A 142,424-nucleotide genomic window follows, 5' to 3' on the forward strand; every position below is an offset into this window, starting at 1 on the left:
AGTCTTTTGGAGTGGATGCTCTTCCCTGAGGAAGCTGGGATAAGCCCTTTTTGCACGTGTTGGAAGAGGGAGAAAGCGGATGTGATGGTGGAGGTTGAAGGCGCCTTGACAGCCCACCCATACCCTTTCTTCTAAAAGAAGACTTACTGGCTTTACTGACATTACCAAGCATTCCTAACAGCAAGAAACTTGAGTTTCTGAAGCTGAAATGAAGGAAGGAGCTGAAGGAAAGAAAGAAGCCATAGCTTCCACTCTGGGAATCAAGCAGCAAACTCCGACAGCCAAAGGAGGCAAAGTGCTAATTTATCTAATGGAGTACAAGGCAGGACTCCTGTATTAAGTTTTGTAACAGCTACGTAGGCCAGGAGCATCCCAGTGCTACTCCAGTCATTTGCGTAATGGGGTTTGAGGGAAGGAAGAGGACACGGTAAGCAAATTTGGAAGAAACTCAGTGTGAACAACCAACTCTTGGGTCTGACCATACGCAACCTGCTGGGTTAAAAAAACAAAATCACTCAGCCAAATGTGTTTTCTATCAGAAGGAAAATAAAGAGAAGGCTTAACCAGTTCTACCGAAACCAAGGAAGGTCAGGAGAAGGAACGTAACCGTGGCCCAGGAGATAAAAGACAAGTAAAATCGGACACAAAATCTAACTTCAGCTCTGAGGAATGCGGTGCTAAAGCTCTGCAAGAGCTGCGAGCCAGGTAGGAAGATGCGTCAGTAGAGATGGTCAGAGATTTCCAAAATAGAAAAAGTAAGCTTAAAAAAAAAAAGAAAAGTAGAACCGACGAGATCATTACTAACAGGGATGACTGATTCCAGCCCTACTCAGGGCAAGGACGGTCTGGCCCAGCTCTGAAACACTGACCTGACAGCTTTTGGAAGACGGTAGGCTTGCACAAAAGCAAAGGAGGGAAAAGAGAAAGCGAAGTGAAGCTTTCAGTGCTTCTCTCTTTCATCAGGAGGTACTGCAGTGAACGAGACGAACGGGCAGCATCAGATTTCTCAGTATTAGCTTTAGTTTTTGTTGGAAGCGGCAAAAAATCTGGTAGTATCTTGTTAAAAAGAACCTTACAGAAGGATGTTCCCTTGTGGGATTTTTGTCTGTGCGTGTTCATTCTGTGTGCAATTTTTATCTGTACTATTTCTTCAGGTTCGGAAAGTTAAGACGTTAATACTACCAGGGAATTTTGAAGCTTATCAGAAAAGCTCTGGAGCGTTCCTTCAGTTCTTGTATATTAAGGGTTTATGAACACTTCTTCAATTGCACAAGACAGAAACCACTGGAGGACTCTGCAGGCAGAAGCCAGCACCCTGCAAGGAAAGAGGGCTGCTGGTAAATCTACCAGGTGGTATTTATTTACTCAAGCAATCATTTTGTTTCAGATAGAAGAGGGAACAGATTTTGTTAAAGGTACGACAGAAAGACGCAGCAAATTTGCTGCTTGGGACTGCAGGTATTGAGAAGAGGACTCCACTATTTAGTTGCAGCCCAGAAGTTGCCCGGAGGAGGGACTGCTCATTGCAATGAACACACAGTCAACCACACCGTTTGCCGCCTGTAATTACAGTGCACTATTCCCGCACTGTGCTTTGGAAGGGGACGTGAAGGTACAGGCGGCTGCTGCTGCCTTCAAAGTTAACGACCCACCAACAAAATTTCCTACCAGATAAGTCAGCGGCAGCGAAGGACGCCGTATCTACCTGCAATATTTTCGGAGAGCTTTTGATGGCCTCCATGCAGTGAGTGTTTTCCTTCTGCATGATCAGTCTAACTGGTTTGTAAATAATACTGATATCAACAGCTCATGGGTGGAGGCACTACTCTATAGACGTAAGAGGATCAACGTTAGTGCCTATGATAGCTTTTGACTTAAGAGCATGTGAGTTTGCCTGTGTACACCTTGGCATACGCACGCTTGTTTTCAGCGCGTTAAAATCATCCCCCATCGCACACCTCACGGCTTTCCGAGCTGTTGGAAAACACGGCTCAGTGGTTTGCAGTCTCCTGTCCGCAATCCCTGCAGAGCAGTGGCCTACTGCTAAGGAGCTACAGAGAACGATTCTAAAAGAGCAGCCCGCTAGCTGGGCTTCCACTTTCATAGGGCCTTTTTTTTTTTTTTTTTAAGGATTCATATATCAAAAGAGGTAGAAAACCACCGATTAAGTTCAACCACAAGCCCCGGCTGAAGCAAGATTTAATTCACCAGGCTCCTGTGCAGGAGATAAGAGGAGGCAATTATAAACATCCCTCCTGTCTTAAAATCTTGGAATTTCAGATATTAGACAGGCATAGACAGAAACCTAAGCTCACACCAGCCTATATGTGAACTGTCCTATTCAGGAACAGGGGACATATTTAACAGCACACCTGGGATGGACTTGAGAGAAGCCAAATAACTGGGAGGCATTAAAGGCAGGCACTGAGGACTTCTTTTGCTATTAAGTTGTGACTAACTTAGATTCCAGCAAACAGAGGACAAACTGCTTTGCTCTGAAATGAATTTAACACCCACTTAGGTGCCAGACTGAGATAGAGCTTCTACCGAAATATGTAAAAGGCTGGAATTGCCACGTGAAACTGCCACGAGCATTTTCCAAACGTATTAAATATTTCATTTAGGTATAAAGTAATATTCATATCTGTGGAGTTTGTCACATCGAGTTCTCCAAATGTGGTTTGTTGTTTTTTTTTTCTCTGAGGTTATGCAACTTTTAGAAAACTATTATTATTTTTGTTATTCCCATCTAATCTGGAGAACAACAATTTATGCCTGCAGCGAAATGCCTCAAACACAGAACAAAACCGAGTTCATCAATGTGTAATCTTAGATGGAATCTTACCTTGTCTTCTGCTTTACCCTTTACTTCTATGTAAAATTTTTTTTGAGAGCTCATGCACACCAGAACCCTACTCTTCTTATAGCTACGTAGAAAATAAAACCGACCTTACTGGAATTCCCTGCCACCAGGGACGATAATACGGGCGACATACGATGACTTGTGAAGTCCCATGGCAGCACTCCCCGTGCTTGCAGGCACTACTCAAATAAAGCCCAGATGTGCACGCTGAATATTTTCATGATACTGCTTGAATACAGTAAAACAGGCACAAGCGCACAGAGACATTGATTTTGGGCACCTCCATTTCTGGGTGCTTCAAAGAAGATACGTAGGGGCTAATTTGGAAATTACTAAACTTTGAGAAGGTGCCAACGGCCAGTGACTAACAAGAGAAACTAAGCACCGAAATGTGACGAATCTAAAATTGAAGCGCTTTAATTGTTTCAGCCACCTTTTTTGGACAACACCACGGCTCGGATGGGGACATGGAAAAGTGGTTTTTCTTCTCCCAGGGAAATCACTTCGTGTTATATAGACAGACTCAGTCCAGATGGGGACTCATTTCCCTGCAGCGGCTGCGTGGATCCAGATTACTCCGCGCTGTCTATACAGTAGACTCCCTTTGAAAGCAAGGGTGTCGCTGGAAGCCTGGCTGAACACCTAAAGCATGCAAGACCAATATTTAACAGAGATGCTCGATACATGCCTCGGGGAGCTATTCGCGTCATCTACATTAGTCATCCAAGGGAGATTAAGCAGGGCCAGCTAGGAGCCCAGTTTCCTTGTGCAGACAACATGTGAAAAGCTAAGTATCTCCAGAGGATGACAAAGGGACGTTAGGTCAAAAAAAATGTAAGTTTAGACCCTCCTCCAAACATACCGGTAGCTCTAAGCTCCCCTAAAAGTCACCGCGGAAAGAGGAGCAATGCGAACAGGCAGTTCAGGCTGACAAGACGCGAATCGAACTGCCGGGGCGCCTTTTTCCCCACTGAACATAAAGGAAACCAGAGGTCCCGCAGTGCCGGTGGTGTCTCTGCTCACAGGTGAGAGCAGCCCACAGGAGTTTTCCGTAGCGCCCCAGCAGCTTGTCCGGCACCAGCCGTTACCTTTCCTGAACGTTTCTGCCGTCACCCTCCACCTCTCACTCAGCTTTGACAGTATTCCGCGGGGCAGTGGGATTTTCACAAACATGTCAGCACAGTTCCCAAACAGAGCGGAACCGGTCTTCTTCCGAGTGCGACGCTGAACTTAAAGACTCACAAATCGCTCTCTTTTTTTTTACGATAAGCGGCGGATTCACGCATAAAATAGACATGCTGAACTTTTTAAAGTACGGCCAATTCTGAACTTTTTTAAGTATGGCCAATTGCAATCTGATTTTCAATGCCTGACTTTTTTTTTTTTTTAAACTAAAAAAAACCCCAAACACTGACAATTAAAACTCAACACAAATAGTAGTAGTAGTAGTATTACACTGAAGTTACGTTTCCATACCTTCCAAGCAGCCTGTTTTCTGCAGCTACCCATAAGCCGACACTAGGTGGCCTCTTTCTTCTTTCGGAGAAGGTCTGATATGTCATTATACCACCTAAGGATTTAACTGAAAGTAAAAAAATAAATAAATTGTTAAGCAAATCTACAGAACTTTGTTCAGTAGGGTTCCAAGATGAATATTGCAAAACAGCTCATTGTTTCCTAACTGGAACGCATTCACTGTAACTCAGAACACAGAACTGAGTATCCGTAACTTGGCTCACAGCCTGAGCCTCCAACAATGTTTTATCCACACAGCAACCTCCGAGGAGGTACACGTAGTATTTTACTCCTTAAAAAAAAAAAAAAAAAAACAAAACACACCACAATGTCCCTTCGGCCAACTCATAGATGCACGAGTGTACAGAAGGGAAGAGGATGCGAAGACTGAATAGTTAATCTTCTCTGCGGAGGCTTTCCCAGGTGAGGTTCCAAAAATCAATCAGAGCCTCACCTCCCCCTTTGACCGCAGCTCCCGCACTCTGGTAGTGTGTCCTCTTGCTGCCAAGTGGGCTGCAAAAGCAGAAAACCGTGATGAATCATGTGAGCATTCGAGAGACTTTCATGGGTGGCAAGAAAATCTAATGGGATTGAGGTTTCTAATGCAGAGCCCAGCACGTAATAGTTTAATTGGAGTATTTAGCTTTCTTGAAGAGGCTAACGAGGAAATGAGGCATTGCCCGCAGCAAAAGAGCGCTCTGGCAAAATGGCTCCAGGACAGAGGTTCTTAATTTGCCTTTCAGTATTTCCCAACCACAGAAAGCACAATCGCTTTATTGCAAAATCGCTGGGCTTTTCTGCAGGACAAGCTTTGTGCTGAACAAATGCCTGCAAGCACGTTCAGCCTTTAGAGCAGTATGTGCGCTCATGTGAGATCATATGAGGAAATAAAGCATGTTTTGCCATGGTGTGGCCGAACAGCAACTTCCTCCCTCGGTAGAAACGGGATGAATTTGTTTACAGAGCGGGTAGAGGCTTCACGCCGGGCAGAGAAGGACGACTGGCGGCTGCGGAGCCACGAAATGAAGAGCCAGCGCAAGGGCGATCCACAACAGGCAGCTTTTCCGGGGAGTCGTACGGACACCCCAGCAAAGAGGAAAGTGGTTCGGGACTTCTTTTGGTCCCTGCGTGAAGGAGAATGCATAGTTCTCCCTTCTCCCTGCTGTACCTCTGGCTCAACCCTACTGCTTCTTTGGAGCATTTTTCTTCTTGAACCGGTGACAGGGAGGGTTTAAGGCTCCAGTGAAGCTGAGGACAGATTTCCTCTATGCGCTCTCATTAAATATTGGGTTTATAAAGAGCTCGGAGACACAAAGGGAGCAAGGGCAAAGGAAACGCTCTGCAGAACAGCTGCTGACCGCCAACGTTACGCTCCTTTATTATGAGCTGTTCGGAGAGGACGGTGAACGTCACTGAATTTACTGTTATATTTTCAGCTGGTCTAACACCCGTCCCTGCAGTAATGTCACGACAAAGATTATAGGAGAGGCACAGGTGGCAATGCCAACGCAGCAAAGGTTTATGACCGGATCCACAGTAGGAGGGAGCTCCGCGAACAACCTCTCGGTTCTCCGTGTGTCCCCAACTGCATCCAGCTTGGTTCACCAGGCCGCGTGTCACCGGTGTCCCAACCCACCAGAACGAGTCCTCGGCGCTGTCGTCTGCTCCGCGACCCAAGGAAAACCCGTGAACATTCCTCAGTAATTATTCAGAGGCTTTCAACAGCCTCTCGTGCTGAATCCACCCTGTTCGTTCCACATGAACCTCTGACATTTTTTCAAATGGCAGGTTTGGTTTTTTTTCCCCCCCCGATGGTATGCCTTAAACGAGTCTTGCTTAACCCAAGCGCTGTCTTAGCAATCGACAACAACACAATTTCCCGCCCAGCTTGGGTATGGATAAAATCCACCCCTACCTTCAGCGTGTAGCCTGATCCGGGTACTTTTGCAGCTGAATTAGCTACAGTGTTAAGAGCTTTCTATCTGTTTTCATTACCTGTTTGCATTCCCAGTTCATCCTAGGAAAAAGTTACCTGCAAAGTAGCAGCAGAAGCGTAGCTGGTAGCTAGAAAAGCAGCGAGTCGTCTTGTAGTTCAGACCCACGCTGGACTCGGAGCCGAAGGAAAAAACCATTCCTGACTCTTCTGGGAAATTTCTTTTGTGGGGGTCCCAGTGGATGGAAAGAAAGATCTCTTTGCGTTCCTGCAGGGGATGAAGATCAAAATAAAATCTGATGAAAGGCTGCCAGACCCCGGGCTGAGAGCCAGTGCTGTCCGCGGGGCTCTCCCCAGTTAATATAGCACATTTCGTATCACACTCTAAAGTCCTTTTTCCTTGACTTGTCCTTGAAAACAACTCCCTTGGGTTGTACCATTTCCCCAATAAAAGCCCACATGTTCCGAACTGCAGCAGTCTATTACCACAGATTTGAAAGAAAACCAAATCTTTTTACTGTTACACGTGTTGATTACATTAGAAAGTCTATCCGGGCCTGAAAATACATTCTTAAGTAGACCTTTGTCAAACATATTTACTGCGTACTGAGCTGCACGTGGAGGAATCCCCTTCCAAAGGTGCACAAGCACTTCGAAGCAGAAATTCTGCGCGTCGTACTCACCTAAAAGGAGACAGTTAATACAGCGAAACACGGACAGTCAGCACTTTATGATTAAAAGGGATTCGTGATGCTCTACCACCCTGGAGCTCACAACAGCAGAGCTCAGTACGCAGAGCCAAATCCCGCTGTCCTTGCTCTGGAAGAAGCCTCGCTGGGGTCAGGGAAGGTGTTTGCAGGGTCAGACGTTGGCCGCATGAGGGTCGCCGCATCCATTTCATTAAGCGTAAAACTCCTTAAAGCACTTACCAGAGCGAGTCGAACGATACAGAGTAATGCTGCTCAGCACCCGCAAAGAAAACCTACCATGTTCCCCTGCGAGGGAAGACCCTAACCAGTTGCGTGCCCCATAAACATCGTCTCATCAAAGATTTTGGGGAAGCAACAGGTTTAAGACTGCAGATGAAGCGCTTCGTTTTCCCCAGAGACAGCGGCGGTTGCTCCACTTCCACTCTGCCGCGACACAGCCGCGTGCCTAGCACATGCCGTCTTCACCATTTGCACTTCCCTGCCGTTGCGCAAGAGCTGCGCGTTTGGATGCTGTCCTAACGCTTAATGCGGATGTCTTGCTGCGCTTTTCGGAGGAGGCTGCACCCCAGGGCCGCAGGGGTGGCCGCGGCTCAGCCCAGCCGCAGGGCTCACGGGCGGCAAAGCACCAAGGGGCAGGTTTAGGGCACAGGAGCGTTATTTCAGAGTTCAGCCAGAGCAGCAAACACCTTTGCGTGCACGCGCTCTCTCCGCGGCGAATGAACTGCATTACGCGTGGGCAGATACAGCTTCAGAGCACAACCGCAGAGGTGTCCCTGGGGAATGCAGAAGACACTGGTAAACCAAAGCTTAAGCAGCAATAATAATGTGCCGTTTCTGCTTCCTTATGGATGTGTGAATGGGATATCTTTCCATTTCACGGCATTAAGTCTCGGCAAGGTCTCCTACACGTCACTCCACACTAATTGTGTCTTATATACCCAATAAATTTCTGTCTAAATGCATTTAATGATTATACCGTTTTTCTTCCTGCTAGAAAGGCTTCTTACATTTGTCACAGGGTGAGTTTGATTTCTAGAGGCAGCCTCGTCCTCTCTTCCATTTTAGCTGTCTGTCACGTTGACGCGGCGGCTGTGTTGGATAAGTCGCATCTGCACTGTTGCAGTTCATTGGGTTGGGTACCGTCGATTTTCTTATTGGCTGTAAAAACAATAAAATATTTTAACTTACAATTCTTAAAGCTAAAAATTGCACTGGATCCTGGCTTCCCGTAACCGCTTGTCTTACAGGCACGGAGTGGAGCTTCGCGAACTTAAACTGAAGAGCTGCTGGTTGTCGGTGGGGAAAGAGGGGTAAGTTCAGATGTATCTCACGGCAGGGAAATTAATGTCGTGACCCTCATCCACTTCCATATTACTCTGCTCTGTCCCTCTGAAATGTTTTGGGGATTAACAGAGTTCTATCCGGACCTCCCAGTGTCAAATTCCGAATCTGTCTCAGCTGAAGAGGAAGCAGAAAATAAACATGCAAAAGAGGCAATGAGAGAGGCTGGCTTGCTCCCTGTCCCGGGGCTCTCCACCCCAAGACCAAAGTCCAGAAACTTTTTAGCCTGTGCAATCGTCTGCTGGCTTCTTGCCCCACATCACTCCCACTGGCAGACAGGCAGCAAAGCCAAAAAAAGCTGGTTTGGGAAGCTGAAGGCGTTACACCACCATCTCACCATCAACGGGCTTCGACAGACGTAAGGGCTGACATTTGAAGCGGGCAGGATTACAGCCCTGGGTGTGGAGAGAGAGGGAGGGATGGATGGAAGGATGGATGGATGGATGTCCTATGGGTTACCAAGGACAGGAGTGCTGTGGGGAGGTGCCTCTGGGCTTCCCGTGCAGAAGAGACGGAAGCCCCCCTGGTTCCCATCCTTACTGTCCACAGCAGCGGGTTGTGCCCCCATTGAAACAGGGGCCCAGCACCCCACAGCCCTGCTTCCCAGTGGCAGTGAAGCTGAGAGCACCACTACACTGCAAACTGGTGATCACAGATGTGGAAATGCCAGTGCGGGAGAAGGTCTGCGAAACACCTCGTTAGGCGAGGTGAAGGCACACAGGCTTGCTGGTGGCAGCTGGGTATCCCCCAGGGTTAGGTATTACCTCCCTTTAAAACACACACACACACACACACACACACACACACACACACACACACACACACACACATAAACCTGCTGGTTTATATAAACAAATCCCAATTGTTACTCCAGGGTTTGTTTGTTTGTTTGTTTTTTCCTTTTGATTATAATGAAACATAGCGAACAGAGGGGAACGTCAACTCTCAGCCAGGTACCTCACTGGATGCTCTGCCAAACAGCGAGGAGATCGGCTCACCACTGTACCCACACCAGAATCACAGAATGGTTTGGGTTGGAAGGGACCTTAAAGACCAGCCAGTCCCACCCCCCTGCCCCGGGCAGGGCCACCTCCCCCCAGCCCAGGTTGCTCCAAGCCCCGTCCAACCTGGCCTTGAACACCTCCAGGGATGGGGCAGCCACAGCTTCTCGGGGCAACCTGCGCCAGGGGCTCACCGCCCGCACAACCAAGAATTTCTTCCCAATATCTCATCTAAATCTCCCGTCTTTCAGTGTAAAACCGTTCCCCCTCGTCCTGTGGCTCCCCTCCCTGATCCAGAGTCCCTCCCCAGCTCTCCTGGAGCCCCTTTAGGCACTGGAAGGGGCTCTAAGTTCTCCCTGCAGCCTTCTCTTCTCCAGGGTGAACCCCCCCACCTCTCCCAGCCTGTTCTCCCAGCAGAGGGGCTCCAGCCCTCCCAGCATCTCCGGGGCCTCCTCTGGACTCACTCCAACAGGTCCATGTCTTTCATATGTTGGGGGCTCCAGAAGTGGAGGCAGTACTCCAGGTGGGGTCTCACCAAAGTAGAGGGGCAGAATCCCCTCCTTGATATCCCAGAAGATGTGATGTTGAAGACAGCAGCCCTGGGCTGCTCCTGTAGCCAAAGCCATAGGAGACTCACCATCCCTTCCCGGCAGAGCCCATGGGCCAGAGCAACCAGCCCCTCTCTGTCGCACCCAGCTGGATCCCGCAGCAGGCAGACGTGAGGAAGGCACATCCCAGTGCTGAAGGGAACAACCTTTCCCAACAACAGCAGTCATTTTCCTCCAAGGGAAGGAGATTTGAGACGAGAGCAGCAAGTCTGCCAGCATGGAGGAAAGGCTGCCAGACCACCTCAATCCCCACGCTCCAGGTTTCCTGTGTTCCCTCCGGGACAGCTCAAAGTATCCGAAAGTCCTCATTTTCATGGGGAAACATGAGCAGTTCGCTGGCTCCATGGCACCTCCTTGGCCTTCAGCTGGGACACGGGGACGTGTTGTGGAGGGCAGCCAAGTCGTGGCAGTCCGCTGCATGGGTGGCAAGATGATATTCCTGCCCAAAATCTGGCCTGAGGAACAGGAGAAGTGTGCTGAGTGGGTGCCAGCACAGGCTCGGGCTGCGTTGACGTCTCAGGGAGAACGTGCTGTACCAAACATTTCTTATTGTATGTCTTACATAAACAAAGCATTTCGCTCACCACCCAGCACTCGCTTATGCTAACAAATGGCAGTGACTTTCTCTGCTTCATATATTGAAGTTGCGTATTCAAGTCAGCTCAGGGACACACACAGGATGCTCAGTTTGGACCGAGGCTCCTTCTGCAATTCATTTAAGTGGAGAGTAATCAACCACAGCTAGAAAAGCAAGCCGCAAACTGGATTTGCTGTGCAAATGTGACCGAGACCTCCGACCCTTGTAAGGATTCCATCCCTCTTTGGGGAAAGACCCACTGACAGCCCCAGAAGTGCTCCAGGACATTCCCCTCTCCAAAGAAACCCTGCCACCGCTCTCAGCTTTGACTCCAAACCCATCAGCGCTTCCATCCGAGGGATCACAACGCGCCCCTTCCCGCTGACGCCGACGGCACCACGGCAGGGCAGAACCGGGGCAGCCCCAGCCGAAATCCTGCGGGTGCTCATAAATCCACCTCACCCTTCTCGAGCAAGACACTGAGCAACCCCGCACGCTCCCGCCGTCCCTGCCGAAATGGGGTGACTCGCTCCCGGGCACGGTCCCGGGGCAGGCAAGGCTGGCCGGAGCGGGGCTCCCGGCCACGGGCAGGCTGTCCCGTGTTCTCTGGGAGCACTGAAGGGAACACGGGGCTTGAGAAGGACCAGGGTGGGAGGGGGAGAGAGGCTGTGGCACTGCGCAACTATTCAAATCGTTTGCAATTGCCAGCACAACATTTTCTCAAAAGCAAAAAAAAAAAAAAAGCTTCTAAATTCACAAGGAAAAAAAAAAAAAACCCAACATACTCAAATTTTTGTCCGCGTTCTTTTGCAGAAAATCTTTAAAAAAAAACAATACAAAAAAAAAAACCAACAACACAACACACCAAAACTGTGGAAAAAAACCCCCCACATTTCCATTAAAAATCCCTGAAAAATCCCATGAGAAACTTGAGCGTGATGGAAGAAATTCATAGAGCTCAACGTTATTCAATTTGCTCTAAAAATAAAGCAAACCCCTTGATACAGCGCCTCCCCCACTTCCATCTCAGGTTCCTCCCCAGCCAGCGTTTTTTGGATGTTTGCTTAACCACGCCGCTCAAATTCATGACCCATCGGAGGTACGAGGCAGATCTGGCAAAACAGAAAAGTCGCACCGCCGAGCTCGTGGGGGTCACTCCGTTTGTCACTCTTGCGCAATATGCCCTTTGGGGTCGACTTCTTTTCAAACTGCATTTTGAAAGGAGAGATTTTCCTCCCCTCTCAGTTTTGCCTGCCGTTTAATACTCATTTTTTGTTTCCCTCTTTGTAGGAGAGTACCACTGAGCGCGGCTGCCGCGGCCCCCGGCAGGCGGTCATTAGTCCCCGCAGCGGTGGGCGATGCTGCGTCGCTGCTCTCTCCTCGGGAGAGCTTTGCCCTCCTTTTTATCCTCCAGCCCCTCGCGGGTGTAAATGCGACTGGAGCTGCATTTGACATTCCCGTAGCGTTTCCCTGTCTGCATAGGTCTGCGCAGCAGGCGAAAGGCTCCATACTTGTTAAAAACCGTAGTTTTGAGCGGGTCCACGCTGATGTGTGGAAAACGCACGGTCCGTGCGCGCACTCAGGACGGGTACAGCCGAGACCCGGGTAATGGTGTAATTTAACTTTTGAGACTAATAATATGCCAATTAATGGCACTGTTGTGTTCGTTACCGACCTGTATTGCAGCAAAAGGCCTCCGCAACCTCTTATTATTCCTCTGAGCCTGCGACGCCGAACGCGGGGTTATTTTCTTAGTACGGGGGTTTGTTTTGCTGTAGCACGACTGCCTTGTTGTGCTCATCGCTAAGCAATTAACAGTTTGTCCTTCCAGAAATATCCGACGCCCCAGACGCTATTAGCTCCCTCGGAACATTTTCAACAAAAACATTCCTGGGGAGATGCATTTAGCTGCTCTTCCACTTTCTGGGGCAAGCATCTCACCGGCTACCTACCCCATGACACAACACCAGACCAGGACAGGGAGAAGGGGTTATTTGTGGTCAAGCCCCCCTTTTTGCCAAGTTCTACGCAAACTTTTCACCTCGCGTCACTCTGAGACCGGCACATTTCTTGCATAATCCCATTTTCACAGGCACCAGTGAAGAAACTTACCCCCACCCCAACAGCGAAGGACGGTTCCCACACCGGGTTCCCACGGCTTCCAGGCACCCGCCAGCGCTGGGACTTCAGGGCAGCCAAACCCCCGGTCACCCAACCGGCAGGTGTCATTTCTGACCCACAGACCCAAAACCGCTAATGCAAACCTCAAGAGTAATTTGTCAGAGAAGAATTCCCTGAAGCTCTTTCGGTCGCCCCGCGTCACCCAGCCTGGGGACATCCTGCTGGTGCTAACACATCCCTCATTTAGACTGAACCCGTCAAACGCAATCCTTTCTGAAGGGTCCGAAAGGACCAGTACCTCTCCAGCTAAAAGAAAATTTCAAACGGTCATCAAAACCAACCTCAAAATAGAATCAGTATTTGCCAAATGCTTCTTTCCCTCCCCCTTCTCTTTCTTTTATTTACAAATGAATAAACGCCCTTAATGAGATGCGGGTTAAGAGGAGTCACACCATGGTTTTGCTTCTGGGTGTCAAGACAGACTCGCTTAGGCTTTCTGTACACGGTACCCCAAAATTACAGTAGCCATTGACATTTTAAACGCAAAAAGTCTTGGCAATCAGCAAGTCGTTTCCCCGAAGGCTGCCGGAGGGTGTGTGGGACACAGCGTGCCCGCGTCGCAGCGGGACGTAGCGTGTTCGGTTCCCGGGGCCTTACCGTCAAAAATGACCGCGCTGAATGGAAGCAAAGGACCATCTGTCCTGCGAACCTGTTACCTGCTGTGAGAACGGTATAAACACATGTATGCGGTTGTGCTTTCCCCCCAAAAATACTCTCCTGCCTCCAGCCGCTTGCCGAACCGTGTCTCCGCGTGTTCTCAGGATGCCAGGCCTAAGCAAGCAGGAGGCGTATTTAATGCCCTTTCCGCGCATCTCCAGCCATATATTTAAAAAATAAAATAAAATAAAGGTCAAAAATATTTTCTTACAGATAGATCCAGAAGTATCTGCACTGATTTATTTGCACGTTCTCTAGCGAGAATCTCTTTTAGAGAAATCAGCTGAGGGTGTCATACTCAGCACCTGCACGATTGTAGCTATCGTGCGATGGTCCTTTGGTATGTTTTGTCTTTTTGTGTTACGCTAAACACTCGCCTGAGCTCAGCCACGCACAGGATGATATTTAAAATGCCGTCAATATATTTATTTGCCAGAACGTCCCCTCTACGTAAAACTCGAGCGCTCATTGCAGAAAAGAAGAATAAAACCCCATGTATGGGAACAGCCTTCAAACAGCTGGTGACTGAACAGGCACAAACCGAAGGGAAGAGAAGAGAGGAGTGTCACCACCGCAGGGACAGCCAGCTGCCCTGACATCGCCCCACATCATGCCCCAGGGCCTACAGCAAGGACTCAGGCCCCCCTTCCCGGCCCACGGGGGTCTCAGCATCTCTGAAGCAGCTCCCTTTCCTCAGAGAAGAGCTCTCTCGGTGGCTGTTGAACTGATAAACTCGTCGCTTAAACAAGCGGTGGAGCTTCTCCTGGAACTGGTTCCCAATAAAGCAGTAGAGCAAAGGGTTGGTGCAGCTGTTGGCGAATGCCATGCAGATGGCGAATGGCAGCGCTGTGTCGATGGCCCCCGTCACGTCACAGTTGTTAATGACGTCCATGCGAGCCAAGGCATCCAAAAACGTTAAAATGTGGAATGGGAGCCAGGAAACAAAGAAGGCCACAACAACGGCAGCCACCAGCTTTAGGACTTTGTCCCTCTTCTGCTTGTTTTTCCCAAACTCCCGTGCTTTGAGCAAGTGCCTCCTGATCCAGACGTAGCACGTGGTGATCACCGGCAAGGGGATGAAGAAGCCGAGGGCATTTTTCAGAAAAGCTGTTGCCACAGACCACTTTGCATAATTCTCATGAGGAAAGGCCATGATGCAAGCGTTGACCCCCAAGCTTGCCACGTCGTGAGTGTCGCGGAAGTAAAACGTCGGGAGGGAGGACAAACAGGCAAGGCCCCACACAACCAACGCTATACAATAAGCTTGTTGCGGAGTTCTTCTCTGGGAGCGAATAGGATGGACAATAGCGTGGTACCGGTCCACGCTCATGCACGTAATGAAAAATATGCTTGCAAACATGTTCAAGCACAGGACGGAACTGGAGATCTTGCACATGAGAGACCCGAAGAGCCAGTTGTACCCCTGCGCGTAGTAGGTAGCCCAGAAGGGAAGGGTGGCGAGGCACAGCAGATCCGCCACGGCCAGGTTGAAAATGTAGATGTTAGCGACTGTTTTGGGGCCACTGTAACGACAGAGCACCGTAACCACCACGCCGTTGCCAACCAACCCCAGAACAAAAACCACAGCAAAGAGCGCTGGAATTAGTGAAAACTGGTAATCTGAAGAGGTAAGTGGGCAGGGAGGGGGCGAGCGCAACGCGGCCGATGAGTTTGTCGCTGCTGTAAAGGGGACTTGGAGAGTTTCTCTGGTGGTGATGACCAGGGAGTAGTTGCTCTGCATGTTGGTGCTGGTGAAAAGAGAGGTTCTGCAGGAAATTCATGCGCTAGCAGCACTTTTCTATCGCATCGCTCACCTGCGGATGAGAAACCGTGTGTTAGACGCGCACCCTGCGGCCGCCTTCGCTCTAGAACCACACAGTCACCATAAAATAAAAACCATTTAAAATTACGTCCGTTAAGCTGAGCGCTGAAATACCAGGCAACCCCACCGGCCTCCGTTCCTCCGTCCCACTGACAGGACACAATTAGCTCTAGGGAGGTCACGGCGCTTTTTAATTAGCCTGGCAGAGAAGCGAGCAGCTGGGTCTTATCTGTGGTTACAGATGGTGCTTTCTGCGGCCAGCAGAGCAGAAAGATTATTGACTCAGGAGCCGGAGGTACTTCGGTGACTTCAGTGACCAAAGGCAGCGCTGAAGCCCCTCGTGATCCTTTTTGCAGCTTTTTTTTTTTTTTTTTTTTTTACGCTATTTCTGGCACTCTGTGTGGTTAAAATACTGTATAGAGGCAGCACTCACCAGTGGGGATCACACCTGAGGGTCTCCCGGGACTACACAGGCATGAAAGCAGCTTTTTAACAAGGCTATTAGGAAAGCAAGCTTTGAATTTTATGTTGTTGTTTTTTTTTTTTTTTTTTAATTCACAGGGCTGGATTCAGAGACACTGAAGGGTCTTTGCAAAATGTCATTTATTGTCAGAGTCCTTCTCAAAGCAAATCTGCCTCTCCTGCCCTCGTGCCGGCTTTTAATCAGAAAAGAAATATTTCCAACGTAGACGCAAGCAACAGACGATCAAGTACTCGGTCCTTGCAGGCGTTGGATTTGACAGGAGTATTTGCCGTTCATTTAGAAAAATCGGGACTGGGTTCCAGTAGGGAAAAACGTAGCTACAAACCAGCTAAAATAGGAGAGTTAATTGGCAGGTCTGTCTTTGTGCCAGTTCAACAGCTCGTGTCCGTGCTCCGAGCAGGGCATTTTCCAGACTTTAAGGTTTTATAGTCAATAAAGAAGACATCATACCCAAATATTTTATTTTCCATAATAGAAAGAAAATTCCTTTTAAATTAAGTCTTATAGAACTAGTCAGGTGTTTAGGAATTCTCAGGGGGCCCTAAGAACAACAGAAATTTTGACCAAGACAAGGCAGCAGAGTTGGGTAACGATATATCTCATTTAACAGAAGACAACCGATCATTTCAAACACATTTTGCTATATTACCAGTTTAGTGTACTGTAGCTTATCATTTGCTCAATGCAAAATATACAATACGCTACTTTGAATATACCGGCAGGTATTTAATTTTAATTAGATTGTCCCATCAATGAAAATTCAATAGGAGAATATCAACGCACATTCCCGCAGAGTGCCAATATTTATAGTCCCAAATACTGGATCGCAAGCCCACGTTCTGCAATCAAACAGGTCTTAAACCAGAGGAAAGGTTTTTGTTTGGTGAGGACAAAGATTCAGGAGAGGGGCTGGAGCCCCGTTTTGCCCTTAACTCTTCTGTCCTGAGCCCCTCACTTCAACCTACAGAAACGGGAATCTCAGGAGTAGCCACAAAGCGTTACGTATCTGATTTATTCCTAACGGACCACACCACAATTAATTTTAGCTATATTACTGGGAACCAGGTTTCATTGACAAACACGCTCCCCTCTCCGCCCTGGTGCCTTAAAATCTGCTTCTAAACCAGTCTATTACTACTATTACTTAAGACACAACGAGGCATTTCATCACCAATCGAATCTAATCAACGGAAATTAGGTTCTAACAGCAGATAGAAAACATACCTCTCTCACAGCTCTCATTCGTCTGGATGGAGCTCTTGAACTACACGCTCCTTTTTTCCCCCGTTTTCCTGCTCGCGAGTATCACCACCAGCAATCTGCTCGCTCATATCTGCCGTTTTCCCACTGGGAGACTTTAACCTACATAACGGGAGAACTGAAATACGACCGCCCGCCAGCTTCTTTTCCTTTTGGAAGCAGAACAGTTTGAGAACATCCCCCCCACCCCCACCCCTTTTCCGAGGCCACGTGAGCACATGCAGTAAATCAGGCGAGAGGAATGAGACAACCCAAAAAAAAAAAAAAAAAAAAAAAAAAGTAAGCGAGAAAGAAAGAAAAAGGAAATTCATACGGATATCTCTGTGGGTTTCCACTGCAGTTCTTGGGCCAGGAGGATGCACCCACATGCAAACCACCTTCTGCCCCCCACGTGTTCGTGTCACATGTGCGAGCCTCCAGGCGCAAATTCAGGGAGATTCCCGTGCGCCCTGTGGAGCCCCAGCAGCACTCGCAGACGCATCTGAGCGCGGAATAGGCTGTTGGTCCTGCCAGAGCTCACCGCAACGTGAACACACGGAGAGAGAAAGTGGAGGAACGACCGCAGCATTCACACCAGCTTTGCCTGTGTAAAGGGGGCTGATCCCGTCTCCCAGTTAGGAGGATGGGAAAGCCACTGCCCGAGATCTTTGCAAAGACACACACCGAGGAGGAGAGCAGGAGGAACCCCCGTGGCCGAGAGCAGGCTGGGCTCTGAGGCTGCGCCGGGGCAGCACACCACCAAAGGCAGCAGATGGGCAAGGCTCCGTGCTCCCGCCCATTCGCCCAAAACGGAGTCTGTGCATCCGCTTCTCTCTGGCGTCCTGCGCTCCACCTGGCCCCAGCCTCCTCTCCCTGGAAGTGGCGCCGAGAGGGCCGCTGGGGCAAAGGAAGCATCCGTAAGCCCCCTGCTTCGTCCTGATACCCTGGGTGGGATCTCCTCTGTGGGAGCAGCCCATCTACTGGGGACGTGTGCGCGGCGCTCCCCGGGCAAGGCTGCACGTGCCAGATGGAAAGCAACCACAGAAGTCCCTACCGGTGACATGTCCCTTTGTCCCAGCCAGGTGCTGCTGGCCGGCGGTCCATCACCAGCCGGGGCTGGACCCAAGCTCATCCCGTTCTTTGGACACTGCCGCAGCCTTGCGGCGCTGGGTATCCAGCTGTGGCAGCTTGGGGAACCCCGGTGCCTGCCCTTGCTCCGGGACTGCGCAGCACACCGGGGGCAACGGGCATCACGGGCTCCATAACCAGCTCGGCTTACGCTAAGGTGACCCAGAAGAGAGATGAAACAGGAAGAACAGCCTTTTACCGGCATCTCCAGATGAACCGAGGGCTGAGCAGGCTGTGGAGAACACACTCACCTTTCTGTCTTGGACCCAGGAAGAGCTGCAGAGAGTGCTGGAAAACGTTGTCAACAAACTCACATACATGCCCTGGAGGAGAACACTACTTCTCAAGGCAGGGAGAAGAGCCCCTGCCAGCTTTTGGCTCTATCTGCCTCATATTAAGAGTCCAGCTCTTGTGCAAAAGGAGACGGGGTTATTTAAAGAAGTGGAATCCCGCACGACATTTCTATTTATCCCACTGGAGCTGATTTACTGCTTCACGGACACAACGATAGAGCAGTCAGCGGTCAGGACTGTCGGGCTGCAAGCACACAGGCAAACACTGGCAGGGAAAGGAAGCTGGAATAGCTCAATGAAATGACATGCTGAGAGCGGACGGCACAGAACAGACCCAAACATCACAGGTATCTTGAGGGAGGGTAATACCAAATCACTGCACAGGATGGGAAACCTCATGGAAACCTCATCTGTCCCAACGACTCAAGCACGGCGTGTCACAGCCAGAGTTGGGCAACGCACATGTCAGCACATCCTTGTTATCTCGAGATATATACGAACCTCCCCAATGCACACACTGACCCATTCCATAAATGTTTAGGCAACCCTTCCTCTTCCTTTCCCCATTCATTCCTCCCCACCCTCATTTGAGGTTGTCTTGGAGAGGCAGAGAAGGAGGGGAGACACCCTGGAACCGCCAAAATTTGCATTCCTCAACAAAAAATAGAGAAAATTTGTAAAGGAAACAGTAACATCCATAATAGCTTGGGGGCTGAAAGAGTCAAGACTTTTAACCAAAAAGCTCTAAGACGAAGATCTGCACTCAGTTCCCACGCTACAACCACTGCCAGGAGAGTTGGGTTTGTTCAAGAGGCATTAAATAGATGCACCTCCTAGAGACATGCTGCAGGAACTCTGCCCTTTCTTCAAACCAAACACCTACCAGGAAGGTCACCAGGACCAGGTGGGACGTGTAAGTGCAGAGGTCAGGCGTTCCTACTGCAAAGGAGAAGAAATGCCCCTTTTGCCCCCAGTCTCCCCCGTACGTGCCCTGCCTTGGGTCTGGCAGACTGCTGACTCTCAGGGGAGTGACCTGAGATGTCACCGCTCATTCTGACCCATCATCATTCAATTTTTTTTAACTAACAGTATACAACAGGACACCCTCAGCCAGGAATTCTTGCTGCTTTGCACACAAGTGACCGATGAGGGATCTCGTTCCGTCCTTCATCAAACATCCAGTGTGCTTTGTAAGCAGGGCAAAAAGTCCAACGCAGGAGAGTGTTTATTTTGCAAAGATAACAAACACAAATTGTTCACATTTACATACAAGGTTTTCCTTTCCAGATGCGCTTTTGACTGCGTCTATGCTGTTCCACCTCCAAAACTGTCTGAAGCTTTGTGCTGGGTTCCTACCTCTCAGTAGACAAGAGCTGGTCCTGATGCTCCTGGTGCAATGGGGGGGGGGTCACACCTTGGGCTGCCCTTTGCCAAATCCTGCTCCCGCTCTTCCCCCTCCACCAGCGCTCAATGTACTCCATCCCTTATCCGATCCCAAGTTCTCCCTCCAAAGCTCCATTTAGCCAACGTACAAACCCCTTCCCTCTTCCCCCACTATTTCTTTCTGCCTCCCACTCCGAGCACCGCCAATACGCGAACGGCTGTGAGATAGAAGGTACAGCCGATACGGACGCCCGGGTTGTCCCCGCACACGCCAACCTTGTGCCGTGCAGCTGAGCTGATGTCCCCTGAGCTTGCAGGACACGTTTGTCCAGCTCCCATGGCCGGGCTGGGACATCATCCAGCGTACGGACCAGCTGCAGCAGAGTCCGGCACACAGCTCGGCGCAGAGGCTGCGGGCTTTTTACCGTTCACCTGCCTGCAGAGTTACAAAAGCTGGGCGTTTTCAGCAGAAGAAGACCCGTTCGATGTTAAACGGTGAGAAGTTAGTGCTTCCCAGAGTTTGAGGAAGGATTTGATGTGCATCTTCTATACCAAGAAAAAATAATAATGTCACAATTCAAGAGAGGCAAAAAATTTTGCTGCATGTTCAAACACAGCACTCGGGTTTACCTTTCTATCCTCAAGCCCGTGCACATAAAATGGTCACTAGAAGTGTTAAAAAAAAAAAAAACAAAAACAAAAACGGAAAAACCAAACCACCCCTGAAATAACAGATCAAACCTAAAAAAACCCAAACCCAAAAATACCACCCACACAAAACCACACAAACACAAACTTCAAGTAGCAACTTCTGATCAATTGTGCAAATTAAAAAACCAAACCAAAACAAAAACCAAACCAAAACAAAAACCAAACCAAAACAAAAACCAAACCAAAACAAAAACCAAACCAAAACAAAAACCAAACCAAAACAAAAACCAAACCAAAACAAAAACCAAACCAAATGGATGCATAACCCAACACAGCCCGGTAGGGCTCCGACCCCTTCGGTGCTCGTTCACAGCAGGACGCCCTGACTCCCTGGTCCTGGGGCTGGCAGCGGGAGCCGGACCCAGCACCCACACACCACCGGGGCAGCGGTGACTTCCCATCGTGCCAGATGGCGTGCTTGCATCGTGCCGAATGATAGACCTTCTGCACACCCTCACCAAAACCATCCTTCCACTCCCTAAAGGGGCTCCAGGAGAGCTGGGGAGGGACTTTGTACAAGGGCATGGAGTGATAGGACGAGGGGGAATGGCGTCAAACTGAAAGAGGGGAGATTTAGGATAGATATGACGGAGAAATTTTTCCCTGTGCGGGCGGTGAGCCCCTGGCGCAGGGTGCCCCGAGAAGCTGTGGCTGCCCCATCCCTGGAGGTGTTCAAGGCCAGGTTGGACGGGGCTGGGAGCAACCTGGGCTGGGGGGAGGTGGCCCTGCCCAGGGCAGGGGGTGGCACTGGATGGTCTTCAAGGTCTCTTCCAACCCAAACTATTCTGTGATTCTATGATCCCGCCTGCAACTGGGCTGCCCCGGCACTCCATAAACTTTTATATGCATTCCTCCTTCCCACATTTGTTTGTTTAAGGGCTTCTTTAGGGATTAACTGCTCAGTCTTGCAAGTAAGATTGGAGTATCTACCTCGTCCTTCCCCAGCCCACGAGTGCTCTCGGAGAGAAAGCTGCTTTCTCGCATCCTTTTGGAAGAGCAGTTGGGAGCAGGGACCAGTAGGAAATCGATGGCTGAGGTAGCGAGTCCCACTCGCACCCAGCACCCGTGGCTCTTGCACGCTGTCTTGCACCAGGAGGGAGAACTGCCAGCGTTTTTACAGGGAAGACCTCGGTCGGTGTTTTGCTTTGCCTCCTGGAGCCACGATTTCACGTGGAAGTGGGGGCAGGCCTGGGGAAAGCCCCGCTATCCCACTGCGCAGCAGCAGGGCGGTGAGCACAAGGAGCCCCCCAAGCCGGGACTCATCAGAGTACGGTATCAGAGCGCTCTGGTCCCATTCATCTGCTGGAAGAAACCAGTTCTTGAAGCCGTTCGGTGTCTGGAGCGGGGCAGAGGCAGTTCGGAGGGAAGAGGGACGCCCTTTCCCCCTCCAGCACGCAGAAAACTTTTCCAAAGCGTTTCTTTTATGAGAAGTTTGTGTCCAGCCGGCAGCACTGCCAAGACGGAGATTATCTTCCATGACATTGTTTGTTCAAATAATTGGCTGCAAGCATTTTACAAGCTACTAAAAAGTAGTAAAGAAAACAAGCACATAAGTGACTTTCAAAACACGCTGCGCCCGCTGCTATTAAAGGCGGCGAGGTCAGATGCGCCCTGGCGCTGCTGCCAGCGCACAGCCCGCCCGACCTCGCTGAAGGCAAGGTTTGGCCAGATTTGGCTCTGGATTCGGGCAGAGCTCCGTTCCCGAGCGCCGCACAGCTTCCAGCCACGGCCCCAGGTAAAGACGGACCACCAGGCTTTGCCCACAACGGGCACAGGGCCTAAACCCCATCATGGGCACTGCTGCGGCCGAAGCGCAGCGTTTCAGCGGCTGAGATCCGCTCAGGCAGATCGCCACAGCAACCCCCGTCCAGCTTTCAGAAGGAACAATCTTTCCTCACGGGTAATTTCCTCCTGCTCGCTTCTCCCGGCCTAGTCGCTGCGATGAGCGGCGGAAGTCAAGACGCTGAAGCCCACAGCTTGTGGGAGAGAGCTCCCTCCTGCCTGACTTCTGCTTTACTGGTATTAATACATGTCTATAACCGGCATTTAAAGGGTGCGGGAGCGTACTTTACATTCCTTCTTAGGGTCTCCAAGTGATTTCTTTTTAGGAAGAGCGAGGACTCCGTGGCCAGTTTCATAGAGCTACACAGTACCCAGGGGGGTCTCTTTCCAGACATCCTTTAAAAATAAAAAAATCTTCCCTCCTTTGCTGTTTTGAACTATACTCCCTGCAAGCATCTTTTCCCACTTTTTAAGTGTTTTTGTCAGGAATTTCTCTTATGTACCAAAAACGTACATGAAAGAGAGTTCAGCAGTTAGACAAAGCTTTGGGGGAGTCAGAATATTCCCGACAGTTGGGTATTCCAACGTATTTAATCCTTCTTTTAATGCACAGAGCTATTAAGCGATTCTGCTCACCCCACCTCTGCCCACCAGAAAGTTTAAAGAAAGCAAACCTTGGCTCCTTTAACTCATTAGACCAGCAAGACCTTGCCAAAGTGGGTCTTTGGACTGCTCGTCTCAGACCTCGATCCTGTAAAGAGAATGCAGCTCCTTAAAAATCTACAGTGTTAGGCAAGGCTCTTGACATCAGCTATAAACAATTTCTGAAGTGGGTGTGCTGGGCTATAAATCCCAAATGTCAGATAAATCAGCGCGTGAAGAAAAGACAAAACACGATCGCGGTCATGCAATGGGTGGAATACATTTTAACAGAAGACCTGCAGTGGCTCAGCCTTTCCATCAAAGCCGGAAGGATGAGCCATCTCACCCAAAACACACGATGCGCTCCAGAAAACCCTCCCTGCAGATGGAGTGAGACAACCAAAATCCCCACATGCGGAGCACAGAGAGCTGAGCCTGGAAAAGACAGCCCAAGAGCCGAATGCTCATAATTGGATGCACCACAGTATTTGTTAAAAAAAAAAAAAAAGTAGCCGGAGAGAAAAATCATGCGGTTGTTCTTCTCAAGGACTATAGAATGGGTAGAGTTGGAAGAGACCTTAAAGACCATCTAGTTCCGACCCCCCTGCCATGGGCAGGGACACCATGTCTACCCCGTCTCTGCGGCATCCGATGAGGTAGCCACGCTGGCTGCCGCGATGACGCTCGAGAAGCTGGAGGTGGACAGGCAATGCTGAGCGCTTCTGGCACGGCACCGCCACACACACAGCGCACACCTGCTGTCACTATCTTGGATCAACGCTCAGCCCCCAGCAAGGGTTCAGCTCTCTACCACGTTGGGCGACGCCACACCACTGCATTGCTCTGCTGCAAGGGCGGCTGCAATCAGGCGCCACCAGCAAGGGTGGCCCAAGGCAGCCAAAATCCTGGCAAGGCAGCTGCCAACCCCCCCCGTGCGTCATGGAATTGTGACAGGGAGCAGCTGGAACTACCAAACTCATGACAAGGTGTAAAAATCTGGTCATTTTGATACTTATGGGCTTCCTTGGGCACACAGGCTCTGAAGCAAGGAGACATTCTGCAGCTGTGTGGTCCTGTTTCACCACTATGTTTTAGCCCAGTTAGGCAACATCTGGCAAGGATGAGCTTTAAGAGCTGCGAGCTTTCCGTCTCTGAAAATCTCCAGTAGGAACTCAAGGAGAATTAGAGCGAGCACTGGGCTTAAATAAGGGCCAGAACACGGCAACGCTGCTGGGATCACAACCAGAAATAAAGCCTGCATAGAACAAAAAGGACACCAGTGCAAGCAATCCATCTTCTTCAGTCTGAGCTACAAAACCCCAGCTAGAGGCGGGCAGACACAGAGGAGCTCACTCACCCTGCACAGAGACCAGCAGGATCCTGTCTCCTTCACGGGGACGCGCAAAGTTCTGGAGCAATGGATATTCATAGCTGTGCTGCGGCAGGAGGCAAGAGAAGCCGTGGAGATCCCAGCAGCGGGACATCCCTCCAAAGCGAAATCCTTGAAGGAGTAGTCCCAGCTGTGCCAGGAGTACAGAAAACAGGGAATCACCCATCAAAACCTTCAGAGTGGCCCCGAACGTGAGTACCCGGATGGAGCGAGCAGCACATGTTTCCACGTTTCTCTGGGGCTCCCAGGACAAGGTCCTTGGCAAAGTGCTGTCACCGCTGCTCTCAGGGTGAAAACCAGCTTTTGACCCCAAGTAACATCGCAGCGAAGGCTGTCTGACTAAATAAATGATGTTGTTTACAGCTGGAAGATGGTCTCCGTTACACAACGTGGCCATCCCAGCCAAGCTTCCAGGGAGAAGCTGTTCTTTGGGGGGTTGTTGCTTGCAAAAAGGAAGACGAAAACAGAACTAGCTGAAGCCAACACGGCAATTACTGGGAAACGTAATCCACTTCTGCCAAGAATACAATAGAACGGCAAATTTCTCTAATTCACACTTACTGGTGGGTATATCATATATTTGGGGCTTTAGCCACTGGAGAGAGCTGGCGGAGCAGAGGAGAGAAAGGAAACCCAAATCCGTAAAACACGAAAAAGAAAAAAAGCTGAGACAGACCATGAAATTAAGAGCAGTGAAATGCACCCGCAGGGAGGGGGTAGGGGAAAGCGCTTCGAAAGCATCAAACCCAGGAGAACTCCAGCAAAGAGAAGCGAGGTGGAAAACGAAAATGAAAAGAGTGAGAAAACCCGAGAGCAGCAGCTGTGTCGCTGGTTGCCCTACAAAGCCATCAGCTGCAAGGCCCGCGACTCGTCCTCTTGGCATCGTTAGCAAAATAATCAGCCCGCAGATTGCTGATCCCTGGCTGCGGGGTGCCTTCTCTTCTCCCAGGGAACAGGCGACAGGACAAGAGGAAACGGCCTCAAGCGGCGCCAGGGGAGGTTTAGGATGGAGATTAGGAAAAATTTCTTCCACGAAAGGGTTGTCCAGCACTGGCACAGGCTGCCCGGGGAGGTGGTGGAGTCCACATCCCTGGAGGGATTTAAAAGGTGGGTAGACGTGGTGCTGAGGGACATGGGTTAGTGGTAACTTATTAGGTTAACAGTTGGACTTGATGATCTTAAAGGTCTCTTCCAACCAAAATGATTCCGTGATTCTATGATCCACCAGCCCCCTGATTGCACTTTTCCTTTGCACTCTGGATATAGGATGAAAACCAGAGAGGGGTTGAAGGACATGGGTTTTTAGGGACCCAAGCCCATCTCCTGCTGCTCAGTGACACCTTCAGACCTGCTGGGGCCAGGCAGCGCCCTGGGAAGGGCAGCGTGCCCTTGGGGCGCTCTGCGTTTCGCCCACGGGAATCATCTTTTCCCACTCAGAGAGGGGCTCAGGGGTTATCCTAAGAAGAGGCTCCACCAGGACACAGCACTCCCCCGCACGTTCTCGGCTGCAGGGAGCGTCAGGCTTCCACAGCTCCCGACGGTCTCCCGTCTTACTGCAGAGGAGCCACAGCCATTGATGGGGCTGTGCTCAGGGCTCAGCTCCACTTCCTTCGGCATCCGGATCACGGTCCGGGCACAGGGCATCTGCCAGCATGTGCAGCCACACCAGGGTGAGAGTCCCCATTTTGCATCCAGATGGCACAGCCACCCTCGGCTGCCTTTGCTGAAGCCCTAAACTGGAGAAAAGTACAAAAATCCCCCTCCAGAATGGAGGTTTTTTGAGAAAAAAAAACTCTTTGGGGAGGGACTCTTTATCAGAGTGGGGTAATGGTTTTAAACTGGAAGAGGGGAGATTTAGATGAGATATTAGGAAGAAATTCTCTACTGTGAGGGCGGTGAGCCCCTGGCGCAGGTTGCCCCGAGAAGCTGTGGCTGCCCCATCCCTGGAGGTGTTCAAGGCCAGGTTGGACGGGGCTTGGGGCAACCTGGGCTGGGGGGAGGTGGCCCTGCCCAGGGCAGGGGGGTGGGACTGGATGGTCTTCAAGGTCCCTTCCAACCCAAACCATTCTATGGTTCTATGAAAGTGCCAAGCAGATCCTGAGAACGGTGATAACCCAGGAGCAGGAACCTCTCCCAGACAGATCCCGAGGGAAGTCTGTTACCTGCTGCTCTTTGCAGAGCGCAGGAGGTGGGAAAAACCTCTGCTGGAACGTGATGCTCGGCTGAGAAATCGCCCTGCCTCTCAGTAATGCTCTTTACAGCAGGGCGGCACTTAATCGGCTTTTATCTATCTGCCTAAAGACTTGATTCCCCACCGGTCTGCGGCAGGAAAAACCGGCTATTTTCACCGTGCACTAAAAGCACAGCCCAACCGACCCTGCAATGCTCGCGGTTCGCCCATCCAAAAGGTACAGGCTCTTTTTCTTGCCTCCTTCTCTACTATCCATCAGGTATTAGATGCGGTGGCTGACTTGTGGCTGGTCATGTTCTTTCTTGTTATATTTATATTTACTTGTGCCGCAAAGGCTGGACTGAGCCTCAACACCTCCGACTCATGCCCAAGCGTGTGCAAATGTGCACCTGAAGAGATTATCCACTGTAACAGAGCCGGACTGAGAGCCCTCCCCGGAGAAATAGCGGCATCCACCGTCTCGCTAAACCTCTCCAATAATTATTTGCGGATTCTCACCGCCAACACCTTCAGAAACCTGACTTTCCTCCACAGCCTCTGGCTGGATGGAAACAATCTGACTTTCCTGTCCCCGGGGACCTTCCACGCTCTCAGCAAGCTGCGAGAGCTGCACCTCAGCAGGAACTCACGCCTCACCTACCTGCACGCAAACACTTTCCGAGGACTGTTAAACCTCATCAGCCTGGATTTGTCCCACTGCAATATCTTCGAAATCCACCCACTTCTATTTTCGCCCCTGCCTTCTTTAGAAAGGCTCGATTTAGCCTCCAATAACATGCGCTACGTTCCACAAGCCTTTAGGAACCTCTCCAGCCTCACCAGGCTGTCCCTGGAGGGCAACCACATAGAAGCCATTGGCAGAGATTCCCTGAAGGACCTGGAGACCCTGTACGATCTGAATCTCAGGAAGAATCGGATATGGATCATTCAAAATGGCGCTTTTACAAAGCTTCTCAGATTGGGCACGTTAAATTTAGGACACAACTTCATCGCCGATTTGCCTAATCAGCTTTTCGACGGGTTGATCCAGCTCAAGACCATGCACCTTGAAGCCAACAGAATCACTGCTGTCGACTGCACCTTCAGACACCTCCTGAACTTGAGAAACTTGTACCTGAACAACAACCAGATCTCCTCCATCTCAGACTCTGCTTTCTCGTACTTAAACAAGCTGCACTTCCTTCACCTGAGCAAGAACAACCTCAGCTCCCTCCCCATCCGCTTGTTGGCTGAACTACCAAAACTGAAGTACGTGTTTTTATCCCACAATCCCTGGAAATGCGACTGCAAGATGCTTTGGTTCTGGCGGTGGACCGCAACGCGCAGGGGAGCGATCGAAGGGCTGCACTGTGCCTTCCTGGGCCCTCACAACAAGACGGCGCTCGATGTCCCCCGTCCAGGGGACCTGACGGACTGCATGGCACCACCAGAGCTAGCGGGCGAAGACAAGTGCAGGGTGGCCGGTACCAGCGTGGCTCCCGGCCCCCCCGCTCTCCCCAGCAAGGTCACCCTGCTGGCACTCATCTGCCACGCGTGGTATTTTGCGAGGGGATGGGACACCTCCGCGGCCACGTTTTGACAATGTTTAAATTATAAAGGGGAGGCCACTTATTTATTTTCTCGCTATTTCTTCGTCCACAAGGGTCTTCATTGCAGGTGGGATGTATATGGAAACAGAGGGATTTCGTTATGCAGGAATAAACGCTTTCGTTCACGGGCAATGCTCAAATCTGAATTGCTAATATCCAAATTTAACGTGCGGAGGAGAAGCTGGCAGAAGCTGGGGCTTGTGCTGGGTGACGCGGGGCTGGGATGCGTGGCCCCACCGCAGCCCCCGTCCTCCCCCTTTCCCGACTGCCCACGGGCCACGTGCGATCTCTCGGGGACGGGCTGCCTTCCCGCGCTCAGCCCGCGCTGGGGATATTGTGAGTACTGCTGAAGCAGGAATAAACTGCACGTGTTCCAGCCCAGCGGGAGTCCCCGGAAAAGGCTCAGTCCATCAGCATCTCTGTGAACGTGCGGTGGCTGCCCAGAGCGGGCACACGAGGTGCTCTGCTGTTAGAACGTAAGACAGTGTTGGAGGAGTAGGTGAAAACGTCCCCGAGTAAAACATTTTATCGCTCATCTGCTCCTCGCAGTGCTGAGCCGCAGCTCTGCATTTACCCCTGCAAAGAGCTCATTTGTCTCAGGGATGGTCTGTACGAGCTGTGTCTCCCTGACTTTTGTCGATGAGCTCCGGCACAGCATCACACCACCGCCATACCCCTCAGCCACCTCCCTCCAGCTGCTGGGAGACACTGATGGGTCACTGTGGTGCCTCCATCACAGTGGTACTCACCTTCCTTTCCTCCCCCACACAGATTAGCCTTCTCCATCCTCCCAAAAGGACTTTTCCATTTCCGTGGGTATATTAAAAACAGCCCAAATCCTGCTGTGGACTCTCTGATGCTCCACTAGAAAGCTCTCGTGCCATCCATGTGCTGCATCACAGCCGCGAGCAGCTGCATGGCCAGCGATGAACTTCATTTACAGCATAAGAGCCCAAGGTTAAACTATACCCCTTTCTCTTCAGTGCTTAAACACTGACCACAGTCTCATCTCCTTCCTCACTTTCCCCTACTCCTCACTCACCATCCCCTGCCCACTTGCTCCAAACACCCCACTCGGTTCTGTTAAATTGGCAAAAAAGGGCCCCGTGGTGTCACAACAATGAAGAGAAGTCATGCAAGCTTCAGCAGCACAGGTTCAAAGGCACGGCCCCCCTCAAACTGGGACAGAATCAAAGAATGGTTGGAAGGGACCTTTAAAGGCCATCTCGTTCTAACATCCCCTGCCCTGGGCAGGGCCACCTCCCACCAGCCCAGGTTGCTCCAAGCCCCGTCCAACCTGGCCTTGAACACCTCCAGGGATGGGGCAGCCACAGCTTCTCGGGGCAACCTGTGCCAGGGGCTCACCACCTTCAGTGTAAAAAATGTCTTCCTTAGATCTAGTCTAAATGTCCCCTCTTTTAGTTTAAAGCCATTACCCCTCATCCTATCGCAACAGGCCCTACTAAAATGTTAGTCCCCACCTTTCCTGTAGGCCCCCTTTCAGTGCTGGAAGTATGCAGTAGAGTTGCCCCAGAGCCTTCTCTTCTCCAGGCTGACCCCCCCTACCTCTCCCAGTCTGTCCTCCCAGCAGAGGGGCTCCAGCCCTCACAGCACCTCCGGGGCCTCCTCTGGCCCCACTCCAACAGCTCCGTGTCCTTCTGCCGTTGGGACCCCCCGAGCTGGAGGCAGCACTGCGGGGGGGTCTCCCCAGAGCAGAGCGCAGCAGAGGGGCACAATCCCCCCCTCGCCCTGCTGGCCACGCTGCGGGGGATGCAGCCCGGGGTGCCGGGGGCTTTGTGGGCTGCCAGCACACATTGCCAGCTTATGTCCAGCTTTTCACTCCCCAGCACCCCCAAGTCCTTCTCCTCAGCGCTGCTCTCTGTCCCTCCATCCCCAGCCTGTATCGATACTGGGGATTGTCCCGACCCCAGTGCAGGACACTGCACTTGTCCTCGTTGAACCTCATGAGGTTCACATGGGCCCACTTGTCCAGCCTGTCCAGGTCCCTCTGGATGGCATCTCATCCCCCAGGCATGTCACCGCACCACTCAGCTTGGTGTCATCTCCAACCTTGCTGAGGGTCCCCTCCATCCCACTGTCTATGTCACTGATGAAGATATTGAACAGTACTGGTCCCAATATGGACCCCTGAGGGACACCACTTATCACCAATCTCAATCTGGGCATTGAGCCGTTGACCACTACCCTCTGGATGCGACCGTCCAAACGATTCCTCATCCACCACACAGGCCATCCATCAAATCCGTATCTCTCCAATTTAAGAGAGCAGGATGTTGGGGGGGAACGTGTCAAAGGCCTTACAGAATTCCGGATAGATGACATCCGTAGCTCTTCCCTTATCCACTGATGTAGTCACATCCAGAAATATTAAGTATTTTTGGATGCTTTTTCCTTCGTAAGATTATTGACTCACAACATGTTCCTGGCCCAACAGCACACCCACCTGGGCTAAACTCCTGCCTGGCATGGAGCCCCCCCGCAGGGGGACACCCCTCTGCTCTGCAGGAAGCACTTCCCCGTGCTGGGTGGCAAGAACAGCCCCACAACCTCCGGAACAAGCAGCACCATTTGCCGGTGGTCCACCAAGGTGTCTGGTGCTGACGGTAACGGCGATGGAGGATCCCATCCTTGATGCACCAGGCACAGTCAGCACCGGGTATCGGCACTTGGCGGATCTGGATTTCCCGCAGAGACTAAATAGCGCCGCAGGTAGCATGAGGAAGCGTGCGCGCGGAGACTTGTCCTGCAGAATCAGCAAGGTCTCCCCTTGGCCCGGGCTGCGGGTGCGCAGGAGGCAGGGTCTGCACAGGCAGCGTCGGCGCCTCGCACTGTCTCTTTGCTTTCCACCTTTGGGAGACTTCAGGAATTTAGGATTTCCTAAAGCCATGGTGAGCAGAGCCCCCCGCCGACCACGGGTCTCCCTTGCTCTGACCTCAGCCGGGTCTAAGGAACATCGTTCTTCACAGATCTTTGGCTTTTGCTCCGAGATGCTCTCAGTGATTATTTCTCACCTGACTTCTAAAGGCAAGAACATCTAGATAACACTGCAGAGAGATGACCAAATTTTCAGCCATTATCACGGTACGAACACTTGCCACAAGACATGCCCAACGTTTCCTGAGCGCTCACGGCAGGAGGAACAGAACGTGTGGCAGACACACCACATTCGTCCCCGTCCTTAAAGGAATTATCCCAAGCTGACAGGAGGTAGGAGAGAAATAAACCTTTGCTTAATGCTGAAAACACACGAACCAGCACATTTTGTCAAAGGAAACCCACCGTGGAGTGCAAAGCAAGACCAACCTTTGCTGTTGCACCAACTGGGGCTGCCCAACAAAACCAGACACGCCGCATCTTCCCACTTACCCGATTCGTGATTAGATTTGTGCAAAGTATTCAATGGTCGATACGTTTTCACATACATTTCGTTTGTGCTGTTTCGTCAGTTCGTTTGTGCGTTCAGCACCGTCCTCACTTTCTTCAGTGTCACATATTTCACGGGGTAGTGGAAAAAAATCTCCAGTTTGTTTCTTGCCTTCGCATTCCTCTCCGTGAGCGATCTGCAACAGAAAAAGGCAGAAGTAAAAAACCAAGAAAGCCAAATCCAGTTTTTTAGCGGTCCCTACAAAATTAGACGTTTTCCATTGAAAAATACAAATCGGAGAAAGTTTGTATGACAAAGAGCCTCGTCTCCTCTGGATGCTTGCAGAAAATACTCCTTCTGCTTTCACGCCACCGCCTCGTTAAACACTGCACAGGAGCACAACTGAATTGCTGCTTCTGCACTACGATGAGGCAGCGATAGAAATACCCCGGGCTGAGACCCCACCTGGAGTACTGCCTCCAGCTCTGGAGCCCCCAACATAGGAAAGACATAGACCTGTTGGAGCGGGGCCAGAGGAGGCCCCAGAGATGCTGGGAGGGCTGGAGCCCCTCTGCTGGGAGGACAGGCTGGGAGAGGTGGGGGGGTTCAGCCTGGAGAAGAGAAGGCTCCGGGGAGACCTCAGAGCCCCTTCCAGTGCCTAAAGGGGCTCCAGGAGAGCTGGGGAGGGACTCTGGATCAGGGAAGGGAGCGATGGGATGAGGGGTGGTTTGCTTTGCTTTGCTTTGACCCAAACCCTTCACCGCGAGATCTCTGCTTTGCTTTGACCCAACCCTTTTCTCTGAGTTAGCCCATTTCTTAAGTGCATCCCGCACACGAGATGCTGTGCTGTTCCAGAATTGTCCAAGTATCCATTTTTCCCCCTGTAACCTGGTAGCAGGAGGTCAAAGAGGCAAGAAAGCACAGATGCGTGTGGTCACTTACAAAGTTTAAGGATTTTGACCTTGATTACACCGTACCTCCAGCCAGCGCTATAAATCACGAGCCCACTGTTTCAGTGGGATGGATGTGACTCTACTTATGGTATATCGCTCCATCTTCAGTGAAAAAATATGCAGTTTCCTGTGGGAAGCTTCGCTTACATATTTTCTTATGACAAAATTGTACCAGGGGATAGTTCCCAGGCGGCGGTACGTGAGGCTTGGTGCAATAAGCCACCGCGCGGGTTTGCTGGTCCCGCCGGTGCTCTGAGCAGTGCGTGCTGCTGGCGCAGCCCCTGCCCCGACCCCCGCAGCACACTGCGCGTCTGCTCTCAGCTGCACCAGCCCCTTCCACTCCCGGCCAAACCCCCCTTTTCGCCTGCCCTGTTTCCATCTCCTACTTGTAGAAAACTTAAGTCCCTATCACTCAGCTAGCCCTAATTATAGAATTGTAGAATCGTTTTGGTTGGAAGGGACCTTGAAGATCACCAACTCCAACCATCAACCCAACACTGCCCAACCCACCACTAACCCACGTCCCTCAGCACCACGTCTGCCCCTCTGTTAAACACCTCCAGGGATGGCGACTCCACCACTGCCCTGGGCAGCCTGTGCCAGTGCTGGACAGCCCTTTCAGGGAAGAAATTTCTCCTAATCTCCATCCTAAACCTCCCCTGGCACAACTTGAGGCCATTTCCTCATGTCCCATTGCCTGTTCCTTGGGAGAAGAGACCAACCCCCCTCGCTACTCCCTCCTGTCAGGGCGCTGCAGAGAGCGAGAAGGTCTCCCCTCAGCCCCCTCTTCTCCAGGCTGAGCACCTCCAGGTCCCTCAGCCGCTCCTCATGAGACGTGTGCTCCAGACCCCTCACAGCTCCGTTGCCCTTCTCTGGACATGCTCCAACACCTCAATGTCCTTCTTTTTGTGAGGGGCCCAAAACTGAACACAGCACTGGAGGTGGGGCCTCACCAGTGCCGAGTACAGGGGGACGGTCACTGCCCCAGTCCCGCTGGCCACACTGTTCCACATAAAGACTCTTCCAAGCGCCAAAACCCAACAGTTTCTCCCTGAAGCCACATCTCCACACTCTCCCGTACCACAGTGGCCCTTCCCAAAGCATGAGGGCCCCCCAGGGTTTTGGGCTCCCCATCCCCAGAGCTGGCCCGGGAGCGCTCCAGGCTGCCGTACCGGCCGCCGGCCCCTGAATGGCAGCTCAGCCCCGGCTGCCGCCCGTCCCTCCGGCGGGGACCCCCCCTGCCACCCCCCGGCCCCCGCATCTGCCCGCGGGGGGAAAAAGGGGCTGTGGTGGGGTGGGACGTTCTGCTGCCGGAGCCCTATGTCCATCACCTGTACCCCCCCAGTGCCCACGGACACCCACCCCACCGCTTCGCAGGTCAGACCTCATCCAGCTAATACAATTACACTGATGTAATTACACTTAACCTGATCTGGTGGAAGGTGTCCCTGCCCAGGGCAGGGGGGTGGAATTAGGTGATCTTTAAGGTCCCTTCCAACCCAAACTGATACAAAGCTGAAAGACATCTGGTTCCCTCCCTAGAGCAATACAGCCACATTTCGGGATGTTTTACGAGCAGATAGGTCAAACAGGTGCTATGCTCAGGTAGATAAAAGTCTTGAGACACAGTACCCTTGAACAGAGTAGACAAGAAGCATACACTAGAATGAGCTAATTTTGTGTAATTAAGTGGCGTCTAATTAAGCCAAAGGGCAAAGTGAGCGCACGCGAAGACCAAATTCAATCAGCAGACACGGTGCAGAAGACTATCGACAACCACCAGAGCTCTGGAAGACCACCAATAGACTTAAATGTGCACGTGTCAAGGACATTTACATATATGAATGAGTTATGGGAAATAGTATGCGTTAATAATTTCTTGGAAATCTAATGGATACGTATATTTTGATTGCATATAATCTTTGCAGTTGAGCAAGTGGGCACGCACACTAGGTGAAGCGATCCCCTGTGCGCCCGGCGCTGCAATAAAGGATGCCTGCTTTCCAAAACTCCTAACTGAGTCTTAGAGAGTTATCTTTTTGCCAACTTACGGTATCAAAACCACTCTATTAATTGGGAAAAACCCAAAAAAGGGGAAACAAAGCGATGCTTACCATGGGCTCCAGCTGATCCCCGCAACATCTGCTTTGACAGAAACCCCATTCCAGCAGGATCCGCCGCTGCAGCAGTCTCTCGTGGAGGACAAGGTCACAGCAAAAGGCGCTTGCGGGTTTTGGAGTTTGTTTCTTTTTCCTCCTTGCTTTAAAAAGAGAAGTGAGGACACAAGCACATACACGGTTCAGGAGCACTGACGGCACAGCTCCTTCGCACCAGCACCTTCACACCAGACAACGGTTTGGAGCACGGGATGGGGAATGATATATTTGATAGTCAGGTTCCCACATTCCTCCAAGCATTTGGCTTGTGGGAACTTTGAAGTGGCTTAAGCCCACAGCCGCGCCACTTATTTTGCCCAGGATGACGCCCAAAGAGAAGTCCAGGCACCAACCCGGAATCCGGGTTAATCCACGAGCTCATCCCCGCTCCATCAGCGGAGCGGCCACAACACCTCTCTTGCACAAAACACACCTACCCGTTTTCACCACTGGAAAAAAAAATAAAAATAATCATTCCAGACAGGTCAGGAGGGCAACAACCCGGCCCAGGTTTATGTAGCTGAGGTCACAGAAGTTTGTTTACGTGACACCAGTCTCACACAAAGCCACTGGTGGTCCTGGGGACTCCAGGTCACTGTGGTGGCAAAGCTCAGGGGACACCCAGGGTTGCATGAGTGTGGGAACTGGTGCACTGGGGTCACCACGGCCCTCCAGCACCCACCGCCCTGTGCAGGAATTGGTGCGTTGGGGTCACCACGGCCCTCCAGCACCCACTGCCCTGTGCCAGACTTGCTGGTCACAGCAAGCGGCAACCCCCCCTGCCAAACCCCAAAAGCCGGTGGCTGCTGGCGACCCCCCCCTCTCCCACCCCGAGACCCAAACGACGCCAGCCTTGTGTCAGGTGCCACCACACCCCCAGACCTGTGGTTTCGGGAAACGAGCCTGGACAGCACATTCCTGACACAGGGAACAACTTTTTTTCCTCGTTCTGGGTTCTGCCCTAACAGGGCTCTTCCCAGACACTCACAGACATCATCTTTGGGCAAACAGAGAGCCCTCACGAACAGGGTTTTACGGAAGGTGCCGTAAAGGCAAAGCCTCGCTAAAACACCGGGGGAGAATAACTGCGCTGCCACTGCCTGCCTCCAAAAACCAAGAGCTCCTCAAGCACAGCCCCATTCTAGGGTTTCTTACAGATCAACAGACCTGGAGAAAAAAAAAAAGAGAAAAAAAAAAAAAAAAAGCAAAGCTAAAAGCAACTGAGGCCGGGCTGTCACGCCAGGTCAGCGTAAATAAGGAGAGAAGTGTGTATTTAAATGGTTTTTATTTCAACTAATGCTTTGCCACCATATTACATCACTTTGAATAGCTTGGAATAGCAATATGATCTCAAAATATAGCAAACAGCTTGCCAAAGCAAGATAATATTAAATCCTATGGATACAGCATCTTTCTTCTTTGGCGACAATGCTTCCTTTTATCTGTAAAAATAGTTTTATGTTCCAGAACATTTGCTGTTCAGTTTATTGAGCCCTGCTGTTCATAACATTTGCCTCTTCCCTGCACAAAACCTCCCCACAATGTAGTACGGTTTTATATCCAACAGCATTTTAAATAAAAAAGTTATAGTTTTCATGCAGATTTTTGTAAAAATTATTTTCTAGGGGCACAGAACTGAACCAAGATGCATACAAAAATGCATTCACTTCCATTCTCAGGTGTAACCACGCCATCAGCAACACGGCATCATACGTTACTGCAAGAGGTCCAAGGATGGTGGCATTCTCATATATAGTATAACTTTAAAAAAAAACCCCAAAACCTAAAACAAAATAACCAAAAAAACCCTTTTTGTAAGCAGCAAGAGAAAAAAACTGCCATGCTGTATTTGTAAAGTAATCAAAATAGTTAGATGTATAAAAAAAGCACCATGTACAGAGAATACCAGTGGAAGATCCATCTTCCTAATTACACGTTTCTCATTTAGCATTGCGAGCTGGCCTGCAGGTCCCAACTTGTACTGTAGCTTTATTTGCAAAGTTAAGGAAGGGGTCAAACCTAGAATATGCTTGGACCGTATGATAGAAATTAAACTGGATTGCAGAGAGAAATTAGATTTGTTTCCATTACAACTCATACCAGCCACCTTATAGCCCTCAGGGGTAAAAATCACCCACGCCCCAAGTATCTGAGAAATAATGGGGTGAAAACACAGCTCCAGAGCGGTATTGCAAGCTGCAGGTCTGTTATGAATGCATTTCTGTGAGCTCTTGGTAAGTTAAACTTTCCTTTGGGAAAAGAGCACGTCTGTTGGTTAAAACTCCTCTCCCTGAGAATTTTGATAAGAGTTTGTCTTGCAAAGCAAAACAAAGTCCTTTGAACTTCAACGGTTCCTAGGCCAACAGCATTTCAACGTGGTCACAGCTGATCTGCTACTCATGCACCCAGGGTGGCAGGTTGGGTTTTTGTTGCGTTTTGTTGGTTGTTTTTTTTATTTCCTTTACACGGATCAACCCTTTTATACTCGCTTCATTCCTCTGCCCATCAAGCAGGCGAACACGGTCATGACCATCTTCGGTTTCACCTCCACAAGGTCTTCTGGAAGAGCATAAACTCTGGCACCAATTCTTCTTGCCATGGACACAGCGTACCTGTTCACCACAGAAAGAGGAGTGGGTCAGCCCCGAGGCTGCTACCAATAAACAACAAGTCAGCTCCTGCCCTATCCAACAATTTCACCTATTATCCTCCTTATTAAGATTCAAGACGTGCAACAGTCCAATCGCACCACATCTGTTTGTTTTATAAATGGGGTTTTTTTTTGATCTTTTGATTTATTCTCTTTCTACAGTAGATAAAAGTGTCTTTGATGGGCAAACTGACCTTTGTATGTCAAGTTCCCTTTACCAATAGTTTTAAAAAAAATGTAATTAATATTTGTGAGGACTAATAGATAGGATGTATAACCAAGGATTAACCAGCTAATGTTTAAATTTCCCCTTCTGTTTGCTCTTTAGGCATAATCAAGCGAGACTATTATCGGCAAGAAACTTTGCTGTCATTCTGCCACTGCAGAGCAGTCACAGAACACACATTTCAAAGGCATGTTCTAATAGACATACCTTAAACTTGACAACCGACGATGATTCAGCGAGGCACGAGACATACAAGGGTTCCGTTTCAAAACCCTGAGCACTTCCACATGCCCGAACAAACAGGTGAGAAACAGAATACCATTGCTAAGAGCTGTTTGGGCTGTTCTGCGGATCTCTCAACAAGCGAGAGAGCGCAGCCAACTACTCCCTCCAGCGTTGCGCGCGAGGACAGCAATTAAATTCCAAGAAACGCTGCCTGTCTAAAAGGTATGGTGTTAAGAGATTGAAAACCGCAGCAAGAAACCGTGGGAAAACCACTCGCAGCTTAAGGCCAGCGCAGAGAAGGAGCACTCTTTCAAAGCAAACCAGCTTTTGAGACGGCAAACTTACTTAGCGTTATTTTGTTTGTCATCTTCTGATAAATGACCGGTCTTTACCAGGTCATAGTTGATACAACCAGGCTGTATAGCATCAATTAAATCCACGACCGCCAAGCTTGTGCTGATAGTCTTGTCCTAGAGAACACAGAGACAGAGGAGTAAAGATGAACGTCTAATCCGTGCAGCATACCCCCCACCTCAATTCAGCTGCTCTGCAACGTGCAACAAAACAAGCTCTACACACGCCATTTCCAAAGTAGCTGTGGTAGCAATTATTCCCACAGGGAAAACCAAACTGATGCTTCTCCTTTGGTAATAGTACAAGAGCACCACTCCAATATCCCCCAAGTTCTCTGCAAATCGAAAGCAGCCAAGCGCTGTGCAGACAGCAGGTGTGCCTCGCTGCCCAGATCCCAAAGGACACCGCTCACCTACCGATGCTCACCAGCTCCAGCCCCTGTGCTCACCAGCATCTCGCCCCCACCTCCGCCCCGGAGCCCGACCACTCCCCCCTCCTCTGCTACCCCACCAGCTCCCTCACCCCACCGCTATTCCCCACCAAGGGCAGTCCTAAAAAGTCTCCTCTCTGGTGACTCGAAGCCACTTTGTTCCCAGCACAGGCTGAACCCTGTCCTGTTTGAACCCCCTTCTAAGATGTTCCTGCTGTTCCTCCAGCCAAGGAAATACTTTTTGGGCACCCCTCTCCTTTTGGATGCAAGAGGGGAACCTGCACCTTGAAGTTCTGTATGGAGGTGGACTTGCCAGCTTCTTTCAGGGTCTGGTTTACCCAGCTGACTATAATGTCATCGTTAGCTTTCTGACCGTCACCCAGGTCCTCCAGGACATTCAGTGTGTACCTGAGAACCAGCAGAGAGAAGAAGATTAGGCAGAGAGCCTGGGCAAAGCCCAGGTGAGCGTGCAGCCAGGACACAATGTGAGCCCATGGCAGCTTGGAAAGTCTTCACATAGTCTCAGCTCTGCTTTTTTTGTTGTTTTGGTTTTTTTTTCTTTTTTTAAAAAAATACTCCTTCAGCAAAAGGGAATAATCATCTATCTTATCTGAAGTATGATTTTTGTTAAAGCATTTAGTCTTTCTAAGCCTTTCAGGTCGTTTAACATGATCACAAAATTGCCTGGGCTTGGGACACTTGTTAAACTGTTTCACCACTGATCATTTGCTCTGTAGGATTAACACATTACCCAAAAGGTGCGGATACACTCACGAGTTCGCATTCTGACCTCTATTACCAAATAAGGGGCTACCATGTAGCTATTTTTCAGATATATATTATACATGTGCATAATCTTAAAATTCTTCAGAAATAGATAAGAAGAAGGATGACAAACTTTATCTGTTCTTGAGTTTTCCCTTCCTCCCGTTCCAATGCAGAAGAGGGGTTACAGAGCAGCCCTGGAATGTTTCTCTCTCAAATCCCAATTAAAAATGAGAACATAAAAGTTGTATAAATGTTCCTGCTAAGCACTCCTGCACGTGGACCAGACCTGAGCAGGTGAGAGAGAGGTGATCCTGCTCAGCGGGATGCTCACAGATGCACCAGTGGGCTCTCCGGGGCTCTCTGCTTCAGCCTCCCACATGCAGCAGGATCAGCTCTGCCATAGTTTTGTCCAGCTGCGCCTCAGAAACCTCCCAAGGAAAGAGTTTTTACAATCTTTCTGGGTGACCTGTTCCAGTGCTGCAGTGCTCTCGCGGTAAAAAAACTTCCCAAACTCTGTACTCTACTCACAAGTTTCACGTTTGAGCCGGGTCCTACCTTCTCATCAACTGCCAGACTAAGGCCAGTGTCAGCGTTGGGTTTCCGTCATTCAGATCCTGTCCTCCGATACCAACCAGGGAGAACTTAGCTGGGTGCTTTCCCAAGTCTACAGCGTAGTTACAGTTTTCTAGCTACACAGGAAAAGAGGTTAAACAGAAAAATCACTCGCAAATACATTCACTTGACTAGAAGCCTCAAATTTTTAGTGTCCGCAGCTTCTTTTAAAGTCTTTTGAAACGCTTACCTTTTTCATATTTGCTCCAAGCTTAGGGTACGGAGGCTTGTTAACCTTATTCCAGTCAACAGGAACTTTGATCTTTTCATATAATTGTAGTATTACCAGTGCATCTTGGAGATCGCTAAAGTGGAAAGCATCGATTAAGCTTAATGCCTCAAGATTCAAACGCACTCTGACTTTGTCACATCGTTAATAATTACTCCTCTTTACAGGTTACCGCAATTTCAACAACCCAAAAAAGAAAAAAACATTTTTTTTTTTTCATTTTGTAGTTTTCAAGGCTCCATTCTTAATGTTAGCTGCTGAGCTAAAGCAGGTTTTAGCATGGTAATCAGCAACAGAACCAGGGAAGAATTATGCTACATAAAATCCAAAGTTGGCCACCTTGCTCCACTGATTATAGGGACCCAGAGTACCTTGCCTCCTAACTATGATGTCTTGGTTAAGCCCTAAAATTAGGTGACAGGGAATTTATTTCCAGTTGCTTGAACAGATCTATATGCATTGGGGTCTCAGGGTACCAATTTACATAAGATAGGGGAAAATAAACAACTGCCTTCAGCCCTTAAAGCCAATTGCTGGTGTGTCGAGTGCTGGCTCAGAAATCCCTACGCTACGGGGAGGGTACAGTGAGCATCTCCCACTCCCTACCACCGCCCTTTCTCCAGCTCTTTGCTCGGCACTGTGGGCACCAGGACACTGGTGCGGGCACATCTCTGGCCCAAACTAGCTGGGTCTCTCCCAAGAGCCCGGCGCTTACCCGTAGAGGTGATTTACATGGGGGTTCACCCCAAGGGAGTTCATCCAGTTGCGGAAGGTCCGTTCCTCACGTGTCTCTCCTAGATGAGAGAAAACAGGTTCATACAACTTCTGCAAGCTCAAAGGTTTTCCACCTCGCAAGGCAAGGAGCTTTGAGCAGCATAGCTCATCGATTAGGTTCTCGAGCAGAAAAAGGGTATTTTTTCTAATATAATTTTTTCAAAGGGAGACGGTTGCCCTGATATCTAGTTTTGGATATCAGTTTGATTTCTCCAGGCTTCAGAAGAACATGCCTATTGCACTTGCAAGAAGAAGTAGCAGGAAGGTGTTTCACATGGGTGTTAGCTAACTGCTGTCTGGGAGCCAGGCAGCCAAAGCCCTAATCCTCGTTCTGCCAACAATTAGTGCTCCCATGAACATCTCGCTGCATCACTGAGGTGCTCCTGCCCATCACAGGGAATGGCAAAATCAGCTTCCCAGCCCTGGCATGGGGGCTGTAGGGGCAAGTCCAGAGGAGGCCTCGGAGATGCTGGGAGGGCTGGAGCCCCTCTGCTGGGAGGACAGGCTGGGAGAGGGGGGGGGGGTCAGCCTGGAGAAGAGAAGGCTCCGGGGAGAGCTCAGAGCCCCTTCCAGTCCCTAAAGGGGCTCCAAGAGAGCTGGGGAGGGACTCTGGATCAGGGAGGGCAGCCATACAACGAGGGGGAACGGTTTTACACTGAAAGAGGGGAGATTTCGATGAGATATCAGGAAGAAATTCTTTCCCGTGCGGGTGGTGAGCGCTTGATGCAGGTTGCCCCGAGAAGCTGTGGCTGCCCCATCCCTGGAGGTGTTCAAGGCCAGGTTGGACGGGGCTGGGAGCAACCTGGGCTGGGGGGAGGTGTCCCTGCCCAGGGCAGGGGGGTTGGGACTGGATGATCTTCAAGGTCCCTTCTAACTCAAACCATTTTGCGATTCTATGATGACTGACGGGCTCCTGGCTGTGCTCTACAGGTTCAGGCTCCACATCAGGGTCAGAGCAGCTGAACCAACTGTCAAGTACCCTTCTCATCTGCCCCAAACAAGTAAACCACCACTGCAGTACTGAAGCCTCAAATCACAGGTGTTACTCCAATGGAGATACCTCCACTGGGCACAGCCTCTTGTGACACAAGTGTTTACTTCAGATATTTCCCTCCTGCTAATTTTGTGACTGATACGGCCATCACCTTCCAGTAGGGTCCAGTCGATGTCCTGGTTTTCAGGCTTGGTAAGTGCTGGGTACTTGTTGAACAGGTTGGCAACGAAGGCCAGGTTCAGTTTGGGATTGCCACTGACCACATCAGCCGGCGTGACGAACTGCCGGCAGCCCAGCCGATCCGCCTGCTGAAGCATGTACTCTGCTCTCCGCAAGTCGTCCTTTTCCTGCCGGGGATGACACGGACAAGAGCTGTCATGGAAAAGATTGGGCTACAAAGCAGATGGGAAGCTCCTGACTGCTCCCTGGGGCAACGTCACAACTCCGTCCGCCTTCATTAGGCATCAGTCGCTAATCAAAGGGATGAATGCACGCTAATCCCTGCCGCTTTGGATGCAATCGTCCCGGTTTGTCTCGGCATTTTTCCTAGCATGGCGCTTTCCAAGTTTATGTGCTTTCCAACTTTTATGCTTTTTGAACTTGGTGGTTCAAAAGCAGAAGTCAGCATGCTCCCAAATGGAGCAAAGCCACAAACGATTTCTCAATCACATATGTTAATTGGCAGGTAGTGATCAGGCCTGCGACAATCACTCACTTCGCACGTACCAGAGGTGCGCCCACGCCCACTGACACTTTACACCCTCTAGAAATTAAGATACCAGGTTACCTAGATGTCATGGGGCAATTACAGGGTACAGGTAGTTCGCGACTGTACAGCACGACAGCCGGAATACTTACGTTGAAACCCGACATGTTAATATCAATCTGAGGCTCTCCTTCTTTCTGCCCTTTAGGTGCAATTTGATTGAGGAGGTGGAAATAAGCTCTGGAATCCTGAAATGGATGAAAAAGAAAATTCAGGTCTCCCGCACAGCAGTGAATATACTGTAAAAATGCATTTCAGGCTCATCTTTACCAAGTCACTGTGCATAATTGGCTTATGTACCTTTACTGAATTACCGAAATCTGTAAGCTTAAAAGAGAGCATGATGGCAGAAATCCAGGCAGCAGAAAAGAAAACAGAAAGGGAAAAGGTTAGAAATATTTAAGCTGAAAACTATGAGGTTTAACTGTTTGAAAGCTGCCCTTGCTATAAGCTCTGGTGTCACAGCCCCCTCTCCAACGGCTGGAGGAGGCAGTGACCCCACGCTGCTCACTCTCACGGCCCCCTCCCCCCAGCCAGATACCCCAAGGTGGCCCTAACCCCTAAAACAAGGCAGCCAATTCCTACTGCTACAGCACCGATGAAAACAGCTCAGCGAAGACAAAGTCCGGGCAAAAAGCTGATTATAAGAACGCTGAATGTTTTCTCCTGTGCTTGCCCATCAGCTAGCACAGCGTAAAGGAGAGAGGCCAGGGATGGTCACAGACTAGGAGAAGCAAATAGCTGCACTAATTATTTATCAACTACAAATCTTTTTAGTCCTCAGCACTAAGAAGGACCTCAGCATATCCTGGCAGCCTGTGGGTTGCAGCAGACAAGCCAACAGCTATCAGCAAAGCTGTAAGCAATTTGGAAGTTGGCAACAAGACTGACTGTGTGTGCACACACACTCAGGGGAGCTCCGTGCTCCCCATGCACCTCAGTTATTTTTTTTTTCCACCTCAACAGCGCTTTAACCTGGAATCCACTTCAGTCCTCCTTCTCCTCCTCAAAACTGTTGGCTCCAGAAACCTGCCGAGACCAGTGTCCAAAAACCCCACACTGACCGGCAGTCGCCACCCTCCATTTCTCACTAGTGCTGAGAGGAAAGAGCCACCCCCTCACATCTGAAAAATAGCTGTAAGACTCCCCGCTCTCATTTCTACTCAGCCCAGTGTGGAGAATAAGAGATCTTGTTTCCCTTCCTCTCTCCAGCCCATGACGTTTTGGATGAAATGCCATCACCAACTGAAAGTGTGAGGAAGTCACTCTCTCCAGGGATGCAGTTAAGGATTTCACCCTATCTGAGCGAGCTGCACGCCCTTGAAAAATTATTTCCATCAAAAAAGTTCTATTAAGAAGAGTTGAAAACACATGACTAATACCGTTTTCCTGCTCGATTAAAACATGCAACAGCTTTGCAGCAGGACTGCACCAGCACTGGAGGAAACACTCTGACAGCTCAACACTGGGTTCAACGTCACGGCAAGAGAGAGCAGCACTGCAGTGCCTTAAATGGACCACCCCTAAAAGCTCTGTTAAGCCCACTCAGTCTATTAAGGTTAAGAAAGGTCACGTCTGCGGAGGAAGAGCCTCATTTATACATGCAAACACATCCCTGGCCGGCTCCCAGCCTTTTCCCAGGCACGTGCAGCCCAGGAGAGCTCTCGGTACCTTGATATCCGAGCTGAAGTTATTGATTTTGTGCCAGCCTGCGTTTTCCAAGTGGTAGTTGGCCCATCTTAGGAGCAGCTCTTCTGGGGATAGCTTCATAAGGTCCTCCAGATTTTCACCATCACGAAGTAAGGCAGCCAGTGCTAGAAGAAAAACGCTCGTGAGGGGAAGGAAGGAGTTTTCAAGCGGCAAACCTGCATACCAGAATTAGAGCTGCAGCAACATTTCAGGGGGAGAGGGGAGGGACAATACCAACTGCTGATTAAGTCAAAATACTCTGAGCATTAGTGGAGTTTTCCCAAGTTGGTTGTTACACAGAGAAGAGTATGAATGATCTAGAAAACTGTGTGTGAAGGATATTTTCCATTTTCTTGCATAACAAAATTCTCTGGAATTTACGTGCAGTCTTTTAAGCTGATGAAAGTAAGCTAAATGCAAATGTATTTCTATCTCAATGAAAAAGTGCTTCCAAGCAGTTTCATATGCACTGTTAAAAAAAGCCAGAAAAGCCACGATAAGCACCCTTTCAGCTGGCTGGTGCTTTCCCTACCATGAATTTTCAACCTAAGCCAAACATTGTTACCCCTTCACGACTGGGAAGTTTAAACAAAAGACACCGAAGCCCCTCCATCCGTCTGGGTGCTCCGATAGCCCATGCAGCAATAACAGAGCTCTTGGAATGGGGTGAAAAGTTTAAATTTTGGAGGCTGTCATGCAGGGCCAAGCAAGCATAGGGGGAGAGCTGCAGCGCTGCTCTCCCACTGCCGAGAACAAAGCGGAGGATTTTAGGAGAACCAAGTCATTGCGAAGATATTCCCAAAGAGCTGAAGCCCTCTTTTTTTTTTTTTTTTTGTTTTGTTTGTTTGTTTTTAAGGAAGATGTGCAGTCACCTACAATCCTAAGAGGATGCAAGCAGCTTTTACCACCTCCCAACACCGTGATGCATCCACCTATGGCCGAAGCCCCCCCGGGAGAGCCTGCCCAGCCCCGGGCATCACAGAGCAATGCACACACTCGCACCGCAAGATGCATCTTGACTTACAGACTGGGGTTCAGCCAGTTCTCCAAGGCTGACACACCTCCCCAGGGGGGCACAACCCCCCCGCCGGAGCCTGCTTCACAGCTATAAATATAAAGAGGCTGGAGAAGCACTCAGCTCGGTGCGTGCCCCGAGGAGCCCGAAGGCGAGTACCCCACTTTCAGCAGAGAGAAGGGGAGAGAAGCGGCAGCGACGGGGCTGGAGGTGACAGTGCAAGCAATGGGGTGCTCACGCTTCAGAAGTAATCGCTTATAGTTTCATTTACCTTCATTTCTGCTGAGCTCGATGTCGGCAAACAAGCCGATCTTGATGATCTGCCAGAGAAGCCCAAGGACCAGGTGGGGTTTCCCTTCCCTCAAGTCCTCTGCGCCAATATTGACAACATGACACCCGATGGCGGATGCGGAATTCAACGCCAGGTTCAGGTTCTCCTGCAAACAGCACAGCCGAGTGAGAGACAGCCAGGGGAGAGGCTGCTTCGCCTTTCATCCAGCGCCAGCAGAGCGGAGATTCTCCCCTTGTCCTTGCTCCGATGGCAGCAGCTCGGAGGAAATGCTCCCGACCGCTGAAGTTTTTACGGAGCTGCGGTGGCAGCAGGTTGAATCAATAAGAACTGAACGAGGCACCAGGGTTTAATTTCAGCCTCTGGTATTTAGTTTCAGCCTCTGAGTTAGTCTAGCGGTGTCAACAAGAATAAGGCTAGAGAAGTGTTAACTTATACGGGCACGCACACGCAGGCAGCCTTGCAAGAAACACCTTGACGTACTATGAAATGATTCAAAGGTAGCCCATGCCGATAACCGTCTTGCTTTCAGAAGACGGCACGGCATATAATCACCGCAGCAATACCGGCGCACACAGCATTTCAGCCATTTTACCCGTTTTGTCATTAAGTTCGCATTTTTGACTTTTGAGCTGTACCCACAGCGCTGTCAATTATGCGCAGTACAAAACTGCCTTTAATAATTAAACGCCAAGTTATAAAACTCGCTCCTTGCCAGAGTTTCACCATAACACCTCCAGCCACCGTGCTGTTTTCGTTAATTCTATCTGAATATGAATTTCAGCAAAAATACAGAAACGTATTATACCTGAATTATGAATGGTGTGAGTTTCTTCTTGTTAATTGCTCTTTCATCAATGGTGTCCGGAACAGAAAGATTGATCATTTTGCTGGTAAGAGGAAAAACAATAATATTTGAACAACGTTTAGTATATAGTTACGTTAGTATATCTCAACAACACTCAAAGCACTGTTACAATACTCACCACAGTAGATTTCCTTTTGCCCATTTGATTTTGTGCATTTCTTTTTTTTTTTTTTAAATCAAGGTTGTGTAAATCAGAAGTTAATATTTACATTACCAAGAACGTATTTGTAACTAATAGCTAAGCCTGAAACCTTAAACATGCTACTGGCCACTACTGATCTCAGCCGCTGGACCAAAAAGAGCACATGAATTATTCACAGCGCAGTCACTGAACTAGCGAAGACCCATCGCTCTGTTGACACCCACTGCAGATTCTAGTACAACGCGCTTCCTCCGATTGCAAAGGTGTCCTACTGCTGGCAAGAAAAAACTGCCCCCCAAAAGCGCAAACATTTGGAGAGCTCAGTGGGAAGCAGGTGAGCGCGATGAATTTTTAGTCAACAGAAAACACGGCGAGTTTTTACGTTATATTATGAAGGACTTCCTACTCAGTTCAGTCTTCGCCTGAAGACCTGAACTACTTGAAACTGGGGGGAAAAAGAAAAAAAAAGAAAGATCACAAGCTAAAGAAAAAAAAAAAAAAAGAAATGAAAGGCAATGGGCAGCCCACTCAATATTTTTTATGTATTGATACTGAAACTCCAGGCTGATCCAGTTCTCCCCTATATTAATTCACTTACATTTAAAAAACAAACCAAAACCACAAAACCAAAAGAAACCCCACACATAGAAGGCGGTTGGTGTTTAGCAGCCCTGGATGCCTTCCGTTCGCAGCATGCAGCAAAGTAAGTTACTTTACTAACTTAGTGCAGCTGTTCTCAAAAGCAACAAGAGGATTCCCCGAGAATTAATTTGGGGGTTAATTCATAAGGTCACTAACATTCCCACAGAGGTTCCCGTCTGCCTAAAAATCCCAGAAAAAGGGCTATTTAGCACATCTGCCCTCCCCCAAGCTACCTAGCATCACTCTCAGTTTGCACCAGGACAACTTCTGCTCCCACAAAGGCACCTTCTCCCCTTCAGCCAACTCGGTCTCAAGCCCAAACAAAAATACCTGCTTGTGAAGTCGGCATCAAAGCTGAAGCACCATGCAATGACAACAAAAGCCTGGGCGACTGAGCCCCTTTTTACACATGCAAAACATTATGCACACACACTGGTCACAAAAACAGTGTAGAATAGGATGAAAATTCCCCTAACTACAATTTGGGGAAGTTATTTCAGCGATTTTTTTTTTTTTTTTAAACTTTTTTTTTTTAAATTCAGGAGCCACCACGACTTACCATAGCACAATCCCGTCTCCCACAGCTTTGAACAGGTCATCTGTATTTGGGTTCATTGGAATAACGTGCCTGCAGTCGGGATCATTTTCCAGGGCTTTGTTTATCCAGTTTACAAAGGCATATTTTTCTTCCTCTAAGATAAACAATTGTAAATTAAATACAGGCTTTTTCACAAATATTTTCCCAAAAGAACCAGTGTACAATAGCCCAGGGAAATAAAAGCCGCCCCACTATCATTACCACGCTATTTTATTAGTCACACTAAGTTTAAAGACATATGACTTTCACTTCCAATTACTAGAATATTCCTGTTATTTACTCCTTACTCAACAACTTTATTATATTCGAGTGCCACACAAGGACTTCATCAGCAAGCACAGTTAACAAATAAGCACACATTTAATTTACGCACCGCTAATCAGGCATCACCCTCTAATTCTGTCCTGCTCTCACCTCGACCCCCAGATCATTCAGCTATGGGAGAACAAAAGCACAGCACAGGGCAGGGCAGGAAAAATCCACTATTTTGGGGATACGGCCTCCCCTTACGTGTGAGAGGGTTGGAAGGGCAGAGCGATACCTGAGTAGGAGTGCTGCGTCCCCTCGCTGGAGAGCTCCGAGGTCCCCCCGATGGCACAGATTCCTTCCTTCCTGTTAATGGCTTTTCTGAACGTTTTAGCGATATCGCTGCTTTTCACCTCTTGGAAAATCTACAATTTAAAGTGCTCTGTTAGGCAAGAAAAAAAAATTGTCTTCCTCAAATGAAAGGGCCACAGAAGAAACGATTTCCTCTGGGCTTTAAAGCAGACTTTGTAGTAAGATCAGCAAATGTGAAGGGCCCAGCCAGGGTGTAGTGGTATTAAATTTAACACAGATAGTGGGCAGAGAGTTGTCCCACTCCCTCAAACACATGTTGCAAGTGCCTACTGAAACAGAAGCATTAGGGATGAAATACCTCGTGTACATTTACCTTTCTGAGTAGATTTCAAGAAGCCACAAGAAAAAAAATAAAGGTGAAACCTTTGCAGTCCGGGAGCAGGTACACATGCAGTGGTTTCCGTGGGACCAAAGTTGAGAAAGCTGTTGTGCCATTTTAACCTTTTTGCGTTAAGCCAGACGCCCGTGTGACTGTGACTTTTCGTTCACACAAAAGGCATTGTCCACAACCCAAGAAACAATTCTCTTGAAGCGTGCGACAGTCAAACCCACAATAACGTGTAACAGCGACCGCTCCAGGTAAGGACACCCCCGTCCCCAAGAGCAGGCTTGAGCAAACTGACAAAACACCCTCACGTTTGAGGGCTGAAGGGATGCTGTAGCTCAGAAAGATGCCACGTGCCATCTGCGCAGGTTGTGCGTTCCTATTAGTGGCTCAGAGGTCCTACAGAACTGAGCAACTATTAGAAAAAAAAACCAAAACACAACACATCCAATGGCTTGAAAGCCTACTGTAACTCCCTCAAAACTTAACCAAATCATATTCAACCACGCTGAAAACACAAATGAAATGTATACAGGTTCTCCAATCGCTACCCAGAAAAAGGCAATGAAACAGCACTGTAAAGCAAAGTGCTTCTGTTAAAAAGAGAGGAGGGGACTTGCCCACCTGGCTGCAGAGGTGTCGCTGCGGGGCCAGCCTTACCTCCCCCGTCCCTTCAACACGAGTCAAGGTGATGATGCAGGGCAGTTAAAGCATCTCCTGACGGCACACAGAGGTTTCGCTCACCCCAGCTATCAGGTAGAGCTGAGCAAAGACTCAAGAGCCCAAAAGTTTTGGGTTTTCTGGTTGGTTGGTTTTAAACAGAAGGATCTTTGATACAGATTTATTTATTTTAAAATTTGCTGGATTAATTACTGGTATGGCGTAGCTTCTTTGAAACTACATGCTTTAATGCTGAGGTACCACTAAGTCAGTTAGCCCCAACCTCAAGTCAGTTCACATCATCCTTTGTACTCCAGCAAAAGTGCTCAGAGGTGGAAATATGGCAACAGTTCTGTTTGTAAAACCCCTTCAACTACCGTAGCTTAGCTATCTGTACGACATTTTGTGTTTACTCGATCATTGGTACCGTTCAAATGTGCCAGAAGAGATCTACTTCTTCCTTCCTAGTGCAAAGTTAGAGTTACGGACCAGCTCAAACCACCAGCTGAAACATGCACCCAAGCATGCAAGTGTTCACGAACTGCAAACAAACTCCAACTTACTAGTTGGCTCCGAACTCAAAAAGTTCAGAGGGTCTGAAAACAATTAAGGAACAGAAGGTAAAAATAAATTAAGAAATATCAAGAAAAATAGTAGGCATAGAAACAGCTCCCTCAATGTAGCGCGCATACTTTTATTACTCTTTTGGCATGCAGTCATCAGAGCATGAAAAGGATGAAGGGATGGATATTGAACCAGTATCTCGGGATAAGTATCGTGCCTTTGTAAAAATAAAAAAAATTAAAAAATTCTGACCTATTTCTACAGAAAAAGGCTGAAGGTTAGACCCACCCTCAAGCTTCTATCTCCTTACTCCTGTTCTTCCCTTTTAAGGCAACAAACGGATTTGAATTTTCCTAGATCAGCATCTAATCTCCAAGTGTGTCTTGAAACGCCCTCTCAAATCTTTAGCAAATACTCGTAGCTCTATTAAATTGAGAAAGGAAATTATACTGCCTCATTGGGAAAAACATTCACCTATGTGCCTGGAAAAACTGAGTCACTTCCAGTCGATACTGTAAGCTTGGAGAACTGGAAGTCTTTTTTCCAGTTGTCACCTCATGTGGAAATGGTCTTTCGGTCTCCAACAAAGTTCTCATATAGGAAAAGCATGTGGATTCTTTTGGGGTTTTTGTTTAAAAACCAACATATTTCCCCTCTGTCCAAACCTAAAGTCTGGCAGTGGCAGCACAAAAGACCTGTAATATGCAGAGATCTGTACAAAGAACGGACTTTTACATGGCAAGTCCTCAAAAGTGATCAGTTTGTAGAAAGCAAACCAGGATTAGGGAAAGCGGCTGAGAAGCCAGGTTCAACCTCTTCTACCCCCTTTTCCTTAGCTTTGTCTAAAAGGGGTCCCCCAGCCTGCTGGAAATTCAGAAGTATCACTTACATAGACGAACTCTTCAAAACTAATCTTCCCATCTTTATTCTTGTCGCTGTCGATCATGAGCTTCTGGATGATCTCTCTCACTTTGTACCCGGGGAGAGGCAGGTTGGCTTCCTTGAAGAGCTCGTGCAACTCATAGTCGCAGATGAACCCGTTGCTATTGAGGTCTGAGGAAGAGAAGGGGCAGGAGAAGGTTTTAGAAAAGTGTCAGTAACCCCAACAGGACCAGACCCAGACAGGGGGGCAGAAACACAGCCCCCACGCTCAGAAGTGCTTTACAGAGAGCAACCTGAGCACCGGGGACATCTACAAGACACGGAGGTAAGGAGGAATCTCCTAGCATGGCCTGTCACAGCATACCTGTTTTGGGGCCACATTGCGCAGATGTGACTGTGTGCTCCCCCCCTTCCCAGGCGCCAACTTGACCTTTATCTCCTGTAACCCTGCCCAAGCGATAACCACCCGTGGTGGTGACAACGGGGGCATCTAATCGTGATGGTGGCATCCGGGGCTCAAAGGTGGTTTTGGGGAGACAGATAACAACACAATAGCCAAGGGCTGACCTGAGCAATGCTGGTACTGTGGTAAATATGCAAATGTGACTATAGGTCAATCATTTTACCTCCATAAATAGTGAACAGCCCAAGAGCCCTTTGAGCTCTCCTGCACAGCGGCGGGATCTCCCCTTGAGAAGCGATGCCCTCAAGGTTACTTCTTGAGATTCAGACACTCCTTGCCACAACAGACCCTCAGTAAGTGACTAATAGCACGCTAAACTTTGAAATCTTAGCTAAGTGATACAAAAGTTTGACTGCGCTTATATAATCCTTTAGACATAAACCGTAGACCAAGTCCGGAACTAGGAGTGGATCCAGCTGCACCCAAACTCCTCTCTGAGAAGGAGTTTGGAAAGCAAGGGCATCCTTTCTGAACCTCCACTCTACGGGAGGGTCTCCCTGGCAGCTCTGTCTGACCCTGTCCTCTATGCAGTAAATAACCAAGTGTACGTTGCCACCGAATCTTGTTAAAACACTGATGCATTTACTATCAAGCTTTGTTAAATCCCTGCTTTATATCAACAGATGTATCAAGCTTCTCTCTGTGAGTAAAGTGCATCACTCCATCTGCAACAGTGGAGCATTCATCTTTGCTGAAAGCAAGATCCATGCAGGACATGGCCACACAGCAGGGTGCTCACACCAAAAATACCAAGCCCAAGTAGTACACTATGGAACATACACCACCATTGGGAACCAAAGGTATGCGGTAAATACAGAAGGCGCATCCTCAGAGAGAGTCCCAGCACAAGCCATGAGATCCCTCTGGCTTTGGGCAACAGCAGCTTCAAAGCAGAGCCGACTGGGATGGCTCTCGGCACACATGACCGAGCCCGGTGTAAAAGTTTCTAAACAGAGCATCTGCATTTTCATAAATGATCTCCAGAGCATTTCTTTTTACATCTAACTGCAGCTGGCTTTGCCTGTTAAAAATAGACGGTAATGAAACACAGCACTTCTTACTTTCTGAACTGAAAACCCTAAGTCAGCTCTGCATTTACAATTTTTTTTAATCACACTGATAATGATGTTACCCATTTATCGCTGACAGAAGATTGCAGCCAGATATTTTAATGCTGCCCAAGAATGCTCTGCAAGGACATTTGCTCTGGCAGTCAACCACTAAGCCACAGCAGCCCTCCACGCTTAGTGAGATGCTATTGCCTACTAGATTTGGAAAGAAAGGAAACAAGAACCTAGTATGAATCCGGAGCTTTTCACATCAACAGATGCCAACCCCTTTGAGGACATCGTCACATCTATTGACTGCACAGGGCAAATCCAGCAGCCATAATCTGTCTTCAGGTGAGTGAGGTTTTGCTGCCGCCATGGACAGGCAGAGCTTGGGCATCTCCTTCCCCAGACTAACCAGGGATGAGCAGACAGCGTGGCTCACTGCGCGGCTGGTACCCAGGCTTCAGCAGAGTCGGGTCCACGAGCACTTGAAGTAGTGGATGGCCCGGATTCACATCCCAAGACATAAGCGTGACCCTCCAGCACGTTTGGAGAGACAGGGATTCTGGGCATGTTGTGCTCTTGCTGACTCAGTAATGATGTTAAGATCCCTTTGCCGTAGGCAAGTGGTACAGACAGCCCGGGGAAGTCAATTCAGTGCCTGAGCTGCCACCTCCTGCCCAGGGCTGGGGCCATGGGGAGATACAACCCCGGATTGCTGCTGCTGGTGGGAATCACCTGGATGGGCTGAGGAGGTGGAGATTTGGCAGTCTCCTACGATTGCCGTTCAACCACAGGCTCTGCAAAGGCCTGTACTGAACACATCCGCCGAGCCCGTAAAGGCTAAACAAGAGCAGTCTCGGCATTCAAGCGGCTGTGTTACCTTCTCCTCCACCTCCAGAGCTCCTGATGCTGCGACGGTGCATAGCCGAGCGCGGCTCTACCGCCGGCTGCCAAAACCACACCGAGCTGCAAGGCACACGGCCCTGCTTTGCCCATATCCCCCCCACCGGAGGATTTTTCTGCTATTTATGAGGCAGCAGCCTCTCCCTAAGGCCGCCGAGTTAAATTCCACTCAAGGAACAGCTTCTGCTGCCCAAACAGCCCAGCAGCCCCGCAGGCTGCTGCCGGTTCCCCAGGCTGTGCCGTGGGAGCGCTGCACCAGCTCCACTATTTGCTTTTGTTCCAAGAGGGAATCCCACACCACAGCCACTGGAGTCAGTATTTATGCTTAAAGGGAGATACTGTCAAGAATAAAAGAAAACAATCAGGATAGCTCTAAAGTCTGTGGTTTTTTAGCAAATTTTGAAAGTCAATTTCCTTTTAATGAGGTGTCAGTTGTGGTTTTTAGGTTTTATTTCACAGCAAGCAGCATGTCCTCACCACAACCCCCACCTGCCTCGTTTTCCAGATCCATATGGGATGTAAAAATTCTTTTTATAAGTTAGCAAGAAAGTGAAATTCAAATGTTTAGAGGCAAACATCCAAAGTAACACGGAGCAAACCTGTACTCCCTCCTACACCCCAGTCCCTAAGTCTCAAACTAAAGGGAAGCATCGATTCCAGTAGATTAATAAATACAATAAACTATTTTATGAAATGTCAGGGTTTACAATAATGCTGATGAAATAAAGTGGTTTGGGTCACTGGTAGCAACAGGCTGCTGTCTGGCCTTCAATTTTAGAACTTTATTCCAAAAAAATATAAACTTACAAAGGCAAGCGTTATTAAACAGTCCAGCCTGAGATGTCATCAGCAAACTATTTCCCCTCTAGATAAATCACAGCTTATTCTGTTACAGTTTTCTTATTACTAAATCTAACTCCACAATGTGCGCCCTTTCCCTGCCTCACAGCCAGTGAAGAAAACCAGACAAGAAGGGATTTGCTGATCTCCAGGGCCTATGGACCCGAAAGAAAACCTCTGCTGTCACCCTCGGCGTGCCTACAGCCAACACCCGTCGCTTTAGCCTGTGCCTGGCTGAACCCACCACAACCCTTTGCCACGCTGCCAAATTAAGCAGGTAAATCCAGAGACACCTGCTCATCACTTCTTTCAATCAATCCTCCACCTAAAAAACTAAGTTTTACATCTACCCAAATGTTAGTAGGCAAAGGGCAGAGAAGAGTAAGACTTCAAAGTACATACTGTATCCTTGATGGGACCACGGGTGGGATTTTGATTCAGATTTGGTAAAGGTTTTCCTCTCGACATGTCTAGCTTAAGTTTTCAGAAGTGTTTCTGAACCAGGCTTGCATGTGCCATGCCTGAGCCTGTTCAGAGTGAAAGGGAAAAACATAATATATGGTATTTCACGAGGCAGAAACCTGTTGGGTGACACAGCAGGGAACCAAGCTCCAAAGTCCCCAGCTCTAACAGGCTGGAGAGATGCATGGGTAAAAGGATGCTTAAACCTGGCTAGAGCTCAGTTTTACATACGAAGCCCTGCATGTCTTTTAAAGTTACGATCTAGTTCAAGGAATTAATCCCCAGCCTTGCATTTACATTGGCTTGCTTGCAGAACAGAAACCGTAACTTAAAAACGCTGACTGAAATGCAACGGAGGAGTTAGCCCAGGGCATCGCCTGATTCATCCACACTTGCTCAGCAGACCTCAGTCTCAATCTGAAAGCATCAAACCTGGCTGCAGGGCAGGTATCAGGAATTTGCCACAGTCTGGGGCAACTTCTGCCCATTTTGAGGGTTTCTTTCACCCATGCAAAGCAGCATCTTCCCAGTCCTCCGAGCGTGCCTAGTTCAAAGCAGATTTACCTCTGCTGACTGAAAGAAAAAATAAAAAGTTAGCAGCTCTGCAGCACAAAGAGCCGTCTGAAATGCACACTCACAGTGAGCACATGCGGCCAGGGAGCGCGGCACCAGGAAAGATGCTGCCTGTCAGGAGGAGGTGCTCACCAGAGGCTCCCAGCACCTGCACTGGGCTCAGACAGACAGCGCAACAAGAGCAAAGGACACACTGTAGAGTAACGCACCATATCTCACTCCAAAGCCACTCTGAGGGTGGTGAGGCACTGGAACAAATTGCCCTGGGAAGTTGTGGCTGCCCCATCCCTGGAGGTGTTCAAGGCACTTGGAGCAACCTGGGCTGGTGGGAGGTGAGCCTGCCCAGGGCAGGGGGGTCGGGACGAGATGGTCTTTAAGGTCCCTTCCAACCTAAACCATTCTATGAAAACCCCTGGGTCTCAGGATGTAAGTTCTTCTAACTCTTAACAACATCCCAAACACCCACCTGTAAGAGTTACTCTTCCATAGCGTCCTGGGAAAAAAAATTAATCACAGATTTACTTTATCGCTTAAAAGGGCATCTATGTTCCAGGCACTCTGGGAATGGGATTTATGAGCAAGACCAGTCTGTTGGTTCAACTGCAAGACCCCACATCAAGTTACTGGTTTTGCAGTAAAGACGCTCTCATTTCAAGTTTTAGCTTCTTGGCCCAGGAAGGACAGATTTCAGCATTAAAGCCCGGTGGATGTGCTAGCCCGTGGTTTTGGCTTGGCAGCAGAGTCGAGTAATTTTAACTAGTGATGGACTAAGTGGTGGAACATGGACCTATTCTGCTCTTAACATGTCAAAAAGCCTTTAGCCCTGTAAACATGACAAATAGCACTGAGGCCCCTATCCCACAGGGCAGCTGCTTCTCTTCCCGCTGTCTCTGTTCCCCTCTGGCATCACAGTCAAATGTACAAAGTAGCAGCATTAAAAAAAAAAAAATAAAACCAACAAAAAAAGCAGTCACCTTCGCAGCACCAGCAAGTTCCATAATCATTTCCAGCATTACTGTAGACCCACCATATGGTGCCTTGCTGGATGTCCTGCAACAGGGCCAGACTTCAGACAGAAGGTGGTCTGAAGTCCCTCTCTAACAAAATCCAAAATGGTATTCAGCAGCCAAAGAGACTGTCAAAATAGAAGCTATCCCAAATGAAATCCTTCGGCGTACGGCCCAGAATTACTAATGGAAGAAAGCGAAATTGTTTTAACAGACAAACTACAGCCTGGATTCATTATAATCTGCCTGATGGAAAGGAAACTACAGCACGTCTGAAGTTTCCTATTTCTACTGAAAGATGCATGCCCGCCAGCACGCTCAGCCCCGGAAAGGTCACTGCAGCGATGTACGGCACCATCTTCTGCCCATACGCAGGTGGCGCAGCAAAGCCACGATAAACAAAACCCAAAAGCTGCTTCAAGCTCTGGCTCAGCTTCCTCCAGACAAGTACTTAAAATAGCTTAAATAACAGGATGCAAGAGGGGAAAGTAACCCACACGTTTCCTTTTAAGGATATATGCTCGGCAGGACACACTCGAGCAGGATCACAGACCCCTATTTGCCTTAAGCTAACATTTCGGAGCATTGTTTTCCCACCTTGCAGCAGCGAACAAAGTGTTCAGCTGGGTTACGATTTTTCAGTACTTCGTGTTTCCAGAAAAGATGCTTATCTCCACTATCAGAAGCAAGGAGAGGAAGACAAGTAAACAGAGCAAGTTTGCAGATTTTGTTCTGCCTTGCCTCCCCTATGAAATGGCACTGTTTGGCCAAGGACGTACACATTCCACAGAATAAATTCAGAGATCAGCTGAGATTGGGAACAAGCTGCTCATCTCCCACTAACCTGCGGGTCAGTGAAAGCCTAGACCGTTCTCATGCCCCACTTCATTACTTTTGTCAGATGTTAAAATGCTTTTTTCCCCCCGCTGCTGTTTACCAATACAAATACCTGATTGTAAGATGCTGGGAGCTGCTTGTCTGAGCTGCAGCAGACTGTGGTGCTAACCTTAAACCATGGTTTCTCCCCCGTGGACTGCTTCTAGTCCTAGTCCTAGTCTAGGACTGCAGGCAGTCTGTGGGCCTCTCGCCTTTTGCTGGCTGGCAGAGACCAGCACCCCAGCTGGGTGGGATAGAGGGGATGCCTTCCATACCACTTGAAGGTAAGTGGTGACAGAGTACGTAGTAACACACCTCACTGCCTTCCAGCATCACCAGATATCTCTATCCGGTTCAGCTGCATACAGAAAAGCTGGTCAATCACACACCTTTAAAGTCCCATCAACCTACGCATCCAGAGCAGCACCTTGCCCCGTGCTAGAGTTAAAGCAGGTCTCCAGGAAGCCCATGCAGGCGCACATTGGACCAGGACACGTCTTGGTGAGCATAAACCACCCCGTGAGACACTTCCTCTTCCCCACCTCTACTTTACAACATCCTAGAAGCCACCAGCTGAGCTTTGCTACAACCACGCTTCCCAGCTGCTTTCCAAGCCTTCCAGGTAGCTGGGAGATGACAGAAAGGCTTCGTTTTAAATATCAAACCTGGTCCAACTTTTCTTTGCGTTCACTAGAGGCGGCATTAGGAGTTTCCAAGTGAAAGTCAGCCACCCAGTTAGCGACCAGTTCTATATCCCAGGGCAAATATGGCTCCTTTAGGCAAGAATAAAAGGAATAAGAGCATTAATGACACTCCTGACAGGTATAGCCCACAGCAGTGCTTGCAGGCTGTGCCATGCCTAAAGCACACAAAACAGAAGGCAGCTGAAAGGGATGAGCAGATCCCATCTCACTTGTGGGTATGTCCAGGCTAATTATTACATTTCTCAATAATACCTAAGTTTTGACACTGCTTTTATAATATGAAACCAAACAGGACGCACCTCCTGAGCAGGATGAGCTGGTTTCCTAAAACAAACCAGCATTTGACTTGGCTTTCTCCGTGTTTCCAGTGGAAAGCCAGCCAGCCAACCCAATCTCGATAATTTTCCCCCACACTAATGACAAAAAGCCACCGCATTCCTGCCAGGTTAATCGTTTTAAGTTTATCCAAGGGCAGAACGGACTGCCTGCATCCCAGCCTTATTAAGGTTTGCACTCAGAGGCACGTCTGGCAGAGAGAAGCACGATGGTCACTTGTCTCCCTCTGCGGCAGCTCGCTTTCTCCTGCTGGAAAAGTCTCGGGAAGAGCGAGACAGGAGAGGGAACTGCTTGAAATGCATCTTGCTTCAAGTGCCAACAGGGAATACTGCTCCACGAGAATCAGTTGTCTTTGAAATTCATATTTCTCTCTGCCGACTGCAAATTTAGAGCAAGCGAGAGTTTTAAGAGCCGCCCTGCTCTAAAAGGGCAGCTTACCCAACACAGATGTGAGGCAACTACCAATTTGTATTTATAACCAGTGCTCAAGCCATGCCGATGTCCAGTTAGGAAAAGGAAGCACTGGCTCTGGTCACTTGTGCAACTCATCCCCGGCCAGTGCCAGTCCGGGCTGTGGCTCCCAGCTGCATCCGCTGCCCTGCCCACACTGCTGCGGTCCAGCTCCCGTCCCACCCCTCCCTGGCATTTCGCTGATCCTCCAGTAAGCCCTATCAGGAAACTAAACTAGCAGAAAACAAATTTTCTCCATGATGTCACTTTTCTGCCCGTTTCAGCTTCCCAAAGCAGCCTGCCAGAGGTTTCCGCAAGGGGGAAAGCTGGAAGGCAGGCGGAGTAGCTTGGGCTCCTCAAGCCCTTGAGCATGGCAGGCTGTTAGGGAGGTGAGAACCGGAGAAAAAATAGAGCCACCAGAGGGCAATGCACATGCACCGCAGCCGCAAACCATTATATTATCACCACAAGTTGCTCCATAATGGCCAGGTAAACAGATACTAATTAGGTTTTGCCCCCAAGCTCACCCAACGCAGTGCCTCAAATGCACCCACACAAACCAGAAATGTAGCACCTACGTTTACCATCTGCACAGCTCAGCCAATCTGCCAAACCCACCGTCATCAGAAGCGAGAACCCTGCAAGCCCTGAAGTGTTGCCTGGGCCAAAGTAATGCAATACCTGTTTGGATATTTCTTCTGCCACCAGGAACCACAAAGCCCACCCTGGAGCAACAGGGCAAGGCTGTCTGCCAGGGCTCACCAGCAGCCAGACTGCCCACATCCCTTCCTTTGTGCTCCTTGGCTAGAAGTGACAAGCCAGAAGCAACAAGGCTGCCAAGGGACTCCTTGACGCGGAGAAGATCACGAGAGCAGCAGACTGCCCGCGTCCTGCTGGCACCACTGCTCGCAGGGGTGGGAGAAATCCGTTTCAAACGTACAGCAGGCAGGAGCAAGGTGCCCTCCTCACTGTGACTTACCAACTTTGGCAAAGGCCTCCTTGAGTTCCTCCAGCTCATCTTTGGAGATTTGCATGGTGTTGGCCATCTCATGAATTTAGGGAGTACCTAAAGAGAGAAAAAGGACACCGTGTGAAACCAGGCTGCATTCAAAAGCATGCAGTATAGCATGTATGCAGAACAGCAGTATAGCAACAATCAGTACCAGGGTCATTACAGCTCTTGAAGCCATGTTTATCTTTCCACTCAGAAAACAGACGTGTGAAACTCCAAAGATGGGAAACGCACTCCTTAACAAGTCAAAAATCCCACTAGCCTTGTTAATATTTAGCTCTGTATATTTATTTTATAGGCTATGCTGTTCTACACACATTAAGGTACCAGCTACCAGTGTATTCTGCAGGTCAGAAAAGCTCACATCTCCAGGGATTTTCCACAGCTTCAAACAAAATCAGAATCTAGAGTTAAAATATTAATGCAAGAGATACTGAATGCTCTGCCTGCCTGTCTGTCCCCCAAGAGCACACAGCTACCGAACCCAAATCTGAACAGTACCTGAAAGAGGCTTTTTTGCACAAAGTAATATACCCGATATCGTTTGCAAAAAGGAAATAGTCTGCTTTTCTACAGGAAAACCATTTGAATAAACACCTGCCTATTTGCCTAGAGTCAGTCTCTCAATAAACCATGGAAGCAACAGGCTGTTGGCACAGCCACTGCCCCCCTCCGCCCTCCCGAGCACAGCACAGTGGGAACACCACAGGCAAGCGTGGAACAGCGGGCATCTGCCACGCTAAACCCCGAGCACGCAGAAACTCTGCTTGGATCAGATCTGCTTGGTGTTTGAGAAACAGAGAGGATGAAGCATACAGTTCCCACACCCATCTGCTAGAATCCTCCTTTCCAAGCACTGATGAGGTGCCACCCGGCCAGCCTGGACAGGAGGTGTCACCATATGGATGGGAAAAGGCCAGTGACCTGCCCGCATCCCTTTCCCACGACAGTCATGACAGCAGTATCAGATGCCCTGTTGGCACTTTGGCCAATATGACCAAGAGAGACCAGCGATTGATGGAACAATGCAAACTGGGCGATCCCCACGCACCACCAGAAAGGCAGGCACTGATCAGCGCGTTCTAGCACACACTCTAGCTCAGCATCTTTAAAAACGGGGATCTGGGCAGGCTCAGTGCAACTTCAAATGAGATTTGCATCCCAAGATTTTCCAGCTCCCACTTTGTCAGCTACAAACGCTGTAGGTTGAGAAATAAGGGGTTCCTCCTCCGCCTACGGGAACAGACACAGCTGCCTCCTCCTCTGTAAGCACAGGCATGAGGGGTGCGTTTGGGTTCAGAGGCTGTCTGAAGGCAGGATCCTGAACGGGCTGGCTCTCTGCTCAAGCCCCAAGAGGCTCAGTCTCACAAATTCCTACGCTCCGATTAGCAAGCCGCTTTCGTCTGAGGCTCCCGGCTGCCTTCACAAGCACTTGTTACCTTAAGAACCCAGGTTTGCCTGTAGCTGTAAATATTCATTTTCTGTGACACTTCACTCAGCCTGGAAAGAAGGAAGGGGTTGGAGATGCGAGTGATGGATGGGCAGGGGTGGCAGCATGGGAGAGCCGCTCAGGCAGGTGCTAGCAGCAGAGAAATTCAACGAGAAGTTGCATCACGACAGAGACACGGAGAAAAGCACATCGGACCCCACCTCCCAGCATCTGCAGAGCTGCCAGCAGACACCACAAGACGTTTAACAGTCAGTAAAAGCCACCACCAGCATGAGAGCTAACTTCATCATCAACTTCATCATTGGGCTTGTACTGCAAGAATAGGGCAGGGGGAGGAATAGCCGCAAAGCTGCATCAGACTGACGGGGGGGGGGGGAGGGAGCAAAGCACCTTAGGAAGTTTTTTATACTGTTTCACAGATAACACATTAGGCTAGCTGACCAAGGAAACACTGCCATGAAGGTCCTTGGAAGAGCATAGAATGGTTTGGGTTGGAAGGGACCTTAAAGACCATCCAGTCCCACCCCCCTGCCCTGGGCAGGGCCACCTCCCCCCAGCCCAGGTTGCTCCAAGCCCCGTCCAACCTGGCCTTGAACACCTCCAGGGATGGGGCAGCCACAGCTTCTTCCCCCTCGTCCTATCACTCCATGCCCTTGGAAAAAGTCCCTCTCCTGCTTTCTTGTAGGCGCCCTTCAGATACTGGAAGGGGCTCTAAGGTCTCTCTGGAGCCTTCTCTTCTCCAGGCTGAACACCCCCAAATCTCTCAGCCTGTCCTCCCAGCAGAGGGGCTCCAGCCTTCGCATCATCTTTGTGGCCTCCTTTGGACCCGCTCCAACAGGTCCATGTCCTGCTGTTGGTGGCCACAGAGCTGGACGCAATATTCCAGGTGGGTCTCAGGAGAGCAGAGGGGCAGAATCCCCTGCCTCGCCCTGCTGGCCACGCTGCTGGGGATGCAGCCCAGACGCAGGACCGCCGTGTACAGCACTGCCTGTCTTTGCAGGATTCCCAGTCCAGGACCTGCCCCGCTCCCTGCAGCACTTCCCCGGCCGTCCCGCACCCCCTGCCTCAGTGCCACCAACCCCCAGCTGGTTTCCAGGGGATAAAGGAGTTGCTCAGCAAGAAAGTCAGCTCTGAGCAAGCTTGGTGCATGCTACGAAAGATGGATTTCACAACTAGCAGAAACACCTGGGGAACACTATGGGGAACAGCCCATTTTGGCGGCGCAGGCAGGCAGGCGGCACGAGCTGCCAGACGGGAGAGGCCAAGCTAGAGACTAACGATTCAGCCAACCCTCCTTCACAAGGTCTGCCTTCTTCCCAATCCTTGTCTGCACCAATTCATTTTCAAACTAGGATTTCCCTTAAAAAGGGATCTCCAAGAGCATCATTATCTAACCGCTTCATTGGAATTTAATTTGCTGCTATCTCCAACCTCTTTAACAGCAGAACAAGCAGCAAACGCCACCGTAAGCCGAGAGCATTTAAAAAAGCTGCTTTGTTTGACTTTTTTCAGGGAAATACCATGCGCTGGATATGCCCTGCAGTTGTTTGTGTGGGTCCTCACCTAAACCAAAAATTTCCCTTCCAGCCCCCTATGCCTTTCAGCTCCATCAGTAAGTCTATAAAACAGGTTTACTTCTCGGTTTTTGTATCACTTCTTCCTCCTCTGTTTCTCTGCTTGAGAGGAAAGAGGGAAAATTTGAACCAACAGATTAAAACACCTGACCTTGTTATAGTTGTCTGGGAAGGGGAAAGTATGTTATGATATAACACAACAGTATAGGAAAAGGTTAGTGGGCCACCCAGTTACAAGTTGGCAGGGACTGTTTAGTTCCCAAAGTAATTTTACAGAGGTTTTTTGCAGTGGAGAGGTACTACACCAACATTGGCACACTGAGCTGGGGGGCAGGGGAGATTTTCAGTTTTTTCTTGTGTGGGTTTTTTTTTTTTTATTGTTTGTTTTTAATAGCTGAGTCTAGGGCATTCAGAATTGTGCTTTTCACTCAGTTGCATTTTTAAACAAGAGGCTTTGTCTTCAGGGACATAATAAGCCCTTTTACGGCCCTGGCATAGGGATCACGCATCAGCTGGCTCACTCGCCGCCTGCAGGGCCACAGCCCCATGCTGCCCATGGCACACTCGCGTCCACCGCAGGCAAAGCCTCTGCCAGGGCACGCCACCACGGACGGAGACAAACCCACCTTTAAAGGCCCACTTTAGACGGAGGGAGAGATAACAAGGCTGGTATTCCAGCCCCACCTGGAGTACTGCATCCAGCTTGGGAGTCCTCAGCACAAGAAGGACATGGACCTGTTGGAGTGGGGCCAGAGGAGGCCCTGGAGATGCTGGGAGGGCTGGAGCCCCTCTGCTGGGAGGACAGGCTGGGAGAGTTGGGGGGTTCAGCCTGGAGAAGAGAAGGCTCTGGGGAGACCTCAGAGCCCCTTCCAGTTCCTAAAGGGGCTCCAGGAGAGCTGGGGAGGGACTCTTGATCAGGGAGGGCAGCCATACAACGAGGGGGAACAGTTTTACACTGAAATGGGGGATTTAAATGAGATATTAGGAAGAAATTCTCTACTGTGAGGGGGGTGAGCCCCTGGCGCAGGGTGCCCTGAGAAGCTGTGGCTGCCCCATCCCTGGAGGTGTTCAAGGCCAGGTTGGACGGGGCTTGGAGCAACCTGGGCTGGGGGGAGGTGGCCCTGCCCAGGGCAGGGGGGTGGGACTGAATGGTCTTTAAGGTCCCTTCCAACCCAAACCATTCTATGGTTCTATGAAAAGAGGAGACAGCAGCGAGCTAGTGATCCCACACTCGTTTTTACACCCTGGTGACACATGGCGCATTGCTCAATGCACACATAAACAGAGTGTATAAGGACGCAACTCCTGCTCCAGATCCCTCTGGTTCCTGCCTTCATCCCTCACCCCACAGAACAAAAGCGCAAGCAGCTCCATAACCAACGGATGCAGAGGACAGCACGGCAGGCAGACAGCGCAGCCCCTTTCTGTCCTCTGGAGACTTCGCTTTGTGCTGCTGCTGTAAGGGCATCCCCGTTTTTCAGATAACAACTGCCTTCCAGAGAGGGGCTGTATAAAGTTTCTGTGCAAACAAGTTTTATAGCTTCAAAACACGCTGCCGTCACTGAGCAGGGGTTAGTTTATTTGCTCTCCAGACAGAACCGCAATACGGGCAGGTCAAATACAGCTGCCCCCGCCCTGTGAGCCAGCTGGGGACAGGCCATGCAGCGGGGACCGTCACCATCACCGCAGGGATAACCCCACTGCCGCCCTCAGCACTTCCAGCACAACTGCCAGACGCTAACCAGTACATTTGGGTGGATTAACTGCTCAGACAGCTACTTAAAAACACTTAAGCCCTGGGAAAACGTCCCCGAGAGGGGAGGCCCAGGGAGCTGCGTCCTGCACAGGGGCCTGGTGGGACATGGCAGGGCAGGGGGAGGAAAGGAGCATCCAGGCATTCGCGCATCGCCTTGAAAGCTGGAGGATTAATTCAACTTTTGAAAGCACATGGCAACCAAATATTTCCTGACAGCCACTTGAACACTTCCAACAGAAACAGAGCTGGAATCTGCTGCTGCTCCAAATGGCAGCTCCGCGCTGGCTGGAAAGCTGAGCCACACCGTCCCTCCCCGACCCACCCTGCTTTAATATCCCTACAACCGACTGATTAACAGCGCCAATTTGTTTACTCAAACGGGCAAAGGCAGAGACACTTTAAAGTGTCAACAAAAAGGTATTAACATGTCCTTTTTCCATACGATAAAAAAAAAAAAAAAAAAAGCACAGGCTAGGCCTAGTCTGGAGCAGTGACTCACCCTGTGTGGATTCCCCTTTCCAGAGGAACCTGTGGTTTTGCTGCTTTTTCATGACAAAGGCTCCAGACATGAGGAGGCACGTCAGTCAGCATTAGCTAATTAAAAATACTTCAAAACCCACGTGTCCGACCACTAACACAGCACGTATCAGTCTTGCTTTAAGAATAACGAGCTGGGCAACCAGGCTCTCAGTGGCCCCGCAGCCCAGGGCAAGTGCCAGAGCCCCGAGGCTTGCAGCACAGGGCAGTGACCAGTGACACCGCGATAATTTGCAGGGAATCCTGATGATTCAGCTGAGGCAGGATCCATCCCCCAGGCTTCCTGTGGCTCACCCCATCCTCCTCTTCCTCCCTGTTTTGCATGGGTCCCGCCACGAGCCGCATCAGAGAACGGGGTGGCCATCCACACTCCCCTCCTTCCCTTGCCCCATTCGCCCCCTCCCCAGCTCCTTTTGCAAGATGTGTGAATCTTGGTCGCCACAAAGTCCTCTCTAGCCCTCTGCTGCAAGGGCCTGAGCCCCACCTCCGCACAGATGCCCCTCCGTGGGGCCAGCAGCATCACGCCCATCCCAGCATGGCTGTGCATGCTCTGGAGCTGCTGGGCCAGCCCAGGGCAGCCACCCTGCTCCGGGCACAGCAGCGAGGCCACCGACTCAGGGGTGAGGGCTGAATGCCTATGTTTTCTGTGTGTCCCTTCCCAGGTGACTGGGATGCTGCAGGGATCTCCTGAAGCTGCAGGAGCCCTCCTCCATGGCCATATGGAAAGGCCTGCAGGCAGGAGAGGACACACATACCCCCCACCCCATCGTCAGGCACACCTGGCACCTCTGCTGGCTCTTTTTTGGTCCCGTCCAAGCAAAGCCTTCAGGGTTTTACAGACAAAATCTCCAAACTTGACAGCAACAGGAGGCCGTGAAAGCTCGCGGTGTGCAGGCTAGGTCTGAGGAGTCCTCCAAGATAAACACACACCGCCGCTTTAGGGGGAGACGGGGTAGTTTAGAGATTGATGGCCTGTAAATGAAAACCTATCATGCACTCCATCCTCTCCTGCTCATAATCAGTTTGTATTTCAAAAATGTTTTGTTCATCAAATTCCTCCAAGGCAGCACCCACTCGTTACGTGTGGTTATTAGCAAACACCAGCCTGCTTGGAAACACATAAACTTATTTGGCAATTACCTCCCAGACAGTCAACAGTCAGAGGCACAGGCTGAAACCAGACCTTCACCACACTTTCGTCTTTCTCCATGGCAATCGGCATGACCCTGATACGAGCAGTGATCAGGAGATGCTGCCCCATCCGCAGAGACTGCACTGCCTTGCCAACAGCGTGACACTGCTACAAACCACTGTCCCCCAGAATTTACTTTGGTGCTGCTCTTTGCACGAAGGCGGTACTCATGCAGGCAGAACACAAAGGTGTTCCCACCGGCTCAGTTAGCTGTCTCCCCTGCCTCGGGAGCAAAGGGGCACCCGAAGCTTTGGGCAGGTATTTCTTTGCAGTGCCAGGCTGGCCGAGTAACTGCATCTCTCATCTGTTGCTCTTCCCCTCAACCAAGCTTTCCTAGCCCCATGCACATCGGGCTCAACACCGATGAAACTACAGCTCGCTCTCAAGGTCTGCAATGATTTAACTATTGACCAGCACTGGGCTGTAATACCTGCAAAGCAATCACCCAAACCCAGCTTTATTCATCCAGCTTTCCTCATCCATGCACAGCACCAAACAACTCACCTCAACAGGCCAAGGACCAACTGCACACAAAGTCAGATTTGATACCAAATTTCTTTAAGCTTGCCTCACTGTTCGACTTGACTGCCTCCCACCTCCCAATTCTCCAGCTTCCTCAAGCTGCTGCCTTTACACACAACACATCCAGTACCCACAGAGTACGTACACACTTTGACTCCCCCATGGTGGCTGCGCACCCCACCAGCGGTAATACAGCCTCTCGCTGCATCGCAGGGAAAGGACACAGCACCGCAGATAGCGATTCCCACTGCACAGGCACCGTACGGCTCATTTCTTCCCAATCCCATATACAGATTGCCTCCTGCCGCTGTTTGGGAAGCATCTCTAAATCAGCAAAAGTCCCATTAGCAGGGTTTGCTTTATATTCTTTCAAAACCCTGAAACTGCCATGCTGGGAAAGACAGGCTCACTGCTACGCCTATTTTCACCCGGGAGCGGACCGTGAAACTTTGCTCCTGTTGTTACACAACTCGCCGCTACTGCGGGGGAAAAAAAAAATCTGTCAAATCCATCAGGAGCAGAGACTTACACTGGAGTTAGTCACTGCGCTTGGCATGCCAGTGGCTCTCTCCAGATTTGGAGGCATGCCTCCATGGGGTATCCACCTCTGGACATGCACTTTCCTCCAGCAGATCCAATGTCTCCTCGCTAGACCTGGGTAGAATGATGCCAGAGATTTTTCTGAGCAGCGTTTGGGTAGATGCCCAGCAGGGATCTGGGCTGCACAGAGGCAGGGTCACTCTAACAGTACGGGAACAACCGCGGCAAAACAGTTTTCCTATACCTTCTGCTTAGACTTTAACCACTGCCCCAACACCCATGGACAGCCCAGACAACCTGATCCTTCACTTCTTGCATGCTGGTCAAAGTGTTTTCCTCTCCCTTCGAGACAGAACCAGATTCACTAGCTTAGATCATCTTAAATCCTTATTAAAAACAACTGCTGACCCATCAGCCAATTCACATGCCTCTGACTCCTCTGCACAGCCAAGGAGGCTTTCTGGGGTACAGCCAGGGCCGGATAACGGTCGGCACGTTCAGCACCCTGGCCTAGAACCAAGCTGTAGCCAGTACCCACAGAAAACCCCAAATCAGCATCAAGCCCACTAATGGCATCAAACAGGAATCAACCCCTTGCTAAAAGCCCAGGAAAGCCATGTCCTTCAGCGCAGCATCCAGAATACTGAAAGCTGGGGAGATGACACAGAAATTTGTAGGGATTTGAGTACACAAATCCCTCTGTCTCTTAGATGCAGAAAACAGAAAGATAGCGAGCAGCTGAGGATGCTCGGCCACGTGATATCCAATCGCCCAAAGGCTGGAGGGGAGCAGAAGTCAGAGTGACACACATGCCTCCACTCCAGCTGCACATGGAAGGGGAAAAAAAAGAAAAGCTTCCCCAGTGCTCAGTGCAGTCCCCCACAACACATCCCCATCCAGCCCTGAAGGACTGTGAGCCAGAGCCACCTCTGATGCTTGTTAAGGGCAATCCCAGAGTAGAGGAGATGGATGCTTGCATACTCTCATGACCCAGCGTTCACTACGAGGAGGTTGAACTGACAGAAAAGTAAAACTGGTTTGGGACTCAAATGGAAGGGAGCAACACAGAAAGCTTCCCACAGCGCCTTTTGGCACACCTCTGGTTTTAGCAGAGCAACTGTTCCAGGATCAGAGCACATTTGAGATCATAACCCACTAGATCGGTTTAACTAACTGCTGAATTTCAGTAGTTCGTTCACATCAGTGGAAACAGAACAGCAATATTCCCCATTAACTAATTAGTACAACATGAAACAGGTGATCCTTTCAAGACCTCTCAGGAAAGGAAGGGCTGAACACTCATCCTGCCTGGAACTTGCAAAAGCAAATAACATTCAGAGATCATTTCAACCTAAGCGCGAGAAGGTAAAACAGAGGGGAGGTGAGGGTCAGATGTCAGCTAATGGACTGAAACTCAGAAGGCTTAATTTCAATTCCTGGCTCAGGCACAGAAAAATCATGCTAGCCTCTCAGAAAACTCTTACGCTGATAGTAATTCTTATTCTTGCGCAGTCCCCCAAATAAAGAGCAACATTAAACACTTCCTTCTGCTTATTCTGTATCTTAACCATAAGTGACTTCAAGAAAGGACCCGCCTCTTACCGCCCATCGCAAAACTGGGCGTAAAGCATCCCTCATTTTATGACAGGATGCTGAGAGCGATGGTGGGAAAGCCAAGGGGCTCCCTGCCTGCATCGGTGAGGAGGGATGAGGATCACAAGGCTGAATCAGTTCATTTCCTTCCCCAGGAGTGACGGGGACCTGCTTGCTCAGACCTGCAGGTTACCCTCAACATGCTTTAACCATGCGTCTCTCCATTTCCCAATATTCAGCCCAAAAGGAGCCCAGGCCCTTACGGGGGTGAGCCGCAGAGCTCAGCCCGTGCCCTGGCCCCCAGCAGCAGGATAAAGCCCTTCACAGACTGAAGGGAGCCCAGACCCACCTCCAGCCCCAGCACCTCCGGCAGCATCTCTGCTCGGTGGGTAAAGCGACCGATATCCTACACACCGTGATAAAGCAAGAAGTGTTATTCAGTCTGTCAAACTTCCCTCCCACCCGGGCGGGGCAAATCAGCCCTAAATTAAGATCACATCGCAGTCACTGCTTATTCAACACCAGCAAACAAGCTCCCACAAGCCAAACACCCAGCGTGATGGTGCCGCTGAGCCCCCGCGAGCTGGACAATAGGGAGTTTCAGCAATTAATTTTGGGAGGGTGGGTTTCATGCAACCTTTAAGAAAGTACCGCGGCAGTCCAGCGATTTTGCAGACCGGTTTATCAGTTTGGAGATAAACAGAGCTGTCCTGAAGTGGCAAGGTCAGGGCTGACATCCCGCCAACCCAGCCCCTGCTGCCCGGGTGATAGACACTGAGAGAAGTGTGTCTATGAATGTTTTCTTAAATAAGAAACAAGCCATACTCTAAGCATTGAATTATGTTTCAAAAGTCTCTTAAAAACCAGGAATTTCAGTAACTGATCTCTCAGTAGAAAGATCTACTGATAAAAGAAGAAAAACCTTTTTCCATCCTTCCCTCGCTGCCCGTAATCTTGTTTAGAATGCACTTGGGAAAAAGGGAAAGAAGTCAAAATAATTTCATTTGGAGCAAGAAAGCAACACTGGTCTGCAATAAATCAGTGTCGCTGCATAGCTGTCCTGGTGGCTTTTGGAAGTAGAGAAAACCCTGTAAATTCAACACTTACTTTCTCCAGAGAAGATGGTACAGATCCTATCTACCCTTAACAAAAGCAGAAACATTAATCTCAAAGATTAATGCGAAATGGCTAGAAGAGCAGGAAGCAGCTGTCTTTGCCTGCCAGGAGGCTGCCACGAGAGTGAAATCCCGTTCCCTATGACAGCAGTGTCTTCCTCATACCTCTCTATAATTTAACTTACTGTGGGGAGGAACGACAAGGAGCAGTCGCCAGTCCAGGATCAGGCAAGCTCTACTCTGTCGCTCTTGGATTTTGGACAAGTATTAATAATCTCTGCAAAGTGCACCCTAATTAGCAGGTTTCGAGGCCAGGCAGGATCTCCAAGATGCATTCAGCACTCCTGGAGCCAAGCACTAACTTCTTGTTGGGTGCCTTCAAGCTCCTTTGCCACCGCCTCCTCCTCCTCCCTCAGTTTAGATGTCACAGTTAGAGAGATGCATGCACTGTAAACAGCAGGCAACCTCATTGCTACTCCAAATTTCAGGAGGGTGTGAGTCCTCCAGTTGTTGAAATCAGTCTTCACGCCCAGATGTTTTGCAGAATAAATGCAGGGTAAGAATAAAATATAACTTAAGCAAAACCTCAGAGCAACACATTCAGTATAAACAAAACCAGGACACGAAGAAGTTACACTAGATGCGTTTTACAGATTTTCAGACATGTTAAAGTCTAACCTTTTCACCACAAGAAAAAAAAAATAAATCAGCATTTCAGTCCAATACTTAAAAGTATTTGGTATACAAGTGTTTTAGCCAGTAGCGACTGCTAAAGCATTTGGAGAGGGTCTACGGTGGTTTCCAGCACCAAGCACAGCCAGCCTTCCCCAGAAAACACAGCAAGCAAGATTAACTCCTCCATTCGGAAACAAACTCCTGCCAAGCTGTGATGCCACACGCCATTCCCACTGGAACAGCAAAGCTCTCCAGGCAAAAGACCCCCAAAGTCAGGTAGCCACCGCAGCCAGCAGCCTACAGCCACTTCCCAAAAGCACTCAGAGCTCCTCACGCTTTCTGCAAGGCAGGCGCTTAAATATTTAACACTTCTACCATGCAAGTTTAAGCAGTTGGGCTCTTTAAAAGCCTGCTGCAGATGGAGAAGGGGAAAGAAGCGTCCCAGACTGAGCTTTCTGGGAAGGCACACCCTCAGTCCTCGCTTGAAAAATTAAATCCCCGGTGATGCAAAGTCAGTCGCAGCACTCGCTGCCGCTCTGTCTGCATGCGCTGCTCAGTCAGGTGCACAGATAAATTCCAAATTTAAGATGCATTAAACCCTGAAACTAATCTTTTAGTTCTGCCCAGAGCTATTTTCCTTTATCTGCTACAGTGTCAGGGATCCCTAAACATTTTGCAGAGAAAATAAAAGCAAGACAAGTCGTTGCAGGGTGACCTGGCATTCACTCAGCCAGCCAGAACCCCAGCAGCACCCAGCAGAGCAAGCGGCAGCAGGAGCCACGCTTACCTCTCCTTCCTCTTCTCCGCCCTTACCTCTCCTCCTCTCTGCCCTTACCTGTTCTCCTCCTCCCCTCTGCCTTTACCTATTCTCCTCCTCCCTTACCTCGTCTCCTCCTCCTCTCCTTCTCTCCTCCTCTCCTCCCTTGCCTCCTCTCCTTCTCTCCTCCCTTGCCTCCTCTCCCTCTCTCCTCCTCCTCCTCTCCTCCCTTGCCTCCTCTCCTTCTCTCCTCCTCCTCCTCTCCTCCCTTGCCTCCTCTCCTTCTCTCCTCCTCCTCCTCTCCTCCCTTGCCTCCTCTCCTTCTCTCCTCCTCCTCCTCTCCTCCCTTGCCTCCTCTCCTCCTCTCCTCCTCCTCCTCTCCTCCCTTGCCTCCTCTCCTCCTCCTCCTCTCCTCCCTTGCCTCCTCTCCCTCTCTCCTCCTCTCCTCCCTTGCCTCCTCTCCCTCTCTCCTCCTCTCCTCCTTTGCCTCCTCTCCCTCTCTCCTCCTCTCCTCCCTTGCCTCCTCTCCCTCTCTCCTCCTCTCCTCCCTTGCCTCCTCTCCCTCTCTCCTCCTCTCCTCCCTTGCCTCCTCTCCCTCTCTCCTCCTCTCCCCCCCTCCCTCTCTCCTCCTTTCCCCCCCTCCCTCTCTCCTCCTCTCCCCCCCTCCCTCTCTCCTCCTCTCCTCCCTTACCTCCTCTTCTCCCTCTCTCCTCCCTTACTTCCCCTCTGCCCTTCCCCCCCCCCCCCCCCGCCCTTACCTCTCCTTCTCTCCTCTCCCGGGGCAGACTCCCGATCCCCGCCGGCAGTCCGCACTCCCCCCCCGTCCCCCGTCCCCCGTCCCCGCCCCGCCGGGGGGAGGGCGCTCCGGAGCGCCACGGAGGGGACGGTCCGGTGGCGGAGAGACGGCTCGGGAGGGCTAAGGGACGGGCACACAGCAACGGGGCGGGGATGGGGGGGACACCCCCCCCCCCCCCCAAGAACTACCTTCTGGGCTTCGATTGCTTGGCACTTGGGAACGGGAAGCAGTAAGAGATAAACCTTTTAGGTAGGAAAACTTTTTTTTTTTTTAGTATTGAAAAAAAAAAACCAAACACAACCAAGACAAAAATAAGAAAAACAAAAAAAAACAACAACAACAAAAACCAAGCAAAAAATAAAATAAAATAAAAAAAACAAACCCCACAAACAAAAAAAAAAAAAAACACCTACAAACAAACCCCCCCCCCCCCCCCCCCCAATTTTAACTTTAATGTTTTACATTAAATGCCTTTTGCACTGCCAGCTGTCGGCTTGTCCAGCCAAACAGCGACACGGAGCTTGTATTTTGTTTTAGGTGCTTATTTTATGGATGTCTTCAAAAGCACCAGAAGCTCACAGACAGAGCGACGAGGGTCTAGACGTATTCAGCCTCAGTCCGCGCTGAGAGAAGATACTGTGTGCTATTTCACCCCACCAAAAAAAAAAAAAAAAAAAAAAAAAAAAAGCGGTCTGAATGGGTGGTAAATACAAGAGTTCAGAGCTGGCCCATACTGTAATATATCGCATTACCTCAACAATTAATCCCTGCCTGCTCTAGAGGAAACACAGACAGACATCTGCTACCAGCCGGGAAGACACAAGCAACAGAAACATCGTGTACTATGTTGCTGCTGATGCAATGCACAGGAGCAGAATCAATCACCAGAAAGGTTAAGTGGGATTTCCAAAATATAATCGCATCGGTCAGAAATTTCGATTCCTGTCAAGTCCATAACGTTTGAGCCCTCCCGTAGCTAAAAGCAAAGGATGTCGCTTACTAATAAACACAATACTTGAATTACCAAAGAATTTGAAGAACCCGTGACTGTTCTAAAAATTAAAAATACTTGACCAATAGGGTCATGGGGTGGTTTTTTTTTTTTTGCTTCTTTTTAAAAATGACATCAGCCAGGAAAGTGAGTCATGGCCTGGTCCCATTTCTTGAGTATCACCTGAAAATTTAGCTTCCAGCTGTAAAGTTTCAAAAGAGGTATAAAAAAACCCCAAACCAACCCAACCCCAAACCCACAACCTGCCAGCTTGCTCAGGATGGTAAATATAATGAAAACCAAAGTAGAGGTTTTTATACCCAGAATTGCAGCTGCAACTTAAAAGGGAAGAAGCTGGCTTGAAAAAGGCTTTTGTGCTCCCCCGAAACCAGGCTGCCTGCGCGGCGGAGGGGGTTTAGGGGACAGCGACCCTGACCTGGCTCTGACGTGCAGCAGCAACCGACTGCGGCATCGCAGCAACCGCTGTGGCATCACATCAACCGGCTGCAGCATCGCTTCAGCCCCCGGTGCACAGAGCCCCCACTGGCTGCTCTGAGTCAAACCAGTGCCCAGCCCCACCAGGGGCATACGTGTGACAAAGTCCAAGAAACTTATTTCAGGAATTTTGGTCCCTCCACTATTCTCTGTGTATGCGAGCGCTTTGCACGGTCTAAATTCATCCTGTAAGGGTTAAGAAGTGCTGAGGTTTTGGGGCTTGACTGGTCCTGGGGAGAGCGTGCCAAAGCCCAGCTCCATGCGCTGCGACTTCCTCTGTCAACGTCGGAGCCGCTGCAGGAGCAATGTCTGCTTTTGGGAGGGAAAAGAAAAACCTCCCCTCCTTGCCTCGGGCATCCGCGTTGCTGGGATAGAAAAGCAGGACCTGCGGGTGTGCAGGCGGCAGAGTCACGCTGCAGAAGCGGACGCCTAAAAGCCACCAGCCTTCAAAAGCCACCAGGTCTTCAAACCTCCACTTACTCACTTTTCTTCTTCCAGGTAAGCGTAACACATCCTACAGGGCTAACAGATATTCCCATTCCCTCTGCTGGGAAGGGCAAGGGTATTGCCACCCACTGTCCTCACCCGGCACAGATCCTCAGGGGCTTCACGTGTGAACTTGGAGACACACAGCACACGTGAAATACCAGTCTTTCTCATTTGCAAAGGATCAGCGATAGCTTTAAGAGCACCCTGCTCTCCCACTGCTCCAAATCCAGTCCTGTCGGTCCCACCTGCAATTACACTCAAACCAAAAATAGCCCTACGGCAGTGCCAGCACCACTCATCTCCACGTCATGCCCCGAGACTCGCCACGCCGGGGTGTGGTGACGGCGGGCAGCGGACGCACAGCTCCCCGGGCACTCCCAGCCCACTTCCTCACCGCTCCCCACACTTCCAAAATAGGAAGTTTTATGCTCAAGCCAGTACACCAGCATATTTTCCCCTTCCTCCCTCCTTAAGAAAGACTTTTAGGGAAGCAGAAGATGCCCGAGGTGCTCAGAAATTACTCTGCTCAGGTGACATGTCCGCTCCCCTCGGTCAGTACCGAGGTTTTTGCACAAGGAGGACCAGTGACACTGACAGGTTCCCTCCAGCATATCGTTGCACAAGGAGGCATCTCCTCCCCAGCTCCAGCTGCCAAGTTTCACTGGGAGGCCACTAATGCGTATTTGCCCTCCAGAGGTTACTCACCGATGGCTGTGGGAGAGGCAGTCGCTGCCTTCCAGGTGACGAGGGAGCAGAAAGGGTAAATCCAGGAGTCACCTTGTCCCTCTCCTCTCACCGCTACCCCTCAAGAATAGACCTTCTGGCAAAGCTTTGGGGGAGGAAGGGAGCACATCCAGTCCTTGGCTTCCACATCCAGCTTCAGCTGCAGCAGGCTGTGCAGCCCCACTGTTCTCCCCAGTGAGTCCCACCACCCAGGAGAAGACAACCACCTGCTCCTGGACACCGGGATTTCCTGCCCACTCCAGAAGTAGTCTTTTCCACCCCTAGTGGAAAATGCCAAGAGGTGTCATGCTAATATTGTAGGGATAGGATGAGGGGTAACAGTTTTAAACTGAAAGAGGGGAGATTTAGATGAGATATTTGGAAGAAATTGTTGGCTGTGCGGGCGGTGAGCCCCTGGCGCAGGGTGCCCCGAGAAGCTGTGGCTGCCCCATCCCTGGAGGTGTTCAAGGCCAGGTTGGACGGGGCTTGGAACAACCTGGGCTGGGGGGAGGTGGCCCTGCCCAGGGCAGGGGGGTTGGAACTGGATGATCTTTAAGGTCCAACTCTAACCATTTGATGATTCTATGACTATTGGGAAGCTGCACAAGACAACTAATGAAACCCATGGTGATGCACATGTCCCTGAGCATGTTACACCAGCCCTAGTGATTTTTGGGAAGGGTTTTGCCTGCAGGCACCTCTAGCTCCTGCCTAAAAAAAGCTGTTTACTGGGATATAGCCAGCTCTACTGTCATCCAGCCAAGGGGGTGTAGGGCACACTGGCCCCCTCTGGCATGCCCACGCTAGAGGAACCCCCATGGGCAGAGGGCTGGGCCACACAAGCCCCAGGAGATCCCAGAATCCCAGAGCCAGCAGAACATCAGCAGAACTTGGTGGGTCTCCAGGAGGGGCAAAGGTGGCTCAAGCTCCTGCCCCTGCCTGGCCCTGCATGCTCTGGTGCAGCAATTTCAGGAGCATCTTCCCTCCTTAAAAAAAAAAAAAATAAAAAAAAAATAAAAAAAAAATAAAAAAAAAATAAAAGGAGAGAGAGGTGACAGGGCCAAAAGAGTACCTAGCTGGAAGAAAACCAGGTAACCTAAATAGTCTACTCCATCAGAAAGAAAACACCACAGTTTATGAGCCAAGGCTTTAGAGAGCAAAGCTGAGTGGCCAGCCACCATCCCATTTCGGACTGGGATCAGTGACCATTTACCACGTGCCAGATGCTCCCCTCCTCCACTTCTGTCCACATTCTCTTTTAAAGATAAGGATTTTAATGAAATTATGCACAGATGGGCAGAAGCACTCTCCCCGGTGTTTTTTAATACAAATTGAGGATTTATGTGCTTCTTGCCTTCACCTTCAGTTAGGACCCACTGCAGAGTAGGTTCCATCCATGTAAACAGCTAGGGAAGGATTTGACAACTGAGGAAGAAGCATTTGACCTTAACTCCTCAATTTATCAGCCTTTTCAAAGTGAAAAAAAGATCCGTCTTTGCTAGATTTCCCCCCCAGAAGCTTCCTGAGCTGCTCTTTCAGCGAGCCTGTCATCAAGGAGAAAGCAAGACATTAGTCAAGCTCATGCTTATTTAATAAAAAAAACTTGCATATGCAGCAGGCACTGAAAGTTAGTCTTTTATTTAAAAAAAAAAAAAAAAACACTTGCAAACTCGAATACGGTTTTGCAGCGCAAAACAGATCGGCGGACCTGCCCGATTTACCCTGTGCTCGGCTTAGTAATTAACGGACTCGTTATTCACAGCTTCGAGCAGAGAGCCACCACGCAAGTCACCCAAGAAGGCAGCAAGGATGCCCAGAACACCGTGCAAAGGATCCCTCACGTCTGGCTGTTTTCATAAGGACATCGGAGGCTCCACTGATGTCAGCTCCAGGAAATGAGCCACCGGCAGATGATGCCGGAAGCGGCTTTATATTTAGTACTGAGTCACCCACTTTATTAAATTCGAAAGACACAAAAGGTGGGTGGGGAGAGGGGATACATGGAAAAAAAAATAATAATAAAAGAACAAGTTATTCCCTTGAGATCACGGGCAATGGGGAGTTTAGGGTTGGGTGGGGTTCTTTGGAACAGGAGAGATGTCCCCTGCCGGTGACCCGGGACCTTTCCTTCTTTCAGCTTTCACTCCTGGATCACCCAAAAGAAAGTGTTTATCTTTGGGGCGATGGGTGCAAGGTGCGCTTCCCAGGGCAGAAGGCAGCGTCGCTCAAAGACGTCGCACCCTCGGGGTTTTGCTGCGGTCAGTGCCGCCGGCAGGTCTCAGCCCCCGCGCCAGGGCACCCCCAGTTCTGACGTCTTTGAGCCAAAACCGGGGCCACCTCACCCCACCTCGAAGCGCACCTTGCACCCATCGCGCCCCAAAGATAACACTTTCTTTTGGGTGATTACAACAGCATGAGGTGAAAGCTGATGAAGACAGAAGTGTGCGAAGAGGAGCTGACCTGGACACCCAGGAGGGCAGACATCACTGCAGGCCACCATCCAAAGGCCACCCCGTCCCTCTCCCTGGCATGTCAGTCACAGCATCCCAGAGCGGTGAGGGCTGGAAGGGCCCTCTGGAGCTCCCCCCATCCCACCCCCCGCCAGAGCAGGGGCACCTCCAGCAGTGGCACAGGACACGTCCAGGCGGGTTTGGAATGGCTCCAGAGTGGGAGACTCCCCCCCCCTCTCTGGGCAGCTGTGCCAGTGCTCTGCCACCCTCACATGAAAGAAGTCCCTCCTCAGGTTTACTCCCCCCTTCCCAGTTCACTGTAGGGCCAAAGGGACATCAGCACAGGCAAGGAGGGACCACCCTTGCACAGCACCCCAGGTAGACCAGCTCAGCCACACCACAGACCAGCTCACAAACACGCTTTTCCATCTTTCACCTCAGCTGCCGGGTCTGTCCATCACCCGAGCTCGTCCTTGACATGGCTCAGGCAATCCTCTGCTCACCTGGAGAAGATATGCTATAGACAACCACCAACCTGAAGTCACTCCTCAGTGACTTAGCAGGGCTTTATACTAGAATTGCACCATTGAGGAACACAAGTGACTGTCCAACCTTTCCGACCAGGGAAGCTGTTCTGATCCATTTTCTGGCAACATCCAGTTTAGCCCCATTCACCATTGAGAAATACAAAGCATTCACATGGACTGCACCCTCATGGAATAAACTCCAGAATAATTCGCAAAAGCTGCAATTTAACAGGAATGTGGTTCTTTGTATTAAGGTCTTCTGACGTGCAGGAAAAAAAAAGTTTTAAGAGACACCAAAAAGCAATCTTAACTGCAGAATGTACCCCAATGCAAGTGACAAGAGCACAGATTTGCTCAAAATAGATTCCTATTTTCATACAAGTCTGCCATACGCCTTTTCACTTTCTGTCAACGATAAATACTCTGCAGCGTGAGCAGCAACAACCGCTCTGCAAAGTTTTCAGCTACTCGAGCCAGACTTTTCCCCCCCGAGAAGACTCCCTTCCCAAATACTAAACCGTAAATACTGTTACCAAAGCCGAGCGCCGTACCTCATTTTGATTTCAAAAGTCAACAGCAAACAAGAGCTATGTCTAATGCCCAGCACCCCCAGTGACTTGTCTGCAGAAGCAGCCTATTAGATTACTAATAAAATTGGTGTAATCTTCAAAACAAGATTACAACAGCAGCAAAAAGGATGTGGCTCAGAAAATAAATCCATGGACTGTAGCAAGATCGGCAATTATGCAGAACCAGAGGTCAGGGACTGCTTAGTATCTTCCACCTGTACGCAGGAAGAGGTTATACCACTGCCGTCACAGACTGCTCCACCAGCAAAGAGACCTTCAGCCAACTGTTGACCACTGTCCAGACCAGTCTGCTGCAAACCGCTGCTGGCTAGTGGGGAGGCTGTGGGAGACGGCCACTGGGTGGCTCCTCAGTCCCACACAACTCACCTGCAGGTCACCTCCTGCCACCAGAAAGGTTTCGGTGCTGGGGAGTCGAGGCAAACCTGGTAGAGTCCCAGACCAAGCTGGGCAGCAGCCCACATGCCCGGCCCAGCCAAAGAGCATCTTTAAGGAGTCACTGGTGTCTCACCTGCACGTCCTGCCAGATGCTGGAGGTGGAAGGCTTTGCTATGCGGCTCACGCCATTGTGCAAGTGGGCCTACAAATCTGGTTGTGTTCAACTAGTCCAGGACCTCCTCTCAAGGGACCTTGAAGCTTTTCCTGGCATTTAGCTCATGCCTGCACATGCCAGCTTCCCCCCTAACTGCTCCTTGTGTCTCAGACCCCAACAGAACATCTTCTGTCGGACGGACCTGCTGGAGAGACTAACGTCAGGGGCTCCCATGACCACAGCACTCTTTTCAGATCTGTAGAAAGGTGAGGTGGAGCTGGATCACCGCTCACACGTAACGCTGCAAGTTGTCACCCACAGCCTTCGGGTCCCCAGAGTGCAATCTTCACCGTGCAGCTCGTTACGCTGTTAATGAGTAACCTGTCTCACATTTTCCAGCCTATAAAAAACAGTAGCAGACTGATCTGGATGCTGTGAAGCCCGTCTTTGCTTCGACTGCAGATTTCTTATACTTTCAATCTGTTGCTGCTGATGATCTTAATGCCTTATGAATTAGTATTAAAATTTAAAAAAAAAAAAAAAACACATAAAAAAATTTAAAACTACATCTACAGATCCTACACAAAGCCAAGCCTAAGCAAGGCACGCCATTCGACAGAAGGCGTGAAGCAACCTTGCAGGTAGGAGGGGAAGATCTATAGCTGGGAGCAATAACACCACGAGGTACAACATGAATTACCCCCGAGGTCCACATGCTGATCAAGAATATTAGTTACGAGCACTTCACGTGAAAGCGCAATACCTTGCCATGTGCCAAGCTGATATCAAGCCAATGCACAAAGCCCTAATTGCTAAAGTGAATTATTGACCAGTCCTGGTTGTCACGGCTCTTGCATAACAGGGGGGTTCAAGGCCATCAGTACAGGGCATGATCTTACTCCATTTCATAGGTTTCCAAGACCTCTTTATATAGACCTTCAGAAGACAGGGACCAAAGGGACCAACTACACCAACCCCGTATAACCCAGACAAAGGGTATATACCCCTCAGAGAAGGGGGAGGCAGGGAGGGAGATATAAGAGGTCTTGCAGTTAGCAATGAATCTAATGAAAGTAGTCTGGGCGCTGCCATAACCATCCGTCCAAGAGAGCTACTCCTCAGCTGGGCAGAAGCGATGTAAGTTTTTCAAGTTTTCAACAAGAAGTCTCGACTATGCTGCAAAATGCTGGAGCATTTGGTTTTTATAAAACGAGAGGCAAGAGCCCAGCTGGAAATGAGATCAACGTGACCGTTCCAGAGGGGTGGGCAACAGAAGGGCAGGGGCAGGATTGCACTGGAACCTCCCAGCCGCGTCCCCAAGGAGAGCGCGGTGCCGACCTCTGCCAAACGGCGCAGAAAGGAACAGGCTAAAGTTTAGGTCAGACATTAAGGCCACTTATTCAACACATTTCCAGTTTTCAGCAGGCCCAGTTTCCCCTCCCTCCTTATGGAAAGGTGAATTCCACCTAAGTGAGGACTCAGAATCTGGCTTATTACTTCCAGGAGCATGGAGAAACATGAACGCATTTGGAAATGCATTTCCATTTGTTCTCTGTCGACCTCCTTCAAAGCGTCGCTATCTCAGAAACGGGTCTTAAAAGCAGGGGCCAACCTTCTCCCTGCTTGTCTGCGCAGTGCCCTCCCTAACAGGACAACTTTACGCGCACCTACAAACACCCTACCTATGCCCTAATGTAAAGTCCTCACAACCCATTCTTGGAGGCAAAACATTCCGTGCAGAATTCGGGGAGGAAAAGCTTAATCGCTGTATTGCTTCGGAACCCGCTTCCTTTCGTTCTGTGCCCAGCTGGAGACAAGCACCTTGCTCTACGCTGGGTCAAGGAAATGTTTAACTACAGGATTTATAGTGGAATATCTGTCTGTATATACCACCGCAGTTACAGCAGAAGTACGAGCCCCTCATTAGCCTCCTACCGCCGGGGCTCCAAGGCAGGAGAGCATCCAAGCCCGTCCCTGGGACCAGACTCAGCATCCCGCAATCCCAAAACCACAGCCCTGCTCCCAACCCAAACAACGCTCCGCAGCCCCTGCCCGCCTGATTAGCAGGAAGGTACACGAGATTGCGATGGCAGCGTATAAACAAGGACACGGGATTTACGATCTCTCAGATGCTGTTTAGCAAGCGACCCAGCCGGAGCGCTGCTTCGCGAAATAGGAATGCCAATTACAGGGATGGGTAGCTTGAATTCAAGTTTCTGCTTGGTTAACGCCGTTTTGGACACACTACGAACTTTGGTGCTGGCCCAGCAGTTTTGCCTGCAGGGAGGGGCTGCTCTGAGCTCTCCCCCCCCCCAAAAAAAAACAACAGGGACACACGGAACCTCCTCCACCATCCCCGGTCCTGCCCAGCGGGGCAGAGTCAAAGGCAGCCGGTTCAGTTTGCGAGAGCGGAGCAAGACGCTCTCCTGCCTCGTAGCCCTGGAGAGAGGGTGGGAGAAGCAGCTCAGCAATCCCCCGGCCCTGTTCGTTTGAGCATGGCCCATCGAGCAGAGGTTCCGGCACTGTGGGCTTCTGTGGCCGGGGCTGGGACACTACCAGGACCACAAGAAACATCACTGGGGCAAAGACTAATACATACACTGAAAAAAAAAAAAAAAAACAAAACAAAAACACGCAAACAAAACATAAAACCTGATCAAATTTAGGAAGAGACACAGGCAGAGGCCCCAAAAGGACACGGACCTGTTGGAGCAGGGCCAGAGGAGGCCACCGAGATGCTGCGAAGGCTGGAGCCCCTCTGCTGGGAGGACAGGCTGGGAGAGGTGGGGGGGTTCAGCCTGGAGAAAAGAAGGCTCCGGGGAGACCTCAGAGCCCCTTCCAGTGCCTAAAGGGGCTCCAGGAGAGCTGGGGAGGGACTCTGGATCAGGGAGGGGAGCGATGGGACGAGAGGGAATGGCTTCAAACTGGAAGAGGGGAGATTTAGATGAGATATTGGGAAGAAATTCTTGACTGTGCAGGTGGTGAGCCCCTGGCGCAGGTTGCCCCGAGAAGCTGTGGCTGCCCCATCCCTGGAGGTGTTCAAGGCCAGGTTGGACGGGGCTTGGAGCAACCTGGGCTGGGGGGAGGTGGCCCTGCCCAGGGCAGGGGAATGGAACTGGATGGTTAAGGTTCCCTCCAACTCTATCCACTCTATGATTGCTACGAATATGGTGACCCAAAGCGTTCCAGTCTCCAGTTCCCCTTGGAAGCTAACAGGTACAGCAGAGGTGGGATGCTCTCATCAAGCAAAACCCCTTACCTCCCCACTCTATGTCAACACAAGCGGCATCATTCGTAGCCACTATTTGTGGCACCAACAACGCAGAGCATTACGTGGCAGAAAGCAGGATCAGCCCTCGCTCGCCCAGGCAGCTCCGGCGATGCCAAGCTGCAAAGATACTTTGAGGGAAAGAGCATATGGAAAAGCAGGACTGTAGCTGGAGTTTTCAGATTCCAACACAACAGGCAGGGAAGAACGTGTAAATGGCACACAGGTGACCATGCAACCTTGTTATAGTAACAACCCACTGCGCATCACCTTCCATCTAATCCTGAGAGCGTACAAGCTCCTGCTATCCAAGGTCTTCAACCTGCGTTTTAAATATCTTGCGCATTCAGCTCTGGAGTGCCCTAATTTAATCCCTAGCATATTGGCAACAAATCAGTCCCATATATATATATACATAAATTGAGTGCAGAATCACATGCCTTCCTATTTTCCTTCTAGTATCAAAATACTTTTCATATGTCGATCTTCAGGGGGGTAAAAATAAAAAAAGCGAGGAAGAACAAAGGGGATTTTTCTTAAGCTTCATTTGCCACCACCTCTATGAGACACAACAATTTCAGTAGGAATCCAAGAGGATGTCCCTAGAGCTCTGCAATTCATTTTTATCTTCCCCCCCCACTCCCAGCGAGACCGTCTCCCCCTCATCTGGAGCCAAGGCAACAGAAGCAGTCCTAGCAAACAAAACTCTGGCAGGAGCTGCAGTAACAGGACCCAGGTCGGGGGGCAGGATTACCGGCGGCGAGCCCTCTCCGGCAAAATGCAGCACCTCCCCGACCCACAGCCTCATTCAGCATCTCCCAGAGCATCAGATTTTCTCCTTTATGCTTTTGCCCCAGATCAGTGTTTTGCAGGTTTTTTTCCTTGTCTTGACCCAACCCTGCAGCAGGCAATAGTTCCCATCGCCTTGTTGAAGTTCCTGTATTTATACAATTTTTAAAAGCAGCCTAGCTAGATTTTTGGGTTGGTGTTTTTTTTTGTTTGTTTGTTTTGTTTTGTTTTTTAAGAAAAATTCCGTTTCCTCTAGCAAAAAAACGACCGTAGTAAAGACATAACTGCAGGAGTCAGTTTTTCCACTTTACGAATTTGAGATATGAACAAATAGCCCCTTGACTCGCAGCTGAAGTAAAAACACGCAACTGAGTGAGACAAAGGCTGAAGGCTCAGTCCCGAGGCTTTGGGAGAAACACAATCCCTCTAGTGTCCTTCCACAGCCAGGTTCACGACTGTTTACAAAGGTTTTGAGAAGAGAAACAATATTTCACATTTTTAAGCTTTTACAACCTAGAATAGAAGAACCAGAAGCAGAACGAGCCAAGGCAGAGTCTACAAGAATTGAAGAGAAAAAGGCATTTCAGAGAGACACTTAATCAACGAGGTCACGTAAACCATCGCCGGCCCACACAGCACGATAGTCATAAACAGTCATGGAACGGGCAACGGGAAGAGACTCCCTGCCTTCCTCTCATCACATTCCCCTCCTCGTTTATTCCCACCCCAGCCCTAAACAACCGTAGAGGCTCATGGCTAAGTTGGAGGCTTTGATTGCGAGGCATCACCGCCTGCCTCCCCATCCCAAAGGAGCGGTGCGCTGCCTTCTCCCGCCGGGTATCGCAGGCATCGGCTACCACCCTGTAAAACAACGTGCTGCCAGCATGGCCAAGGAGAGCGGAAAACAAATTAAACAACGCAAGAAGTCAACGGTTGAGGCCCAGGAGGCAGAGAACACATGCCCAGAGCGAGGAGACGCTCAACTCTTCCCTTCTGCTCTCCCATGGCCAACCACGCAGGCTCGGTTTTGAGGCTTGGCTTTTCCAACAGGCAGTGGGGGACTGAGATCACCATACCAGACAGAGGTCAACCTCTTGCCCTTACTGTTTTTTCTTTTATAAGAAGTGTGGCTCAGGTCTGGACAGACAGGGCTGAGCCAGAGTCTGTGGGGCAAGAGCAGTCTCCTGGTCCTTCTACTTGTCCCTGTGGCACTTGAGCTGGGACATACCAAAACTGGCAGCATAATGCAGCCCCAAAATGTTGCTGTTCTTTTTGCCGGGCATCAAAACACTGGTCAACATGAGGGCAAGGAGATAAAAGGCTGTGTTTTTAGGCTATCTCCCCTTGAACGCATGGCCTCCAGCCATTCGAGCAGCACACACACCCTTTCTCACCCAACTCCCTGCCAAGCTCGTACAACCAGGTAGCAGAGCGGTTGTAGGAAGAACTTGCCTTCCTCTGACCTTCCTTCCTAGAGCTAGTGACCTACGAGTCTGCTGGACCTTCCTCCATGGAAGCACCTCTCCATCCAGGAACCCTCTCCATCCCCAAACAGCAGAGCCTCAGGGTCCTCCTGCCATCCACGAGACACCTTGCTATCGCTCCAAGATGTTACCATCACGGGTAAGCATAGAATAGTTAAGAGTTGGAAGGGACCTTGAAGATCATCAAGTTCCAACCCCCCTGCCCTGGGCAGGGCCACCTCCCCCCAGCCCAGGTTGCTCCCAGCCCCGTCCAACCTGGCCTTCAACACCTCCAGGGATGGGGCAGCCACAGCTTCTCAGGGCAACCTGCGCCAGGGGCTCACCACCCGCACAGCCAAGAATTTCTCATCTCAATATCTCATCTAAATCTCCCCTCTTCCAGTTTGAAGCCATTACCCCTTGTCCTACCATACAATGAAGCATAATGAAGCGTAAGAGCTTCTGATGGTATTTTCCTAACAACTGCCTAAGCCAAGATAGACATTTTAGGAATCCAAAAAGCCCTTGACTGCTTCCTGCCCCTGAGGCTCAGTGATATGGCATCCATTCCTCTCTTCATCCCATCCAGCCAACTCTCTCCACTAACAAGGATGGACCAAGGGCTCTTTCCAGGCTGCCGGACTACAGAGCCTGTGGTCTACAGTTTTCCACTCTTTCAGGTCCTGCAAGAAGCATGGCTGAATCTTTACTCGATACCTACGATAACTACACGGCTGGCAATGAGACACTTGGCTGTACACCTCCCTGACTCCGGTCACCTTAGCACTTTTGGATGAATTAGCAGCAAACAAATTTTCTGAGGTATTTTGCAGCTGAAGGGCTGCCCATGGCTGCCAGTGCCCCAGAAACCAAGACGCAAACGCGCTGCCTACAGTTTTCAGCCTGCTGAAAAGAAAGGCTATTTTTAATCCAAGCCTACGTAGGGTGGGGCTCAGTCTCCAACCAAGCCAAAAAGCCACTATAATCCACCAGACCAACGTCTGGCAACCTTCGCTTGCAGGCTGATGTCTGCTCTATTTTGGGGATGGGAGGAATTTAGAATAAAAAGATATATAAATTAAAAACAAAGGAGGCTATGAAAAGTGAATAGAGGGAAGGGCCAGACTTATCCTGTGTATTTTGGTCTAAAGCACAAGGCTCTAAAAGAACACAAATCGGAATTACTTTATTTTCCATTTCCGACAGCAGTTTATAAAGCATAATTTATAACATGGGCTGAGAAGAGCACAGCCCCGGGGGAAGAGCCAACCTGTGGCTCCTTGCACAGCAGCGAGACCCTTGGGAGGACGAGGCAGGACAACGGTCACCAGCCATGGATGTACCACCGGGATCCTATACAAGAAGGTTTCCTATGTCAGACACCAACACAACAGCTCTTGGTTCATCTTGTTCTTTTGTGACGATGGGACTGCAAAAAAGGCAAAGCAGAGCCACCAAAGTGACCTGAGGATTGGAAAATAGGAGAACTTTTGCTTATTTAGGGTTTACGGCCCACAGGCAACCAACCCACTAAGAGCGGAGATGTTTTGTATGCTCTCAGCGCCTAAATGAGCCCAAGATCGCACAGACTTCCTCCATAAACATACCACTAGGTTTTATTTGTTACAGGCACTGTCTCAACTCGGCGCTCAAGCCAACTCGACACAGCCATTTACTTCGCCATATTAACCCCATCTTCCTTGCAGTACACAGGTCAACGGTCTACGAGGGGCTACATAGCGCTTCTCTCACTGTCTTCACATGGTCCTTTAACATCCATCCATCCATCCATAAACTGTGAAACGCACAGGCATCAGCAACTCTAGAGCACCTTCTTCACCTGACCGGCGCTGGATTATTAACCCCACTAGAGAAGTCTGCAATTACTTCTCTGGGCAGAATGCAAAAAGGGTAGAAGAGACGAGACGGTACACTGGGCTAAGTGGAGGACCAGCAACGCTCAACCTCAAGCACTGCTATCATTTCAATCATGGACTTCTCGGGGGAAAAAAGCCAACACCTAAGCAACACTGTGAAGTTCAACCCCGATTTTATAAGCACCGTAGCAAGACTGGACGCTCAACGCTAGGTAATATGTTCATGGCCAACATCACTTCTTCCTTCCTTGTTCCACCCATAAGTGACAGCACCAACTACCCGCTCTCTCACTTCCAACACTAAGGGCAGTATGTGATGGGGAAACAGTGAATGAAACAGCAAACTATTTTCGGCTTTAAAAAGAAAAATCAAAAAAGCTTACTTTAAAACATCAGAAATGAGGGCTCCTGCAGAGACACTACACCTTATCTTCTCTTGAAGATCCCAGTAACAGTCTCTCTTCCCAGCTATACAGTGGGGACTCCCAGAAGCATCTGTGAGCTGTCAGTCTTTTTACAGGAACAAAAAACCTACTGAAGAGGCAGGAAAAACAGCTGTAAGTGTTTCAGAGAAGGAAATGAGACGAGGAGTCTGGTTAGAAGCATATGGCCCATATGGACTGACATGAGCAATCAGCAGCAGTCCTAGCCAGAGCTTCCCATTTCAGACAGTTGTCCTGCTCCCCACATCCTCCCCTGCATGTCAAACCAATAATTATTTTATTTCTTCCATCCTGAATCCCAAATGTCAGTAGCGCGCAGGTCGCTGCGCCCCGCGGGGACAGTCCGGACGATGCCGGGGAAGGTGGGCATCACCGCAGGGCACAGGGCGCTGGGGGGCACGGACCAGCCGGCGCAGGGGGACACAGGGATGGGGACCCAAGGCAAGCAGCCCACCCGCCAGGGATTCCATGGGAGATGCCCTCGTGGCTCGCAGCTGCTGAAAGGCGCAGATAAACTAACAGGAATCAATCGGCAAAACAAGCAAAAGGGAAAAAAAACAGCTCTCGACAGCTCCATCTCTGCCCATAGCAACTTCTCGCGGGGACACGGAGGCTACCCCACCTCTTCATCACCACACCGCTCACAAACCCAGGGACAAAACGAGCTTTGAGCAGCCCGAGCGTTAACCCACAAAGCCCAGAGGTGAGACATGAGCTGTTAGGGGAGCGCACACGGTATAATTCTCCAAGCGGGCCAGACAGGACTTGCTCGTCATTCTTGGCATTTTTAATCTATTACCAAAAAAGCCAAGAGATTACAGATCCCCAGGAGAGCGGCGGATGCCGCAGAGATTGAGTGAACCGGACATGCGCAGCACTGGCCACCGCAGCTCAGTGATGATGGGACCCACTGATGGGACCAGACCTGCAGGAGAGGGTAGCGCGGGCCACGCGGGAAGTCCTGCTGTCAGGGCGGCTGCCATTAGCAGGACTGACGTCGGACATGCCCACCGCAGGGAAGAGCTCCATTACCTCCAACACCACCACCTCCGGATCAAACAGCGCGGTATCAGCAGAGGGCAGACGGGCAGGTCCTCTCCTCCCACCCCACTCTCCACCCCTTTTAAGTGGAGACTTCCAACTCCCAGCTCCATCAATCCATCATGTTTTCTTGCTCGGCCGATACGAGAAGACAGGTCGCTCTTTCCGTGGCTGGCAGATCACACAGGGTACACCAACACCTTGTCACACGGCGTCACACCAAATACCCGAAATCTCTGCGCCTGCTGCCCAGGGTTGGACTCTGCAGCCACAAACACTCACGAGTCCCGTCTTTTGGCTGTCATCAAATCACCTCTTTGATCATCAATTAAAAGGACGGGCACCCATCACCCTCCAGAGGCAGCACGTCCACGGTGCCGCAGCATCCCCAGCGCGGGAGGTGTACCAGTGCGGTGTGCCACAGGAGACTGGGTGGGCTGGGAGGACGGGGGGGGGGTACAGCACAGCGAGACGGGGCAGGAGGACTTCTGGCAGCCGGGCTTCCCTGGCCCCAGGCTGACGGCACAGTGCGGCGATGCCGCCCAGCCAGGCTCGTGCCGCTTGCCGGTAACGCGGAGGAAATGTACACCTAACCTAAGCCCTCGGGAAAGGGATCCGCGCGAGCCCGGAGACTTCTCGCAGGCCACACTGCAGCTCTCCAAGGGAACGTCACAGCACAGAACATGATGGAGAGGCGTTATCGAAGTCTCCACTTCAGAAGAACCTGACCTAGAGGCAGGAAGAACATCCAGGGCAGGAAACACTGGGGAGGAAGGACAGGACAAGCCTGACCCATCACCTACAGCCTCAGTGTTGGAGAGAACGAAGCAGGCAGCTGCTGGGACTGAAGCTGCACTACATGCTGCTGTGCCAAAGCACCACCTGCCCCATACCCACTCCCAGCACAGCCCACGTAGGGATACCTACTTTGAGTTCTCTGCCATCCCGTAAATCCAAGAGGGACGGTACGCCCGTATGAACACCCAAACCTGAGTGTGCAGAGGAGCAGGGGACACACCAGTAGCGCATTCTCAGGGGGCAGTCACAGGGCTGAAAGCAATTACAGCTTCCCAGTCACTGTCAGCGGGGCTGCCGCTGCTCAGAGGACCTCCAGGATGGCCGGCTCACATCATTTCTCCCAGCCACACCACCCAGCACCCAGATGTTAGACCATCACCCAACCACCTTCAACCATGAGATGACACCTCTCACCCATCCCACCTACTCATATATGAGCAGCAAGAACAGCAGGTACCTCCGGGCTGGAAAAGGGCTTTAAAGGTGCAAGCAGGGAAAGCTGATTCTGTGGCAGAGCCTGAGCGGCTCTCTGGGATGGTCCTTCCACGCAACCCCACCAGCAGTGCTGTGGGCACAGCTCAGCCAAGACCTGCTCACCACAGGCACTGCCGCTTGTGCAATCATCGAATCCCCAAAGTGCCACCAGGAATGTACGGGCAAAGATGTCAACAGATGCCTATCGAAGGGTTTGGGGACCAGGGACAGGAACGAGCAAGGTGATATTGTGACATTCGTTACAGTAACCCAACAAATACTGATCCAATACCACCTTGCACCACCCTCATTAAAAGAGTCGCTCTGAGTTTTGACACGTACTTGAATTGAAAAGATATTCAGGAATGTTTTGCTCTGCATATGCATTTAAACTTTTTAAATGCAGTACTTAACTCTCTACCTTTCACGCAGATCTGGTGGTAGAAGTTTCTGGATTCATGCTCAGCTTTTTTCAAGTAATTAGCAACTTTAAGTACTCCACGAGCTCAACGTCCAAAAAGATACGCAGAATACTTAATACACAGTAGCACTTAGTTCAAAAAGTGCTGAGCATGCCAAGGTCGGCGATTAGTAAATAAATATTAACACGTCACATCGTGGCTATCCCCAATATGACAAGGAACTTCTCAGTAGTAACTAATAAGTTAAAAATTAATAGCTGTTATTGCACCACGCAGGTTGATAGCTTGTGGGTCACATGTGGAAACAGCTGGCGCTGGGAAAGGAGAATCTGCTTTCCTGGGCAGAATTGCTGCTCTAACACACCTGGAGGCAAAGCTCACCTTCAAAGCCTGAGCAAAACACCGACTTCCACCGCGTTTCTTTTGCTGTTCATCGCTACTCTGTGGCACGCCCAGAAGAAACAAGTTGGAGCCACCTAAATTTCCTCTGCCCAACTCTGCAAACTGCAAAGCGGTACTGTAGAAGTTGACATCTCCCTCCTTCCTTCTCCATATTCGCTTCCTGACTCTCTCCTGGACCAGGAGCATCATCCCCGTGGCCTCGCAGAGGGTTAACCCGCCTCCCCGGGTGGCAGGTCAAGAGCGGACCACCGCTGGTGACCACTGGTGAGGTGGGACTGGGCTTCGCCGGGCACCACTTGGGCCGTACGAAACCCGGGCTGGAGGAACGCAGACAGGCCGGACGCCGCTTGAGCATCCCTTCCTCTGCCACAGGCAGTTCACACACAAGGAAACCGAGCTAATGGGCCTGTACCTAACGAGGGACAAACCTCCCCAGAGGATTCGGGGGGGGGGGAGGCCTACAGGACAGCTGGGGAAGGACTTCTTCCAAGGGCATGGAGTGATAGGATGAGGGGGAACGGCTTCAGACTGGAAGAGGGGAGATTTACGTTGATATGAGGAAGAAATTGTTGACTATGAGGGTGGTGAGCCCTCAGGTTGCCCCATCCCTGGAGGTGTTCAAGGCCCGGTTGGACGGGGCTTGGAGCAACCTGGGCTGGGGGGAGGTGGCCCTGCCCGGGGCAGGGGGTGGCGCTGGATGGTCTTCAATGTCCCTTCCAACCCAAACCATTCTGTGATTCTGGTCCATAGCACCCAGCATTTTAAGAAAAAAAGAAATAGAAAGCATTGTAACTTAAAAAAGAAACCCCAAAACACAAGAAAACCCCCCAAACCCCCAACAAACAAACAAAGCCAAACGAAAACAAACAAAAAAAAACCACCACACCAAAAAATTTGCTATAAAGTAGAACTCACTCGACCTTTGGTTTTGCTGGAAACACAGCCCCTTTGTGTTTCGCCACCTATCATTTAATGCCATGTAAAATCGGCTACTGAGAACACAGATAGGGCGTACTTGGGCAACATCGCCAAAAAAACTACCACCACCCAAAATATCACCACCAGGACAACCTCAAGTGCTAAATGAAACTCTCGTAAGCGACCAAATGTATTTACTACTGGCCACTACCATCTACTTTGATAAGGAAGTGGATTAAAGTATCTATGTAGAAAGATGATGGGCACACCCTCCCTAAACTCACTGCCAATCGCGTAAAAAGAAAAGCCTTTCTCTTCTCCCCATGCATTACACCATACACATTAGCAAAACCACAGCTCCGGCACCGACGCTCCGAGAAGCGGAGCGCTCACAGCTTTACGACACAAAAGGCAGAGACGGTACTTCCACCGGGAAGGTTACCTATGAAGCTACGCACAAGGCACTTGGATCACTTAGATCGCTGGCAGCTGCTTAAGCAAAATTAACAAATTACTGTCCCTACCACCCTTTTCCAATCAATCACTCTCATTCGCTTCCGTCAGAACTGTTGTATTCCACTTCTCCAGAGGCAATTAAGTCGCTGCACGAGAGAGCCAAGTAAACACGGGGAAGAGTTACTAGAAGATGCCGCGTGAGTGGGCTCAAACCCCTTTCACAAGGCTGCGATTCCTTCACTCACCATCTTAATCTCACAACAATTGAAACCGGGCGCAGGGAAGTCAGTACAGGAGCCCCGGGGGAAGGAGTTCCTCTGCCTTTATCCCAAATCCCGGCATCCAGCAGCCCAATACCTCATGAAGTCATCAGTCCCCAGAGCCCTCCCCACCGCGAAGCTAATCCAGCCAAAACCAGTAAATAGGTTTTTGGAGTTTTGGGCATTCTTTAATCTGGGGAGATGTTTGCCTACTTTATAGGAGGGGAAACTTGGTCAGATTAGCTTTGATAAGAGAACAAAGACCCTGGTTAAGCATAATTCTTTATATCTAGCACCGAGTTTAATAATCACATTATGATCTCTTCACCCAGACAAAGAATGAGTAATTCATCTTTCACAAGCAGAGAATTCCTTCAAAGGAGCTTGGTTACAACCAAGCAACATCCTCAAATTGTTAAACTTTTGGCAAGATTAACGGGCTGCGATAACAGCAGTGTTTCCAAAAGATTTCTTTTAGCAAATTTTGTAATGTAACTTTAAAGAAAAAAAAAAAAAAAAAAAAGTTATTCAGTGCAAACCAGCAGATCTGGAATTTAAGTTCTCTGCGTGCCCACACCCCACCGAAGGCCATCAAACACCCTGGGGGCAGAAATCAACCGCAGAATATTGCCCCCAGGGGACTCGCCCTGTGTCCACTAATCCCCCCCCCCCAACACCGCTCTTCGCTCACCAACTCCCAGCAGCTCCTCTTTACCCAAGATTTCTTTTCAAAACAGATCGAGTTTCCATACATCGTTATGCGCAGCGCTAACATATGCTGATCCCTGTAACTATTCCCTCTTTATTCCCAGGTTCCAGCTGTTGTCTTTAAAGTTACTCTGAGCAACTCTCCCGGCATTAAGGGGTTTTTCTTCTCAGGTTACTGGAGAAGTCGCAAGTGTTACCGCTTGAACAATGGCTCCAAGTCCTCATGCAAAAGCGATTTATCCGAGATATCTATTATCTTTTATAGTCTCTCTTCTACAGACTGACCAAAAACAGGAAGCCCCGCTCTCGTGTGCACACGCATTCCACTGGGATTGTGTAACAGCAATAACAACCTCAGAGGCTGATTTCACCGGGCGTTCGCTCCCGAGCTGCGCCGACAGCTCTCCTGCGAGGGAAGCGGCGAGTTCGGGTGATGCCCTGCCCGCAGGTGGGGATGCTGCCGCAGCGCAACCCGAGGAGGCATCACCCGGCGCTCGGGCTCCCATCCCGCCGCTATTTCCACTTGGATTAAAAAAAAAAACAACCAACAAACAAACAAACAAACTTACAGCCGGAGCTCAGTCTCGGCTGCAGAGGCCGTTCCCACCGACGCTCCCGCCCCGGCTCTCCCCGCCGCCGACGGGGCGGCCACAGCTTCAACCCCCCCCCCCCGCCGCGCTGCCCCGCTCTGCCCCTGCCCTCCGCGGGCTCCCGAGCCGTTATTTGGGGGGGGGGGGGGGGGGGGGCGCCTCGGGGTGACTCTTCTTCTCCCGCTCCGAATTACAGCTGTAGAAAAACGAACCCCCACAACTTCCCCCCCCACCCACCTCACCACCCCCCCCCCCCCCCGCGGGAACCCGGCTCCCATTCTCTCGCTTTCGCCGCTTTGGGGAACAACTCCCTGGCCAAAATATTGGAGGTTAAACGTAAACCCATCCCCCATGGCGGTCCGGCTCTGCGGGAACCCGCGGCGGGGCTCGGTCTCCCCCCACCCCCGGTGCCGGTTACAGGCTGGGGGCCCGGGGCGAGCCCGTTAACGGCGGCGGGGGCGGGGGGGGGGGGGGGGGGGGTGTGGGAGGGAGAGGGCAGCGCATCGCCCCGGGGCTAAAGTTTTCCAGGGGAATGAACCGAACAAGCGCCTTTTCATCCCGGCGGGGAGGCGGCGGGGGGGGGGGGGGGGGGGGGAGGGGGGGGCAGGAGCGCTCCCAGCGGCCACGTCCCCCGCGTCCCGGCGGGCATCGATGCGCGCAGAGCTCCGCGCCCCATTGTCCCGGGGGACACCCCCCCACCCCACCCCGCCACCGCGCCTGGCCGTGGAGCGAAGCCGGGCGGCGGCGAGGGGCCGGGCTCCCGCGGAGCCTCCGGAACCGATGGGCGCCTCCCGCCGCCGGGACGTTCCGCCCGGACCGCCGCTTCTCCGGGCAACTTTCCCCAAGTTGGAGCGGCGCTGGAAGCGCTCCCGGGACCGCTCGCTCACTCACCCGCCGCGCCGCGCCGTCCTGCCGCGCCGTGCCCGGCCCCGGCCCCGCCGCCCCCGTCGGATTGGTCCGCCGGACCGTCCGTCACGCCCTCCCGGCCCGGCGATTAGGCAGCCGCCGTGTCACTCAAGGGGCGGGGAGGAGCTCCGGCCCCAGCCAGGGCGCGCCCCCGGTCCCGCCGCCGCCGGGCTGCTCTGCCCCGCCCGCCCCCGCCCGCCCCTGCCCGCATCCCTCCGGTCCTGCCCGTGTCCCGCCCTGCCTGCACCCACCCGCCCGTGCCCGCACGCGCCCTGTCCCGCAAACATCCCTCGTTCTTTCTCCGTACGCAACTGTCCCCCAGGCACGCACCCCTTCTTCCCTGGGAGCGACCCTGCCTCCTCCCGTGCTTGCATCCCTCCTCGCATGCAAGGGCGCGTGCCTCTTCCCATGCAAGTCCGCATCCCTCCTCCCATGCAAGACCGCATGCCTCCTCCCATGCAAGGCTGCATCCCTCTTCCCATGCAAGACTGCATCCCTCCTCCCATGCAAGGGCGCATGCCTCCTCCCATGCAAGACCGCATCCCTCCTCCCATGCAAGACCGCATGCCTCTTCCCATGCAAGACCGCATCCCTCTTCCCATGCAAGACCGCATCCCTCCTCCCATGCAAGGGCGCGTGCCTCTTCCCATGCAAGACCGCATCCCTCTTCCCATGCAAGACCGCATCCCTCCTCCCATGCAAGACCGCATCCCTCTTCCCATGCAAGACTGCATTCCTCCTCCCATGCAAGGGCGCATGCCTCCTCCCATGCAAGACCGCATCCCTCCTCCCATGCAAGACCGCATGCCTCCTCCCATGCAAGGGCGCATGCCTCCTCCCATGCAAGACCGCATTCCTCCTCCCATGCAAGGGCGCATGCCTCCTCCCATGCAAGACCACGTCCCTCCTCCCATGCAAGGCTGCATCCCTCTTCCCGTGCAAGGCTGCATCCCTCCTCCCGTGCAAGACCGCATCCCTCCTCCCATGCAAGGCTGCATCCCTCTTCCCGTGCAAGGCTGCATCCCTTCTCCTGTGCAAGACCGCATCCCTCCTCCCGCACGCGGGCAGCTCGGGCTCCCTCAGCCCTGCCCCACAGACAGAGGAGCTCTGGGCTCCCCTTGCAATCTTCCCTTGCCTTCCCAGGAGCAACCCCGCTAGCTGCTGCTGAGGGTATTTTTTATTATTTAAATTTATTTATTTATTTATTATTATATTTAATATGTCATTAAAGCAGTTTTAGTTTCTTTTCAACCCATAAGTCCCTCTCTCTTATTCTCTCTCCCTTCTCCTCTGGGACGGGAGGCAGAGATGAAAAGAGAGCCTCTGTCTTTCGTTTGGTGGCCAGCCCAGGGCAGCCCAGCCCAGGACGCCCAGGGCAATGGTGCTGGTGGGCACGCTGGGCAAGGGGCTCCCCCTCAGAGGACCCCAGGAGGAGCACGTGGGGTGCGGGTGCCTGGCCCTTGCACCCTGTCCTCTCTGCTCCCGCGCAGGGGACCCTTGCCACCTTGCCACCGCCTTGCCCCAGCCGGCTTCTGGCTGCCCGGTTTGGGATCGGTGGCCTCAGAACTGTCCTAATTTCTACCTTTGCTACACAGCCATTCCCATCACAAATGGCGAGACGGGCTCAGGAAACCGAGGGCCTTAGGGACGCCGTTTGCGTTAGAAGTGGTGGAGAGCAGAAGTTAATTCAAAAGAGGCCTCGAACCGAGAAAGAAAAAGCAAAACCCAATTCTGGGAAGAAGGGGTGAATGGAGGGAAGGAGCTGCACTGCAGAGCCGGGCCCAGGAAAGGGGAAGATTTTTCCCCAAATGAGGGTCCTCACGCTGTCCTCCCGCCTGACGTTGCCATCGCCGCCGGGCCCAGGAGAAAACGCGGGCTCAGGTACCAACACCTTCTTCTGGCTTTAGGAGGAAAACGGATGTATTTTCAGGCACACGAGACCCTTTTCAGGTCAGAAAGATGAGCCATTCCCATGCCTGGAGGCGAGAATAGCACAAAGTAATAAACTCAGACATAAAACAAGAACATTAATGCGAGGTGCTAGCTCTTGCATAAAGTAATAGCACATGCCCCATTTTTTTTTTTTTTTTGCGTTTGACTATTTTCCACCGCTGTCAAAAAACCTAAACTTGCAGAAAGGCGACAGTTACCCCACAAACTATTAATAGATGAGGTGTACACCAACATTAGACCGTTCTCCCTCTTCTCTTTAAAAATTAATGTAGGGCATCTTTGACTGGAAGTGCCCAGTAAAATCCGCTGTAATGAGTGTTTATTTCTCTACGTTGCCAATGTTAAAGGTGCGCGTTTCTGGATCTGAATTGCATAGCCACACGTTACGAGTCTTTGTATGAATTATTTACGGGAAGACTGTCAGTCCGATCATTACGGAATAAACCAAAACACATTTGGTTGTCAAAACCGTCAGGAAAAATCATTTGGGAGTGAATTTTCTAAAGCTCCAAAATGACAAGGTCTCCCAGAGTGGTCCCACACGCTGGAAGCGACACGGTTCGCAGTGGGAGTTTCCGCTCGCGTTAGCAGGAGCGGCTTCCTGAGAAGAATTAGATTCCCTTCCCTTCACCCTTTTATTCTTTTTATACAGTCGGATTTCTCATTGGATGTCAGGAACTCTTACATATTCATCAGTTTATTAGAGTAGCTCTCGGGAGATAGGAGTAGTAATTTTATACTGATTTAAAGGATTAGTTCAATTTTACGCTCCGCGGTGGCAGTCCTGTGCTCAGATTAGGCCAGAGCTCCACGTCGCATTACAAACACAACCGAGCTGTGAATATTTCTGATGCCGGTTGCAGATTTTAGCAAAAAAAAAAAACCCACCCAAACTTTAGATTATTTTTTGTCAGATTTTGCTAGCATGCCAACATGAGACCAGAGACATGAAATCATCTTTGTAGATCTTCACTATTCAGAAAATGCAGATTACACGTTTCCGTGCCCCGCTTTTGTCCAAACCAGTGGTATGAAACAGGCAACTCTTTGTTCTCCAAATGAGGCAGCAAAGTATTAAACATATTGAACATTTACCAGTGGCCTCTCTATTAGGATTTCCCCCTGTCTTCACGCACAAAGAAAGTTAAGCTATAGTAGACAAATCCATCAATTTAACTCCAACCACCGCTCAGTATCCCGACACAGGCATCAGGCTCAGTTTAAGATTTTCACTGCGTGCTCAAGGTAATTACTATATTCTGAGTGAGACGTCAAAAGGTGGAGATTCATTTACACGCAACCAGCAAATGCCTTCTTTGCAAAAACACACGACCGCACATTCTTAGGAGATGATTTGTGGTTAAAAACACTCAATAACGCAGATACCGGCTTCCCTTTCCCGCGAAAAATAAACACAATTACTGCTTTGTGAAAGAGCGAACAAACTTTTTCAAAAGCACCTGACAGCGCACAGGTGAATTCTTCTTGCACTGCATCCGCAGGTGATGTAGCTGGGGGAGGAAAGGGGAAATTTGGGCGAAGGTCGCCGGGGAAAACCAGCGCCCTTATGAAAAGTCCCACGGAGATTTTAAACGGCGACTGAAGCACGGGGCGGAGGTGGAATATCAGCGTTGGCCGGTGTTTGAAATGACGTTTGGGGCATTTTTGAAGTCCTTACGAGCAGATTGCTCTTCAGAAAATGAGAGGGAGCTCCATAGGCGCGGAGGGACTTTCCGCGTACCGGCGTGCGGGAGCAGAGAGGGGAGGGCAGCGCAGGCGCCGGGTATTGCCAACCTGGTCTGCCCCGGGGGCAGTTTTATTTAATAGGGCTTTTAAATGAAGCTGTAATGAAATGTTTTTGTGGGAAACGCGCGTTTATAAGATACTGGCTTCACGAACCACTGGCGTATAGAAACTTAGGAGGAGGGAAATAGGCCATGTTTTTTTTGAAGATGGGTTTAAACAGCGCTCCATCAAATCTCTTCTCCAGCGGAGTACGGTGAATATAACAGGTGTCGGAAAATGCCCTGGCTGGAGAGCCACAATTTTTGCGTTGAGCGTTTTGAACGGTAAGGACACGGATTTCCATAACTGCAGGTTATTGTAACCCTCCCCAGCAGGCAGCCGAAGGGCCGACCCTGCCTCCAGCCCCACTTTGCCACCGACTCCGGCGGAAGCTGGACCGGCCCTCAACCAGCTTTGCCACTGCCAGGTCAGTGTGGGTGTGACTCCGTGCCTACAGAAGTGAAATGAATTCTAGTTATATGTCTGTTATGATGCAAGCTTTCCTATCTGGCAGCTTAGCGATACCATCTCCCATACTGCTGTCCCATTGTATAAAAGTTACGTCTTTGCTCTCGGCGGGGTTATTGAATAATGTGTGTTTTTAGCGTGTAATTATGGTCACTTCCCTTGCGAGAGGGTCTCACTGAGGCAGCGCTCGGATGAAATAGAGAGGGATGAGGAGGATAAGTAATGCTTGTCTTCTCCGTTGCAAATGTAACTCATTTCTGATTGACGGCTCCTCCCAACATCGCTGGCAAGAAAAAAGCCCGTTCTCTGTTAAAGAGGAGGCGGTGCCTTTTGGAAAGGGTACACAAGAAACGAGGTGGGGCAAAGAGATGGCGTGGAGCATCGTACGGCACGCGTCTTTGCCAGGCATGCCTGATACCCTGCGTATATGCCAGCTGCTTTAAGATCACGAGCATCGTAGACCATAAGGGAGGGGTGGCGGCAGTCAGGAAGAAGGGGCGGGAGCCCGGTGGGGGAATTAAAAACTCATGTCTCTGATGGCACGGGATGCCAAAGAGACAGAGAAACTGCAAAACACACTGGGGGAGTGGTCAGCGTACGGGTTCAGAAGTGGCTTATAAAGACATGGGCTTTAAAGGGGTTGGTGCGAAGTTCTTCCATTAGAATTAGGGCATCTGTTCTCAACTAGACTTTTGTTTTGTTTTCTGCAAATACTTTCCCACAACATTAACAGAAACTAAGAACCAGGATATTAACGTCAAAAACACTTGTCATCAATCAAGGAGAACAACCGAGCGGCGCTATGAATAGATTAATAAGCTGGAACTATTTTTTTTTTTTCCATTGCAAGAAAGCAGATGGAAATCTGCATAATATTTTGAGCTACCGCAAATTGCATTTACCTCCTGCTAGAAACATGTACTCCGATAATTCTGGGCGCTTCTTCACTTAAAAACAACTTTTGGGGAAATAAATATCAGTAAGCGCATACGGCAAGGTTGGCCCGTGTAAGGGGTCCGCGTTCAAGGTCTGCAGAAGCCTACGAGACCCCTCGCGCGAAGGGAGATCACCCCACCGAAGCTCTCAGGCCGGCCCGGCTGTAGGCAAGCTGCCTGCCGGCTGCCTCTCCTGCCTGCCGGAGAACACATGGCGCCGGGGGACTCTGGACCGGGTTGTGAAACCACCGGTCCCTCCTGTTTATCCTGCTGGAAGGCAAGCTCATGCCTTGGCCAAGGGGATGCCCGGGCTCCCACGCTGCCTCTGCTCTGCGGTATAGTTTTTCGGGGATTTTTTCAGCAGTTGCCCATGCGGCATGAGGAGACCTCCACGCTTCCAACCCAGCCATGGCAAAGCGGATTTATCCACCGCCTGTCTTTGTGCAGCCCTTCGCTGCAGGGGTTTTATGGGCTGAGCTTCCAGAGGACTCATTGACCTTTGAAACATGCGGGAGAGGGGGTGACTTGAGACTTTATTTGCAGTTAATATCAACAGGGTGAACTTCCCTCCTCCATCAGTGTGGACCAAGAAAAAAAAAAAAAAAAAAAAAAGGCAGCACGGCAATGAGAAGGTGGTTTTGTGTTTTCTTTTTACTTAATTTGTCAACCCATTGAGACCAGACTCTCAAAAGCTACTGCATCCACACTCCTTTTCTCCTATCCACACTCCCTCTCTCCTGGCTGAGGTACAAACAACAGTCTCCAAAGAAAATCACGTTTCCAGAGAGCACGAGATGCAGAAGGTCAGCCGTAGGTAGTTTGGGGCAGAAGAACCATACAGAATTACCTTCAAACTGGAAAACACACTGCCCGTGCAGCTGACAGCCGGTCGCTTTGGTCGTTTATCCAGGTTGACACTTCGGTGTGTGGTAACCCGGTTATTACTGCGGCTTGAAGTCCTGCCTGCAGCTCCTCATTCTTGAACTCTGGCCACGAGCTCTGAGCGGGACACCATCACCCTGGAGCAAGCGGTGGGGAAGGGTTGGAAGGGGGAAATGCCCCAAGCGAGGAGCAGGGTCGGGATTTCACACGGTTGGTTCCGCGCTGGGACGGGACTGGAGGCAAGGAAACGCAAAAGCTGAGGGCGCAGGCGGTTCTGCGCGGTGCGGAGAGCTCGGGGTGGGAAGAGCTGGAAAGCGGAGGGGGCTCTGAGGAGGAGGATGGTCTGCACAGCGCTGGCCGTCATGCAGGTCAGGCTCGTGAGCGGCAGCCGTGCTTCCCTCTTCCCCTCGGCTCTGCCTCCCTTCGGCTCAGCTCGTGTTGAAGTGAGGTACACAGAGCCTGCGTCGCAGCAATGAGCAATACTCGTGGGGTGCAGGGTGAGAACGGGAGGCTGCGCTTGATATCTGGGGAAGCGTTCTTGCTGCTCAAGGACACCATTTCCAGTGTTCCCACTATTTCCCCATTTGCTAGTAACTAATTTAGTAGAATCATAGAATCACAGAATGGTTTGGAAGGGACCTTGAAGACCATCCAGTCCCACCCCCCTGCCCTGGGCAGGGACACCTCCCCCCCGCCCAGGTTGCTCCAAGCCCCGTCCAACCTGGCCTTGAACACCTCCAGGGATGGGGCAGCCACAGCTTCTCGGGGCACCCTGCGCCAGGGGCTCACTGCCCGCACAGTCAAGAGGTTCTTCCCAATATCTCATCTAAATCTCCCTTCTTTCAGTGTAAAACCTTCACCCCTCATTCCATTGCTCCCCTCCCTGATCCAGAGTCCCTCCCCAGCTCTCCTGGAGCCCCTTTAGGGACTGGAAGGGGCTCTGAGGTCTCCCCGGAGCCTTCTCTTCTCCAGGCTGAACCCCCCCAACTTTCAGCCTGTCCTCATAAGAGAGGTACTCCAGCCCTCTTCAACTTTTTTTTTGTCTTTCTAGTCCATAACACATTTGTGAATATTTTGTTCTCATATTCCCTGAACTTTCTTCTCTCTTTTCTTACTTTTCTTACTTTTTTGCCCCTCTACCTTTTCCCTCCTCCTCCGTTTGGCTTGTGCTGGCACAGGTTTCCCCCCAGCTCATACAAACCTCATCCGTCCCACGGCAGCGGAGCAGGGCCGGCTACATTCCTGCAAGCCCAGGGCTTGGGAGACGGCGTGGACATGCGCCAGTGCTAATAAATAGGGAACTATCCGTGACCGTGCAAAGCAGGAAAATTGCAGAACAAGATAAGACTCACAGAATTCCCATAAGCTGATTTTGGATAAGGATGTTTACCAAGGGGGAAAAAATAGGTTATGCTTAAATGCGTATCTCTCTATGCAGCCATACGCGTGTTTGCGCAGGCGCTACAGGACCGTGTGTTGAAGTGTACCTGTGACACACTCTGGTTCCTTTGCGCCCTGGCCGGTGCAGAAGCTGCTTCGCGGTCCAGCAGCCGGGCTGTGGTGGGGGACCATTCCCAGCTGGGAGACCAGCGAAACCCCCCGGGTACCTCCCGTTGGGCGCAGCACCCACGAAACCCAGTGCGCCCGCCAGGGCAAAGACGAGCGGAGAAGTTCCTCTTACAGGTCCCGTAACCACAAGGGTTTATTGCCTCCTGCCATGTCCCGCAGAGGGGAGATTGGGCGATGCGTCCCTGACCATCCAGGCTTGCACCACCGCAAGATCCGAGGAAGCCGCTTCGCCCTCCCGGGCCGAACGGCATCTCCTGGCGGCCGAGCGCTGCTGGGGGAGGGCTGATCCCCCCGCGCCAGCCCAGGGAGGCTCCGGTGGGTGTCCCCTGCCCAGCGCAGGTGGGCTGCATCGACCCGCGCCACCGCATCAGCCAACATTTACATACCGCTGCTTTGCATTCCCTGAGCTTTATCGCAGCAGGAAAGCGATGTAGTGGTAGGAGGAGGGGGAGTGGCTTCAAATTGGAATGGGGGAGATTTAGATGAGATATTAGGAAGAAATCCTCTACTGTGCGGGCGGTGAGCCCCTGGGGCAGGTTGCCCCGAGAAGCTGTAGCTGCCCCATCCCTGGAGGTGTTCAAGGCCAGGTTGGACGGGGCTTGGAGCAACCTGGGTTGGATGGTCTTCAAGGTCCCTTCCAACCCAAACCATTCTATCACACTATGAAAGAGAGAACTGGCTGAAAATAGTGTGAGTTTTGCAGTGATTGATGTGCGGGACAGGGCAGAGAGCAGAGGAACTCCTTGTGATGGATGAGAAGAACACGAGGAACTGCAGAGGCAGGGCAAGCACAAATGACTGTAGGGTGGTTCAGGTTCAGGTCATCCTGCTGTGGGGCATGGGACAGACCAGCTACCCTCTCCAAGGCCCTTCCAGCCGTATCTCCTGCCATTGCTGTCCCTGTTTGTTGCAGGAAAGCACCTCGCCATGCCAATCGCCCTGGGATTTCTCTCCTTTCCCACTCGTGCAGGACCCCAAGCAGCACACGGGCTGCAGCTGCGGCACCCGGAGCGGCTGCAGGCTGTGGGTGCCATGGGGTTGGCCTCATCACCCCCCCTCCCCCTGCCCCAGACGTGGTGCTCAGCTCCATCTCCCCGGGCACAGCAGCGGGGATGGGTCCTCAGGGCAGCAGCGTGCGCAGTGCCGGATCCGGCTCGCAGCGATGCTTTCTCCTTCCTGACCCCACCGCTCTACTCCCTGCGCTCAGCTCTTGCTGTTCTAGTTTTTGCTGATCTAGACGTGTTAAAATTAATCTTTTTTTCTCTTGGTGCCTGACTCTAGGCAAGGTTATTAGGTAGCTGGGTCGTTGCAGTGTGTGACTGTCAGCTGCTGAAATAATTTGCATTGGGCTGCAGGTTGGGAACCCACTGAAGACCTCGTTTGGGATGATGACTAATCAGCATCAAAACTCCAGCAAGCTTCATTTTAAAAACAAGGAACATTTTCTTCAAAACGAACAAGAAAGCTGCATTTCCGTGTTGTAAAATGATTGGCCTTCATGTGGCAAAAGCCCAGCTCGTTTCCCCTCCGGTCTGCGTTCTGGAATCATTACCACACTTATTTCCAGTAGTGCAGAAAGTCTTTTCCATATGTGTCCTCTTCAGCCAGTAGTCCGCAGCTAACGTTTAATGTTCCCTAGGTGGGAGGAGAAGAGGACGAACCGACAGCTCTAGTGTGATGACAACCCCCTCAGAAAACGTAAAACCCTTCTCGAAAAGCGGTCGCCAGGTCTGAGAGCAGACAGCTCTTCCACAACGCCGCCGAGGAGGGTGGCAGCTTTGGGACAGCCTATGCCAGGCTGTGCCCGCCAAAAAAAAAACAAAACCGTCTTCGCCCAGAGCAGGATTGCACCTTGTCCTGGCTGTGGGGAGAGCGCTCAGCGACGAATAAGCTGCGTAAAGTTAAAAATTCATTTGGCCAGGCAATTCTTTATGAATTCATAGCGAAACGTGTTTGGCACGGATGTTCGCTTTCACCGCCATTGAAGAGCCTTTGTACCAATTAAGATGGGTGAGCAGAATCCTCATCTTCTGCACTCACGTAGCTTCCACCACAGCAGCATTCATCTGGCCGCTGTCCTGGCATTTCACATTCCAGCCTGAGAAGAGTCTGCAGGTTTTGACCAACGTGCTCTATAAAAAGAAAAAAAAAAAAAAAAAAAAAGTCATTTACTGGAAAAGGACAGTAAACAGCTCATAAAATGTGTTTCTCAGCATCAGCTCCAGAAAGGAATTCCTCCCAGAAGCCCATCTCGCTCTCTTTGTTAGAGCTGATAGGGACGTGCGAGACGGGAGGGTATTCATAGCTGCAACGTGGCTTAAAAACAGAAGAAAATAATACTCTTGTGGAAAAAAGAGAAGTTCTCTAGTGGGCTGGGCACAGGCAGAATTAGAAAACGGGCTCTGTTGTCCTCAAGCAAGGGCACTCCACGTCCTCCTGCTTCTGCAGCGGGTGCTGAAGGTCTTTTAAGGGTGGCAGATCCTACCCAGTGAGAGGTGCTGAGCTCCCATGTGCAGAAGGTACCCGAGATAACCAGGCCTTGGCCATACTGACCTCTGCAGAAAGGGCAAACTGGCTCTCAGAAGGGTGCTGTGCGTCCCTGCTCCCAGCCTCGACCAGCCAAGGATATTCCCCAGAGCATATATATACATATATATACATACATATATATATATACACATATATATATACAGCCTTAGGTGCTATATCATGCCCAGGTTTAAGGACTGGATCTCTGCACCTTTTTTGTGTCCCTGCCCCTGCAGCCACTCCAATGGAAGAGCCCAAAGCTGCATTTCTTTGGAGATGCAGCTTTTTTGAAGAGGGGCGGATGGCCCAAGACGCTTCCAAGGGCCACGCTTGCAGGAGAGGCGTCCACGTGCTCACCAGCCACCTCCAGGCACCGGAGCTGGCTCGGGCAGGGGGTGTCTGCGGTGACAGCTCTCCCGACTTCAGCATCTCCTGCGCTCCAGATGGAGACAAAACACAGTGTTAAGAGCGACCAGCACCAGATGCCCCAGACCGAGTAAGAAGCTCCTCTGATGGATGGAGTAACACTTATCTGGCCCACAGAGATCACATCTCATGTTTAAACTCTGCAGTGTGAAGAGTTTTGATCTCTTCCTACACTTTTTGTTGCTGTTTTAGCATTATCTGTCCTCACTTTCCATATTTTTGGTGTTCCTATCCAGACCAACTTCAAGTGGTGTGAAAGGCATGAATAAAAGGCTTTCCTTCCAGAATCAGGGTGAGCAACATTTGGCCTTAGGTTTGACGTTGCCCCAAATATTTTTACAATTGACTTAGATTTGTGTTCACACATGTATCTCATAAGAAATTTGAGAATGAAGCACTGCCAAAGGCATTAACACATAAACCCATTTTTCAGCCACTAAAAATCCCCTCCTGATCTGCAAAAAGAGGCTTTTCCAATCATTATATGCTTATGGTCCGTCAAATTGGCACTGGACGAAAATCCGGGGTAGCTTTCTCGGTCACAAAGCTGCTAAGTAGCCAATACTTGCTTTATCTTTTGAAACGCAGTATTTGTCTGATGGATTTGTCAGGCCAGCTGCCCATGAAGGCAGCTTGGGAAATCCGGACGTCTTTACAGGTTATTTTAAAGGCCTGCGTTCACTGCGGGTTTCATTTCTTCATTAATGCAATTATTGGAAGATTCTGTTGAAAGAGCCGTCTTACATAGAGTTGGAAATCACATGGTGTGAAAGGTCCTGATGAGTTCCCGGGCGACGTTGGTTCCCCACCATCCCGTTGATCCTGACCTGCTCTGCCAACGGGGTTGTGGTACCCAACGCTGGCAGATGCATCCCTCAGCTACAGCTACATCCCTGTCTCTCAGCTGCACCCTCCTGACGTCTTGTTTCACCACTGAGGCCCCGCGCTCAGGCGGCTGCTGTGAGCCCCGAGGTTCTGCTCACGCTTACTGACTTGCTGCGAAAAGGGATGCTGACTCCTCTGAGCCGAGGTGTTACGGTGGGTTGACCCTGGCTGGGCACCCGCTACCCACCAAAGCTGCTCCATCGCCCCCCTCCTCAGCTGGACCGGGGAGGGAAAATATAACCAAAGGTTCGTGGGTGGAGATGAGGGCAGGGACATCACTCACCCATTACCATCACGGGCAAAACAGGCTCGACTGGGGGAAATTAGTTTAATTTATTACCAATCAAATCAGAGTAGGGTGATGAGAAATAAAAACTAAATCTTAGAACACCTTGCCCCCACCCCTTCCTCCTTCCTGGGCTCAACTTCACTCCCCGTTTCTCTCCCTCCCCCCCGCTATGTGGGGCAGGAGGACGGGGAATGGGGGTTGTGGTCAGTCCATCGCATGGTGTCTCTGCCCCTCCTTCCTTCTCATGGGGAGGACTCCTCATGCTCTGCCTCTGCTCCAGCGTGAGGTCCCTCCCATGGGAGACAGTTCTCCACAAACTGCTCCAGTGCGGGTCCCTTCACGGAGTGCAGCCCTTCAGGAACAGACTGCTCCAGCCTGGGTCCCCCATGGGGGGGACGACCCCATCCTGCCAGCAAACCTGCCCCAGCATGGGCTCCTCTCTCCACAGGGCCACAGGTCCTGCCAGGAGCCTGCTCCAGTGTGGGCTTCCCATGGGGTCACAGGCCCCTTTGGGCATCCACTTGCTCCAGTGTGGGGTCCTCCATGGGCTTCAGGAGGATATCTTCTCCACTGTGGACCTCCATGGGCTGCAGGAGGGCAGCCTGCCTCACCACGGTCTTCCCCACAGGCTGCAGGGGAATCTTTGCTCCAGTGCCTGGAGCACCTCCTCCCCCTCCTTCGCTGACCTGGGTGTCTACAGAGTTGTTGCTTTCGCATATTCCCACTCCTCTCTCTCCACTGCTATTGTTCTGCTGCAGGTTTTTCCCCTTAAATAAGTTATCCCAGAGGTGCTACCACCATCACTGATGGGCTCAGTCTTGGCCAGCGGTGGGTCCGTCTTGGAGCCGGCTGGCATTGGCTCTATCAGACGTGGGGGCAGCTTCTATCAGCTTCTCACAGAAGCTGCCGCTGTGGCCTCCCCGCTACCGAAACCTTGCCACACAAACCCAACACAGGTGTAGAGTTGTGGTTCTGTTTCGCAGCCCCACGGGTCCTGGTTCACCCTTCTGCTTTGCCCTGTGATTGTCTCCGGGCTCCTACTCAACCACAGGCAGCATCAGACCGGCCCTTCTCACACAAGCTGATTCTAAGTGTAGGGTGGATAGTAAACTTCCCCCAAAAGGTCAGGTCTGGTGAGTGCCAGAAAGTGTGCAGAGTCAGGTCGAACTCAGCAAATTGCCCCCAGATCCCGGGGAATACAAATTCTAACAACACGTTCAAGTGCAACATTTTAAAGCAACATCACTCGCAAATTTGAATATAGGCAGTTCCATCCCAACCTGAGGAGGGACTTCTCTCCTGTGGGGGCGGCAGAGCACTGGCACAGCTGCCCAGAGAGGGGGGGAGTCTCCCTCTCTGGAGCCATTCCAAACCCGCCCGGACGTGTCCTGTGCCACTGCTGGAGGTGCCCCTGCTCTGGCGGGGGGTGGCACTGGGGAGCTCCAGAGGGCCCTTCCCTCCCTCACCACTCTTTGTTCGGAGTATTTAGATGCTTTGGGATAAAGAGTATCCTGTGCGGTGCCCATGTGCACAGTGGGGTGCGGGTCCGTCCACAGGATTTCTTGGAGCCGTGATTATGGAGGCAGTAGCGGTCTCACCCAGGGATACAGGATGGCCCCGAGTTGCGCCAGGGGAGGTTTAGGATGGAGATTAGGAAAAAAATTCTTCACCAAAAGGGATGTCCAGCACTGGCACAGGCTGCCCAGGGCAGTGGTGGAGTCGCCATCCCTGGAGGTGCTTAACAGACGGGCAGATGTGGTGCTGAAGGACGTGGGTTAGTGGTGGGTTTGGGCAGTGTTGGGTTGATGGTTGGACTTGATGACCTTAAAGGTCCCTTCCAACCTAGACAATCCTATGATTCTATGGCAATGCAAACCCCTGTTTTCTGCAGACAAGCCCTTGGGTGACACACACGCTGTGATCTGAACGACCTTTAGTGACATCTTTACCTTCTGGACAGAGATTCACCGGAGGCCATCAGTCCCTCTGTCCCAAACCGCCCTTTGCGCCTTGCCCTCGGCGTCACGTGCAGTCTCGCCTTATTGCCGCGGCAGCTGCCCTCACCCTGGGGATGGACAACTGGGTTCCCAAGCCGGCCCTCTTCCCCAACCGGGAACCGCCTTCAAGCCAAGAGCAAAACTTTGATCTTTATCAGCATGAAAATAAAGACTTCTTGGAGGCCACCCTGCCCCAGCTGCTCCCGCCACGCAGAGCCACAGCCCTCGCCGGGAGCGCTGGGCATGCCAAGGGAGCCACAGCACGTGGGGGGATTAGGAGGACACAACTGCTAAAACAAGAGGCTGTGGGGGTTGAGCCCCCGGTGCAGGCAGCTGCCTGCGCTGTGGGCAGCTTATGGGATCACCTGTTGTGTGTGTGGGGGCAGCTCCTGGTGGCACTCTCGCACACTCACGTGCGTGCAAAACTGATTTTCGGCCTCATTATTATTATTAAAAGTATAATTTATTCAGTGGCACATCGTGCTGCAGCGGAGCGTTTCCTCGCTGGCTGTCCGAACCACACGGTTCAGCTGGGGACGGTCCACGCTCCCGCCGGCGCCTGCCTCTGCTTTCCCTTCCCTTTTCCTGGTAAAACGCTCGGTGTGGAAGAAAACAGGCAGAGGGGGGAGTCACACGCGGTCGGTCCGTGGCCTGTTTTAGCAGGACGGATGGGAGCAGAGGGCTGCAGTCCTCTCTACGGGACCACAAACACAGATCTGCCCAACGGTGTCACGGCCGTCAGCAGATCGTGCCCGAGTTCTCCTTTACAGCATCTCTGGCCTTGACCGTGCGGCAGCTGGTACGGGCTGCTCCCTGCTCCCTCCGGCAGCCCGCCGCGAGTTCACGGGCCGCTGGGCAAACACTCGGTTTGAATTTTATTGTCTGTGCTATCTCTCTCCTAGCAGGGCGGTTATCTGCGGCACGTATAATACGCCAGCCTTCCCGTAAAGCTGCCCGTGTTTACGGGTTTGTCAAGGAGGACTCTCTCCTGTGACATTTCTGTACCCTCCGCAGGCGCCGGCAGGAGGGTCAGGGATGGCCATACTCCATGCTGGGGGATTGGGAAGGAGAATTAGACAAGCCGCTCATGCAGACGTTGAAACTTCCACACATCGAACTGCTGGTCTGGCTAGAGTGGCTGTCCCCGATGAGCGGGAGACAGGCTTCGAGTGGGTGATAAACACCCATCCTAAAGCAAACAGCGTTGGGGATCCGTGTGAAACACAGTGCAGAAAGCGAAGGAACCACAAAACAAGGGATCTTACTGTGCCGCGATGAATCCCCGAAATGCTTTGCCACGCTCAAAATACTCTGAACACTCATGTATCGCAAAGTAAGGATGATTTCAGCAGTGACAGTTAACCTGCAACGTGGCAAGGGACAGCCACCCCTGCAGCGTCAGCGTGGCGAGGCAGCCACACGCTCGGCTGGAGGTGACAGCGGGAACTGCTCCCGTGCTGCCCCTCCATGTCAGAGGATGGGGATGGGGATGGGGATGGTGATGGGAATGGGATGGGGATGGCAATGGGATGGGGACATGGATGGGGATGGGATGGGATGGGATGGGATGGGATGGGGATGGGATGGGATGGGATGGGATGGGATGGGATGGGATGGGATGGGATGGGATGGGATGGGATGGGGATGGCGATGGGATGGCGATGGGATGGGGATGGGGATGGGGATGGGGATGGGGATGGGGATGGCAATGGGATGGGGACATGGATGGGGATGGGATGGGATGGGATGGGATGGGATGGGATGGGATGGGGATGGGGATGGGGATGGCGATGGCGATGGCGATGGGGATGGGCATGGGGATGGGGATGGGGTTGGGGATGGGGATGGGATGGGATGGGATGGGATGGGATGGGATGGGATGGGATGGGGATGGCAATGTGATGGCGATGGGATGGGGATGGGGATGGGGATGGGGATGGGGATGGGGATGGGGATGGGGATGGGGATGGAATGGGATGGGGATGGGGATGGGGATGGAATGGGATGGGGATGGGGATGGAATGGGATGGGATGGGGATGGAATGGGATGGGATGGGGATGGGATCAGGATGGGGGATGCTTCTTCTGCTGCCCACCCAGTCAGGTTGACAGCAGAGGTTGCTCTGACAGAGCGGATGAACAGACGATATAAAACTCACAATGAAAGAGGGCTGTGTCCCTGTCTGCCACAGGACTACTCCCAAGAGAGGTATGAAGGGTAAGGCAGGTCCATGGCCTTGGCTCTGCCCAAAGCGAGATGTGCAAGAAGCCCTGTTGAGGCCAGACCGGCTCTTTCACAAATGAAAAATCCCACTGAGGGACAGCGTAAGCACCCTTCCTTTCTCATAAGAGAAACCTGGATGCTGGCACGCAGGGGCACAGAAGGTTTCTGCGTCTCCGTGAGCCTGCTCTGCCGCAGCCCTCACCCGCAGGGCTCAGCGTGGCTGCCGCCGCGTCGCAGCGCTGAACAGACCCGTTCTCAGCTGGCGGAGGAGAAAACGTGTCGGAAAGCAGAGATGAAGACTTCAAATTCGAAGAGCTCAAGGCAAATGAGAACTCCGGGGGGAGAAACAAGAAACGTGCTACGAGGTACACCCCCAGCACTGGTGTTACCGCTACCCTCCAGCAGGCACAGGAGCGGGAGCGCTTGTCAGCGCAGAGGTCAAAACAGCCCAAAAAAAGAACAGGTCTGGGTGAGCAAGACGGGGAGGAGAAAAATATTTAATCTTGAGCAATCAAAAGCCCTTAGTTCAACCTGAACACAGCTGGGTTTCCAAACCCTATATTTAACTCCCCTTATACTTAAGGTCACTTGTAATGGAAAAAATGCATTTAAAAATCTTCCATTGGAAATTCAAATAGTTACAGGCATCCTAAGGTGAAACAGAGGGGAAAATAGAATATGTTGAAACAAACATATTTTTCAGCTGTCTCTGTTGTCGAAATCATGAGTCATTTCAGTTCTCCCCAAATGCCTTTGTGCATTCATTTCGTAAAGGGGAGATGTGTGCACTACTCAGGGGCAGCAGCTCAGGGGCGATCCGGCAGGAGAGAAAATCGTTAAAGAGATGAAGAAGAAGGAGGCAGCTCAAGCCTGTACCTGTGCCCTGGTGCGCATGTGATGAAACAGGTTCCCGACTGCACTGAACCAATTGCGTATTTGTTATGATCATATAATCACCCGACTGCAAACAGCAGTGGGTGCCATAGTCCATCAGCCCTTGAGCCGGGCATCTGCCTCGGACCCGATAAGCCCTCTCCAGCTTAGTTGATGGAGTATCCAGTGCTGGAGGCGGTGATGAGCAAACGGAACCACCTTGCCATGGAGCAAGCCAGGCTCAGCAGCTCAGCGGCTGCCGGGACCAGGGGGAGCCAAGGGTGCTGCCGAGCAGGGGGGCCTGTGGGTTTTGGCTTCTATGTTTTTGGGGGCAGAATGGTGCCAGACACAACTTTTGGGGCCAAATCTCCTTCTGAGTGTTTGTGTGGGGCTTCATAGAATCATAGAATGGTTTGGGTTGGAAGGGACCTTAAAGTTCATCTAGTTCCACCCTCCTGCCCTGGGCAGGGCCACCTCCCCCCAGCCCAGGTTGCTCCAAGCCCCGTCCAACCTGGCCTTGAACACCTCCAGGGATGGGGCAGCCACAGCTTCTCGGGGCACCCTGCGCCAGGGGCTCACCGCCCTCAGAGGGAAACATTTCTTCCCAATATCTAATCTAAATCTCCCCTCTTCCAGTTTGAACCCATTCCCCCTCGTCCTATCACTCCATGCCCTTGTACAAAGTCCCTCCCCAGCTCTCCTGGAGCCCCTTTAGGCACTGGAAGGGGCTCTGAGGTCTCTCCGGAGCCTTCTCTTCTCCAGGCTGAACACCCCCAAATCTCTCAGCCTCTCCTCCCAGCAGAGGGGCTCCAGCCCTCCCAGCATCTCCGGGGCCTCCTCTGGCCCCGCTCCAACAGCTCCCTGTCCTTCTGCTGTTGGGGGCTCCAGAGCTGGACACAGTATTCCGGTGGGGTCTCACCAGAGCAGAGTAGGGGTGCAGAATCACCTCCCTAAGGGACTTGTCCCTTAGCACTGGCGAAGGCAGGAGCGGCTCAGCCCGAGGGTGGCAGTGGGGTGGGATGTACAGCACTTTGTCTTCCCACCTCCCAGCCAGGACACCTCTCAAAGCCTGCGGACTTTGTAGCGGTGTTTTGCATGTTCCCTGTACAGGAGCATTTGGACCTCAGTGTAGGGTACTTTGCCCCCTGTTCTGAAGCTTTTCCAACAGCTAAAGCATGAAGCAAACAACTGACTTGGGGGGTGGGGAGGGAGGGAGGTTGGTTATGACGAGTTTTGGAGAGCAGTTTTTCTTTTCAGGAGCTGATTACCCAGAGTACAGCTGAGAAGAGCGAACGTGGCCGTGCCCAGGGGCTGCTCTGCTGGGCTCCGGCACGGCACATCCTGGCACAACACGTATTTTCCGTTTCCCTGCCCAGAGGCATCGCCCCTGCCAGCCCTGTGTCCCCAGGACCCTGCTGCCCGGTGGGGACCACTCAGGAAAGATCCTGTCCCACCCAGCCATGGCAGAAGTGACGGTGGCTCATTTTTCGGAGTTACCACCTACCCCCACAGCAAAGCTTCAGATGCATTAGAAAAGCGGTGTCAGCAATAGCGAAAAGAGCGTCCCTCAGCTAGTGCGAGAGTTTCGGGTTTGGACTTTACCTTTATCGGCTGCAGAGCAAAGGAAGTCAAGCCCTTCAAAGAAAAACTCCTTTGTAATGGCTTTTTGTATCAGAGGCGTTTCGATCCTGATAAGATTTTAAGTTGTCGGGTGCTAAACACCAGAAGTTCTTTGAAATGTTATCTTTCAGCCTCAGCAACACCATTCAGTAGGAGGAGAAACTCCTGCCGGGAGGGACCAAAGTGGCAGAGAGGAGAAATCACAGATTCATAGAATTGTTATGGCTGGAAAAGACCTTTAAGATCATCAAGTCCAACCATTATCTATCTCTACTGGGCCCAGTTCTAAACCATGTCCCTGAGTACCATATCCAGATGGCTTTTAAATACATCCAAGGATGGCAAATCAAGCCCTTCCCTGGGCAGCCTGTGCCAGTCTCTGCTAACCCTTTGCAGTGTAGAAGTTTCTCCTAATGTCTAACCTAAACCTCCCCTGGTACAACTCGAAGCCATTTCCTCTTGTCCCATTGCCTGTTCCTTGGGAGCAGAGACCAGCCCCCCCTCGCTACCCCCTCCTTTCAGGGCGCTGTAGAGAGCGAGAAGGTCTCCCCTCAGCCCCCTTTTCTCCAGGCTGAGCACCCCCAGGTCCCTCAGCCGCTCCTCATGAGACGTGTGCTCCAGACCCCTCACAGCTCTGTTGCCCTTCTCTGGACACACTCCAGCCCCTCAATATCCTTCTTATACTGCAGCACCCAAAATTGAATACAGTACTCAAGACACAGCCTCACCAGTGCCGAGTACATGGGGACAATCACTTCTCCAGCCCTGCTGGCCACACTGTTCCTGATACAGGCCAGGATGCTGTTGGCCTTCTTGGCCACCTGGGCATCCAGCCGGCTGTTGACCAACCCCCCCAGGCCCTTCTCCGCCAGGCAGCTTTCCAGCCACTCTGCCCCAAGCCTGTAGCGTGTAAAATATCCCCCGCCGCAGCCCCTGTCTCTTCCCCCGTCTGACCCAGCCGTGCTGGGAGCACAACCCCCGGGCTGGCTGCCCGGTGGTGGGGAGCTCCCACACTCCCCTACTGCTGCTGGAGAACCTTCCCCCCAAAATCCCTTACATGCACAAACCTGGGACACAACCCGGGCGCTGCCACCCAGGTTCCCCTTGTGCAGTCTGGGAAGCTTCTCCTGCCACGTCCCCTCCGAAGCTCTGCAGAAGGTGCTACGCGGTGACCGTGGCTCCTGTCATAAATAAGATGTCTGAGTCCCAAAATAATACGCAGGGATGAGCTAAATAAGGAGGCACTCTCTGCTGTTTAAGCTGGATCTTTACATTAGATATTAGGAAGAAATATCTAATGATATTAGGGGTGGTGAGGGTGGTGAGCCCCTGGCGCAGGGTGCCCCGAGAAGCTGTGGCTGCCCCATCCCTGGAGGTGTTCAAGGCCGGGTTGGACGGGGCTTGGAGCAACCTGGGCTGGGGGGAGGTGGCCCTGCCCAGGGCAGGGGGTGGGACTGGATGGTCTTTAAGGTCCCTTCCAACCTAAACTATTCTATGATAGTATTGGAGGTTGGCTTTTGGGACAGAAATAGAGGCACCACAGCCGATGAGCTCCTCGCAGTCTTTGCCGTGTTACGCTCCCAATGCTCCCAGGTGGTGGGTGAAGACATCGAGTTCGAGGGCTTTTTAGGGTGATGCTCTGATGCTGTTTGCACGTGGGCCACAGTACCAAGAACCCGCACGGTCCTCAGCTCCTCAGCGTACCACCAGCAGCCAGCATCGTCCCCGAGGCGCAGCAGGGCCCACCCCGGGCTGGGGGACGAGAGCGGCCGAGCGCTGCCTTCTCCTCTTTAACCCGGCGCGGATCTCCCGCAGCAGTACAGGGAAAGCCGGCGGGCAAACAGCACTGCTTGGCCCCATGTCCTGCGGAAATGCCACCCGACTTTCAGGCTGCTGAGGCTGAAGGTTATCACAGCAGTCATGATGCTCTCTCCCGTTTTCTTTCTTTTGTTTACACCGGTTCTTTTGTTTACTTACCGGTTCCGTTTCGACAACAACCCCCCTGATGCCCAACACAGCCAGAAAAATCCAACACGTGTGTCTGAGAAGCAAAGGCTTGATTCCTCCGTAGGATTTTGGATGTCGATGGCAGTAAATCAGTGGCGTTTTCCTAAAATGAGCTGCCAGAACGAGGACCGGGCGGCAGCCCGTTTCAGCTGCGTCTGTGATTCCTTTGTTATGATTCACCTTCCACAAATATCCAAATAAACAAGTTTGCTGGCAGGAATAGTTTGGTGAGAGGCAAAAAGCTGCCCCAAAAAAAAAAAAAAAAAAATAGTCACTGAACTCTGATTTTGAAGGGAGACAATTCGAGCATCGAAGATGCCCTGGTTTGTTCCCCGCCACCCCCTGAGCCGCAGGCAGGTACCCGCGCCGGGCGCTTGGCACCGTGCACCGTCACACCAGCAGCACTCACAGCGCTCTTTTTTGGCACGTCTCAAGGAAATGCATATTTTTCTGCTGCGCTGTCTTTTTGAATCCTTACATAGAAAAGTATCGTTAAATGCCATTCCAATGTTCTCCCTGGTTTTGCCGCTCATGGTATGTGGAAGCAGATGATGTTGGTACCGGGATTTCACCGCTGCAACGCGGATTTCTCCCTTATCAGAGGCTCCCACGGCCTCTTTTATTTCTTGATGGAGCCTATGTTGCTAAAAAAGATAGCTAATTTCCCAACTATAGTGTCCAATGTATCAGTAGATCTAGTGATTTCAGTAGGTCAATGGATATCTAGCATTGCTTTTACTTATGTGGACAAAATCCTCAGAATTTTTTGCATTTATTATATAAAACAAAATTATTGTTTTTATGCATATTGAACATGTCACCACCCGCCCTCATGCTTTTAAGAATCAAAGAATGGTCATCCCGACCGGCAAAGAACCATTTTTGGAGGAGAGAGGGGGAAATCGCAAAAAAAATAGTTCACTTATATATGTGGTTATAATGTATATATTTCCTTCTTTGTTCCAAGCAAGAAAGAGATGAACCTTTGAAGCCCTTGATGAAAGAAGAAGGAAGCCCTTGACTTTCCTCATCTCTGTAGCCGGCCACGTGTAGCTTTTTGGCTTTGGCATCAGTAGTATTATCAAGAGAAGGCGCAGAGTCCCCAAATCCGCAGGATTTCAGCCTGTGCAGAGGCTCAGTGTGACCGTGATGAAGCGCCATGCGACCTCTTTACCCGGCGTGAAGCCGCCACGGCGCTGCCTGCAAAAATTTAGGACAGTTGCATGAAACAGCAGCTTGCAAAATATTTGAGATGCCGAAATACATCCAGAAGACAACTGCTTTGGACAGGCTGACAACTGAGCCTGTTATCCCTCTGTCCTTCGGCAGATCTCGTGCCATGTGTTGACTCCTGTCGGGGAAGGCGCAGGGCTGAGCTCCCTGCGTGCGATGCTCGAATTTTTTGGGGGGGTTGGTGCATATGGGTCAAGCAGGAGCCCCAGTGCTGGGGCTGGGGGGCGTGGGGAAATAGGAGCAGAGGCATAACGATCTCCTGAACCCAGAGCTATAGATTCCCTTTTTTTTTTTCTCCCTCTTAAGAAAGAATTCACTGAGCATTTCTGGCCTTGGGCTGTTTGTGCGTTTGCATTAACACATTAAGTTTCTACTTAATAGGTGTTCCAGAAAAAGAAAAGAAAGTACAGGCCAAGGTATTTTTAAATGTACTTAGCTGTCTAAATCCTTCCACTCTCTAAAGCTAAGCTTAAAACTAAAACTACTCCTTCCCATTTTCCCCGGACGGTGCACACATTCGGATACAGAAATAGCCCCAGAAATAACCCAGCATCCCTTTTCAATAGTTTATGAGTTGTCAATTGATGCTCGCTGTGTTCTGTGTATAGAAATCACCCGGAGCAGCGGGATGTATGCACCAGACCCAAGAACTCTGTTTATGTTTCATACCCGCAGTTATTCAGCCCAGCTGTGCCTGCGAGATTGCTCCCTATTACTGCTATTGTGCAAAGCGCCGCTGAAATACCCTATTGCAGAAGGCTACTAAATAGCGGCGTTTGAAGTCTTGACTGCGGAGCAAAGCCGCTCTTAATTCGGATTTCTGGAGCTTTTCCTGGAGCCGTGCGGCTATTTCGGGAAGTCATTCGAAGGAGCCGTTTTTGGGAAGGGAGGTGGTTCGCAGGAGGATCTCTTCCTCCCAAACCGGTCCAGGTCCCCCGTATATCCGAAGAAAGAGCAGTGGGTTATTTGAGCGGCCTGCTGACTATTTCTGTACTGTTTCATAAGAGACGTACCCCCAGGGCTGCCGGGAGCCACCAGTGCTCCCACCAGTGGGAAAGGGGTTGGCAGGAGCACACGGGATGCCCGCTCCCACCCGGCAGGGAAACCCAGCCCCACAAACGGCACCAGGAGATAACACGCAGAAATAACGACCACAAAAGAAGCTGGGGAAGGGACAGGAGCTGATAAACACGCAGAGACACCGGACAGCACCATCCTTTCCCTAACCGCGGAGAAGTCTGTGTGGAAATGTGCTCTTCTCCTGCGCTTCACCTCCCTCTAATTTATACAACGTCGGCTTTGCTGCCTGAAAGAGGGCAGAAATGTGCAGCGCAAAAATACGACAATATCCATCATAGACTAACGCAGAAATGATTATTAGTTGGTTGTGGATCTGCTGCTGAGGCATGCGGGTCCCTGCAGCCGGGGCTGCGGAGCTCAGCCGCGCCACCGGCTGCCCGGAGGGACAAATCCTGCCCTGGCCGCGGCTCCCCGGCCACGAGCTGTGCCGCCTGCTGCTGTGAAGAGCAAAGGAATTCATCTCTTCCAGAGCTTTTGAAACTAGAAACTTCCACAGTGATTCAAAATATTCCAGGAAACTTATTTTTTCATATGTAATTATTCTTTGCCTTTTTTTTTTTTTTTAAATAAAATTAGAATAAACTGGTCAGCATTTTTCAAAATTCAGAAATGCAATTGCAAGGGATGCTAAAAATCTGTTTTCTGTTTTCTCTAAAATCTTCAGATTTGCTCCGACGTGACCATGTTCATTTGGCCAGACGTCAAAAGATTTTGATAAAAATCCAGAATTTCCCTAACCCTGCAAATCGAGTGAATGTTGTCGGTTTAAACGGCAAATAATTTCTTTTTTTTTTTTTTCCTTGTTCTTTGTTGGGCAGGCGAGGGATGAGCTGAGTGGCTTATGGTGCCCCTGTATCCCTCCCGCTGCAGGCAGCGAGCTGCGGATGACCTGCTAAAGCGGGAGCAGAGGGATGCAGGCATGTGTGCGAGGGCGTCAGGACTGCCTTGTGAACGCTGCCGCTATATGATCTCTGCCGCATTCCTGGGCCACCTAAACGGAGGAGAAAAGGGGGCATTTCCACGCAGGTATGGCCAGACATCTCCCTGGGTTAGTCGCTTGGTGTGATGGAGATGTGGCGACGTGTGGGTGTAGCCCGGCGCAGAGAGCAGCTGTCTGGACCGGAGGAAGGATGCTCCCCGGGGCATTGCCTTTCGCATCCAGCGCTCGGCGGCAGCCAGCGCTGTTGCAAATAATAACCTCCAGGCAGGCAGGAACCTTCCAAGTGAGGCAGGGTTTGCCTGGAAATGCCTGCCGGGCGCCATCGGGAGCCGGCGGTGACAGCCCCCGGCCCCAGGGTGCAGGCTCGGGGTCCGGGTGTGGAGTCACACGTGGGGACGGAGTCCTCACAACCCTCCCGGGACTTGCTTCGAAAAACCCTTTAAACCCTAAAAGCAAATAGGATCCTCATTTTCATGCCTCTGTGGAAGGATGACAGGAGGCGAGCTCCCCTTACTTGCCAAATATGTTTACTTAAGAGACCAAACCCCATCCAGTCCAGGGTGGGAGCGTAAGCCAAGCTGTTGATGAAGCGATGCCCTGTGTCGTTTGTGATGTGTTATGATGACGAGTTACCAAACTAAGCTCAACTGAGTTACTAAACTGAGCTCGACCGAGTTACTAAACTAAGCTGGACTGAGCAAAGGCTCCCCACATGCCTCTCCTTCCCCCATTCCCTGAAAAGCCGTTTCCCCTTCCTGCTGCACATCTTCCCTCCGCCGCCCAGAAGCATTCCAGGTGAGGAAAAAGAGACTATCCCTGTCCCAGTCCCGCTGCGGATCTCCACACACGCCATCGCCGCTGCTCTCCCCTTTCCTTCAGGGCAGCTCTGCTGCCATGAGAGCTGCCTGCAGGCAGCGCAGGCAGCGCAGGCAGCGCAGGCAGCACACAGCTGCTTCTGCTGCCCCTCAGCCGCCTGCTCAGGCTGACCTACCCCATGCTGTGTGCCGTCTCATGGCTTTTTTCCCCCCTTCCTTTCACCTCTTGCATTGCACTGCAGAGAAATCTGCAAATTAATGGTCCCCCCTGCAGAGCTGTTTTCCTTTCTGAACCCTTTTTTGGGCAGGGGTAGATGGGGTGCGTGTGAGAAAGAGGCAGCGAGAGAGGCTGAGGTTATGGAAAGGCAGTGCTCTAACCCAGGAGGGGCAAAGGAAAACTTCTTTTGTTGTTTTTGGATTAGTTCGCTCAGAGTTTCTCTTTGTTTTTCTGCCAGGGTTGCTCTTAAATGTCTGACTATACACTTTTCAGTGGTTATTGAAAGATCATTGCTTCCCACAGCTCAACATTTTTTCCACCCGGCTCCGACAAACTGGGCTCTGCCCCTCGGGGCGGCTCGTGGCCGTGGGGAGGGGGCCAGCGAGCAGGATGGCATCTCCGTAAAACCCCATCCTTTTCAGATTCGATGGGCTGCAAAGCTGGGAATTTTCAGAGGAGAAACCAGGGAGAGCATGAGGTGCTGGCGGTCCCGAACACGCCGCGAACCGTGTGCCGGGCTGGGTGTGAGGGAGCCGCTTCCAGCTGGGAAATTGCCGTGGGGTTAATTGAAGGAAATAGCAGAGCAGAGGTGGCGTTGGGAGCAGGGGAACGCCGTGTCCTTGTCCCGCAACGCAGTCCTGGTGTGGAGCTGGGAGCAGCTCAGCCGTGGGACATCAGCTCCACAGCCCACCCCACCGCAGCCAGTCCCACTGGTGCGCAGCTGGGGGGAAGCGCTGGATGTCGGGGCGCCGGATGGATGATGTCGGGGTGCTGGATGGATGTCAAGGTGCTGGATGTCAGGGTGCTGGATGGATGTTGGGGTGCTGGATAGATGTCGGGGTGCTGGGTAGATGATGTCAGGGTGCTGGATGGATGTCAGGGTGCTGCATAGACTTCAGGGTGCTGGATGGATGTTGGGGTGCTGGGTAGATGATGTCAGGGTGCTGGATGGATGTCAGGGTGCTGCATAGACTTCAGGGTGCTGGATGGATGTTGGGGTGCTGGGTAGATGATGTCAGGGTGCTGGATGGATGTCAGGGTGCTGGATGGATGTCGGGTTGCTGGGCGGATGATGTGAGGGTGCTGGATGGATGTTGGGGTGCTGGATGGATGATGTTGGGGTGCTGGATGGATGTCAGGGTGCTGGATGGATGATGTCGGGTTTCTGGATGGATGATGTTGAGGTGCTGGATGGATGTCAGGGCGCTGGATGGATGTCGGGGTGCTAGCTGGATGATGTTGGGGTGCTGGATGGATGATGTCAGGGTGCTGGATGGATGTCATGGTGCTGAATGGATGTCAGGGTGCTGGATGGATGATGTCGGGGTGCTGGATGGATGTCGAGGGTCCTGCGCTGTCCCTGCCGATTCCTGGTGCAAACCGACCTCTTCGCAGCAGCCTTGTCCTCAGCCTTGGGTTTGGCAAGTGGCTCAGGCCGGCAGCTTCTCCTCAGCTGCCAATTTGGGGCAATATTTGATGCTGTGGGAAGAGTCTGCCTCGCCGGGCTGTCTCAAAGGCAAACAGGGACACAAGACTTTGCAGGCCTGGAGGGAATGTGCTGCCCTGCCGTGGTTTCCTTCCTTAGCCAGTATAATAGATGCTGAATGCTCTCTTTGCTGTGACCCTCACAGGTCCCTTAATTTTAATGGTGACGGAGAAAGCAGAGGCTGAGCAACGAGCGTGCCAGGTACCTAAATCCTGACTGAGAACAAGCGCACCGTAACAGGGTTTGAAACCTTTCTCCGGCACGTCACCTTGACCCCCATCCATCTGGAAGGAGCACCAGCAGCGCGGAAAGGCAGCTGGGGAAACGGGATGCTGCGGTGGAGGGAGATGAGCAGCCCGGTCCTCCGGGCCGGGTACCATGCCCGGTGCAACAAGGGCAGGGATGGCCCCAAAGGCGGCTGGTGTGAGACATAAACCAGGACGTGCTGCCCATCTCCTGGAGGGGGCTAAAGTGACAGCCTGGTGTAGCACGCAAGGCCGCTGCCCTTTTCCTTGCCTCTGACCGCGATCCTGTTTCAAAAGTGGTTTGTTATTTCGGGCTCTTACAGCAGCAACCTGCGTTCGGTCACCAAATGCACCGGCCTCCTTTCGTTGCTCTTAAGTGCTTTCAATCTCTATGCCCTGCGAGGAAAAAGGCTGGCTCCCGGAAGAAAAGGAATACCTACGGCAAATTCAGAAGCATTTTAGGCATCCCGGCAGCTCACTAAGAGGTTTAAGATGCGTTTGAAGAAAGCCGCCCCTTGTTGAACTGCTTCGCCGCGTTCTGTTTAATGCAATTTCTGTCTCCTTCCTTTGAATAACATAATAACCACCGTCGGTCTCGGTCTCTGGTGAGGGAATAACAAACAGCGGAGATGGTCGGAGGCCGGCTCTGGTGAGGAGGCACGGTGCTTCCACTCTCATCTCCGCAGGAGAGGAAGTCAGCAAACGCTGCCAGCCCTCGTAAAATAAAGAATTAACACACCCCGCTGTGCACACAGTGCATTACTCATTGGACAGACATATAAGCATCCTCTGCCCGAAATGGTCAGCCGTCGATATTACCACCCGGCTGAGATCGCCTGCGCTGAAACGCCCCATCGGCTGTGAGAGGGGCTGCAGCGGTCGGGAACGGGGCGGTAAGACACAGCAAAGGAGTTTCTGCCCTGGGGAAGGTGAACAGAATCGGTCCAGCCATTGCCGGGCATCAGGGTGAGAACTGGAGGAGAAGAGGTCTTTTCCCAAGCGCTATTTTGTTCTGGAGCAAGGATCATCTCGGAAAAATTACGACATCCGTATGGTGAGGTGGCCCACGGAGTACATAGGCAACAGTGAGCTGTGGTGGTGGGTTACAGAAGACAACTGGAGCACGAGGGGAAGGGTATCAAAGCAAGTACCCGGGGCTGCGGCACAGCAGCCGAGAGAATAAAGAGGCATTAATAAAGATTTTTTCCGCTGTGTTGCAAAGCAGGGTTTGAAAACAGGCATAGAGGAATTTAAAATGTTTTAATAGCGACCTCTCGTCTTATCGAGGGGATTTCCCCAGTGGATCTCGAACACTTTCCCGAGGAGGTTAATACCCCTTGTGCCCAGAGAACAGATAAGAAGGCTGAGGCTCAGCTGGGGAAAACCCCCAGCCCATCAGCTACCGAGAGAGCTCTGCCCGAGCTCCCGGCCCGCACCCAGGTCTGCCCCGTATCGCTCTCCCCATTGCGGAGGTGCCTGGAGCGAAATCCTCCTTCTCAACACACATGCTCCAAAGTGTGATGAAAATCGCAGCATCCCTCAGTTACACAGTCCCCATATGCCCTGCAGCCCGGCCGCCACCGCCCGCAGCACCGTGAGCCGCGACAGCGGAAGCACGTTGTCCCGGGGAAGGTGACAGCGCAGCACATCGGCTTCATGAAGATTACTCTTTGCATCTTTTGAGACTGGGATGCAACGCGCAGGCAGAAATGTCCCTTCCCACTTATCTGAAACGTCCCCTGAATTACCCGATTATCCTAAATATAACAGCTCAAGCGAAGGTTGAAAAGAGGGAAAAGAAAAGCCTGGAAGCTTTTCGGTAAAGCTGTCGGCTTTCCGCAGCGCGTCGCCCGCAGGCGGGACGTGCTGCCCTGCAGTGCCCAGCCGCATTCGCCAATACCCATTTCCAAGCGGAGGCAGCACCTCCACCAGCGCTGGATGCAAAGGCGCAGCATCCCCGACGCCAAGGGCAGCCTTGGCTGGTCCAGCCAGCGGGCAGCGCGCTGCGCCCGGCTGATAACGTCGCGCAGGGCACTAAGAAACCTGTTGTGATAATTCCACCCCCTTAATCACCAGCTGCTCCCAAATTTCTCTGGAGCGTGTTTGAAACCAGCCAGTGTTTGCATAATCCTCCTGCTGGGCCGAAACTTGGCAGCTGCAGAGAGGAGGGGTCCCACCAGTTGCTGGTGAGACCGCCGTCCTCTTCGTCACCCGTCACCTTCGGGGGGAGGTGCTGCTCAGCCCCTCAGCGGCGTGAGCCAGCCCCACCGGAGCCTTTGGGCACCGCCTCAGTGGAAAGGAGCGATAACAGAAACGATGTGTTTGGGCACGCTGCAGAGTCCCAGGGAAGGAACGGAGTCACGCGGTGCCCTCTCTTTTCTTTCTGGAGTTTCCCGCCGGAGCGCAGAGCTCGTAGGCTTCCAAAGGGCCTGAACTTTCCTGGGTATTAACGCAGGGGAGAGAGGGAAGGCAGCAAAGCGCCCTACTTCTTGCTTTCGTTTTCATCTTGGCTTGACGACGCAGCGCTGCCGCTGGCTCGTCTCCTTTCCCCTTCCCTTTTATTGGCAAATGCACTTTGACTGCTTGAATTATTCATCGCAAACGACTTACCAGGCCGCGTAAGGCCAGCGTTTCTCTGCCTGTGAGTTATCCACAAATGAGCCTGTGCTTTTTTATTGATGTATTTGTTGTTGGTAACTGTTGGGTAAAAAAACAGTACGTACCTGAGGCGGTGAGCGGTTCGCGAGCCGCTGTTTGCCGGGACTGGCCTGTCTCTGGGTGAGCGGTTTCTGGGAGAGAAGAGAAGGGAGCAGCCAGGCATGGAGCGAACGCGGAGCAGCCTGACCCCGTTTATACTGGCAGACATCTAATAGCCATCGTCCCTTCTGTCTCGCGAGCGCCCTGATTTTTCAGAGCAGCAGCCACCGCCGGCGTTAAGGCTCGCAAAGCCCCGCGCCCGCCAACGTTTGCACAAATGGGACACGACAAGGTGATGCGCTTAGTTGAACGCATCATCTCAAGCGAGCATTTTGCAGCGTGAGGTCAGGCCGATTGCTCGTACGGCATCAATCGATGCCGTAGGAGAGATATGAGTCGCATGGAAATCCCAAACTTCCCAGACATGTCGTGCAATACTCATAGTAGCTCTGCGTAGCCGGAACTAACGTCTACCACACACGTTCAGACAGTCTTAATCTGTTACCAAATCAACTGGATTTTCTGCAAGTATCACGTTTTTCTAGCGACTCACCCCTCTACTATGATATTTTTTATTTTTAAGATGAGGTTCAGCGCTGGGGTGCAAAATTTAACCACGTCATCAGGTCTGGAGGCTCTTTGTGGTATAAAAGGGCAAGTGTTCGTCTTCGGCAAAAGACAAAAACTTTGCTTGAGGCAATGAAGCAGCACCAGTTTACGCCAGGGATTGCTCACCATTGCCAGCAGGCGCTACGGACAGGCTCGCTACCTTCCTAATTCCCCTATGCTGCCGTAAATACTGCCGGACATTATGTTTTATTAACAAATTCAGGGTCAGGCTTGAGCACGAAGATTTCATGGGCACATCTCATCTTGTCATCTGCAAGTGGGGAAAAAAAAAATCGTTGCTGAGCGACTCCGTTCCGCGGCAAGATAAATGTGAGCGTTGAATTTCCAGTCGCTCACAGCCCTGCCCACAGCTGCACGCTCCCGGTTCCCTGCCTCCGTACGGACTCTGCGGGGAGGAAAATCTCCTCTTCTCATTTACTCCATGAACAAGCCTGACCAGGGTTGAAATTGGGCTGCTGAATGCCTGAAGTTCCATCTCCATGACCTCAAGAGTGCAAAGAAAGAAATGTTATCATGCTGGAATGTATCCTAAAAACAAGCGGAAGTATCCTCAAAAACGGAGAATTACTGCAGAAAAACTGTAGGGAAGGTACCGTACTACCACTGCAAGTGATTTCTATGGATTTTTGCTAAACAGTAACATGAAATGAGATTTTAAAGTGATGGAAGATCAGTATTGACTAATCTTGCAGATACCAGCATAGTCATCTTCTCGCTAATGAGCTGAAAAGCTTTGAAATGTGCTGTCAAATAGCTAAGAGTGTGTGTGTGTCTGTGTCTGTGTGTGTCTGTGTGTGTGTCTCAGTGGAGCCCTTTTCCTGAAAACTTATCGACCTCCTGACTAGTTTCACCTTCAAGAATATGGAAATGACCAGAACCGTCTCCTCTCCAGTTTACCCTCTCCATCCGCCTGCACTCAGCAGCAATGAAAAAAAAATAAAAAAAGCAATACAAGGAGACTAACGAAATATTCAATCAGCATTTCCAATCCCTGCCTGCAATCCGGGGATGAAATAACAGAGGACATGGAGCCATCGGCCCCGTTGAGCTTGGGGTAGTCATTGTCTGCCCCATTGCCAGCGGTCCCACCAGGCTGTGACTGGAGCTGCTGAGCTTACCCCTCCACTGAGCTTACCCCATCACTGATCTTACCCCACCACCGAGTTTACCCCACCACCGAGTTTACCCCACCACTGGGTTTACCCCACCACCGAGCTTGCCCCACCAGCTCCATCACCTAATTGAGAACAGGTGATTAGTAAAGCAGGCAAACAACAAAGGAGCTGACAAATGGCGCTCAAGGTAAGTGATTTGTTAGACCTGGGTAAATTTTGTTGTTCTAAAATATTTCCTCGGGTAATAGGACCAAAAAAAAAAAAAAAAAGTCAAATTGTTGACGGCTGGTGGCTCGCTCTGGTTTGAGGGCACGGTGCTTTCCAGCCAACCTCGCAAGAAGTGGCGGCCGCTGTCTAGACTGCTGCAACCCCAGACCATGTGCTGGCGCAGTTTGAAACCTCATTGTCAGCCTCAGGTCCTGCTTTAAAACGCTTTTCCCCTTTTTCAGGGGAAACTCCTTAGGAAACAAAATGGCTCGCTGCTAGGCATAGCAGTGACCCAGATCACACTCGGCAGCTTTTCATTAATTAATTCATGGCAACTTGAACTTGAAGTCCAGGCAGGATTGTCACTTCTGCATGCAAAGCAGAAGTTTGGTCTACAAAGCTGAGGGAGTGGAAGGGGGAGAAAAAGGCAAACAAACCCCAGCATCTCCCGTTCTGATGTAAATATATTCCAGGATGCTCAATGCTTGGAAGAGGTTCAAGGCGGAGCCACAAACATCACTTGCAATCCAGAACCATACCTTCAGCATGAGAGCACGGAGCTGAGCAGTCTGTTTATGCAGGAGAGGAAAGGAGGGTGGTCACAGTCGGCCTATGGGAAGGTGCATTGTCAAGAACAAACACTTTTAAAATTGATATAAAACGGGAAAACTGAAATTAAGATGCAAATAGCTAGTAAAGAATCCCTGAATCCCAGAGTGGTCAAAGTTGGAAGGGCCCTCTGGAGCTCCCCCAGTGCCACCCCCCGCCAGAGCAGGGGCACCTCCAGCAGTGGCACAGGACACCTCCAGGAGGGTTTGGAATGGCTCCAGAGCGGGAGACTCCCCCCCTCTCTGGGCAGCTGTGCCACTGCTCTGCCGCCCGCACAGGAGAGAAGTCCCTCCTCAGTTTGAGATGGAACTGCCCATGGTCACGTTTGTGCCCGTTCCCTCTTGTCCTGTCACTGGGCACCACTGAACAAAGACTGTTCCCACCCCCCGGTACCCGCCCTTGAAAGATTTATCAGCATTGATAAGATCCCCCCTCAGTCTTCTCTTCTCCAGACTGAACAGCCCCACGTCCCTCAGCCTTTCCTCACAAGAGATGCTCCAGTCCCCTCATCATCCTCGTAGCTCTTTGCTGAACCCTCTCCAGCAGTTAGAAGCTAGGTAATCATTAAGACAATTCAGAAAGAAGGTAATTTTTTCCAGCACATTAATCGCAACAGAAAGAGCGGCTGTTGGCTTTTTACAAAATATTCTGAGGCACAGGCAGCAGTGACAGGCTGGACGCAGCAGCTGCTCAGTGAGGACGTACAGCTCACATCAGCATCTTCCGAGGGATGTCATCCTGCATCCTTTCCTTTTGCTTGGAATATATCCCTGGGTAGCATTCCCAGGTGTGAGTGATGCCGTCTATTTGGCTCAGGGAATGCTCATCCAGTCAGCATCCTCCCTTTAATAGCAATAAGACTTGCATAATTTATTATCATTAACATTAATGAGACTTTTCTTCACATGCCTGAAAGAGCAAGGGGGAACTCTTGGGCTGATCTGGATTCTGCAGCGCTGATGACGGATTTTTCTCTAAATACCGTGGCCCTCAGGAGCCAGGCCATTGCAGGGAGGGTGACGGTACGAGCCCGGGCAGGTAGCAACTACACCCAAGAAAAATGTGCCAATCTGAAAGTAGGAACAACCCATTGTGTTCATCAGAACATCCCAGAATTTCTGGAGCAACTCTGGACTCCGTTTGGGGTTGGAGCAAACCATACAAGACTAGAGAGAGTGTTTATTCCAACAACCTTTCCAAGACGGTTGTGTCAGATGAATTTTTCTTCAAATTCACAGTTCCTATGACCTGGAGCCCAAAAACAGTGTGATAGAGACACAGCAATTCTGGAATGAAATGATACAAACAGGAGAAAAATTGTTCCCACCCTATTGCAAAGTGATGCAGCATCTCTAGTAAGGTTGGACTGTGCTTTTGCTGTACACCTTGGAGCTTCTTTTCCACCCCACGTTCTCTGGAAAATCTCCCTGCTAAAACACACTAGTTTGCGCTGACGTGCTTTGCTGGATCTGCTCTGTCTTGACAAAGATACAGCACAGGCCAGGAATTAATTGGCTGAGATGAACGCTTGGTGGCCATCTTAGATCTTGCTCGTAAGCCTCCTCTTTGTTGAATCCAACTCTCTAAAATTGGGTCTTATATTGACCTCATGCAGTAGGTATGAGACCTGCTGAAGAAGGATGGGGGATGATGGTGCTACAGAGAAAACAAGACAGCAATCTGCCGTCTGGCTGCTCTTGGAGCCACCTCAGGCCTGGCTGTGGCATTCGTGGGACCAGGAGGAGGTGGTTCAGGGTATACGGTCTCACTTTGGCCCAGCACCCACAGAAGGGCACAGCAGCCCCTGGAGCATCTGGGCTGGGCTGTGGCACAGGGGGCTTCTGGTGGGTGAGAAGCAGATTAGCGGAAGCAACAGGAAACCTCACACACATGAGTTAACATCCCCAAATGAGAAACTGGAAGAGAACCTTTCACTGCTTATCAGAAACCAACAGCCATCTGATGTAGCAGTGGGATCCCGTGTCATATATAAAAAACAAATTAAGAACCCGTTTCAGGGTCTGTCACGGAGACGCAACACTTATGCGGAAGGGTACAAAGGTACTATTAACAGTGAGCTGAAGTCCAGGACTCAAAAACAAGCAAGGGCTTGCCCCGCTGGGGGCTGCCGGGTCAGTGCGAGGCAGGGTCAGCCACGATCCCATGTGCTCCTCTACCTGAAGGTGCCTCATCTCACCCCTCCGGATGGGGCTCAGGGTATATTCAGACGTGTCACAGCCATGGGTGTCCCTCAGCCCCATCGCCCCGAGCCTCAGGCTCAGCGAGACCCTCCTGTCACCGCTCTTCCTCCACACCATCAGCTTCACCTTGAGGGTTCGCCACCGTTAGCGATGCTGATGTGGCCACGCGGGCTCCAAGGGCCAGGCATGGCGCTGGCCTCTCTGCAAGCCAGCTTGTTTCCACTGCTCGGATGGATCCCTGAGACACCTTCCCAGAGCGCCGGGGGAATATTCCAGCAAAAACGCACAAGTGTTATAACACTTACAATCTTGGTATGTGTGATGGCAAAGGCACAAATGCAGAATTACTGTTATGCGTTACACAGACGTACGCTAATTAAATTATAACAGTTAAACGCAGAAGTAGCGGGACACCGGGCTAAAGCGTCGCCACTGTGAAAAAGAAGGTTCAGATATAAAAACATATTTTGCTTTTAAAATATGAAATAACGTTCATAGTTTGCGGCTCGTTGCTACGTGGTTTGGTTCCTTTTTTGTTCTTTTTAAAAAGGAAAAAGGAGTCTAAGATGCAAATAACATTTCCTGATATGGAAAGCAGAAAATGCTCCCAACACGTTTTCCAAGGTCAGCTCAGAAGAGGAAGCTGCTTCCAGACTATAGCTACAAAAATTAACAGGCCAAAAGTTAGAATCGTCTTCTATAGTTAGTCTGTTTATAAAAAAAGACTGAGCATCTGGGTCCTCTCTTCACCCCAGAAACATCCTGTCTGACCTCAGCGGGAGATTCTGGGTATTTGGTACTCTTAAAACCTGAGCAAATGTCTAAATATGGACTGGGGAGCCAATGTTTGAATCTGTTACGTAAAAAAAAAACCTCAAAGTCTGTCATTTCAAGCAATGAGACAGCAGAACAGTAATCTATAGTTCCCGCGTCTTCACAGAAATGAAGTCTGAATCTATTCTCTCTCCCTTTTGTTTACCGTGCAAACTGCTTCCCCCCCAAAAAGAAAAGAGCTTCTCAAGCCAAATGTCACTTTATTTAAAGCAGTGGGTAAGGAGTTTGCCCTGGGAGGTGGTGAGCGCACGGCAGCGCTCCCTGACCTCCCGACGGGCTCCTGAACAAACAGAGACCAAAGTGCTCATCACGGCTACGCAGCCGCGGAGCGATTCAGTAGCAAAGTGTGTACGTGCACAGAACCGCAGACTGGTGAGGGCTGGAAGGGCCCTCTGGAGCTCCCCCAGTCCCACCCCCCGCCAGAGCAGGGGCACCTCCAGCAGTGGCACAGGACACCTCCAGGCGGGTTTGGAATGGCTCCAGAGGGGGAGACTCCCCCCCTCTCTGGGCAGCTGTGCCAGTGCTCTGCCGCCCACACAGGAGAGAAGTCCCTCCTCAGGTTCAGATGGAACTTCCTATGGTCAAGTTTGTGCCCGTTCCCTCTTGTCCTGTCACGGGGCACCACTGAACAAAGACTGTTCCCACCCCCCGGCACCCGCCCTTGAAGGATTTATGAGCATTGATAAGATCCCCCCTCAGTCTTCTCTTCTCCAGACTGAACAGCCCCACGTCCCTCAGCCTCTCCTCACAAGAGAGATGCTCCAGTCCCCTCATCATCTTTGCTGGACCCTCTCCAGCAGTTCCCTGTCCTTCTTGCCCCGGGGAGCCCTGAACTGGACACAGTGCTCCAGATGTGGCCTCCCCAGGGCAGAGCAGAGCAGAGGGGGAGGATGACCTCCCTCCACCTGCTGCCCACACTCTTCTTGATGCCCCCCAGGATGCCATTGACATTCGAGGACCAGCAGCCAGGCAAAGCACCTGAATGAGTTTTAACTCATGTTTGCTGAGGGCCAAGAGTACACACAGTTGTCTGCTGTAGCTCAGCAGACCTGTAGCATCTCAAGAAGCTGCAAGACGTGTCCAAGTGTTCACATTTGCAGCAGATGAATAACGGACACGCACCCACAGCACTTGCAGTTCCCCAAATGGGAGTCTGCCTTACTCAGGGTGGGTCGAACATCCTGGTTATCTTCCCACAGTTGCTTGGAGCAGCCCTAAGGACAGGCTCCAGCTCAGATCAGCTGGTTCTCCATCGTTCTTGTCTGCAGAGATGCCTGTGAGGACACCCAGCAGCTGCTCCGAAGGACGAAGGGGCAGGTATGTGCTCTGTGACTGGGCCTGGCATGATGGGCACCCTCAAATCCCAGCAGCATCCCATCTGTTTTCTGGGTGACAGCATTGGGCAGAATCACCAGGGCTCAGAGGGTCTCCATGGATCTTCCCCTTACAGCAAGGGGCAGACGTTAGGAGGTAGGACAACACGTCAGGCAGGGATGCAGTAAAAATAAAAGCAGAAGTGTGAGTTCTTTGTGTAATTTGGTTGGCCTGTGATCGCCCTGAAATAGTGCGTATGATTCAGAAGCAAGCCCAAAGCCACAGTCACTCTCCTGGCACGTCCCCACCAGCCTGCTCACGGCGGCCACCAGACCCCACCGCCCAAAGGCTGCTGTTCCGCTCTCCTGGCACCCGCTTCAAACGCTCCCGGGCTGTACTCACTGTAATAAGTATGATCAAGACTAAGCACATGGGACATAAATAATCTAAAGGCAAGCTACACTCCCAGCCTAATCCAGTTACAGCTTTAATTTGCACATTTCCTCTTTGAACGCAGCTCTTTTATCTTCTATATCGAGCTGAACCTCTCCCAGATGCCATTTGCAAGCCAGCAGAGGTGCTTTGCATCCAAGCCAAGACCTGCAGGAGCGCTTCTGACCTACCCACCACGCTCAGCGCAGGACAGTCCTTCCCTCCGCTCTGCTCAGCGGCGGTTCCTCAACCTCCCCCAGTTCACTCTGGGTCCAGATAGGAGAAAAACTCCAGAGCTTATCGACAGTCCTTTGCCTCATGAGGTTCCCACTCAGCTCAAGCAGCTGCAGCGCAAAGCAGGAGTAGCTACAAAGAGCTGGTTGTTCCTAAAGTGGTGCTTGTGGCTCTCCCTTTATAAAACCTGCTCCTCGTTTGCACCTCCAGCACCTCATTATAAAGCAGAACAGGCTACCAGCTCTTTTTCTAGCCCCACCCCTGGTTTCTTGCTCCTTCCCCAGTTGGCAGTGTGGCTGTAGGTGTGCTGGTGTAGCTCTCCAGGGGCAAGAGCAGCAGTGTGCCACAGAGCGGCCGTTTTCCATCTCTGTGCGGCAGGGAGGAGGTGGGCGCAGAGAGGTGGCTTGTGATCCATTCTGAATCCCAGCCAGAACAATCCTGACTTGTTGGAAAACATCAGGAATCATAGAAGGGTTTAGGCTGGAAGGGACCTTAAAGGTCATCTCGTTCCAACCTCCCTGCCCCAGGCAGGGCCACCTCCCCCCAGCCCAGGTTGCTCCAAGCCCCGTCCAACCTGACCTTGAACACCTCCAGGGATGGGGGGGGAAAAGTACTCTAGCGCAGCTCCGTGCTGTCCGGTCATGCCGGGGGGGGGAAGGGGAGGGGGGGGGGAAGATGTGGGCGTTGCCAGTTTCTGTGGATAGCTCTGTTATCACGTTATTGCCGCTTTTGATGTTATTTGTCACGCGCCTCTAGAAACCCGGTGTCACTCCAGCAATCACAGGCACCCGGTCCCTGCGAGGCCGTGCTGCTGGGGCTGCGATAGCCTGGGCGCATACTCCTCGGCTTTTATCTCCGTTTACAGATCTTTGGCTGTACTTGTCCACCAGCAGAGTATCGCAGAAGCCTACGGCTTGGGAGACCTTGCAGAGGAGCTCTGCCAGCTGCAGGCAATGACAGAGGGAAAGCCCAGCATACAGCCTGCCTTTAGGAAAATATTTATTATTTACCATTCCAGCATTTCCTGCGGTTTGGGGATGTTATGGCTGAAAGGTTTCATTAACAACCCTTTCATGAGACTGTTCTGTTCTCGAAGAAATCTCCAATGTAGAAAACCAAATGAAAGATGAGGAATGGCTGCTGGAGACCTGGATTGGCCTTTGAAACACCTCAAACTAATTCCAGGGCAAAGCTGTGTTTGTGTCATCGTAACTGGTTATTCTGCTTCCAGAGCCCAGCTCTGCCCGTACCTCGCTCCTGCCCCTGTGACAGGGTCTACCTGCCACCACCCTCGCACCCGTGGGAGGACGCCTGACCTTATGTGCTCCTAAGCAAAGCTTCTCCCATGGCAATCCGGGCTTTGATCCCCAAGTGAAGCTGTTTTCCTGTATTTGGTGGGGTGACACAGGCTTATAGCAACTCTTGTGAGACCCCACCTGGAGTACTGCATCCAGCCTGGGAGCCCCCAACAGCAGAAGGACACGGAGCTGTTGGAGCGGGGCCAGAGGAGGCCCCGGAGATGCTGGGAGGGCTGGAGCCCCTCTGCTGGGAGGACAGGCTGGGAGAGGTGGGGGGGTTCAGCCTGGAGAAGAGAAGGCTCTGGGGAGACCTCCGAGCCCCTTCCAGTGCCTAAAGGGGCTCCAGGAGAGCTGGGGAGGGACTTTTTACAAGGGCATGGAGTGACAGGATGAGGGGGAATGGCTTCAAACTGGAAGAGGGGAGATTTAGATGAGATATTAGGAAGAAATTCTTGACTGTGCGGGTGGTGAGCCCCTGGCGCAGGGTGCCCCAAGAAGCTGTGGCTGCCCCATCCCTGGAGGTGTTCAAGGCCAGGTTGAACGGGGCTTGGAGCAACCTGGGCTGGGGGGAGGTGGCCCTGCCCAGGGCAGGGGGGTTGGGACTGGATGGTCTTCAATGTCCCTTCCAACCTAAACCATTCTATTAACGTGTAGGGGTGTCATCCAGGACAACGGGGTCAGGCTCAGCAGCAAAGCGAGGAGAAATGCCGGCGCTGGCTGGTGACTCCGTTAGGGCTGGGACTGGCTAGAAAAGGTGGTTCAGACATCGCAGGTCCTCCTGCTCCATCTTCACGGCCTCCGAGGCACAGCTCACCCGAGAGGAGAGCGTGTCTCGCATCAGAGCTCCTGTTCAGCCAAAGCTTGGCCTGAGCGGTGCTTTACAGCTGATGATGGTCTTTCCTGCTGGCAGAATTAAAAATTGCCATTACCCACAGAAAAGAGATTTTTACCCATTAAGGAGAAGCTTGTGTTTTCCTGCACAGATAAATGGAAGGATTTCATATTTACACACGGAGGGGAGGAAAAAAGAAAAAGCAAACCAAAAACCTGGAAGTGGCAGTTTTGTTAAAGGAGCATAAGAAATTTCAGCAACAGAATTTGAATCTCGAACTCCTACGCTAAGACGATGTTTAGCGAGTCTATTGTTTAGAATAATTACTTTAGCTTCCTTTCTGAGAGCAGATGCCAGCCAAAACTGGGGAAAAGGGTTTTGTAAGAAAAGTAACAGGATAATTCGGTCGCGGGCTCCTAGCAAAACATGTTTGTGTTTACTCAATAGAAGTAAGTCATTTTCCGGATCAATATTTGGACTGGATCCAATTATTCACTGTTTAGCCGAGAAGGGGGACAAATCCACTAGAACTTATTATTTATTTGGAAACTGATAGTGGTTGTTATAAATCAACTTCAGCTGGCCCCGATTTGGTTTGACATTTAGCCTCTCTGGGCTTTTTTATTTATTCTCCTGAATTCCCTAAACCCATTCTGTTCCAGCTCTTTGCTTCCAAGGCCTGACCTGGTGCACCTTTCTTCACCAGGTGACCCCGAGTGTCGCTGGGTGGCGGAGGCAGGTCGGGGAGGAGCGGGAGGTCAGTAAGCTCAGGACACTGGTGGTGGAAGGCATTGCTGTGAGACACGCTGATTTCTCCGAGGAAAATATTCTGAGCGATTCAGTTCTGATCATTAAAATTAGAGATTCATAGAATGGTTTGGGTTGGAAGGGACCTTAAAGATCATCTCGTTCCAACCCCCCTGCCCTGGGCAGGGACACCTCCCACCAGCCCAGGTTGCTCCAAGCCCCATCCAACTCCACGTCCCTCAAACTATTAGAGAATTCACGAGGATGTTGGCATCCTTCTCTGTTAGCGGTATTTGCTGCAGGAGATGAAACGTTTCCTACTGAGCTTCTGTAGAATGCGTCAGCTAAAAATTATTCTGTAGTTCGCAGCAGCAGAAAAATGATAAGTGTAGTTAATACAGCATCCAAAACCGTGCATTTAATAGGAATGTACATGGCACAGCCAAATCTTCAAGAGGCTATTCAGAGCTGGAGCTGCCTCCCTGGAGCAGCTGCTGGTCTGGAATTAAAGAAAGGGTAATTATTTGGGCTTGCCCACAATTGAGTGGAATTGGGAAAGGGAGCACACTATCTAACCCCAAGTGATTATTTGCCTGGGTTTGATGTGAAGTTGTCCTTAATTAGCGTGTTCAGGACACGGACTTCAGAAAGAATCTGCTTTCTGGAGAACTGCCCTGAGCCCGTTTTATTCTGCGTTGGTGACGAGGCAGAGCGGCGAGCCCAAATGGCTCTGCCTCCTGGAACCTCAAACGCGCCGACCCACGCGTGTGGGGAAACCAGAGCTTCGCGCAGTGGGAAGAGGCTGCGCTGCAGTTTGCGGCAGCGGTAACGAGCAGAGTTAGGAAAGTTAAGAGTTTCCCTCCCACAGGAATTTGACATTTCAACCTCTCCAGCCTTTCTGTTTAGGGGAAGACTTACCGGCTTTAAACGAAGCTTCCGCGCTAATGATGCATTTAATATTGTGCACCCCTGCTCACGCAGTCTTTCCTCACCATTCCCACCCCGTTACCTCCTGTCAAACCCTCTACTATTGACGTAACCGCAGACTGTGGGGCTCTGGGGATGGGCCTGAGCACCACCTGATTGATTGGACGTCGTCTTCCTCACCTGATCGATTGGATGTCATCTTCCTTGTGGCAAAGGACCCAGCTCTGCCTGGCGGTTCCCACACCGTGACCTGCAGCTCCGCGGGTCCCAGATGCCACCTGCGAGCCAGGAGATGACGCGACACAGAGCCCTGCAGCTTGGGCAGTATTTTCTGCCCCGGGTGTTGTAGGGACCGAACCCCCTCCGGCAGCTCCGCTGCTCCCCAACTTCCTCCCATTGATTAGATGAAATGAATAAACCCACGCAACGGCCGTGACAAGGTATGTGAAGGCTAAGAGGGCTGCCAAGCAATTAGTGCCCAAACCGTGCCTAATTAGTCCCTTGGGCACATCTTCTTACAGAGCAAAAGCAGAAGACGTCTTTGTCTGGGGTTTTTTTGGGAGTGTACGATCCTGAGGGGCTTTGGGCTGGTGGGAGGAGGAGGGCTCTTAGATGGTGATGGTTTCCAGGATGTGTCTGGGGAGACATCGTTTCTCGCTCCCGCTGCAGCGATGAGTTCTGGCTCGTGCAGCCCGGGGAGGGCAGGAGAAGGGCTCTCAGTTTGTAACCGGTGCAGCATCGAGAGACGCAGTTTTTATTCTGGATTAGCTGTAAAAGATAAGATACAGCTACAAAGGCAGTTTTGTGTAGACTCTTAGACACACACTGTAGACCTTAAAGACTTTGATACACAGTAAATTTCACGGTATAAGTACTGTGAAACACGTGTTAGTTTGGGGGGTAGTCACGAGAAATAAATGGTCGTCTTCTAATAGGAATTTCTCAGCTGAAACCAGCCAGACATTTAAAGCTGCCCGAACGTTACCGTTGTACTCCAGATCCAAAAATAGACAGAATCTGAATGGGGACTGAAATCCTGCTCAGTAACTGGTGGTAAATCCCAGCAAACCACGCTTCTGCGTTGAAAGGAAAACACAGGCATGCCTCGCTTGGCTCCGGCAGAGCAGAAACAAACTCGCTCTCTCAAATCTGCTGACACGTTTATCGGGATAACGCAAGCAAATGCGCCGCGCTCGGCAGTGCAGCGCACAGCGGCGGCAGACGACAGAAAACGATGTGAAAAGAGATGACAAACTGTTCGGCTGCACACACGGGGCCAGTAATTGCCCTCCCCGCGTGATGAATTGCACTTTGGGGGGAGATGCCGCCCAGCAGCAAAGCTGGCTGTGGCTCTGGGAAAAGCGTGGTAGGGGAAATCTGGGGAGACACCGGTCACCCGGCGCACCCCTCCTGCCGTCCCCATGGCCCTGGAGCTCCGCGGAAGAAGAGAAGGTCTTTGGCCTTCATGGGTATTTTTTTTTTTTAAAAACCTTTTCATCCCGTTTGCTTTAATTCTTAGGTAGAGTTTGGGCTCTGTGTTGCCTGAGTGGAACAGAGAACATCCAACAAAAGGGACGGGAGCTAATGATGAAAAATACCCTTTGCTCTCAGCCTTCTGCCTCCGTGTTTGCTGGAAAATAACAGATTTTCTTGGCAAATATCAAGAGAATATTTGCGACTGATCTTGCTCTAATGGACGTGAACCGTGCTGTGCCTCTCAGGCCTGTTGCACTTTCAGATGATTTCACCACTTTACAATTCAGCTCTTATGATAACATTGAACACACACTTGCTAAACCAGTCGGTGCAAAGGCGGCATAAAGTCCGGCAAAGGGCAGCACCGTGCTCGAGCTGTTTCTAGATGGTCTCCCCCCTCCAAAAAATGCAAGCGAACAACACGAAGGGCTGAGATGTTGTAACTTTTTAGGACAGGGAGTAGACATTTATTGTCAGTGCTAATGCGATTTAGCAAATTGAGCAAAATAACACGTGGGACTATCTTTTAGTTCTCTTGCATTGTGTGGGTTTTACTTTGTCAGTTGTTTCAAAAAGCAACCAGCAATTTCTGGGAATGCTGAGTTTAAAAAAAAAAAAAAACAAAAAACAAACCAACAAACATGGGGGGGGGAGAGAAAAAACTTATCAAGCATTTCTATAGCTTAGTAAACATGATTAATCCAACCCAGCAAGACTGAACCAAAGGGAATTCATTGGCCAGTTGATATTCAGAAATGTTTTTGTTTAAATATGGCTTCAAATGCCTCAAAAAACAGGAGCTTATCCCGAAACCCTGACACATGCAAATTTCTTACAGTCTGTACATCTGGACTTATGGTCAGATTTATTTTAATGTGTTTGAAAAATACAAGTGCTAGTAGAAAAGCAGAGAGTCGTCAGGGCTTTTGCAGGGCTTAAAGGAATGCAGAGCAAAAACCAGTTTAAAATTGAAGTGCCTGGCCCAAAATACGTTCTTCACATCCCCTTTTACCCACTCCTCTGTGTAGATGCAGAGTCCTTTATAGATCCACTGCCAGCAGGGTGAGGGATGGGATTCCCCTGGGGTGTCTCCTAATCTACCTTTAGACAAAGGAGTTGAATTTGCTGCTCATAGAATCACAGAATGGTTTGGGTTGGAAGGCACCTTGAAGATCATCTGGTTCCACCCCCCCGCCCTGGGCAGGGACACCTCCCACCAGCCCAGGTTGCTCCAAGCCCCGTCCAACCCGGCCTTGAACACCTCCAGGGATGGGGCAGCCACAGCTTCTCGGGGCAACCTGCGCCAGGGGCTCACCCCCCTCACAGTCAAGAGGTTCTTCCCAATATCTCATCTAAATCTCCCCTCTTTCAGTGTAAAACTGTTCCCCCTTGTCCCATGGCTCCCCTCGTTGATCAAGAGTCCCTCCCCAGCTCTCCTGGAGCCCCTTTAGGCACTGGAAGGGGCTCTGAGGTCTCCCCAGAGCCTTCTCTTCTCCAGGCTGAACCCCCCCACCTCTCCCAGCCTGTCCTCCCAGCAGAGGGGCTCCAGCCCTCCCAGCATCTCCAAGGCCTCCTCTGGCCCCGCTCCAACAGCTCCGTGTCCTTCTGCTGTTGGGACCCCCCAAGCTGGAGGCAGCACTGCGGGGGGGTCTCCCCAGAGCAGAGCGCAGCAGAGGGGCACAATCCCCCCCTGGCCCTGCTGGCCACGCTGCGGGGGATGCAGCCCGGGGTGCCGGGGGCTTTGTGGGCTGCCAGCGCACATTGCCGGCTCATGGTGAGCTTCTCATCCACCAACACCCCCAAGTCCTTCTCAGGGCTGCTCTCCAGCCATTCTGCCCCCAGCCTGGAGTTGTGATGGGATTGCCCCATGCCATGTGCAGGACCCTGTGCTCCATCCGAATAAGATGCCACACAAGCCTGAGGAGCGGCAGGCACCGGGCCTGGTGGCTGCGGTGCTGTAAATGTGATGTGTCGCCCAGATGCGCAGCGGTGGGGGACGGCAGATGAGCTCCGTCCCTTGTCCCCGCAGCCTGCCCTCCGTGCTGCCCCCCGTCCTCCCCCTGCTCCGGGGACGCCCCTCGCCGCAGTGTGGCAGCGCGGCAGCTTGGCTAAAGGGCCCGCCAGCACCCAGCAGCGTGCATTTGGGTCTGAATGGTCAAAAATGGCAGGCTGACGTAGCTGTGGGCAGGACCGCTGGTCATTTTTGCGCTACCCAAGGTGTTCACGCGAGTTCGGGCGGGCGGAAATTCACTGCTGCCGCGAAACGATGCGGCACCTCCGAGCAGGGCTTCTCTCAGCCCATCTGACCCCGACATACAGATCACAATTCCTAAAATTTGCTGGATATTCTTGGGAAACCTTTTAAAGATTTTCCTTCGCTGTGTCCAGAGTTACAGCTTACGGTTCCCAGTGGCTATCGGGGAGGAGAGGACAGACGGGCGCAGACAATAGCAGCCGTTGGAAGGGAGACCTGTTCTAACAGCACCTGCAGAGACTGATACCATGTGGAAAGGAGCCCATAAATTGTTGAATGGGTCTGGGACATGATTTAATGTATACAAAAGAACCTGAAAACAGACTGCATATGCCCTATCTCCTCGGGACACTGGTATGTAATAAATAATCCCTATAAAAATGTTTTCCTCCTTTGTTCCCAGCAGGGAGAGCTTCTTGATGTAACACAGCATTTTCATGAAAACATTTCTGGTTCTCCTCAAGAGCTAGGGGGAGGTTCACCTGAACAGCTGAAAATGTAATTTGTCCATTTTTGCCACCAAAGTGATCAGTTTTAATACTTGAATGAATACTTCCATCACCCAGCCAGCTGTCACCGATGGAAACATCTTCAGGAATCATGAATGACTGTGAGCTGGTTTTTAGCAGCTCCAGGCTCTTTCTCAGCTCTACCTCTCCCAGCTTTCCGTGGTGGTTGGAAGTCGCCGACGTCCGTGGCTGAGCAGAGCAGGACTCCAACAGCTGAGATAGCAGAGGACCTGCCCCTGGCCCTGAGGTAGCCAAAGTCACAGAATCACAGAGTCACAGACTGGTCAAGGTTGGAAGGGACCTTCAGAGCTCAGCCAGCCCCACCCCCCGCCAGAGCAGGGGCACCTCCAGCAGTGGCACAGGACACGTCCAGGCGGGTTTGGAATGGCTCCAGAGGGGGAGACTCCCCCCCTCTCTGGGCAGCTGTGCCAGTGCTCTGCCGCCCCCACAGGAGAGAAGTCCCTCCTCAGGTTGAGATGGAACTGCCCATGGTCACGTTTGTGCCTGTTGCCCCTTGTCCTGTCGCTGAGCACCACTGAGAAGAGTCTGGCCCCGTCCTCTTGGCACCCTTTAGATATTGATAAGCATTGATGAGATCCCCTCTGTCTCGGGGCTCTCAGCCTTTCCTCAGCAGAGAGATGTTCCTGTCCCTGAGCATTTTCGTAGCCTCTGCTGGAATCTCTCCAGCAGTTCCCTGTCCTTCTTGACCCGGGGAGCCCAGAACTGGACACAGTGCTCCAGATGTGGCCTCACCAGGGCAGAGCAGAGGAGGAGGATGACCTCCCTAGCCACACTCTTCTTGATGCCCTCCAGGATGCCATTGGCCTTCTTGGCCACCAGGGCACATTGCTGGCTCATGGCCATCCTGTTGTCTACCAGGACTCCCAGATCCCTCTCTGCAGAGCTGCTCTCCAGCAGGTCAACCCCCAACCCTTAACCCCTAAGTCCTCAGCCACCCAGATGAGTAAGAAATCACCCAGCTGTAAATCATCAACCAGGCAAATACACCAAAGATTTCTCAGTTAGATGGAGCAAGTCCTGGACTGGAGACTTCTGTGAGGGTTTTCTGCACATGGATCCAGGATGGAGTTGGGCTGCGATGGCTCCAGCACTGCAAAATCCTGTGTGGCAGCAGTTGGGCTGGTGGAGCATGGGCCTGACAAGTCCAGGGTGGGCAGCAGCCATAGGTGCTTTTATGCCACGAGCTCGATTCTGCCTTCGCCAGGACACTGCAAGCACTGCGCGGAGCAGGGACTGCGTTCCGCCCGGGACCGAGGAGCTGCTGCGGAGCTGCTAAAGGTCCTCCCAGCTAAAGGTCCTCCCAGCTAAAGGTCCTCCCAGTATACCTGGAGATGGATGAAGAGCACAGGAAGCGGTGTGGAGCCAGTGAAAGGAGGTGAAGTGTGGCCAGCAGCTGCGTGCACCGTGGTCTGTGTGCGCATCACGGTCTGCGCAGAGCTTTGTTTCTAACACAGGCTGTGGCAGGACGGCTCAGAGAGAGGAAAAACTCTGCCTGAGCTCTGCGTGGCTGCCTGGAGAAATCCTGCCTGTCCCACCAGTATACCAGTTAGCCCTCAATTCATGACATTGTGAGTATTTTTTTCCTGGCTGGCCCTACTAAGAGAACATCTCGGCAGAAAACCAGCTTGTAATTTGAAACGGATATAAAAACGCACTTCTCTAAATACATATGATCTGTCCCACCTAGCCTATTTTCAAGCGAAGACAACAATACATAAAGATGTGATCGGGGGCTCTAATTAGAAGATAAAACCTTGCATTAAAGGCAGGTCCTGGGTGGAAATTGCTACATTTTCACATTCCGTTTGTGGCTACATTCTGTTATCGCCCTGCTTTAAAAGTGCTGCAATTACTGTCTATTTTAATGAACGCTGCTGGAGCTGATATAAATACATCACCAGAACATCTTGTACGCAGTACACAAAAGTTCCTTTTCCTTCCAGAAGTGCTGTGGTGTTCATTTGCATCATAGATTCGTGACCAGGCACATTTAACAGCTTGAATCAAAGTGCTTCCGAATGCAACGTTAGATCCATTGCACCCAAAGAGGCTCCGCGTGCCCGCCAGCAAACCCGGGGCACCTGCAGAATCAGACTAAGCCCAGCTGTACCTGGGGCTGTTGGTGTGTTTCTGGATTGCTGTAGAAACATAGCAACCCAAAATGTTCCTTTTTTCCCCCACTGGGGTTGCTTAGCAGGGATGGCAGCCAGGAGCTTCAGCAAGCAGGGTGCTGGTCATCCAAACACCCGGGCAATGCTGCGGACCCACCGGAATATCGCGTCCAGCTCTGAAGCCCTCAACAGCAGAAGGACACGGAGCTGTTGGAGCGGGGCCAGAGGAAGCCCCGGAGATGCTGGGAGGGCTGGAGCCCCTCTGCTGGGAGGACAGGCTGGGAGAGGTGGGGGGGTCAGCCTGGAGAAGAGAAGGCTCCGCGGAGACCTCAGAGCCCCTTCCAGTCCCTAAAGGGGCTCCAGGAGAGCTGGGGAGGGACTTTTTCCAAGGGCATGGAGTGATAGGACGAGGGGGAATGGCTTCAAACTGGAAGAGGGGAGATTTAGATGAGATATGAAGAAGAAATTTTTCACTCTGAGGGTGGTGAGCCCCTGGCGCAGGGTGCCCTGAGAAGCTGTGGCTGCCCCATCCCTGGAGGTGTTCAAGGCCAGGTTGGACAGGGCTTGGAGCAACCTGGGCTGGGGGGAGGTGGCCCTGCCCAGGGCAGGGGGGTTGGAAGTGATGGTCTTTAAGGCCCCTTCCAACCCGAACTATTTATGCTTCTGTGATTCTATGACCCCCTGCCCGAGGAGACCCTGGGAACAAGGGTGTCTTTGGAGCTTGCTGTCACTCAGACGCACCCTCCAGCATTTCGTGGCTGCGATGGGGTGCAAAATGCCTCTGTCTCACCAGCTTCCTTCTCACTGCCAGGGTTGCCTTGCCTTGGAGGGGGTGATCAGAGAGCAGAGATACATGACAGAGACGAGCTTTGTGCCAGCAACTGGAGGATCCCCCCTTAAACAAAAGAGATCTCCGCAGTTCCCACAGGGCTTTGTCTCCTTTTCGCTTCCTCTTGCAGTCTCTCCATGTTCCCCAACCCTTCGCAGCTGTTTGATGCTGAGGTCCAAGCAGGGCACTTTCCTGATGGTCCTTCCCCTGTTCATCAATATCAGCACAAGGAACATATGCTTTTACCCCTTGTGTAGAGGTGGTGAACCCTTTAAAGGCTGGGGTTTTTCTCCAGGAACCAAGATCCCCGAGGAATCTGTCCCCCTGCATCATTCTCGTGTTAAAGTGGAATTAGTCAGATTTTTTGCAAATGACAGCAATTTCTCAGGAAAAGGAGCAAGTTCCGGACAATTCATAGGTTTATGCCAAAACAAAAAGTAAATCAACCTTGTTCTGGTCTCTAGCTCTTTGGACTGTGTTCTCTTTTCATTGCACACAAGCAACTTCCATCACCACGAATATGCAAATAAAGATATTTCACCTCAGTCTTTCCTCCGGGGAAACACTCAGCCGTGCCACGTATCCTACAGCCAAGGCTTGTCCCATGTCGGACCATATTTTCTTCCCTAACCCTGAATCCATGCGAGCTGAGAAACCCACAGGCTCCTGCATACCCGGAGTTATTAGAGAAGACCCAGACCTCGAAGGATGCTTCAGCTCAGTCCTTCCTCAGGTGAGGTTTTTCACAAGTTATTTTCCATATCACAGAAGTGTTATAACAACAAAACCATAGTGATGGAAACCGGGACTCAACCGGCGAGAGCTGTTTAGTCTGTCGTTAACATATAGCAGGCAGCTCGCAGACACTGAAACTGCAGCTAGATTCCTGTCTTCACCCAGGCATTTTCTGCATACCAAAATTAACTGTGGTCAACAGAGAAACCTTGGATTGGTCGACAGTGAAATCCTTGAAGCAACCGCACAGATGAATCATTGTGCCGTGTTTAGGGCAGGGGAAAAATCCGAATTTAGGTTGTG

General features: G+C 51.2%; 3 protein-coding genes across 6 annotated transcripts; 1 reads left to right on the plus strand and 2 right to left on the minus strand.

Moving 5' to 3' along the window:
- Positions 1-13,918: 13,918 nt before the first annotated feature.
- Positions 13,919-16,129, minus strand: AGTR2 (angiotensin II receptor type 2). The gene has a single exon (XM_082488350.1). It carries the CDS (start codon positions 15,125-15,127, stop codon positions 14,009-14,011), a length of 1,119 nt encoding a protein of 372 aa, XP_082344476.1. The 5' UTR covers positions 15,128-16,129; the 3' UTR covers positions 13,919-14,008.
- Positions 16,130-26,743: 10,614 nt separating this feature from the next.
- Positions 26,744-28,030, plus strand: LOC309675810 (uncharacterized protein; the record flags this gene model as incomplete). The annotated part of the gene is made up of 1 exon (XM_082488205.1): positions 26,744-28,030. The coding sequence occupies one exon, from the start codon at positions 26,744-26,746 to the stop codon at positions 28,028-28,030; it is 1,287 nt and encodes a 428-aa protein (XP_082344331.1).
- Positions 28,031-35,802: 7,772 nt separating this feature from the next.
- Positions 35,803-93,683, minus strand: PLS3 (plastin 3). Of its 4 annotated transcripts, none has more exons than XM_082488065.1 (16): positions 93,637-93,683; positions 59,503-59,589; positions 50,862-51,025; positions 48,347-48,476; positions 47,767-47,899; positions 46,364-46,445; positions 45,538-45,703; positions 44,234-44,376; positions 42,655-42,750; positions 41,948-42,143; positions 40,744-40,822; positions 39,990-40,104; positions 39,743-39,876; positions 38,704-38,827; positions 37,981-38,105; positions 35,803-37,146 (listed from the first exon to the last, which is right to left on the minus strand). In XM_082488065.1, exons 2-16 carry the CDS (start codon positions 59,567-59,569, stop codon positions 37,014-37,016), a joined length of 1,887 nt encoding a protein of 628 aa, XP_082344191.1. In that variant the 5' UTR covers positions 59,570-59,589; positions 93,637-93,683; the 3' UTR covers positions 35,803-37,013. The 4 variants fall into 4 exon arrangements, with proteins under 4 accessions (XP_082344191.1, XP_082344190.1, XP_082344193.1 ...); XM_082488064.1 differs by lacking the exon at positions 93,637-93,683 and adding an exon at positions 86,617-86,770; XM_082488067.1 differs by lacking the exon at positions 93,637-93,683 and adding an exon at positions 72,005-72,025.
- Positions 93,684-142,424: the final 48,741 nt, after the last annotated feature.

Source organism: Vanellus vanellus, assembly GCF_965231255.1.
Source record: "Vanellus vanellus genome assembly, chromosome: 10".
Classification (NCBI taxonomy): domain Eukaryota; kingdom Metazoa; phylum Chordata; class Aves; order Charadriiformes; family Charadriidae; genus Vanellus; species Vanellus vanellus.

Coding starts and splice junctions, on each gene's coding strand:
- PLS3 (XM_082488065.1), bottom strand. CDS start 59,569: ATGGCCAACACCATGCAAATCTCCAAAGATGAGCTGGAGGAACTCAAG. Junction 38,106..38,703: donor CCTCCATACAGAACTTCAAG/GTGCAGGTTCCC, acceptor TGTGTTCTCTAG/GACAAGACTATCAGCACAAG. Junction 37,147..37,980: donor GACAAACAAAATAACGCTAA/GTAAGTTTGCCG, acceptor TGTGGTGAACAG/GTACGCTGTGTCCATGGCAA.
- AGTR2 (XM_082488350.1), bottom strand. CDS start 15,127: ATGCAGAGCAACTACTCCCTGGTCATCACCACCAGAGAAACTCTCCAA.